Here is a 144,179-nt window from a genome sequence, read left to right as displayed (position 1 = left end):
GAACGAGTCGGCTTTGGCCACCGTGTTCCACAGCGACTGCGGGAGGAGGTACAGATGGAGTTAGCCTGCCGTGATGGCAACCTGTTGCTCGACCAGCTCATCAGCATGGTGATTCATTTGGACAACCTCCTGTGGTCCCGACGAAGACCTGCGTGGAATCCAGAGCCTATGGCTACACCTGCTCCGTGGCCAGAGCTGATGGAGGTGGGCTCTGCACGTTTGCCCGAAGCAGAGCGTAGGAGGAGGAGGAATCTGGGCCTCTGCTCCTATTGTGGGGAAAGGGGTCATTTCTTCCCGACATGCCCTCTATCCACAAATAGGCGAGGAGGTGAACTGTCAGGGAATTCTCCTGCTCCAACCCAGGTAGGATGCAAGATCTCCCCTCCTTTTTTGTCAACTCAACCAGTATGTTTTCCCATTAAATTCCCTGAATACCCTAGCCCCTCACTTCCGTTAGCTCTGATTGATTCCGGAGCTGCCGGGAATCTTTTAGATAGTGCACTGGCCACTGCATTACGCATCCCTTTGGTTCCCCTACAGTCACCCATGCCAGTTCAAGCCCTGGAAAATCGTCCAAAAGGGACAGGGCTCGGACATCACATCACTGTTCCCGTTTCTCTGCTGACCCACATCACTGTTCCCGTTTCTCTGCTGACCCATGACACTCATTTAGAACAGATCACCTTTTTGATTATAGACACCCCCATGCACCTCGTTGTTTTAGGTCTCCCCTGGTTAAGTTTGCATAACCCTGTTATTTCCTGGTCAGAGAGGAGACTACTGGGTTGGTCGCAGGAGTGTCAGGGGAGGTGTCTTGCCGTGTCTGTCAACACCACTGTGGTGGAAAGTCCGGACCACGCCCCTCAAGTGGAGATACCGGAGGAATACCAGGATCTGCACCAGGTTTTTTCTAAGACCCAGGCTACACGCCTGCCTCCTCATCGCCCCTGGGACTGTGCCATTGACCTGCTGTCTGGCGCAGGCCTCCCGAGAGGACACGTCTATCCCTTCTCCTATGCGTAGCCCGAGGCCATGGGGTCCTACGTACAGGAGAGACTCCAGCAAGGTTTTATCCGCCCCTCTACATCAACAGCCTCCTCAAGCTTCTTTTTTGTTAAAAAGAAAGATGGGGGACTGTGCCCCTGCATTGATTATCGAACTCTGAATAAAGACACTGTCAAGTTCAGCTATCCTTTACCCCTCATCCCAACCATCATCGAGCAAATGCACGGGGCGCAGTACTTCATGAAACTGGACTTGAGGAGTGCCTACAATCTGGTGCACATTCGTACAGGCGACAAATGGAAAACGACCTTTTCCACGACCACGGGCCATTATGAGTATCTTGTGATGTCTTTTGGCCTGTCTAATGCTCCTTCAGTCTTCCAGGCCTCTATCAACGAGGTGTTTCAGGACATGCTGGGACGGGGCGTAGTGGTTTATATAGACAACATTTGTCTATTCTGCTGACCATGCCCAGCATGTCTCGTTAGTCAGGTCTGTGCTGGGAAGACCGTTGGAGCATGATGTATATGTTAAACAAGAGAAGTGTTTGTTTTTCCAGTGGTCTGTGTCCTTTTTGGGCTACCTCATTTCCACGGAGGGAGTGGAGATGGAGGAGCAACGCGTCAGCGCAGTCAGGTCATGTCCCATCCCCAACTCCGTGAATGCAGTCCAGCGATTCCTGGGGGTTCGCCAACTATTTCTGGAGGTTCATCCAGAGCTTCAGCACAGTGGTTGCACCCCTTACATCCCTGCTGAGAGGAGGTCCCCAGCGGCTTTGTTGAACGGCGGAGGCGGAGAGGGCGGAGAGACACTGAACGGCATGTTTCATTGTTGAGGTGGATGCCTCCAAAGTAGGAGTCGGGACTGTGCTGTCCCAGGGCACCAGAGCCCCTCCAAAGCTGCAGCCCTGCGCCTTCTACTCCAAGCAGCTGAGCCCCGCCCAGAGGAACTATGACATCGGGGACCGGGAACTCTTGGCGATCAAAAGGCTCTGAAGGCATGGAAGCACTGGCTGGAGGGGTCCAAACACCCTTTCCTGGTGTGGACAGACCACTGCAACCTGGAGTACATCAGGGCAGCGAAGAGGCTAAACCCAAGACAGGCCAGGTGGGCTCTATTCTTCGCCAAGTTCCAATTCACACTTTCTTATAGGCCAGGCTCGAAGAACCTGAAGGCGGACGCCCTGTCTCGCATCTGATGCAGAGGAGAGAGAGGAAACCCACATCATCCCTCTGTCCATCGCATTGTGCCAGTGGTGTGGGACGTTGACATACGGCAGGCCCTGCGCACGAAAACCTGCACCTGCACAGTGCCCGGAGAACCGTGCCTACGTGCCCGCGGGTGTGCGGGACCGCCTCCTTGCCTGGGTGCACACAGTGCCTGTGTCGGGTCATCCTGTGATAGGCAGGCGATGGTACGGCCTAACGGAGAAGTACTGGTGGCCCACCTTGGCTAGGGAATCCCGGGTTTACGTCTCTTCCTGCTCCATCTGTGCCCAGTCTAAGACACCCAGACACCTCCCTTATGGAAAGCTCCTTTCCCTGCCGGTTCCACAACGACCCTGGTCTCACCTCTCAGTGGACTTTGTCACTGACCCTCCCCCCTCCCAGGGGACACCACCATTCTACTCGTTGTGGACAGGTTTTCCAAAGCTTGTCGCCTCTTCCTCTGCCTGGGCTCCTGTCGATCATGCAAACCACTGAGACTCTTTTTACGCACGTCTTCTGGCACGTCTACTGTCAGGACTGGCCCGGGGGAGTGGGCGGATTTTCTACCTTCGGCAGAAGATGTGCAGAACTCCCTCCGCCACTCCTCCACTAACCTCACTCCTTTTCAGTGTGTGTTGGGGTATCAGCTGGCCCTGGCACATTGGCATCCGAACCAGACCGAGGCCCCTGCGGTGGACGAGTGGTTTCGGTTCGCTTAGGAGACCTGGAACGCTGCGCATATGTCTCCAGCGGGCCGTGCGTCGGCACAAGGAACAGGCCGACCGCCACCGCAGTGGGGCGCCTGTCTTCTCTCCAGGCAACCGGGTCTGGCTCTCCACCCAGAACCTGCCCCTCCGCCTGCCCTGCCAGAAGCTGAGCCTGCGGTTTGTGGGGCCATTTAAAGTGGAGGAGGGTTAATGAGGTAACGTACCGTTTGCAACTCCCTGCTGATTACCGCATTAACCCGACTTTTCATGTGTCTCTCCTCAAGCCAGTGGTGCCTGGTCCCCTCGCTCAGGCTGGACCCAGTGGCGCCCCGCCTCCTCCTCTGGACATCGAGGGAGGTGGGGGGGGGGGGTACTGTCATAGATTCCTCCGGTACTGCTGCTCATTCCTTTCACCAGCTCCGGAGGTCTACGTCACCGGCCTTCTAGGCGTCACTGAACTGGATTCCTTACCACCAACCCCGGACTGTCTTGTCTCATTATGCACACCTTGTTCCCATTCCCCCTGATTAGTATGTTGGCCTTCTAGGCAGAGTTGCAAAGAAAAAGCCATATCTCAGACTGGCCAATAAAAAGAAAAGATTAAGATGGGCAAAAGACACTGGACAGAGGAACTCTGCCTAGAAGGCCAGCATCCCAGAGTCGTCTCTTCACTGTTGATGTTGAGACTGGTGTTTTGCGGTTACTATTTAATGAAGTTGCCAGTTGAGGACTTGTGAGGCGCCTGTTTCTCAAACTAGACACTAATGTACTTGTCCTCTTGCTCAGTTGTGTACCGGGGTTTCCCACTCCTCTTTCTATTCTGGTTAGAGCCAGTTTGTGCTGTTCTGTGAAGGGAGTAGTACACAGCATTGTACCAGATCTTCAGTTTCTTGGCAATTTCTTGCATGGAATAGCCTTCATTGCTCCAGATACTCAACTAGTCTAAAGAAGGCCAGTTTTATTGCTTCTTTAAATCAGAATAACGGTTTTTAGCTGTGCTAACATAATTGCAAAAGGGTTTTCTAATGATCAATTAGCCTTTTAAAATTATAAACATGGATCAGCTAACAAAACGTGCCATTGGAACACAGGAGTGATGGTTGCTGATAATGGGCCTCTGTACGCCTATGTAGATATTCCATTAAAAATCAGCCGTTTCCAGCTACAATAGTCATTTACAACATTAACAATGTCTACACTGTATTTCGGATCAATTTGATGTTTTCTTAAAATGGACAAAAACAGTGCTTTTCTTTCAAAAACAAGGACATTTCTAAGTGACCCCAAACTTTTGAACGGTAGTGTATATATGCCCTCTGTTCCCCATTGCCGGTTATTGTTAGCATGTCTGTGAGTACCTGTGCTATTGTATCGGCTTCCATGCTACGTGTATTTGTGCACATGTTTTACGGGTCTCGTCCCGTGTATTATTTAGAGGTTTACACCTCGCTCTTTTGTTTGGGTGGAGAAAATAAAAAACCCTATTATGTATTCCTGCCTTTCTCAAGACCATGAAAACACATTCATTCAATTTGGAAAAATACCTCCACATTGTCAATTTCATCATCTGTTTTCTCTTTTGTTATTCAGCCAGGAATGTTCCATTACACTTCGGCCGACCCCCGTTGAACAATGTGCAATGGTCTAACCCAGTTCTGAACTGTCTGTCATAGGGCATTTGTGGGAAGAACAATGTAACCACTGAAAAGTCTGATTTTTCTACTAGTAAAAAATACCAAATGGGCCTTTTATATCAGCATTGTTCTTACATCTACAAAGACTTAGAAGTAGCCTAGAAAAGTAGCATTTTAGTGGTTCAACTTAAATCGATTCTGGGCCAGTTTCCAGGATACTGATTAAGTTTAGTCTTGGACTAAGCACTTTCAACTAGGGCCGGGACATACCAGTATCGTGATACTGGTTATTATTGTGGCTCTCCGTCTCTTTCTAATATGCCTCACATTCCTAAAATCCTGCTGTCCCTTCACGTGGCCCTTCTCCTTTAAAGTGTTGGTCTCCCCCTCTCCTCTGTGGTGTCGTGCCTGGTCATACTTTCCATCTGCTCCCTGTCTGTCGGTTTCACCGCACCGAGGACTGTCTCAGTGGGGGGGGGGGGGGGGGATTGTAGTGCCAGTAAGAGTGGAAAGTAAAGGATAAAATATGGTATGGAGATTGCAATGTCTCCCCCTGAGGTCAGAGTACTTACCAGAGTGTTTACAGCTAAGGAATCTATAGAGCATGTATTCTTATGTCTTGAAAAGGAGGAGCCACAATGGAGGGCAGTGGACCCACAGAGATCCTTTAACTATTAGTACTCTAATTCTTAATCTTATCAGTGGACCACTCTCTTTCATCCAGAGCGAATTACATTTCCTTTAGGGTGTTTCCATTCTGGTCTGAACCAAAATGGCTGCCACAGTGATGTGGGTTCACAGATGATCAACGTGGGAAGCTTACATAGGCAGGAAGCAATGGTGAGGTCACTGCATCTGGTCCGGTAAGAAAACCTAGCACTATTTATGTTTATCATCCGTGGGGGGTCTACATCAGCAGTGACTAGCACCCCTGGAGGCAGCACCTACTGTGGGAGCACACTCGTAGCTATCCCATGAAGCATCCGGTTCTTGCATCAGAGTCAAGCGAAGGGTAGTGCTTGGGACCTAAAAAGGCATAATCATACAGTAGAAAATGACACCCTTCGTTGGGCACTTGGACTCTGAAACCCATGTTGGCATCTTCCAACTGCAGAGCCAAATCAGTGCTTAAGAAGTGAAAGAGTCATGCGCCGTGTCAGAAATCTCTCTTGCCTACTACTTACTTAAACTGCATAATGTGTACTAAATCGTATAACATACTAAACTCGGCAAAAAAAGAAAAACGCCCCCTTTTCAGTCTTTCAAAGATAATTCGTAAAAATCCTAAATAACTTCACAGATCTTCATTGTAAAGGGTTTAAACACTGTTTCCCATGTTTGTTCAATGAACCATAAACAATTAATGAACATGCAACTGTGGAACGGTCGTTAAGACACTAACAGCTTACAGACGGTAGGCAATTAAGGTCACAATTATGAAAACTTAGGACACTAAAAGAGGCCTTTTTACTGACTCTGAAAAATACCAAAAGAAAGATACCCAGGGTCCCTGCTCATCTGTGTGAATGTGCCTTAGGCATGCTGCAAGGAGGCATGATGACTGCAGATCAGACGCCTAAGACAGCGCTACAGGGAGACAGGACGGACAGCTGATTGTCCTTGCAATGGCAGACCACGTGTAACAACACCTGCGGAACAGGATCGGTACATCCGAACATCACACCATCGGTACAGGTACAGGATGATGACAACAAGTGCCCGAGTTACACCAGGAACGTACAATCCCTCCATCAGTGCGCAGACTGTCCGAAATAGGCTGAGAGAGGCTGGACTGAGGGCTTGTAGGCCTGTTGTAAGGCAGGTCCTCACCAGACATCACCAGCAACAACGTCGCCTATGGGCACAAACCAACAGTCGCTGGACCAGACAGGACTGGCAAAAAGTGCTCTTTACTGACAAGTCGCGATTTTGTCTCACCAGGGTGATGGTCGGATTCGCGGTTATCATCAAAGGAATGAGCGTTACACCGAGGCCTGTACTCTGGAGCGGGATCAATGTGGAGGGTCCGTCATGGTCTGGGGCGGTGTGTCACAGCATCATCGGACTGAACTTGTTGTCATTGCAGGCAATCTCAACGGTGTGTGTTACAGGGAAGACATCCTCCTTCCTCATGTGGTACCCTTTCTGTGGGCTCATCCTGACATGACACTCCGGCATGACAATGCCACCAGCCATACTGCTCGTTCTGTGCGTGATTTCCTGCAAGACAGAAATGTCAGTGTTCTGCCAAGGCCAGCGAAGAGCTCGGATCTCAATCCCATTGAGCATGCCTGGGACCTGTTGTATCGGAGGGTGAGAGCTAGGGCCCTTCCCCCCCAGAAATGTCCGGGAACTTGCAGGTGCCTTTGTTGGAAGAGTGGGGTAACATCTCACAGCAAAAACTGGCAAATCTGGTGCAGTCCATGAGGAGGAGATGCACTGCACTACTTAATGCACTTGGTGGCCACACCAGACACTGACTTTTACTTTTGATTTTGACGCCCCCTTTGTTCAGGGACACATTATTCCATTTCTGCTAGTCACATGTCTGTGGAACTTGTTCAGTTTATGGTCTCAGTTGTTGAATCTTGTTATGTTCATACAAATATTTGCACATGTTAATTTGCTGAAAATAAACGCAGTTCATAGTGAGAGGACGTTTCTTTTTTTGCTGAGTTTATTTAGAACATACGGTTTAGTAAAAACGAATGCGGCAAGCAACACATATCCAAATGCTAGGCTCATCCTACTGATAATGTGTCATCTAACGCATAATTACGTTGACTCCCGCCATTCGTTCATTTTGGTACAGCGCGTCCCCTCAGCTGATTACCAGCTAGCTGTTGTCAAACACAAATGGGTCTTGAAAGATCTAGCGAATTCTAGTAGTTGAAAAAGCTTAAATGAGTATGACATCCTGACATTTAAAGCATGCATACACCATTTTTTAAATGTCACATACTATAAAACGAAACAAAAAAAATGTGCATACCCAAAACGCCTACTATTTAGAACGCAAATACGGGTATTCAGACACGGCCATAGATCTGAAAGAGTCATGGAAAAGAACAAAAGAAAGAGGGTTAGGGCCTCCCCTAAGTTTCAATGGGCCTTCTGCCTATGCTAATGCGAGAGTCTTAGGGCTGGCACACAGACGATAGGTAAATTGATGTCCATGCCAACTACGCTCCACTCTGCTCCACGTTGCTATACTATAGCTGCCAGTGAACCAGAGAAGGCTCGCCTATCCACCCTGTAATTGAACCCCTCCCATGCTCGGCTTCTTCCTCTCTCTCATTTAGTAAAAACACTGCTTTTGGTGCTCTGCATCTCCTTCTGTGTATTTGCCCTTCCCACTGGGCAAAAAGTGGTTGAATCAATGTTGTTTCCTCAAAATTGTGATGACATGTTTTTACTAAATGAGAGAGGAAAACTGATTGGATTTGAAAGAAAGTCCTCAATGTTTGAGAATTTTCCATTTTTTTCCCCACACAACTTTTAACCTAAATCTAACAACATGGTGACATTTTTTGTTAATTTCACATTGAATTCAGGTTAGCTGACAACTTAACCAAATGTAAATCAAAACTAGATGTTGAACTGATGTCTGTGTCCAGTTGGCCCTTTCTATCTCTCACCATTTCCCTCTTTGGCAGGGCCTACTATACCTGCACACACACACACACACATACACACACACAGACCGCCTGGTGCCAGACACCAGTCCCTCAGGCCCTGTCTGTGTTTGTGTTGGGTTTGAGAGAAGCAGCCCGCCTGGGTGTGTGGCGCTGGCTGGCTGCGGCAGGTGTGCTACATACTGTCAAGTGTTTCTAGAGGGAGTGATGTTTACTCACACTCATCTGAGGTCAGGGGATTAAGAGCCATGCCAATTAGGTTAAGACGCTTATAATAGATCTGAGACCAGATGATCATCACTTTAACATTTCTGAATGGAAGCTTAGTGTGGCCAACCACACTCTATCCCTGGGTTTCTCTCTGTACGGAGCAGATCAGGGTTAAGGTCAATTCAGATTTTCAATTCAGGAAGTAAACTGACATTCAATGAAATAAAATAAAAATATTGTCAACAAATGTCACTTTTTGATTCATGAAACAATTTCAAATCAACTTCCTGGATTGACTGAATCAATTAGGAATTGACCCCAACCCTGAAACGGATAACTCCAGCATCTACAGACACGTCATCAAATTGCTCTCTGTCGACGTGGCTGTCCCTGGGTTTGGCTTCATATTCTCCCTCTCCATGCTACGCCAGTGTCTTCCCTGACCAACAAAAACAAAAGGCAGAGAAGTACACTCAGAAATGATCCCGTTTGGGAACGTTGAAAACCTACTGTGTGGGGACAACAGTAGTTCGTAAAGCTACAGAGCTAAGGCTTACCTTACTTCAACCATGAGAGTTCTACAGTTCCCTAATAACAAATGACTGACAAATGACTGTACCGTGGTAAAATGTATCCAAAGTTTTCAGGAAATGCAGTTAACTTGGGGCGTAGCTCAAGCAGGACTCAAATTCACAACCCTGCGTCTGAGAGAGACAGAGCTTACAGAGGCCACATAGGTCAACGAGCACCTAGCGCTGTGGTGTGAATGGTGCATGGTTGTTCACACCTCAAGCCGTATGTACTGTAGACACTGATGTTCATGTTTACAGACCTTGCTAATGGCATTGGATGCCACCGTTTAATGCTCTACTTATAGAAGGTTAAGCTGACCCCCCCCCCCCCCCCCCCCCTCTTCAGTGTTAGGTCCAAGCACATCTATACCTGTGGTTATACATTTTCCTTAAAAATCACCTTAATGCAGTTCTCTCTGTTAGTACTATGACCATGTTCGCTTTTGTACCCATTATTTCTCTTGGTGCTTTTCATGTCTGTCACGCCCTGACCTTAGTTATCTATGTTTTCTTTATTATTTTGGTTAGGTCAGGGTGTGCCTAGGTTGGGTATGCTAGTTTTGTATTGTCTAGTGTTTTTGTAAGTCTAGGGTATGTAGGTCTAGGTGATGTGTAGGTTTATGGTGGCCTGATATGGTCCCCAATCAGAGGCAGCTGTTTATCGTTGTCTCTGATTGGGGATCATATTTAGGTAGCCATTTTCCCTTTTGTGTCCGTGGGTTCTTGTCTATGTGTAGTTGCCTGTTCAGCACTCATTTGTATAGCTTCACGGTTTCGTTTTGTTATTTTGTTAGTTTTGTTCAGTGTTCATTCTTATAATAAAGAAGAATGTACGCATACCACACTGCGCCTTGGTCTCCTCCTTTTGACGGCCGTGACAATGTCACCTGAATATAGCCTACATAAAACCCTAATGTCTGAGTTTAGCTGCCTTAGCTGTGTTAGAACCAGCCTGAGGTGTGTCTTTTATAAAGCTAGAAAAGTAACGGGGAATGCTATAGCTAACGAGCGAAGATGTAGTTGACCATTCATTCAGCCATTTGTCAACTGAATGGAGTCAACTCTGAGTTGCAATAGGACAAGCCCAAGTTTAATGATAGGGTAAGGATGTACAAGTCATGGATGTTGTACATGACCTTATGTCCCATTTAGGTCATCTACTTCCATTTACCATGGCAACCAATGCAAGAATCCTTTCTGGACATTTTTTTTGGACAACATAATGACATCATTGATCCAATTAAGACTCAAGACATCCAAGCTGCTTTGTGCAGACATCACCAACAGGAGTGCACAGAGTTCACCCTTTCTCTCTCCCTCATCCCCGTCCTAGTGTGTCTGTAACATTGGGAAAGACCGTGCCTGGTACCTGTAATTGGAGCAGATTATTTTTAACTCTGCGTTAATGACAGATGCTTTACAGTCTCCCAAATTGAAGTGGCTTGAAAGGGTGCGATTTCGCCCCCGTTCTCCCCACAGCCTATAATTTGTCTGGAACGTGAGGGCCTATCAAAGAGGATCCACAGGGATGAAAAACAGACAGTCTGTGAGGGGAAAACGGCTCTACCTCTACCTCACCTGATCATCCACTTCAGTTACTGACGGAACAAGGGATGGGATTTGATTCAGTGCTCGTGGCCCAGGAGGCCATATGCGACGCGGCAGAAAATGGTCAGTGCTGAGACGGGGACTTTTCCAAAGAATCGTATTGGCTTACATTGGGATTTAAACCAAAATCTAACAGGACAAGTTGAAAATAGTCAGCCAACATTAGGCTATAGGAGACAACTTTGTGCCTTGGAAACCAATTTGCAAAAATCTTATGTGTAACATGTGTAGGAGTGCTACTACAAATGTAGGAACCAGTTTACAGCACATTTAGTAGTTGTATGTTAAAGTCTGGTAGCGGTTCACTGTGCTTTGTGGAGTAGCGTAGAGTCCTGACACAGTAAAAATGGTGGCGTCTGGTAGTAGCCTAATCGCAGCCAGAACACCTGCTGTGTAACAGAAGCCCTCGTTGGAAGCAGGCGCCGAATGCCCGCGCCGAATGCCCGCACCTCTCCCGCCCCTTAACTCTTAACATAAGTTTGTGAAGTGTGTCTCACAGCTAGTATCTGCTGCCTGCCTGCCTGGAACATTAACCTCTGCAAAGCATACCCTGGTGCATCACTTTCACAAGTCCCTCACTTATTTCTCTGGGCACACTTCTAATATCGTCAAATATGGTCAAATATTCCACTTCTGACACCGAAAAGGGAAATGGCGAGTGGGCCATTCAAACCAACAACCTGCGGACAGTTTCAGATGTTTTGGCTCTTGCGAGGTTGCTAAGCATTTCAGTAATGGTTGCTATAAAACATACCCGTATCTATGGGCAGACGGGCACTGAAAAGGCAAAGATGGGAAATCATTACTTGTGATGAATAGGCATCTCTATAGGTATTAAAGGCCTGATTGCTACCTTTCAAATAGCTTTATTTCACCTGGCAAATAACAGGGATCCTGCCAACCAATGCTGTAAATTTTCCCTTCAATGCCTTCTGTTCTCTAGATGAGGGCTCATGAGAGGCAACATAATTCATCAATGGATTTAAGGACCTTTCACGTCTTCATTACTGAGTGAAATGCAAGCGTTCCAATAGTCATAATTACCTTTCTTTCCCCATGTCCTTACCCGCATGAAAAAAATACTATAGTATACTATGGTATAAATACTGTAGTGTTTTTGTGATAGTTTTTATTTAAAAAATTACAAATGGGATGAGTGGAGAACATAAGAACCTGCACTGCACTAACGACGCAGGGTCATTACTGTGGTACGAAGGAAGCTCTACAGTAAGTGGCACCACACACTGTAAATGGAACTAGCAGGCCCCCAATGTGATGAAGGGGCTGCACAGCGTCCATTCTAAATTCACATTTTCCATACAGGGCTGCGTAACGGAAGTCATTCATGTTCAAACATCTGCAACAAGTGACACTTGAAGGGGGATGATTTGGGGACGACTTTATGAGGAGGAATGCATGCAATTAGTATTTAGGGAGGGTACCAACAAGGCTAAATGACAGGATATCTATCAAACCTTATAGATGTTGTGTTGTATAAATTAACTCTAATCTATAAAGAAACATGTACTGTATCATTTGAAATGGATGCATATTTCAACATTGTGCTTTGTATCCAAAACCTTCAGAACAAATGTTCCAATGTACAGGACACCACTTCCTGGTACATAAATCCTTATGAGTAGCATGAGCGAGGCGATGCAAAAACAATTAGGCCGAAAACTCTTGGACTTGCTACTATCAGCCTCTTCTAATGCAGTGGCGGCAGGACAAAAATCTCAAATTTGGACTCATCAGACCAAAGGACAGATTTCCACCGGTCTAATGTCCACTGCTCGTGTTTCTTGGCCCAAGCAAGTCTCTTCTTATTATTGGTGTCCTTTAGTAGTGGTTTCTTTGCAGCAATATGACAATGAAGGCCTGATTCACGCAGTCTCCTCTGAACAGCTGATGTTGAGATCTGTTCCTTGTACTCTGTGAAGCATTTATTTGGGCTGAAATTTCTGAGGCTGGTAACTCTAATGAACTTATCCTCTGCAGCAGAGGTAACTCTGGGTCTTCCTTTCCTGTGGCGGGCCTCATGAGAGCCAGTTTCATCGTAGTGCTTGATGTTATTTTTTCATCATAGTTCTTGAAATTTTACGGCTTGACTGACCTTCATGTCTTAAAGTAATGATGGACTGTCATTTCTCTTTGCTTATTTGAGCTGTTCGTGCCATAATATGGACTTGGTATTTTAGCAAATAGTGCGATCTTCTGTACACCACCCCTACCTTGTCACAACACAACTGATTGGCTCAAACGCATTAAGAAGGAAAGAAATTCTACAAATTAACAAGGCACACCTGTTAATTGAAATGCATTCCAGGGGACTACCTCATGAAGCTGGTTGAGAGAATGCCAAGACTGTGCAAAGCTGTTATCAAGACAACGGGAGGCTACTTTGAAGAATCTAAAATCTATTTTCATTTGTTGAACACTTTTTTGGTTACTACATGATTCCATATGTGTTATTTCATAGTTTGTCTTCACCGTTATTCTACAATGTAGAAAATAGTAAAAATAAAGAAACACCCTTGAATGAGTAGATGTGTCCAAACTTTTGACTGGTACTGTGTGTGCGCACACACACACACTTCATAGATTGTTTTAACTGCTCATAGAAGTGTGGTAAATGTGTACATTTTCCTGTTTGTTCAAAATAAGCTGTTCAGTTACTTACTACTCTGCGCCTCAGTGACTGCCAGCAGCGCCGCAGGTGCATAAGCCATGCAAACATTGCTTGGATTGTTTTTCCAGCTATTTGCTATGAGGGGAACTGCCCCAAAGAAATCACAGGATTTCATAGCAAAAATTATAACAGCACAAAGTAAATGGATCGTCCTAGGGGCGCTCAAATGTGAGTCCCGTCAGAACTTCTGGGTCTGCTCTCCCTCCCAATAAGCCTCTTGCACCAAATGATGTGAGACTACATCTGCTCTATCAGGTACAGATGGCACTAAACCAAAAAGCAAATTGTAATTAACTTATAATCATAACAGTCATGGGAGCCTGGGACATGATAAACCGGACATCTACAACCGACAAGAGTCGAAGGACAGAGGGATACACTAGCTAGAACTTTCTCATCGCAGGTCTGTTAGGACAAAAAAGCATGATGGTGGCTGGCCAATTTTATTGTTCATCAGGTTCTACTGTGGGTGACAGTCGACACAACATGTCGACCTAAAACAGAATAAAAAACGGGTGTATCACAAAGCATGATCAAATTAATTAGCCAGCTAGAGTAATTTTGAGAAATAGTTTGGTAAAATTTTGGGGTTAAATTAACCAGTTATCTACATTTGCTAGTTGGTAGCTTGCTAGCTAGTTAACTACCATGCCAATTTTAAGTCTTTCTAAACTCATATCTGATTAACTCCGACATTTTAAGTTATTTTAAAGTGAAAGTTAGCGCATCATGCTTTGTAACATTATGTTTTCAGTTAGGGATTATGTGTTTTCATTTATTGCATTGAAATGCTTGTTGCGTTCGTTCATTCGTGAGCTGGCTGCTTTTTCTAATTAGTAGGGTCGAATCTTTTTTTTTTTTAAACAAGTGCCATTTTGTGCAGCAGTGTTAATTCGGTTTTTGACATGCATAGGTGAAATAACTGTATTTATGCTGTTGTAGAAATGCACACATGACTTCATACATCTTCTAGAAGAAACTACTGGTAGTTCAAACACTTGGTATTATATTTCCGTCATGCTGCTTGGTTGACAACTCCAACCACCCCGCGCCCCGGATATTCAGCCAATCAGAGGCCGCCACTGTTCTGATGACACCTTTCATGTGGTTACTTCCCATCTTCTGAGAGATGAGAAAATGTTCCTCATTGGGTAATTACAGGTTCACATTACTGTACAGGTATGTTTCATTTTTCAACATTAGACAGTTAGCAGAAACTTCCAACTAGCCATTGATGTGGCGCTTGAACCCCTCCGCACAGACGCGAAGAAAATAAAATCTTAGGTAACCTCGCTCCTCCAACAGACACAAAATGCCCTATTTACTGGTGCCCTGGTTCCTGTCTTGCAGATGTTCGTAAACTACATGTTGTGTGTTTAAACATATTATTATTAGCCCCCCAGTAAATGCGTATTTTCACCCCCCTCCTCCCCACTGACATCCACTCGCTGCTTTTGGCAAACATATGGCTCCTGCAAAACTTCAAACGGCAGGCTTCCGTTCATAAAAGCAACAGGCTTTGAAGAGAGGCACCTTTAGGGTTGTGGGTGCCGAGGGAAAAGCTGCATCAGTGTATTCATTAAAGGTCTCTTATGGAGGTAATGAAAAAGCAACAGTCCCATTTTCATCACTTGCTGTGCTGGCTTGCTCTGTTCTGCAAGTCTTTGGTCTCCCTCGTGGAAAATGGTACATAATAAAAAAAAATCTTTACCTCAAGCTGCTTCGAAGTGCAAGGTAGACTGAAAAGAACATCAAGCTACATTGGTGTGTTTTAATGGTAGCATGTAGCCGCTGTACGCTCATACAGTGCAGTCAACTCCTGATTAGCAAAGATAACCTTGTGCCTAAAATCTTGCCCTAGCCATGCTAATGTTATTGACATTCCTGTAGCCTCTCTGCATGATTGCTTCATTCAAATGTGCTTGCTTACATACTTACATCAAATCTTTCACGAGTAAGACGCAAATAAGACGAAAGTACTATGTTATAGAAGAGGCACTTGACAATCTTTATACTGTGCACGTGTACTAAAGAATGATATTTAAGTGGTGAATTTGGCTCGAAAACATTGTGCTGACCAAGAATCAGTCGGAGCAATATTAAGGAGTCACCCTCCTAGGTCTGAACAATGATTTGTCTTCAACTTTGGGGTAAATGGCAAACCATAGAAGGGTATGGTGTGTGTGTGTGTGTGCATATGGCAGTTGGCAAACTAAACCCCTAAGTTTGACTAGTAGCTTGGCATAACCAACCCTGCTCTTGTGCTTTGTCCTTAGAGGCCCCAAATGTAATAATCTGTCCTTCTTTAAAACCCGTTCCTGCAGTGAAATGACCTAGTGGCCTCATGGGTGGAATGTTAATATTTTTCATAATTTAATTTAATTAATAAACATTATTTCAAAAAGGCTACCAAGAAAGACTCCAAGAAACACCTGTTTTTTCCCGCTGCAGTAAAAGGTTAATAATGTGAGTAAATCAAATATCCCATTGCCCTTTGTTTCTTTCTGTTGTAAAAACAAAGTATTTTTCCCCAATTAAGACTAATGCTAATCTTATGTGCTTCTCTGGCACTCATATGAATCCAGTCTCACAACTTTTCCACTATCTTGTGTCCAACTTAACTCAAGAGCCGGATATCTCTATCGGTGGCTATTGTATCGTGTCAACTGCGTGAGGAGTACTAACCTTTCTGCAATGCAGTAGAAATGTACACAGCGACAGTTCATCCTCTCCCTCTTTCCAGCTCTCTAAGAGTCTGAGCCAACCCGACACAGTGGGACTCCACCCTTCTTAACCACCAGTATGAACTGTACAAGACACTGACCACGAAACAATAGATTACAAAGAGTCCTGTCAGGCTAGCCGGCCCTGTAAATGAATGTTTCTATTTCAGACGCTGGTTGCCCTTTGGCCAATGCAAGGCACCAGCAGTGCTCTCGGGATAGCTGAATCCCTTACAAAAATGGGGATGAGTGAGAGTAGGTGACTAACTGGTGTGTGACTTTGTGATACTGCAGTAATACACTGAATTAGTAATCCATTTAGCATATATGGCATTTTGCATAGTGACCTACTTTCAGCCATTTTGGCGAAAGGTGTTTGACCACTTGTGGCCTTCACTGCACTTTACATAAGCTCACTAAAGAATGAACGTGTTAAAATGGCCAAATAGTGGGAAATGCAGTATAACCTTTTGAATTCCACAGGCCCCTTGAGAGTAATGAAGCCAAAGAAATAAAAAGCAACAAAGCCAACAATCATAAATAGACAGGAAAGTTAAACGGGTTCTACAGTATCTTCTCCTTTCTTCCGAACTTCAATTCCTCCCTGATCCTGTGTTTGCATTCCAGTAATGCTCGCGGTTGATCTGCTGGCAGGGCCATGCTCAACAACAGAAAGTTTCTCTGCTCCATCTGGCATCAACCGGCACGTCGATCAACACTCACATACAGTACATTCAGCAAGTATTCAGGCCCCTTGACTTTTTCCACATTTCGTTACAGCTTTATTCTGAAATGTATTAAATAAATAAATACAAAATCTCAATCTACACACAGTACCCCATTTTTTGCAAATGTATTCTAAATAGAAAACAAATACCTTATTTACACACAGTTGAAGTCGGAAGTATACATACACCTTAGCCAAATACATTTATACTCAGTTTTTCACAATTCCTGACATTTAATCCTAGTAAAAATTACCTGTCTTAGGTCAGTTAGGATCACCACTTTATTTTAAGAGAGTTGAAATGTCAGAATAATAGTGAAGAGAATGATTTATTTCAGCTTTGATTTCTTTCATCACATTCCCAGTGGGTCAGAAGTTTACATACATTCAATTAGTATTTGGTAGCATTGCCTTTAAATTGTTTAACTTGGGTCAAACGTTTCGGGTAGCCTTCCACAAGCTTCCCACAATAAGTTGGGTGAATTTTGGCCCATTCCTCCTGACAGAGCTGGTGCAACTGAGTCAGGTTTGTAGGCCTCCTTGCTCGCACACGCCTTTCCAGTTCTGCCCGCAAATGTTCTATAGGATTGAGGTCAGGGCTTTGTGATGGCCACTCCAATATCTTGACTTTGTTGTCCTTAAGCTATTTTGCCACAACTTTGGAAGTATGCTTGGGGTCATTGTAGGACTCGTTTTACTGTGGATATAGATACGTTTGTACCCGTTTCCTCCAGCATCTTCACAAGGTAATTTGCTGTTGTTCTGGGATTGATTTGAGCTTTTCGCACCAAAGTACGTTCATCTCTAGGAGACAGAATGCGTCTCCTTCCTGAGCGTCTTTTCGCACCAAAGTACGTTCATCTCTAGGAGACAGAATGCGTCTCCTTCCTGAGCGGTATGACGGCTGCGTGGTCCCATGGTGTTTATACTTGCATACTATTGTTTGTACAGATGAACGTGGTACCTTCAGGCGTTTGGAAATTTCTCCCAAGGATGAACCAGACTTGTGGAGGTCTACAATTTTTTTCTGAGGTCTTGGCTGATTTCCCTATGAGGTCAAGCAAAGAGGCACTGAGTTTGAAGGTAGGCTTTGAAATACATCCACAGGTACACCTCTAATTGACTCAAATTATGTCAATTAGCCCATCAGAAGCTTCTAAAGCCATGACATCATTTTCTGGAATTTTCCAAGCTGTTTAAAGGCACAGTCAACTTAGTGTATGTAAACTTCTGACCTACTGGAATTGTGATACAGTGAATTAAGTGAAATAATCTGTCTGTAAACAATTTTTGGAAAAATGACTTGTGTCATGCACAAAGTAGATGTCCTAACCGACTTCCCAAAACTATAGTTTGTTAACATGAAATGTGTGGAGTGGTTGAAAAACGAGTTTTAATGACTCCAACCTAAGTGTATGTAAACTTCTGACTTCAACTGTAAGTATTCAGACCTTTTGCTATGAGACTCGAAATTGAGCACAGCTGCATCCTGTCCCCATTGGTCATCCTTGAGATGTGTCTACAACTTGATTGGAGTCCACCTGTGGTAAATTCAATTGATTGGACATGATTTGGAAAGGGACACACCTGTCTATATAAAAGGTCCCACAGTTGACAGTGCATGTCAGAGAAAAACCATGAGGTCAAAATAATTGTCTGTAGAGAAACTACCGAAATACAGGTGTGCCAAGCTTGTAGCGTCATACCCAAGAAGACTCGAGGCTGTAATCGCTGCCAAAGATGCTTCAACAAAATGGGGGGGTGTCTGAAAAAGGGTCTGAATACTTATGTAAATGTGATTTTTCTGTAAAAACCTGTTTTTGCTTTGTCATTATGGGATATTGTGTGTAGATTGATGAGGGGGGAAAAAATATTTAATCTATTTTAGAATAAGGCTGTAACGTAACAAAATTTGGAAAATGTCAAGGGGTCTGAATACTTTCCGAATGCACTGTATAATATTCAGCTTTATGCATCAATATAATGAAGATGTTCGAAGTACAGATGTAGGATCTTCATTTGAGCCAGTTTGCTAGAGCAGGAAAATAATCCTGCAGCACAAGGAAATGTGAATTTTTATGTGAATTATAATTGAATCAATGGAAACGTTTGTAGGGGTTGATACATTTTTTGTACGGGCAATTCAAGTATGAAATGACAGTGAAATGACAAACTTCAGAAGCATTTTTAAATCTCAACAAAAGTGATCAAATTAAGATCCGACATCTGTAGTAATACCTTAATTCTCGTTTTCATTGTATTCTTTGTTAATTATAGAATACAGTTTCACTGCAGACGGTAAAAGTACAGTATTCAACTACAAATAATAGCATAACAGAGATTATACAGTATGAGGCAATGAGTCATAGGAAGTGGTATTCGGTTGCATTCTTCCCCTACCAGGCCTACTGAAATGGTAACGACGTCATCATAAGCCCCTCACCTAGTCATAGTATAATAAAAGGGTGTGGTGGTGGGGTATAGGATGATAGGTCTCCGTCTTACCCAATCTGACACTAAGAATCCATCTCATTTGCATACAATTGGTTGGAGCATGCAGTAACGTCAATATGATAAGGGTATTGTCAAGAGTTACAGCATTGTAACACAATGAGAGAGATCTGAAGTCTCACATGTTGTATGTCAAGTTATTTATCATGAACTCGATGAAAACTGATCTTCACCCTTAGATGAATAGACAGTAGTGGTATGCAGTGTGTATGGGATGGACCCTCAATGTCTTCCTATTTGTAGTCCAGATAGTTAAAAACCCTGAACTCAATATTTGTATGTCTCAGATTAGGTCAGTTCAGTCAAAGGGCTGATTTACTGATGATAATTGAGGTCTTGCAGTGCCATTGGGTCCATCTTGCATTCCTCTCCTTCTTTCCAGGTTTGCAGAGATTCCTACTCATTTTCGGTTTTTATGACATTGCCGGGGACCACAAAGAGGATGGGACCCTTTCCAAGAGGGAACAGCTGCGGTGAAACACCAACCTGCGCGAAGCTGGTGTTTTCAGAGGCATCCCCTCAGTCTCTTGAAAGGGCAAGGAGGGTCCCATCACCTGCTTGCTCAAGACTGACACCCGCCCATCAACCAGTCTCCGTGTCGTTTCCTTCAACAACAGTACCAGTAGTTGTTGATTAGATTCATTAAATGGAGCAACACGAGGGTACATGGCTGTGCTTCAAGGGTCAGGGCTCAAGGCTCGTCATGTTCTGCGTTTACATAGGTGGCCTAATTCTGATAGGTTGTCCCACTAATTGCTTTTTGATCAATCACAACAGCTCTTTTGACATTAGATATTTGTCAGAGCTCAAAAGACCAATTAGTGAGAAAAAAAAATCAGAATTGGGCTGCCTGTGTAAACCCAGCTTTAGAGGACCACGTGGCATAAAACAGCAAAGAATGGCACTCATAGGAATCTGATCATTAGTTTATTTGTAGATGGGAGTTCTACCTTGGAAGGTTCACAAATGGGTAATTCCAAGGTAACAGAGTGATGCTGAGACTCACTTTAAAACGTACTGCATGTCAAACTAAAACCAATGGTTGCAAAGTTAAACAAACCAACTCTACGCACACAGACAATTTGTATCAATTTCCATAGACATTTTTTACAAAAACACATTTACTTGAAGAACAGTGCAGATGCAAAGTTTGGCAACAGAATGATGACAAACAGCACAAACTGTCATTCTGTTATCAGATTTTGCATCTACACTGTGGAATTGCCCATATGTAAACTGGCATGCATGTGTAAACTGCCCTTTACTCAAATACTGTACTCCATTAATTAACCTCTTGAAGCTAGGGGGCAGAAATAACGTTCCCAATGTAAGCTGCCTATTTCTCAGGCCCAGATGCTAGAATATGCATATAATTGACAGATTAGGATAGAAAACACTCTAAAGTTTCCAAAACTGTCAAAATATTGTCTGTCAGTATAACAGAACTGATTTTGCAGGCGAAAACCTGAGGAAATCCAACCCGGAAGTGCCTTTTATTTTGAAAAATCCCTGTTCCATTGACTGCCTTTCCTTAATTTAAAGGGATATGAACCAGATTCCTTTTTCCTATGGCTTCCTCAGGGTGTGAACTGTCTTTAGACATAGTTTCAAGCTTTTATTCTGAAAAAATGAGCGAGATTTATCAAAACGCGTCAGTGGATAGCTGAATGTCCTTCGATTAGTTCATGTGCGCGAAAGTTGTAGCTCGATATTTTCTTTATCTCTTTTATTGAATAGTTTACCGTCCGGTTGAAATATTACAACCTGAGGATTGATTATAAAAAAACGTTTGACATGTTTCTACGAACTTTACGGATACTATTTGGAATTTTCGTCTGCCCTTCATGACCGCTCGAGCCTGTTGATTTCTGAACATAACGCACCAACCAAATGGAGGTTTTTGGATATAAAAATAATATTTATCGAACAAAAGGAACATTTATTGTGTAACTGGGAGTCTCGTGAGTGCAAACATCCGAAGATCATCAAAGGTAAGCGATTAATTTTATTGCTTTTCTGACTTTCGTGACCAATAGCTGTTCGTAATGTTTTGTCTAGTGATCGATAAACTCACAAACGCTTGGATTGCTTTCGCTGTAAAGCATATTTTCAAAATCTGACACGATAGGTGGATTAACAACAAGCTAAGCTGTGTTTTGGTATATTTCACTTGTGATTTCATGAAAATAAATATTTTTAGTAATTTTTGGGGAATATGGCGCTCTGCAATTCAGCGGTTGTTTACGAAAATGATCCCGTTAAAGGGATCCGTGCGCCAATTAACATGCCATTTTTACCTAACGTGCTCCTCTGTGGTTTTTGACATTATCATGCAGGCTTGGGGTCAATGGCATCTCAATTCAATCACTGGCATTGCATATCTAAGTGAAGCTCTGCAGCTCTTAAAAGTCACATGTGAGGTGTTTTGGTTGGCCAAGAGAGGAAGATCCATTTTTAATGCTGGTTCTTGACGATGGCGAGATCATTGAGGCCTCTGCATTCTCTCTGCCTCGCTCTCGCCATCGCCCTCTGACTGAATGCTCAAAATCACAGCCCTTTTCGTTGCAGCTTCCCATCGCTCTTCATGCCGTCTTTCAATTTTCAAGTTTCAATTTTAGGTGCTGATTCGATTTGGAGAGTTTGGGCGAAGATTAGTCAAAAAAAAGAATAACGCCTCTCCGTATGGAAGCATAACCTCAATTTATGTCGTACATGACTTTTACACGACCCTGTGGTCTGTCATAAATAAACACTTTTGGTGGTCTAGGCCTAGACAAGCCAGTCAAGGAAAAGGTGCACTATACGTAATTGCAGTAACCAATGCGTAGTTGCAGTTCAGTCTTTGTTGTTTAACATTCAACATATTCGGTCTTCCATCAAATTACGTTTATATTTTTCTCTGCTGATCGACAAGTGACGCTTACATTGCACCATCAAAAATAAAGCAAGAAGGCTTACATTTACGCCATGTAGGGTATTTTACGCACGTAAAACAAAAATCACAAAACTACGATGAATTTCATTGGTCATTGTAGACGTACAGCCTATCAAACATGCGGTTGATCTGAATGAAATTATCTTTAGGACGGATAATTTGGTCGTAACGGCCATCTCCTTCACACAATTGCCGGGTGGCTCGCCATTGGCCCTGTAGACTGTCATTGGACTGTACGGCAGTCCATCCTAAATGCCACATATCCAAATGGAGGGTTCATTCACGCAAAGCTAGCTCCCCTTTCTTACAGAATTTCCATCATTATGAGAAGCCAATCATGCCCCGTTCTGTTTTTAATAATGGTACAATGCACTTGTAATTTAATCCCACATACACCTGCTTCAGAACTCGAAATTATGAGGTGGCGCTTTCTATCTCAGAGAAAGCATTCCATCGTCATCCTCGTAAAAAAAAAAGACAGACGCATTTCTTGGATAATGTGAAGGCATGTGATGTGAGAGAGGTTCAGAAGTGAAGGGAAAGAGCCGGGATGGGATTGAGAAGTTCTGCTCAAAGCTGCAACGTGTCGGCAGTGCAGAGAAAAGACTGTACTGATGCCAAAAAAAATGTTTTATTCTTAAAGGAAGATGTAGGCGCGTCTATGGAGAGGTGTCTGTCTTTCTGTGCGTAATAAATACATTATGGGCGTTACGGAACAGTGCATCTGGCGACCTACAATTACACATTATTCACTAATATCTCATTGTATTTATTTGCTATATGTGCATGGATGTTGTATGACACCTTCAGTCTGGGGAGTTCGGATGCTTTTTGACTCTTTATAGCAGGACTAACAACAAACTTGAGACAAAAGGTCCGAAATAATGACATTCTTTTTCGTTTGTAAACGAATTCTTCCGTTGTTGAATTGCAGGGGAGTTTCCACATCTGTTTCAGTCATTATAATTTTTTTTTTGCGTGTTTATGTCTGTGCACAGACGTTCTGCAGCATGCACATGACCAGTAGACGTAGAAGAGTTGACGGTTTCCATCCAGAGAGAATCAGGTATATATTCTTCAAACAGGTTATAACCAGGAGTTAATTGACGGTATTCTCCTCAGGCGACCTGTGGTGGGATTGATGCCAAAATTAAAGATGCGCTGGCAATCCACAGGCATTCAATTTTCCGATCTCTCATTCCACGTATACCTTCCCGAAGCCGATCCCATATCGCATGAACTATACTATGAACAAATGTGAAATTAAAAACGTTAAATTCCAGCCCAAAAAATACTATTGCCTAAACGGTGAGTTTCCAATGTGCCACATAGCGACAGTGCACACACTCTTCCCCTAAAATGTAGCTCAGTAAGGCCTAGCAGCCAACCTTTCATCAAATCAAGATCCGTATCGATACGATTGGCTACATGCAATAGGTTATCGAAAGCCTGCACACCTCTCCCAATATGATCGGTCATAGAACTTCAAACCACATTTACTTCAAAAACGAAAATAATCCTAGGAATTACATTCGATCGTGCCCCACATCTGGATTCAATCGATGAGCAATTTCACGTTAAACAAAAATGTAGGCAAACGTTTCCGATAGCTACATTTCGATCAGAAATATCCTAGGCCTAGACACAGATGTACAGGCCTGCTAAGCAACAGCCAGTCCATCCTCACAGAATAATAAAATTGCAACGAAACCACAGCTCCTGAGGGAACAGTGCATGCCCAATGTCGTGTCCACGTTGATGTGGCACCTTTAACTCGTGAAAGTAAGACTGTGCTACAACTGCAAAGCATTCAATATTGACAACAAAATAACATCTGCCTGGAAACACACAAGCGGGGTAAGGAACATCATTTAAGTCCCTTTCCTGTGCACAGCTCGTTTCTATTTAATTGCAACCCTGAAGAATCTACCGACAGTGAGCTAGCTATCCGGGCCCTCCTCGCCAATAGACTTTTGGAGATGCCATGGCCTGTCGTCTGTCTATGCCGGGATAGGGGATGTTTTTTTTTTTACAAAACCTCCACCTTTTCTACAAAGATCAAGTTTCCTGAGACTTTAAAGTGAAAAATGTGCCTACGACACCCCCTTTGCACTGATGGAAGGAGGGACTTTTGTTTTATGAACATGAGCATGCTGGAGATTTCTTGTGTGGCCAGCACCTCCCCAAAAGTTTGGAATATAAAAGGCAGGGCAAAAAGTTTCTTTAGGCAGTAGGGACTTTTCTGCGGGGTCTGGATTGGAAATACAGAGGACCGGACCCTACTTGTATGATTGGAGTCTAACGGAAAAAAATAACTTCCCCCCTCGCCTCAAAGAGTCTACATGTCTAATATTTAGACATGTTCAGCTTTGTGGATATTCGGTTAGCGCTGTTGCTCAGCGCAACAGTGCTTTTGGCAAGAGGACAAGGCGAGGACGATCGTAAGTGTCTCTTTTTAGTCTCTCCTTGCCTCTGGTGTCTATTGTCTTAACGAAGTTGATATGGAAAGACGGGGTTGAAGGAGAACGGTGGTTTTAATAGGAAAAAGGTTTGGTTATGACTGAGCCATGCAGATACATGTCCATATTAGGATACATTTCTGTTCTTTATCTGTGGTAAATGTTTATTGTCTGGTCAACCGTTTTTTGTGGGATTCATAAGGATAGCCTACCTCTTGCAGCTTGAGCAGAGTGTATGTGCATCATTGCTTGTGGGCCTTCTCACGCTTGATTGCGCGTGCCTTTGGAACGAGTTGGTACAGGTTCCAAGGCTTTCCCTTCCACTCGTTATTTGATGCCCTGGAGGTACATTTTAACAGCTGGAAATATTTGAACGCATGTAAGGGATAGAGGGGAAGGCTACAAGGCATGCCAACTCTCTGCCCATTGGGTTGGGTGGAACTGAATGGGCCTATATGGCTCAACAGTCTGGAAATAAAGGGTAAATAATTCGTCGCCTGAGGCTAAATGTCAGCCATGTCAGCCATGTAGAAAAGGAACAGGGTCATTCCTGAACGATGGTAATCTTGAACCTCGAGTTTTTCTAAATTGAATATATCCTAGTATACAGTCATTCATCACAGGTAGGCTATATTTTTTACTTTTGTGGAAAGAATACAGTGACCTACACGTTGAAGGAGAGGTCAAAGCATCATCATGCGCAACTTCCTTTGAATAGTTTCAAGCTCAGTTATTTGGCATAGGTAGCTGCTTACAAAAAGTGTATTCAAAATAGAGATAAAGTATAAGAACCTAAATGCATTACCTATAGACAAACTACATGATCCGTTTTAAGTTATTGGATGTATGGCGTCACCCTACACTTGAGTATAGCGTTTCTAGTTGCATCTGGGGCGTACAGATGTGCAAATTGGCTCTACGGCCCTGTACCGCCACCATGTGGTTCTGAAATGCAACTCCACCAACATTTAAATGTTTTCGATGCGCCCCCTACCATCCCCTTTTCATTTTTTAAATAATTGAAAACACATTCAGACTTCGGAAACTTTCCACTGAGGTATAAACTCTGGTGGTTGCCAAACCGATAGTTTTCCGTTATTTCAGCAGCGTTTGGAGGACAGCATTGACGACGTGGACCTTTTCCACTGACTGTTTCGCCCGCTACAGTCAAATTGTAGCAACTCCCGTGGACGAACATTGTTGGTTTGGACACAGGTAGTCGGGCCCACGGCTAAACGAAGACCACAAATTCGCCATCAATACAATACAATATAATATAATATTGGCTATTTAGGCCTAGTTCGAGCGCTAGCTGGGCTTACTTTGGGAATGCAATGTCTGGTTGGATATCCAACAATAAATAAACAAGCTCAAAACTAATTTTCTGAGGTAGTCAAGCCTGATGACTATACTACAAAGCCGGATCAATTACTTAGCCATCTAACTTTAATAAAATAAACAAATACTTATGATTTTCTTAATGATGCAGAAAATCAATAAGTTATTTCAGAATTTTTAGGCAAGTTGTCCGGGTAACTAATTGATCCGACTTTATAGTATACCCCCTCAGGGCTTACTATTTTGCGCGTGGGTATAATTTGTCGAACGTTATAACAGGAATCTGTTCCAAAAACGTCGTCATGTACAAGGATGCCAAAAGACAACGCATACAGTTGTAGCATGAAGTAGCATGATCAATTCACTTAGCTAACTAGCTGCCGAATAGGCATCAACTCACCATGTAGCTTATTCTTAATGTTCGTCCATAGGCTACCAGAGTGAGGACAAACATTTTTTGGAATAAACGTACTGAGTGAAAACGTTGTTTTTTGGCAACCTTGTTATTAACGAAGTTTTTGTAACATATTCCTGTTGGAACGTACCACAAATTATACCCACCCTTATTTTACATCTCAACAATATTTGTCAACATAAATGTAGGAAATAGACCTTACTTTAATCGTTTTCCAGGCCTTCTGTCCTGTTGTTCATTCTAATCAAGGCATTACAAATACATTTGTCATTTAGCACAGCGCTTCTTAACTCCAGTCCTTGAGTACTACCGACAGCACACATTTTTGTTGTTGCCGCTGACAAACTCACCTGAATGAATTTGATGAGGGCCTAATGATTAATGTTAGTTGACAAGTTGAATCAGATGAGCTTGTGTGGGGCTACAACAAAAAGGTGTACTGTGGGGGTAATCAAGGACTGGAGTTAGGAAACGCTGATTTAGCAGACACTCTTATCCAGAGCGACTTGGTGAGTACATACATTTTCGTATGCATCACCTGGTCAAAGCGTCATCACATGGGCATCCGTGCCTTCTAGGTCGACATTGGAGGCAAGCGTTCTAAACCATTTCATCTCTGCATCTTTCTCAGGCACCGCCGGCAGCTGTACGTTGGACGGTCAATTCTACAACGACAGAGATGTCTGGAAACCCGAGCCATGCCAGATCTGCGTGTGCGACAGCGGCACCGTCATGTGCGACGAAGTTATCTGCGAGGACACATCCGACTGCCCCAATCCAGTGATCCCCCACGACGAATGCTGCCCCATCTGCCCCGACGACGGTACGCCGATATGCCTTCCGACGCAACGAAGTTTACGTTACAGGCGCAGGCACTCTCAGAATCAGTTTTGACAAGTTTTTCGAGGCCTCAGAGGGACTGTTCGGCTTTTACTTTTAAGGGGTTGGACAGCATTTTATGGATGGCCAACGAGGAATTAACTTGGATTTACCTTTTATTCTAATCACACCAGTCATTTTTTTCCCTTTTCCTCCGAAATGGGATGGGATACTATTCAGTGCTTCAGGCACATATAATGCGCATGTCCAGTCTGGTGCCACTGCCACCTCCTAACTACCCTTGGCCTTCCTTTCAACTTTGACCAAGTCTCAAATTGGGCATTTGTGTACATTTTCATTAGGCCTAGTTCAGACATTGTAGGCCCCTATTAATTCTAAATCTAATAACATAGTCTTTATGTACAATTTAAATGCACCCTACAAATATTTCATTTGTTTACTGTTCAGACCATTTCAGATATTTCACATTTGAATCTAATTGTTGTTTTTCTGTTACTACCATAGGCTTCCAGGAGCCAAAGGTTGAGGTAAATATGATATTATGATCCTTGTTGTTATTAACTATTAGATAAGGCTATTATAATTAAATTTGCTATTATTGTTAACGTTTAAAGTGTACTTTACATGTATTTTATTGATTGTTGATTCATTATAAACACATCATTGCAACAAAACTATTTTTTATCTTGCACTGCAAAACTAGTAAGGCCATAGCACAATAAGAACCACGTGTTAAATTACAACCATAACCTAATGCTGCTATTTCCCCATCAATAGGGACCCCAGGGTGATCGTGGAGCCAAGGGAGAGCCAGTACGTTTCACTTCCTTATTCCTATCATGCTTTGTATTCACTTCCTGGGGGCCAAAACCTAACAAACAGGAGATTCATGCAAAACTTATATCCTCCATTGATGGAGGTGTGTGGACGTTAAAGGTTTGCACCTATATCCCAAGTTAGGATTTGGCCCTTATGTTCTGGTGTCTTTTTGTACTTGTGTGCCTCTTGTCTCAGTTTTAAAGGACAGGCCTAGCATCTTGCACATATCACTCATAATGACTGTTGTGCTAACTCGTAATACTCATAGCAGAGTTTTGGCCTATAAGATATTAGCTATTAGTAGATTCTGTTTGTATGTTGGTAATGTCTGACATGAGGTTCGATTATAATCGAAGGCAATGGATAAACATGTACATCCAGAGTCTTTTGGAGTTTACTAGTGGAGCTAATTGGCTAAATAGTCGACCACTATCTTCATTAATTAAATCTCAATTCATGTTTTTCAATGGGTATACATGTTTTACTTCATCCAAGCCCAACCTGTCTAGATACCCATTTGGTGACTAGTATTTTGAGATATGTGTGGATTTGCATATGCAGATATATTGTGCATTTATTGAACAAGAAATACAATTTCTTATCTTGAATAGTTCTACTCCATTTCAAATTCATTTGAAGAATAATGTGGTTCTCACAATATCGGGGACAGTGACTGGTTGGCCCTAACCAAATACTTGAAGTGGGTACAGTGTAGTGTTACCATCTTTATGACTTAAGGTACTTGGGATTGTCTTGTAAGTGAGACCATGCGTGTAATTTTATCTCTGATCAATTGGATGGATGGACAGACTGACTGACAGACAGACAGACTGGTAGATACTCATACAGTTGGATGAACAAATAGCTTGATGTATGAAAGGACAGGAAGATAGCTCGACTAATGTAAAAGTAATCTGAAGGTATTACAGATGTGACCCATCAATTTGCTTGTATTATACTAGGGGCCTATATGCCTTGAGTTCACCCCAAACCCTAGGCCTATGTTAGCCTTCCCCTTGTCACTCTTCACTGATGCCTTATCTCCCATAGATAATAACGAAGCCCTTTTCTATATTCAATGACTACTACGTCTCTGTGATAGTTCATCCCTAACCAGCTTCTCTCTCTCGTCTCTCCTGCAGGGACCTGCTGGTTTCCCCGGCAACAACGGTATTCCCGGCCAGCCCGGCCTTCCTGGACCCCCAGGCCCCCCTGGACCCCCTGGTCTTGGCGGAGTAAGTATCTCAGGCCAAGATGGACGCTTAGCCTACTTAGCACTGACTCAGAGTCAGCTTTGACCCAGGTTAAAAGGTTATGCGTTATACAGAGGAAACTGATCCTAGATCAGAGATTAGGGGCAGCTTCTGTTGGGGGTTAGTAACTTAGATTTAAAGAAATGGGAGAAAGTGGCTAAATCTGATAGCTGGGTGGAGAACATACCAACACCCTCTTATGATGGCACATATCTTAACCTCACTGATCTCCTTATAGTCTGGACAGGCTCCAAATACAGTGTTTGCACAGTGAATACAACAGGAACTATTGTGCTAGTCTATTCAAAATGGAAATCTCCAAATCACAATGATAAACCTCCCAAAAGAGTAGAGGCAAGAGCACGGGAGGTGTGCCGCTAAGTCATTCTGGTTAGAGTGCAGTGCAGTCTGTATTTCAGCACCAGGGCAGGTGGACAGCGCCCAGCCAGGAGTGGGCAGCTAGGAAACGCCAGAGAGGTAGTCACCCTGTGGATATGAACAGATCTGTCATTGATATGGACAGGCCTAGTGCCTTGCATTCTCTAGCCGTGCTAGGCCCATCCATATACTGTATGTCGAGATCACTGTACTGTTCTCATGTTTCCCAATACTGACTGACTGTAACACATCTCTACCTTGTGTCTCCCTATAGAACTTCTCCCCTCAGATGTCTGGCGGTTTTGATGAGAAGAGCGGCGGTGGCATGTCCATGCCCGGCCCCATGGTACGGGCATACAACTACACAGAGCCTGTTGGCCTAGTAGCATCACTCACTCGTGGTATCTGTTTTGTGTATAGACACTACCAAAAAACTATGGCACATGAGAGACTTTTTCTCAGCAGAAGTCCTGCAAATTGGCCTCTGCGGTACTCCATATGTCACGACAAATACTATCCCATAAAAAAAAATATATATTTTTATGTCTTACGGTACTTCCATATTCCATAAACGACTAGCACCACGCAGTACATGTTTGAGATATCTGCATAACCTTTGACTCTTCCTACTTTGTCACTTCAATAATAACATCACTTCCCCTGTTACCCCTGTGTAGATGCCTTGAAAGGTTACTGATACCATGGCTCTAATATCTCTCATCATGGTGCGACTGTTGGGCATTAGAATGTATACTTTGGGAGGACTTTAACCCTCGCCCACCCAACCTTTGGTTGATCCTTTGGTCAGTTGGATCCTTCTCAAAGATATATTCTAATGGGAAGACTGTGACTGGTCAATCATTTACTGATCGTTTCTTTTCCTTTTGATTGACAGGGCCCCATGGGTCCCCGTGGTCCCCCTGGACCTCCTGGCTCAAGTGTAAGTATCCCTTCCCTTTGTGTTCTAGTTGTTTAAGTGACATATGTCATGTAGGGGAAGAGACCTTGGGTCAAAGGTCCAAAAAGAGGTCAGTTTATGACTAGGTGAATTGCATGATGGGAGTTGAAGTCGCTCTCGAAGTTGTTCAATTGTAGGTGTGGTTTTTTTTAAGCATATATGGCTGTATGTTAACTTAGTTTAATTTGATAGGTTCCTGACCATTTCTATTTAGTATCTGTTAAGTTCTTGTCATTTTATTTGCATTTTAGTAAGCTGCTAGTCTGTCATTGGCTTTACTTAGTTGACTATTTGTCCTGCTTTTTGTCCTCCTTTCTTTTTTTTTTTAACATTCAGTTTCAGTCTTCGATAACTATAATGACCGTGGGAATGTTTTACCCACAGGACTTATTGCCCATTGTCAATAAAACAACGTTGTTCTTTTGTTGGATGAATGAACATCAAAGTCTGACATGATCTCTTTGTCTCCCCCTACAGGGACCTCAGGGTTTCACTGGCCCCCCTGGTGAGCCTGGTGAGGCTGGTTCTTCTGTGAGTATCTCGTTCCGGAATAGTCCAGAAAATGACACGCCACCATCTCAACATCACCTCAGTATCTGAATCCCTCGTAAACACACACTTTGAGCTAAATTCTACGCCATATTCTGCAGGGCAATACAATGCCAAAAAGCTGAAAAATAGCTCAACATACAATAACTACGCTTAAAAAACGACTTCCAAACAACCTCCAGACTACTAAACCACCCATTACCTGCTGCATAGTTCTTGCTCTGTCCTGATGCTTGGAATGGAGTCAACTAAGGTCACAGGGTCACCAATGTATGTTAATGTATCCCCCCCCCCCCCCCCCCCACACACACACACAACACAGACCCCCATCACCACCTTCCAATAGTATTTTGATTTAACTACCTATTAGGTAATCAAGTTTCTAGATGAATGACAAATGATCCTAGATTATTTCCATCACTGACAAATTGTAATGATATTTCTCATATCAAGATAACTCTCTCTCACACACACACACACATACACAGCCTTCTCACCCAGTGGTTTATCTCTTACAGGGTCCCATGGGCCCCCGTGGTCCTGCTGGTCCCCCTGGCAAGAACGGAGATGATGTAAGTCACCAAGATATCCATAATTAAAATCGACCATTTACCATCTATGTCCCAGGACAATTTCTGGGTAAGATATTCATAAAGGGGATGGATTTGGATCATCATTTATTCCTCACCTTGTCTCCTCCTCTCCATCCCACTCCTTCCTTCCTTCCTACCCTCCTCTACTCCCATCCAGGGTGAGTCTGGCAAGCCTGGTCGCCCCGGTGAGCGTGGAGCTTCCGGCCCACAGGTGAGTCGCAATGTCGTTCAAATGTCACTCCGTACTCCATCCATACACTCACTCTAGAACATTCTCAAGAGCAATAGCACCTAATAGTCAGACACCATGAGACATCTCATATACTTCAAGGAATATTAAGCCATCAACTGCACTGATAACATGTCCCGTTATCTTTTTTTCTTTCTCTCTCTCTCCAGGGAGCTCGTGGATTCCCCGGAACCCCCGGCCTTCCCGGCATCAAGGGACACAGAGTGAGTCACCGCACCCCCAAACTGTCTTGGTAGAAGTTACTCTCCAGAACAGATCCAGGATCAGCTAAACGTCCCTATGCCTAACCTTAATCATGAAGGGGATGCACGCTAAACTGATCTTGGACCAGTGTCTGGTGACAACATCAGCCTATACTTCCCAAATAGCAGCAATACAATCTGCCCTGTTTTCCTCTCGTCTAATATTGTCCTCCATCTCTCTCTCTCCTCTCTATCTCTCTCTACTTCCTTCTCTAGGGATTCAGCGGTCTTGATGGAGCTAAGGGAGAGTCTGGCCCTGCTGGACCCAAGGTGAGACCCCTTCTCCTCCATCTCTCCTACTAATGTTGAAATCACACACAATTCCCCTCTCTCATCCCCCCATTCACTGACCTGTCCGTTTGTCCTTCCTCAGGGAGAGGGTGGTGCATCCGGTGAGAACGGAGCCGCTGGAGTCATGGTGAGTCCCACCCTCCATTTTGTCAACAGTCCTACACGAGAAAATGAGTGCAGAGAGAAGATCACGCTGGTTTTTAGCATTCCGCAATACAGTAGCAATGTGAATGGCAGCCATGATTACTTACCGTGCCAATATCTGTCCCTCTCTTTTAGGGACCCCGTGGTCTGCCTGGTGAGAGAGGCCGTTCTGGTCCCAACGGAGCTGCTGTAAGTCAACCCCAAAACCACCCCCTGTAACCAGTGGTGGAACAAGTACCCAATTGTCAGACTTGAGTAAAAGTCAAGATACTTTAAAGTATTTTGACTTCAGTACTTTACACCACCCCCTGTAACCATAAACAAGGGGTGCACTATCACCATCACAACACAGTTGCAAGAGACACTATTCCTGTAGCTCAAGGGTCATCACGTCTCCCAAACGTTTTGCATATTTCAGATGTTTTACTGGTCAGTCCAGGGCTAATTTGTTGGAAACAACCATTCTTACTCTCAATCTACAAAAGACCTCACAACCTGATTTACTTGAATGTCCTATATTGTGGGACATAAGCTTTGTACTGCCTTGTATACTGGCCTCAGTAGGAAGCCATATTTCACATGTTCTTACAATTCAGTATATCAGTTATTTAGTTTTACAGTGTCATGTTGGATTCTGACATTGAAGGGTCAGCCATTTTGTTTGTTTACAATTTATGTTTATAGTTCAGCCACATTGGAATTGGACTCTGAAGGGTGATAGCTAGTTGCATCTGACCCTGTTGTGCCTCTCTCTCTTTGTATCTTTCTCTCCTGCAGGGTGCTCGTGGTAACGATGGTGCCGCTGGTGCTGCTGGTCCTCCTGTAAGTACTAACGGCAGCTATCTATTCACACATAAACAGTACACAACCATCAACAGAAACACAAGCACACTTATGCAGTATTCATCATTTAGACTAACTCATTCCTCTCTCTCTCCCTCTTGTTTTCTTGTGTTCTAGGGCCCCACTGGCCCTGCTGGTGCCTCTGGTTTCCCCGGTGGCCCTGGAGCCAAGGTAAGATGTCAACTTGCACCTATCCATGTTCACACACCTGTATACCATCTTCCTGTCTATCCTCCACCCTCGACCCTCACCTCTAACTCTTTCCCAGGGGGCAGTATTTGGAGAGGTAGATGAGATTAAAAAAAACATATGAACAGCTGTTGGGTTGGTGCTTATCTGAAGGATGACTATGAGAAGAAAGAACCCTCTGACTGCAGGACAGTCTTGCTGTTATGTCTTCAAGGATCACTGTAATGAGCTCGCGCTGCCAAGCTGTCCACTTTCAGATATTTAAACACATGACCCCCTACAGGGGTAATCTGGGGTCAGAGGTCACATTGATTAATATGGGGTCATGATGTGGACATCATTTAATTGAATGGCAGCATAGTACAGTACTACCATAAGGAAGTACTAGGGAGTAGGGTAGTACAGTACTAGTACAGTAGTACTTAACTTGGTAGCAGTAGTACTACTAGAGTAGTACTTATGTAGGGTAGTACTTAGGGTAGTACTAGTATAATATTAGTTCCAGGTTCTTGCCCTGATCTATCTTCACCCCAACAGGGAGAGGTTGGTGCCCAGGGAGCTCGTGGTGGCGAGGGACCCCAGGGATCCCGTGGAGAGGCTGGTAACCCCGGACCCGCTGGCGCTGCTGGCCTTGCTGTGAGTCTCAGCTTTAGAAACCTCTAGTGAAATGCACCTCTGGACTGTGTTGGAGGCTTTAAGTTAAATGTGCTATCCTTGTGAGAGACGTTCCCCTCTAACCCGTTGGTTTGTGTCTCTTGTAGGGAAACAACGGTGCTGATGGAAACCCCGGTACCAAGGGTGCCCCTGTAAGTATACACCTCACCCCACTCCTCAGTGAACTAGCCCTTTTAGTTGTCATTGGTTTGTCTTGGTATTTGTTAGTTCAACTTTGGAAATAACCAATATTGTTGTCACTGACTGGTCACTCAGTGATGATGAATCCAGGAAGTATAATGATTGTCTCTCTGCTGCCTCCTCCAGGGTTCTTCTGGTATTGCTGGCGCTCCTGGCTTCCCTGGACCCCGTGGACCCCCCGGACCCCAGGGTGCTGGTGGAGCTCCCGGATCCAAGGGTAACACTGTAAGTCCAGCTCTCACTGACTTCCATCACTAGATATTGTACAAAAAAATTAAAATAAATATATGTTATCTTAATTTATATTGATGTTGTAACTTGGTCAGAATGCACAGACCATTGAGTGTGGATTCTGATAATGATGTTTGTTATTTCTTCAACCTAGGGTGAGGTTGGTGCTAATGGAGCCAAGGGAGAGGCTGGCGCTAAGGGAGAGTCTGTAAGTACACCTTTTGACTTCCTCTTTGGTCAAATACAATCCACCAAGTCGCCCGTAGCACGTACTCTGTCCGCACATGCTCAGTCAGCAGTCCGTATGTGTCTGAACTCCACCACTGTGTACTGATCCACATCTCAGCACAATGCCTTGCCACCCTCCATTTCTCTGACCTTCATCTCGTTTCTCCATTACCCAGGGCCCCGCTGGAGTCCAGGGACCCGCCGGCCCTGCTGGTGAGGAAGGCAAGAGAGGAGGCCGTGGTGAGCCCGGTGCTGCTGGTGCCCGTGGAGCCCCCGGCGAGCGCGTAAGTACCCCAGATAGTCACAGTGTCCCCTCTTCATCATACTGTTCTCCTGTCCTTTACATGTAGGCGTCCCCCCCCTTCCCCTTCTCTTTAGGAGAGAGAGAGGAGGAAAATATGCTATAATAACGGAACTAGCCCGGCGTTAGAATCTGTTGACCAATATCTCCATTTCACTGTCCTCCTATCTCCTACTTTTAGAATAGCCCCCCCCCCCCCCCCCCCCTCCGCCTCACTAAACTGTGTTGCAGTCCTCCAAATCCACAATACTCTTGCTCCACTGTCTTCCTATTGCGTTACTGCCTCATACCCATCAAAATGATATAATTTGAACCATCCAATATAATGCTTTAAATCAACTATAGGAACTGGGTCAGTAGGAGAGTGCTATACAAGAACTTGGACATTTGTCTTTTTATACATTGCTTACTTCCTCACAGTACAGCTAGTATTGGCACACGCATACACAACGAGGACATCTATACCACTATTCCATCACATAAGCATTCATAAGTCAACGTGATTATTTACCTCTTTTTGGAACCAATAGCTAGCTCGTAACCTAATTTGGCCACCAGAGGGCTGTGATTGCTGAGCAGTAATGTTACTGAATGGTTGTGTTCTGGTACTGAGGTAGCAGGAATGTTGTGGTACTGACGGAGTGACAGACGGTGTTGTGGTATTGACCTGTGTTGTGTTTGTCGCCCCCTACAGGGTGGCCCTGGAAGCCGTGGTTTCCCTGGTTCTGATGGAGCTTCTGGACCCAAGGTGACTACACACACACACACATATACCTGGAACAGACACACACACACATACACATATACCTGGAACAGACACACATACACACATGTTCAAATGTATATACCACAGTGCACCTCCAAACGTTGCTACATGCTATGGCCACTAGCTAAGTACAGCAAACTCCTCTCTCCACCCTTCTCTTTCCATCTCTCTCTCTCTCTCTCTCTCTCTCTCTCTCTCTCTCTCTCTCCCTCCATAATAGGGTGGCCCTGGCGAGCGTGGTGGTGCCGGAGTTGCTGGAGCTAAGGGTAACACTGGTGAGCCTGGCCGCAACGGAGAGCCTGGTATGCCTGGATCCAAGGTGAGTTAGACAGGGGACCGGTCTCAGATCCCAGGACATTTGTTCAACTCTATCATTGTTGGATAATTATTCAACAACTAATAGATACTATCAAAATGAAACCCACATATTCATGTTAATATGGCATGTCAAGATGTGTATGCTGCCTATGTTATGTGCCTGACCTTTGCCCTCTCACCTCCCCCCCCCCCCATCTCTAGGGTATGACTGGTAGCCCTGGCAGCCCTGGTCCTGATGGCAAGACTGGCCCCTCTGTAAGTTCCTCAGCTACAGATTCACCTGACTCTCACGACACCAATTCAACGACACTGAAAGACACTGATGCAGATGAAGACCTATGGCTACTTCCACCGATTATCACTGTGGTCACTGACTCTCTGCCCTCTCCTGTGACAGGGTAACGGTGGTCAAGATGGTCGCCCCGGACCTCCCGGCCCCGTTGGAGCCAGAGGCCAGCCTGGAGTCATGGGATTCCCCGGACCTAAGGGAGCCGGAGTGAGTAACCCTTCTCTCTCGCGCTGCTCTTTTTCGGGCACAGTCATTATCGGGCTAATTCGAGAAATGTGATCTGAAATTGACAGGTAACCCAATGTATACAGTGGAGGCTGTTGAAGGGAGGAAGGCTTCTAATAATGGGGGTGGAATGGGAGTCAATGGAATGGTATCAAACATATGTGGTTGATACCCTTCCATTGACTCCATTCCAGCCATTCCTGTGAGCCGTTCTCACCTCAGCCGCCTTCACTACAATGTATGACATGGTTGTCCATATCCTAAAACCTAGGTTTCAGTATACAGAATTGCTCTCTGATGGGAAATGAGCTAATGGGTATTTGTCTTCCCCTGTAGGGTGAGGGTGGCAAGCCTGGTGAGAGAGGAGTCACGGGACCCGGTGGTGCTGTTGGCGCTCCCGGCAAAGATGGTGATGTTGGTGCTCCTGGTGCCCCCGGTGTTGCCGTAAGTGCACTTCCACCCTCCAGCATCCCACAATGCTTCACTCCCATTCTCCCCAAAGCTTTGAGGACAACGTTCTTCAGCATTACCCGCACTGCGTCACACTTGCACACAAACGAACACTATCACTAATACAAGCCAGCATGGAATCTCCTAGGAGACTGCAAAACCACTCTGTTTGTTTTTCCTTACATGATATGGGGGTAACCCCGTCCACTACAAAGGTGTAGCACCCACCATTATGCCGGTCACACTGATTTTCCTAACCGACTCTTCTCCTTCTCAGGGACCTTCTGGAGAACGAGGCGAGCAGGGAGCCGGTGGCCCCTCTGGATTCCAGGTACAGCACTGAACTATGGGAAATGATCAGCACCTGACCGATCGCAGACCCTCCTCCTACTTCAGGACCTCTGACCCTTGCCTCACCTGTCTCTCACTTGTCTCTTTGTATAACAGGGACTTCCAGGACCCCAAGGTGCTATTGGTGAGACTGGCAAGCCCGGAGAGCAGGTAAGAATACTACAGGACTACAGCACCTTTGGTGTTGTCACTCACTGCCCCATGCCTTGTCCTTGCTACTCATCACTACATGGCACTTGACTTCCTGTCAAGATTTGGGACTCGACGCAGCTGAACATTGAGCATCACAAATGCAGATCTCAACTCTCTAGTCGTAATCTCTAATATCTTCTCCTCTCTCTCTCTCTCTAGGGTCTTCCCGGTGAGGGTGGTGCCCCTGGCTCCGCTGGATCCAGAGTGAGTATCCCAGAATAATAATGACCACTTCCTGGGTGATGGACTGCCACAGCTACACTGTGGCCTAGCGACTTAGCCAAGCAAGACAACGGCTAACAGCTGAAGCAGCAACAGCCTAGCGCCCAGCCGACCGAGGCTAAAGACATTAGCATTGGCGTCGAATAGCATCCTTCACCTTATATACACGTGATGCTCCAGAACCAAAGCTGACGCCCTCTCTTCTCTCCGTACCCCAGGGTGACAGAGGTTTCCCCGGTGAGCGTGGTGGCCCCGGCCCATCTGGACCCGCTGGTGCCCGTGGCTCTCCAGGCTCTGCTGGTAACGATGGTGCTAAGGGAGAGGCTGGTGCTGCAGGTGCCCCCGGTGGCCAGGGACCCCCTGGCCTGCAGGGAATGCCCGGAGAGCGTGGTGCTGGTGGTCTGCCAGGTCTGAAGGGAGACAGAGTGAGTACCGGTGCCACCCTTCACTTATCATCCTCCATGCCTAAATGCATGTTCATCAAGTGGGCCTTGACTTCATACTTCTGTGGCACTCGGTGGCATACCCTCCATCCATCCAAACGTACACTTGCATTACAGTGGACTTGACTGAGTCCAAAAAAGCTCGCATCCGTCTCTGTAATCGGCATAACCCACAACTTACAGTACTAATTCAGCTACTCTTGTGTTTGACAGGGTGACCAAGGAGTCAAGGGTGTTGATGGCGCCGGTGGTAAGGATGGCGTCCGTGGTATGACTGGCCCCATCGGACCCAACGGCCCTGCTGGCTCTCCTGGTGACAAGGGAGAGACTGGCGCTCCTGGACCTGGTGGACCTTCTGGTGCCCGTGGTGCACCTGTGAGTACCTCAGTCCCACCCGGTTACCACCTCACCACAGACATGACACAAAGACCTAAAAACATAGCTCCCCATGCATCCACACCACAGGCATCTCTCTATGGGTGTTAGTCTTGAAGCTTCAAATGGAGACCACGTCGACACGAATGCACGAAGAAAAGCTCAAATGGTGCCTGAACGTACTGAGCACCAAAGCAAGCAGTAAAGAATGACACTTAAGTAGAAATGAAGGTGTATAGAAGAAAGAACTGACCCACACTCATATGATGCTAGTCCCCGACCTTTAACACACTCCTGACCTGACTAACCCTAACCTTCTCCTCTCCCAGGGTGAGCGTGGTGAGTCTGGTTCCCCTGGACCCGCTGGATTCGCTGGGCCTCCTGTAAGTACACACACACACACCTCTTTACCTGTCCTCAATTCACACAGAAATCAGTTGCCAGTTAAAACGGACATCAGTTGTCAATCAAGATGATGACTCGCAACATCTTGCACACTACGACGATTCTAAATGGATTTCATTGACATTAAATGAGACAGGCTTATCTTACCAAAGCATCCGGTCTAGATGAACCTCCACACTTCTTCTCTCTTCTCCTTCAGGGTGGAGATGGTCAGCCTGGTGCTAAGGGAGAGGCTGGAGATAACGGTGCCAAGGGTGACGGTGGTGCCCAGGGACCCGCTGGACCTACTGGAGCCCCTGGACCTCAGGTATAACACGTGGGACTGACCACTGGGTACGCACCCTGGACCATCTTAAATGGTCCTCTGTAGCTCAATTGGTAGAGCATGGCAGTTGCAACGCCAGGCTAGTGGGTTCGTTTCCCGGGACCACCCATATGTCAAATGTATGCACGCATGACTGTAAGTCGCTTTGGATAAAAGCATCTGCTAAATGGCATATACTGTCATATTATTATACAGTTCTTTATTGATATGCCGTAAAGTCATTACACAAATTAATGGCACTAGCATAGCCCTGCAATGGCAATATCAGCGACTTCAGCTGTAGTGTTGTTTATATTGGTCTACCCGGTAAGACCACCGTATCACAGAGATGTTTGTATTGCTCTTGCTTACTGACGGAAGCACTGCTGTATCCACACAGGGTCCCGCTGGAAACACCGGAGCTAAGGGCGCCCGTGGTTCTGCTGGTCCCCCTGTAAGTAGCTGTGTATCTCATCCTCCCAACATCTCCCATCTGTCTGACCGTAAAAGATGGCGTTTGTAAAGTAGTATCATGCTTCCCAATCTGATACACTAGGTTGACCAGTGCCTCTCTTTCTCTCCGTAGGGTGCCACTGGTTTCCCCGGTGCTGCTGGTAGAGTTGGACCTCCCGGCCCATCTGTAAGTTCTTCTATCTCTACCACCATTCCATTCACACTGCACCATCCTCCATCGGTATACCAGTCAATACCCTGGCTGTGGACATAGGTTCCAGATTTAACCATGGGCTAACACTAAGCAGGCAAACGGCTCGATAATAGCTTAAAACGGCAATCCCACAATGCAACAGCACAACTATCAGTACAGCATATTATTGTGCAACCAACCCGAGACATAACGGCATTGCCTGATGCCCAAACAAGCAATCGAGCTAGGCGTTAGCTTAGCATTTAGCTGATCACAATACTGTCATTGATAACAGCCATTGATACTGGTGTATTCGGGTCAACCTCAGCCTCATCTCATACTCAACCATCCTCTCCTCTTTCTTTCAGGGCAACAACGGACCCCCCGGACCCGCAGGCCCTGGTGGAAAGGAAGGACAGAAGGGTAACCGTGGTGAGACTGGCCCCGCCGGTCGTCCTGGTGAGCTCGGCGCTGCCGGACCCCCTGGTGCCCAGGGAGAGAAGGGACAGCCTGGTGGAGATGGTCCCAATGTAAGTACCCCTTTTTTGGGGGGGCCGTCACCCTAACAAAGTAACACTCTGACCCCTACACTGACAAGCCAGAACAATACGAATACTCCTTTTGGAGTGCACCTGTAACACACACCGCAGGAGTTTAGATCTGACGCTTTAGAAAAGGGACACCTCGATGACCTGTTCTCTCTTTCTCTCCTACAGGGACCCTCTGGAACTCCCGGACCTCAGGGTATTGGTGGACAGCGTGGTATTGTTGGTCTGCCCGGACAGAGAGGCGAGCGCGGTTTCCCCGGCCTCGCCGGACAACTGGTCAGTGCTGTAGACAGCTAGTTATAGAACTTAAATGCCGTTAGGCTTTTGCATAGAAGACACAGTTCATGGTGGATATCCCTAGTTTTTCAATGAGGCAGTGATTGGATAGTCTACAAGCCTGCCGCAATGATGCTAAAGGCCCTCTGCTATCTCTGCCAAGATGGCAGCCGACAAGTGCAGCGCTCTTGCAGTAGCTTATTCATACAGTTGATTCGTCATTGCTCTACTTCAGTAGTGGTTACTCTCGTGTTGTGGTTGAGGTCTAACCCGGTTCTCCGTTTCCTGCTTTAGGGAGAGCCTGGCAAGCAGGGACCTGGTGGCCCCTCTGGTGAGCGTGGACCCCCCGGACCCATGGGACCCCCTGGACTGGCTGGAGCACCTGGCGAGTCTGGTCGCGAGGGAACTCCTGGTAACGAGGGATCTTCTGGTCGCGATGGTGCTGCTGGACCCAAGGTGAGAGCTATGCTCATACACATGTCCTCAAGACAAATTCAACCCTTCACTTTGGGAACCCGCCTGTTTGGTATACTGTAGACAATCTACACCGGGCACCATTACACGACTACTTTCATGGCTGAAATAGGCATCACATACTGCAACGTATTGGGATCTCTTGACCCGTCTCTGTTCCTCTCTGTCCTGCCTATAGGGAGAGCGTGGTGAGTCTGGTGCTGCTGGTGCTTCCGGTGCCCCCGGACCCCCTGGCGCCCCTGGACCCGTCGGCCCTGCTGGAAAGTCTGGTGACCGTGGAGAGTCTGTAAGTGTCTAGATCCTCCACCATTACTCCCTTAGACTGACGAGGAATACATAACTGGGCGGCAATTCAGATTTGATCATGTTCAGAGACTGTGTGTTAAACGGTTGTAGCCTCAAAATGGCCGCCTATTGCGAACTAGTTAAGGCTGTAGAAGGGGTTAAGGGCTTTGTTTGCAGTACTGTTAGAATACAGCAGATACTGGAGCTCCTAGTAGTTGAGCTACATAGCCTTTATGACATGCCAGTTGGGATTATCAATTGAATTGATTGTCATAATCTCTTTCTCTCTCTTCTTCAGGGTCCTGCTGGCCCTGCTGGTATTGCTGGCCCTGCTGGTCCCCGTGGTTCATCTGTACGTGTATACTCCATCACAGATTCATAAAACCATCACGATGACTACAATATCTGCTCTTCCACTCTGAGTCTGAGGAGAAAGGGTATACTGAACACACCTGTTCTTTTCTCACCCAGGGACCCGCTGGAGCTCGTGGAGACAAGGGAGAGGCCGGCGAGGCTGGAGAGAGAGGCATGAAGGGACATAGAGGATTCACTGGCATGCAGGGCCCCTCTGGCCCCTCTGTGAGTACCCCTACTGATTACAAATCGACAATAATAACGACACACAAGTGACTCCAGCAGAAACAAGGGGAAATGGCTACCCTTTATCCACGATAAATGGCTAGATTCGGACCTGCCCGCAAAAGGCACAAGGAAGAGATATTTCTGCATGAAGCCGAGATATCACAAAACCTAGCAAGTGGGGGGGGTGTATCATTGTTGTTTGATATAACAGGCACCTAAATCGATTGTTTCTGCCCACAGGGACAATCTGGAGAGTCAGGACCTGCTGGAGCCTCTGGCCCCGCTGGACCTAGAGTGAGTATGACCCACATTATGACAACGGTCACACAACTATCAGCACAGCAACGTGCTGACTGTGGATCACTTCTCTGGTGACAACATGATGTGGATAGTCTCCACTGTCGTATTAAGCTATGGCTCTCCCTACACTAGGGACCTTCTGGATCTGCTGGTGCCGCCGGTAAAGATGGTATGAGCGGTCTGCCCGGCCCCATCGGACCTCCCGGACCCCGTGGTCGCTCTGGAGAGATGGGACCATCTGTAAGTCACATCAACCACTTCAAAATCAACATATTTTGCTCCTTGTACTCCTCTTATTCTTCTTTACATCCTATCTTGGTTGTCCTTTGTTTCCTCCACATATAGGGACCCCCTGGCCCTCCCGGTCCCCCTGGCCCCCCCGGACCTCCCGGCGGTGGATTCGACATGGGCTTCATTGCTCAGCCCGCTCAGGAGAAGGCCCCCGATCCCTTCCGTCACTTCCGCGCCGACGACGCCAACGTGATGCGCGACCGCGACCTGGAGGTAGACACCACCCTCAAGAGCCTGAGCCAGCAGATTGAGAACATCCGCTCTCCCGAGGGCACCAAGAAGAACCCCGCCCGCACCTGCAGAGACCTCAAGATGTGCCACCCCGACTGGAAGAGCGGTGAGTTGGAGAGTCATAGACCCATTCTTGACTACGGTTGCTCGCTCCTTGTTAGTCACGAAATTGCCTGGCTTTGAGGAAAGCATGGAGCTGCATTGGTTCTGTCAAGCTTGAGCATAGGGTGTAACGACGTCTTCAGTAGACACATGCTCTTTTAGTTTCTGGTGAGTCTTGCTGTCATTGTAGTCTCGTAACAACAACAATCACATCGGATGTTCTTGACGCGATCCACTCTCTTCTCCATGCAGGCGAGTACTGGATCGACCCCGACCAGGGCTGCACCCAGGATGCCATCAAGGTTTACTGCAACATGGAGACCGGCGAGACCTGCGTCTACCCCACCGAGGCCGAAATCCCCAAGAAGAGCTGGTACACCAGCAAGAACATCAAGGAGAAGAAGCACGTCTGGTTCGGCGAGGCAATGACCGATGGCTTCCAGGTGAGAACCTCGGAGCGACAAACTGGGCTGTTTGAGAAAAGAGGACCATAATCGCACCGTTCTCTTGGGTGATGAGTCCTTGATGCTAACTCCAAACCATGCTAACTCCATCTCTTTCTCCTCTCCCCTACAGTTCGAGTATGGCAGTGAGGGTTCCAGCGCTCAGGATGTAAACATCCAGCTGACCTTCCTGCGCCTTATGGCCACTGAGGCCAGCCAGAACATCACATACCACTGCAAGAACAGCATCGCCTACATGGACCAGCAGTCCGGCAACCTCAAGAAGTCCCTGCTGCTCCAGGGCTCCAACGAGATCGAGATCAGAGCCGAGGGCAACAGCCGCTTCACATACAGCGTCACCGAGGACGGCTGCACGGTGAGTCCTCCTTCCTCCTGTTACATACTCTCTGCCGTATCTTAGCCTGTGTCCGCTCAGGAACTGCTCTAGAAAGAATCCTCCCTCTCAGGAATGGTTCAAGAGAGAATTCTCTCCTCTTGAAGGGGTAGTTGATGCAAGACTGTGGGTATGAGCAGCAGTAATCTTGTTAAGGTGAAATTGTAAAGGGCTTTTGGGATTATGGTATTAGTATAGGACAAGGGTCACTAGTTGGAAGCAGATGAGGGGCTTTGTGATAGTATCTGAGATGTTATTCCTCATAACTCGGTATTTCCAGGAGGCATCTTTTGAAAGGGTAAAGGGGGAGGGCAGGGAATGATTTAAATTGATTAGGAAACGCAACTATGGATTCTGATTGTGCCGTTGTCCTCTTCTTTCTCATCACAGTCGCACACGGGTGCATGGGGCAAGACAGTCATCGACTACAAGACAACGAAAACATCCCGTCTGCCTATTATTGACATCGCTCCTATGGACGTTGGTGCACCCAATCAGGAATTTGGCATTGAAGTTGGCCCAGTCTGCTTCTTGTAAAAAAGAAATCTGGACTTGAAATTGTTTGTGTGTATGTTGTTTTTTTTTCTAGCAGTCATCCCTCTCAACCCTTTTTTCTATGCATTTAAAAAAAAAACTAGAGTTTCATTTGGCCGTTCGAATGGTCCACTTGCTTAAAACTGCACTTCTGAAGACAGTGGTTGTGTGTCATCAAGCTTTTTTGGGGACCACTATTACCACCACCATCAACACCGAGGATACTTTAGAAGACTCAATGGTTTTACTGGCAAAAAGAAAATAATATATACTTGTAAAGTGTAAAATCCCCCCTGGAGTTTGACAGAAAAAAACATCCCAGATACAGGTGACTTTTTTTTACCACTGCGGAAGGACAATGAAAAATAAAATGCTTTGTACCACTTTCAGGTGATGTCAAATAAATCTTAAAAATGACAGTGAAGTGTCTCGTTGTTGTACCCACCTGGAGAAGCAGTTGTTCCTTCTGAAGTCACACGAAAAGCAGCATTAAAGGCATGGGTTCAACTTATTTTTTAATCTTATGGCTACCTCAAAAAGGAAATCCACGTTACCCAGTGTTGGTGAACCCCCAGGTTAGATTTTACACGGCAGAAGTATGTTTGAAAGTAACAGCTGCAAAAGGTGCTATTCTTCATGAGGTCCTGACAATGGAGGGTGATCGAAATTGTGCTATTATGTTGTCGTTCTTGCTTGCAGGACCTTAGGTGCTAAATTAGCAGATTATCTTGATGTCAGTCATAAAAAGATGTGTTTCAAGTATTGGCTAAGATCTCTGCAACAGAGGCGTAGCAAGAGGTATACTGTAGTTACGATGCACACGGTCCTGTCTAGTGTAGAATGAGCAGGTGGATTTGTTGTCTGTTTTGTTTTTAACATCTTTTGACACTTTTTGGTTGTTGTTTGTTTCGTTTTTAAATCCCCCCTTTTGTTGTCCAATTGCTTCTAGCAGTACCCCTCTTTCACCCCCCATTTGTTTTAGTTTTTTTTTTTTTCTTATTTCATGGAAGGGTTTTGGAAAAATTTAACACAGAAAAAAATGAAATATCAAATGATGAGAGAAGCAGACACACCGTTGGGGGATTAAAACAAGAGGATCTGTACCTATTTTGTATATGTATAAAAATTTGAGATGTTTTTAATTATTTTGGATGCTGAAATAAAGCATGTTAAGTGGTCTACCTTATGTTTGTCAGACATGATCTTGACTATTCCCTTGACTGCCCAATGGACTTGAATGAGGCACAGCTTGCACCTGTTACAGTTGTTTTGACTGAAAGGAAGATTAAAGAAAATCTCAGAAATGTTTGCCTCTGAAAATTCTATGCTTCTCAGAATCAGGTCACATTTAAGGTGGAACCATGTCCAGGTCAACAATTAGTCTAAAGTAAAAACACATGGTGGCCATTGTTAGCATTAAAGACAGTTCAATAATACAAACACAGCACAGAAGCTGGATACTTCAATACTCTACCTTTACGACATATGCTAAATGGTTTAATCCTTTTTCTGACTTAAAACCGCTCAGTGCAAAATCCAGTTTGAAAATGCCCCACGCTGTTCATGTCCTTTCGACAGGGTTGATTTGAAATAGATATTCCATTCTGTCCTACCAGCGATGACCATAACCGTCCACATTGGCGCGCCCTTGGAGACAGCAGCGGTGCCCGAGACCTGTATGCAACAAAATCTATCGTGCCCACAGTTTGCGCATTGATGTTTACGCACGAACGGCAAAAGCAAAACCACAATTGAAATCCAATTTCTTTCAAGCATAGTTAATCCGAAATAGAAAAATAAATACAAAAGGATAATCATCCGTAAGACATTCTCTCTGATAGGCATTCAGTTGTGGAGACCCAGCACCGTAGTCTAACCGTCTCTGCCTTTCAGTGGCACACAATTCAGGTGGGCTCTACTCTACCAGTTAGCCCCGAGTTGGCTTTACAAAGGGCCCGTTTGTCCACCCTGTTGTGTCAGCAGGTAGCAGCATAGTAGGCGGCCACCCCCAAATTCCGGAGAGGGCTGGCTATAGGGGTTTGAATTCGTCTGTAAATTCCAACTTTTGGCCTCACATTTCTCGGATATGCAACATCAATATTAAGCAAAAATAACGTATTTTTGGCGAAATATTCTAGGCTACAAAATGCTTTTAGTACGGGTAGGCTAGTCTGTTGTTTTGGTTTTCCTGCTTGTGTGCAATTCTGGAGATGGGGTGGTGCCTTGGGTAGGGGTAAATGGAGATTTTGAAAGAGAGGGGGTGAAGAATCATGAAGGAATATTCTGAAATTTGATAATTCATTCCACAAATGAATGTACTTGTAATTTCCCTCTAAAATGATCTTTATAACAATGTTATAACCATTGTTCAATTAAAAATAAGTAGGTTATTTTCTAAATATTATTTTTCCTAACCCCTAACCGTAACCCCAAACCCCTGAACCTAACCCTGACTCTAACACCTAACCCGAAACCTAATTGTAACCCTAAACCTAAAAATAGCCTTTTCCATGGGGGGACTGGCGAAATGTCCCCAAATTATTGTGAGGATTTCTGGTCCCCACAAGGATAGTAAAACCACGCACGGACGCACGCGCGCACACAAACAGAGAGAGAGAGAGATAGTTAAAGCCACATTCTGTATGTGAAATTCCAGTCATTGGAATTGATGAGATTATTACTGTCTTGCTTTATCACAAAACGTGCTTGTTTTAGTAAATTGTGTTGTTCTCATTACATGTCATTCCCCAGGCTCAGATTTTAATTATTTTATTTAACCTTTATCTAACTAGGCAACTCAGTTAAGAACAAATTCTTATTTACAATGACGGCCTACTGTATATTGGCTATAGAAATTAAGTAGGCCAACTATTTACATTTCATGCATTTGCCTTTGCTCTGTTGTTTCCATTTTTTGTTAGTGACCCACTCTTTGATTCATGGTGAGCATGTTGTTTTTGTGCTGTTTGGAGAGTGCAACTATGTTTTATGTCACTAGAGGGAATACTGCCATCTTGTGGAACCAGGTGGTTCAGGTCATTTGAGCTCGGCCGAGTAGCACTCTAAAAACAGTAGATGTATCCCTGAAACAATAGAAAACAAAGATCATGGAATAGATAGAATGGAGACTTCTAGTCTTGCATCTGTATTTAGAGGTTATTGTTATCAGATATTAGAATATATTCGATTTTATTGCACCATCCTAGGTCCTTATAGCTCTTCTGACCCGAGCAAAGTATTGCCAGTCACTGTTTGGTCAGTTGCTTTTCAGAGGCCATTCATTTTCAATTGGAGTAAAGCGATGAGAAGCGATGTGAATGGGGGACCATTGGGCGATGCGATTAGGGCATGAACAGGGCGAGACTTGGGGATAGATAAACTTTATGTATAAGACTCTGCGATATCGCAGCGCAATTGACCAATCGAAGCTCACTATAACTTCCAGCCCCTACTGGATCGGCTGTTGATACCTAGGCTAGCACTATTGGGCATGCTGTCAGTTTGCTAGAAACGACATGACGAGCCAATCTGGACAAAGCTAGCGTGGCTAGGCAAAGCATCGCTGCTTGTGGATCACAGCCGTGAGAATAAACGTATTTTGGCTTGATGCCTGACAACATGTGCACCGCCACCCGCAGTAGCTATTGAGTCATTTTGGCTGTCACATGCATCACATGTTGCCTGCGGAGGCTCCAGTCGTTCACCACAGTGAGTCTCCAGACAGAGAGACAACAGGCAGCACACATCTGGGTCATTACTGCGCTGTGTGTGTGTGTGTGTGTGTGTGTGCAGCCACATTACCACAGGCAGGGGAGGCGTTGCCATGGAGACTCCTCCACAGCTGTGTGTGTGCGTGCGTGCGTGTGAAGGCCACACTTGAGTTGAGAGATTCAAGTCCTCAGCTGCAATGAATCTCCTTGAGAACGAGTGCCTGCTGTGAGCCAACCTGCTGCAGATACAGTGGTCTGGACCCTACAGAATATGGTTCTGGTGGCACTTGGCTGCAGCGTGCTGCTTGCAACACCACCAGAATTGTGGGTTTGAATCTTGAATAGGGCCACATACACAGAATATGTTTGATAGCACAAGTAGCTTTGCAGCTAATACTCATTTTATTATACAATGTGGAGGGTGGATATTCCAATGATGCTACATAGAAATCATTTAAGCCCATCCATATTAATGATACATCTGTGCATCTTCTCACTGTCTCACACTGTGTGATTTTAAGAACCCAGCTCTCTTTTGTTATCCAAGCTGGAGAAGAGAAGGGGTGGCTGGTTTGTTGCTCTGCCATCTGCTGGCTGCAAAAGGTCAGTAGCAATAAATCATTACATTTGAGCATGCTGAAGATATTCATATTACCACTACCATTATTACTGTTACCACTGGTCCTATTATCAATCGGTAGGAATGATGTTCATGGTATATAGTGAATGTGTTTATATATATGGATATATAGGGTTCAGTCAAGGCAACATCTCTTACCATCCTGCCTCTTCTGTCTGCAGTAAGTCTGCGGTGTTGAGTCATTGGTTTAGTGAGCTGGGACTGCATCCCAAATGGCACACTATTCCCTAAATAGTGCCCTTCTTTTTCCAGAGCCCTATGAGCCCTGTTCAAAAGTAGTGTGCTTGTAGGGAATAGGGTGTCATTTGAGACTTTACTCTGCTGTATTGACCCATGGTTAACCCCAAAGGATGATCATTCTGTCACTGGCGATGGAGTGAAATGATCTCTATGTGTATTGTTTTCCAATGGCAAGTCAGTTAAGAACCAATTCTTATTTACAATGATGGCCTACTGGGTTAACTGCCTTGTTCAGGGGCAGATTTTTACCTTGTCAGCTCGGGATTCGATCCAGCAACCTTTCGGTTACTGGCCCAACACTCTAACCACTATGCTACCTGCCACCCCAGTGTAGACTAGACAGATGGAATCCCATTATACACTGGAAGGTAAAACATGTACACAGGGTTATTTTAGAACATAGTTTTCTCACCATGTCTTCTTGAGGGCTCTGTGCCCATCAGGTCTGTTATTGGAGTGTTTTACATGCCCAAGGACCATTGTGGTGACACTGACAGGAAGAATCACCTAACCCTAACCAAACAGAAAGAAAGGCAAGGGCAACACGTATAAGAGGCTAGGGTAGGCCTTCTCAAAGTGAAATTATAATGGCTGAACATGAAGATGGTGTTTGTTCTTTAAATAAACAATAAAAAAGGATTACAAAAAATGACAGCACTGCAATGCCTTTATAACTAAAGTCTTACCTGAAAAATACAGTATACAGTAAATTCGGGAAAGTATTCAGACCCCTTGACTTTTTCCACAGTTTGTTATGTTACAGCCTTATTCTAAAATGGATTCAATTGTTTTTTCCCCTCACCAATCTACACACAATACCCCATAATGACAAAGCAAAAACAGATTTTTATACATTTTTGCTAATTTACTACAAATAAAAAAACGGAAAGATTACATTTACATAAGTATTCAGACCCTTTACTCAATATTTGTTGAAGCACCTTTAGCAGAGATTATAGCCTTAAGTCTTCTTGGGTATGACGCTACAAGCTTGGCAGGCCTCTATTTGGGGAGTTTCTCCCATTCTTCTCTGCAGATCCTCTCAAGCTCTGTCAGCTTGGATGGGGAGTGTCGCTGCAAAGCTATTTTCAGGTCTCTCCAGAGATGTTCGATCGAGTCTGGGCCCTGGCTGGGCCACTCAAGGACGTTCAGAGACTTGTCTCAAAGCTACTCCTGTGTTGTCTTGGCTGTATTCTTTGGGTTGTTGTCCTGTTTGCCCCAGTCTGAGGTCCTGAGCGCTCTGGAGCAGGTTTTCAACAAGGATCTCTCTGTACTTTGCTCCGTTCATCTTTCCCTAGATCCTGACTAGTCTCCCTGTCCCTTCTGCTGAAAACCATTCCCACAGCATGATGCGGCCACCACCATGCTTCACCATAGGGATGGTGCCAGGTTTCCTCCAGACTTGAAGCTTGGCATTCAGGCCAAAGAGTTCAATCTTGTTTTCTTCAGACCAGAGAATCTTGTTTCTCATGGTCTGGGAGTCCTTTAGTTGCCTTTTGGCAAACTCCATGCGGGCTGTCATGTGCCTTTTACTGAGGAGTGGCTTCTGTCTGGCCACTCTACTATAAAGGCCTGATTGGTGGAGTGCTGCAGAGATGGTTGTCCTTCTGGAAGGAACTTTGGAGCTCTGTCAAAGTGACTATTGGGTTCTTGGTCACCTCCTTGGCCAAGGCCCTTCTCACCCGATTGCTCAGTTTGGCCGGGCGGCCAGCTAGGAACAACTCTTGTTGGTTCCGAACTTCTTCCATTTAAGAATGATGGAGGCCACTGTGTTCTTGGAGACGTTCAATGCGGCAGACATTTGCTGGTACCCTTACCCAGATCTGTGCCTAAGCACAATCCTGTCTCAGAGCTCTACTCTACTGTGCTCTGACATGCACTGTCAACTGTGGAACCTTATATAGACAAGTGTAAGCCTTTCCAAATCATGTCCAAACAATTGAATGTACCACACGTGGACTCCAACTAAGTTGTAGAAACATCTCAAGGACGATCAATGGAAACAGCATGCACCTGAGCTCAATTTTGAGTCTCATAGCAAAGGGTCTGAATACTTATGTAAATACGTTTTTTTCATTTTAATACATTTGCAAAAATATCTAAAAACCTGGTTTCACTTTGGCATTATGGGGTATTATGTGTAGATTGATGAGGAACCATTTAATTTAATCTATTTTAGAATAAGGCTGTAACGTAACAAAATGTAGAAAAAGTCAAGGGGTCTGAATACTTCCCAAATGCACTGTATAGCCTATGGTATTCTTTCTATAGAGGGTGAGTGAGCAAATCACAAGGGTAAGAGCCTATGAAAAGATGCCTATATTTTAGTCTCATAAAAATATCCATAACATTACACTTTCCAAAGTGTCTCCAAGTGCAAAATGATGACTCTATCAATTTATGAACCATAAAACAATGACATCCCTCATAGATTACAAGTTTCTCTCTAATCCTGCATGTTTTTATAATGTTCAGTGGGATAGGCCTGCATTTTAAGAGATGGCTTGGTTTATTCCTTATTTTTCATTCATTTTTACCAGGTTAGTCTCATTGAGATAAAAATACATTTTTCAAGAGAGACCTTCATTAAAATACATTAGGGCTCCCGAGTGGCGCTGCGGTCGAAGGCACTGCATCTCAGTGCTAGAGGTGTGACTACAGACCCTGGTTTGATTCCAGGCTGTATCACAACCGGCCATGATTGGGAGTCCCATAGGGTGGCGCACAATTGGCCCAGCGTTGTCCGGGTTACGGTTTGGCCGGGTTAGGCCATGATCGTAAATAAGAATTTGTTCTTAACTGACTTGCCAAGTTAAATAAAGGCAAAAAATAAAAAATAAGTCCATATGTGCAAGTAGCCTACACTCTTAGAAAAAATACACTATCTAGAACCTTAAAGGGTTTCCCCATAGGATTCTACATGGAACCCAAAAGAGTTCTACTTGGAACCAAAAACGGTTCTACCTGGCCAGTTTTTTCACACAAAACAATGCCACAGATGTCTCAAGTTTTGGGGGAGCGTGCAATTGACATGATGACTGCAGGAATGTCCACCAGAGCTGTTGCTAGAGAATTTAATGTTAATTTGTCTACCAGAAGCCGCCTCCAATGTCATTTTAGAGAATTTGGCAGTATGTCCAACCGTCCTCAGAACCGCAGATGACATGTAACCATGCCAGCCCAGGACCTCCATATGTGGCTTCTTCACATGTGGGATCGTCACACTGACAGCTGATGAAACTGAGGAGTATTTATGTCTGTAATAAAGCCCTTTGTAGGGAAAATAACAAATTCCGATTGGTTGGGCCTGGCTCCCCAGTGAGTGACTGCGCCCCTTCCCAGTCATGAGAAATCCATAGATTAGGGCCTAATGAAATTATTTCAATTGACTGATTAAAATCGTTGAAATTGTTGCATGTTGCATTTATATTTTTGTTCAGTATACATCAATAAAGGAAATGGACACACTTTTAGACAACATATGTTTCATGTAATGAAAAGGCACTTTAACGCCTGATGCCTATCCGATAAAGATCTCATCTAGATTAGGCCTTCTTAGACCCCCTAAACCCATAAACGGTAAAGAGATTTTTGTTGTAATCTAGGAATAAGGTATTAGGCTCAAGAGAAATCCTATTTATCCCTGCATTTAAAAAGCAGCTGCCCGTGGCAAATGGTGCTTGCATGGAAGTGAGACATCCCTCAAAGGATTTGACTACAAACCAAATGAACAGAAACTCGTCACACTTATCACCATCGCATAAACGATCTGACAAAAATTAATTCGGGGTGGATAATCCTATGATGAAGTGTCAAAATGAAAGTGGTGCCATTTGGAGGTGCCACTGGCTGTTGTTCACTGTACACACATGCAAATAGTAATACAGGCCTAGCATACCATCCCGTCAAAATAGTTAATTGTGTTTTTGGAAGATGTGGTGATTGCTTTTGAATAGTGAGCATTAACCATTGTTCTTCTTGTGTGTTCACAGATTTCCTCACGAGGTCGCTGCCGACAGTCACATTTTTGTTGCATTACCAAGGAACAGCCTAACAACCAGTAAAATTGTTTACTGTTCTCTATAATACCTTTTTATGATGTGTGTAACGTTTCATTGGGCTATACTTTGATAAAATTTATTTCAGATCGACCTATTTGAAAGTGTAGCTTTTGACGTTTCGGTCACCAGTAGGCCTAATGGTCTTGCGCTATAAGGGGCTATAAACCCAATTACACATAACAATGTCACTTGTAATTATTTGTGTGCTGAAATTAGTATTTATTTTTATAGAAACGTCATTTTATGTAACGTCGGAGCTCCAGTCCGCCCACACGAGTCGCCGCTCAACTCCATCATAAATCGTGGAGTTGAGTTTAATCGGCTATAAACCCATAGGTCTAGCAGTCGGTTCAGTGGGCTAATAAATAATCCATAGCCCTAACCGTTCGATTGTTGTCCCGATTTTTTTTTGTCGCCAATAGGCCTACGAGTGGCATGTCTCTTACAAGATAAAATAGGGGGGAATCTAAAAGTGTATTTTGTTTTTGCTCTACATCAAGGGTTAATTAAGGGTGCCTGTGATGCCATATGCTGTTGGTGGGGAGGATGGAGGGGAGTGAGGAGGGGGGAGAGAGAGAAGGCATCAGTTCGCTACGCTCGCAAGGGAATGAGAAGCGAAAACAGAACGTGGACACAATGGATTCTCTAATAGACCGATCGTAACTTGAACCAACCTCTGTGAAACACGGCGAGCAAGGTACGGTAACCAAACCTAGTAAAGACTTAACGCCATTTCCTTTTTTGCTTTTATCTTGCTCATTTTGTAGAGAAAGAGAACTGTTATTCCGACTGCAGAAGATGCAGGAAGCGACATACAGCCATCATGCAAGCGAGGTGTTCGAGGCCCCTAATTTCCGCAGGGTCCTAATGTTTTTGACAACACGGAGTTTTGACGGAAGCTCATATGCTATTGTCGGGGATGTTTAATGAAAGTGTATTCCACAATAAATGTCCTGTATAGACATAGTTTGTTGAGCAGTGCCAGCGTTTATAGCGAACAGACTAAACTAAAGCGCTCCGCAATCCTAACTGTCTGTCTCCCTGGTAGGCTATTCGTCACAACAAAAACCTATCATAACATGACAGTCCATGATGTGTTTATTTTAGATGCTCCGTTGCACATCAGACAAACTTTGCTACATTTGACAGAGTACCTATTTGGAACTTGTCGTTTCTTGATACAATGTATCGTACCGTTGTTGGACTGTAGCTGAGAAAATGGCTATTTTGTGTCAATATGACGGAATGGTCTATACGCCGAGAAGATGAGTCACTGACAAAATAGCATACTCTATGCCTAAAGAACTACGGGTAGATTTTGTTAGTGTTTTGTATAGGATGACCTTTGTGCCATCAATCCATATAGGCTGTTGCAATAGGTTATGCCATTCATGGAAATAGCAATGATCAAATGCGGATATCCGGATTCTCCGTCCGATTTTCCGTCCGATTTCAATTAGGCCTAATGTTGAATAGATTCTCATCATAGGCATATTTAAATCCAACTGACATCATACATGACATGTAGGCTACAGCAGTCTGCATAACATAGTATCCTGCTACCATGTGTAGTGGTAGCAGGATACTGTGCTCTCTTTGTCAATAAAATTTGAAAATGTATGGGATAAGGTGTCACTCTGGTAATATACAATAACAGGTAACTGGATCAATGCAGCGCTGCTGATTGAAGAATACAGGCATTGTGGCTGTTATTTGCATAGGCATGGTCCAGCTTGATATTTTTTACATGATTTGCAACAACAATTAGGCATATTTAGTCTATTACATGGTCTGACTTACACTATATATACAAAAGTATGTGGAAACCTTTCAAATGATTGGATTTGGCTATTTCAGCCACACCCGTTGCTGACAGGTGTATACAACCGAGCACACAACCATGTCATCTCCATAGACAAACATTGGCAGTAAAATGGCCTTACTGAAGAGCTCAGTGACTTTCAACTTGGCACCGTCATAGGATGCCACCTTTACAACAAATTTCTGCCCTGCTAGAGCTGCCCCGGTCAACTGTAGGTGCTGTTATTGTGAAGTGGAAATGTCTAGGAGCAACAACGGCTCAGCCGTGAAGTGGTAGGCCACAAAAGCTCACAGATCTAAAGCGCGTAAAAATCGTCTGTCCTTGGTTGCAACACTCATTACCGAGTTCCGAACTGCCACTGGAAGCAACGTCAGCACAATAACTGTTTGTCAGGAGCTTCATGAAATGGGTTTCCATGGTCGAGCAGCCACACACAAGCGTCAGATCACCATGTGCAACTCCAAGTGTCGGCTGGAGTGGTGTAAAGCTCGCCGCCATTGGACTCTGGAGCAGTGGAAACGCGTTCTCTGGAGTGATGAATCACGCTTCACCATCTGGTAGTCCGAGGAATGAATCTGGGTTTGGCGGATGCCAGGAGAACACTACCTGCCCCAATGCATAGTGCCAACTGAAAAGTTTGGTGGAGGAGGAATGATGGTCTGGGGCTGTTTTTCATGGTTCGGGCTTAGTTCCAAGGAAAGGTAGCGTTAAGATTACAACATACAATTACATTCTAAACGATTATGTGCTTCCAACTTTATGGCAACAGTTTGGGGAAGGCCCTCTCCAGTTTCAGCATGACACTTGCCCCCCATGCACAAAGAGAGGTCCATACAAAATGGTTTGTCGAGATCGCTGTGGAAGAACTTGACTGGCCTGCACAGAGCCCTGACCTCAATCCCATCTAACACCTTTGGTATGAATTGGAACGCCGACTGCGAGGCAAGCCTAATCGCCCAACATTAGTGCACAACCTCACTAATGCTGTTGTGGCTGAATGGAAGCAAGTGCCCGCAGCAATGTTCTAACATCTAATGGAAAGCCTTCCCAGAAGAGTGGAGGCTGTTGTAGCAGCAAAGAGGAAACCAACTCCATATTAATGCCCATGATTTTGGAATGAGATGTTTGACGAGCAGGTGTCTATATACTGTTGGTTAAATAGTGTATTTGAGTGAGCTTAAGGACATTGGATTTGTATTCCTCTCTCACCCAGACTCGTGGCTCTGATTGCATGAATGAGAATTATTGTAATACAGTTAACTTTAAAGTGGTGTCTTTCTACTTTGCAGCAGCTTTTGCTGTCGGTGGGGAGACCTGAAATCTTAAGGCAGCTGAGAAAAATCCTAGCAATCAAAATTATATAATGACTAAGGGATACAGCATAAGTTGGATTTCTGCCGGGCCTACTCCAATTTGCAATCTGGTGTTATTGTTGTAAACCCGAGACTAGTCATATAATATATATTTCATATCCTTCACTGCAATTCTCCTTCTTAAGTGTAGGTGAATAGATAGGGGATTTTCTGCGCCCCAGGCTGTTCCCTATTTACGTCAGAGTAAACCTCCCTCACACCCACGTGTGTAGCTTTATATTTTTTCACTAACCCGCTCTCTCTTCCCCACTATCGCTAAATGTGGTTCTTGCATTTATGTCTGTCTACCCCATGTGCAGGCAGACTCCCTCAGTTGTAATTGAGTGGTTTTGTTTGTTTTTCTCATCCAGGGGGAGGAAGACAGACAGAGGAGCTATGCTGTTACTTCCAAGTCTCAGTGGCTCAGTTTGATTAACCATGATGAAGACTGAACCCCCATCGGCGGGCAGTGCCAGCTCCACCCTCCGGAGCCCGTCCCCCCACAGGAACGCCTACGAGGCGGGCATCCAGGCTCTGAAGCAGGCCCACGACGCCCTGAACAATGCCGCCAATGGGGACGACGCTGTCAAGGATGGCAAGCCGCCCCGGCCTACCGGCAGGGGCCGCCGCCAGTATGGCTCTAATGTCCACCGCATCAAGAACATGTTCATGCAAATGCAGTCACCTGGCGACGAGGACGACCCGTCCAAGGCCAATGACCAGGCGGTGCGGCTGTCCCTGCCCAGGGCCAGCAGCCTCAACGAAGATGTGAACCACAGCGCCCTGCTCAAGCTGGGTGCCACGGTCTCCGAGCGTGTCAACCGCTTTGACCCCAAGGGCGGCGAAGTTGGCGGGTCCCGAGGGGCATCAGCAGGGTACTCCAAGTTGCAAGAGACGAGGAAGATCTTCGAGCAGCGCCAGCTGCAGGAGAAGCAGTCGGCCACCAACCGCATCCTGCTCAAGAAGGAGCGTCCAGTTTCGTCCGCTGTCCAGGACAGCCGGCTGGACGTGGTAGTGCGCTTCAACGGAAGCACTGAGTCTCTGGACTGCCTGGATACGGTGGGGGGAGCCGGTGAGGCGGTGTCGCCCACCGTAAGCCAGCTTAGCGCTGTCTTCGAGAAGGGGGACCTGAGGAACAACCTGCAACGGCCCTCCTCCACGTCCCCGTTGCCCTCCCGAGAAGAAAGCCCCACTCCGGTAAAAACAGCAGAATGCCTCAACTCTGAAATCATCGCCAGGAAGGTGCAAGTCTTGCCTCCAGGCAGTCAGGAGGATGGGACCAGCCAACACTTGGACCAGGAGGCTTCCCCCAGAAGCCCCAGGAACAGAGCAGCTCCCCAAAATGATGACGGCTCCTCAGGAAGTACACGAACAGGGGATAGGACCTCTTCTGCTTCTACCGAAGCCAAGTCTGAGAGGGAGAGAGGGAAGGAAGCCAGGGGCTCAAGTACCGGAGGCGAGCCTAGCAGAGAACCCATACCCGGGGACCAGGAGGACTCCTCTGCACCCGAGGCAGGAAGCCGGCTGGTGCAGGCCGAGGTCCATGCCTCACTGGAAAATGGAGAGGCCCCTGGGGGCCCCAGCGACCTGGCAGGGCGGCAGGAGGGAGAGAGGGGCCACAGGGAGGAGCCTGGGGAGGGGCCCCAGTGTGAGGGACATGAAGAGGATGGCCTGGAGGAGGAGTCTCGTAAGGATGATTACTCGGAGGGAGACCTGGTGGACATCAGCGCGTACAGCGGCATCGGAGAGGACTCCGGCGGCAGCCAGCTGGATGAGGATGAGGAGGAGGAAGATGAGCCTTACGAGCCAGAGTCAAGCTGCTCTGAGGTCCCGGGACTGCCTGCCGAGGAGGAAGCACCGCCGGAGAACAGGAAGATCTGCTTTAGCACTGGACCAATAAAGGTGAGTCTCTGGTTCAGGTGGGCAGAAATGAGTAACAGTTTATCAAGAGATGATAAGGGAAGAGACATCAATACTGGTCTGAAGTGAAGATCAGAAGATGTCTGTAGTGGTAGACCATTATTTCTACCTGTAGGCATAGTACTTGAGTAGTTTTATTATTTGTTTTACAGTAGTATTCAGAGGACTAAGCTCTCTGATTTAATTTGTGTAGAAGCCATAATAATGGTTGGTTGACACTGCCACATTTACCCCCACAGGTTACAGTGGCCTACATCTCTACACTGACACATTTGAATGACTTAGCATTTCCTGTATTGGTGAAAACAACTTGTGAAAGCCTGTGCAAAGATCAGCATCCGCATGCTTCCTTCCACCTTCAAATCAAATGTTATTAGTCACATGCTTCGTAAACAGGTGTGTACTAACAGTGAAATGCTTACTTGCGAGCAGTGTAGTCAGCCTGTGTCGTAAAATAACGAGCGTCTGCGTTTCCAACTGTTAAAGTAGAAGTCAGTTCTATTTGTGACGCAGATCGCGGTGCAAGTCCTGCCTCTCCCATTTCCTCATTGGTTTATAGAAGCAGATACCCACGTGCCATCTCCTCATTGGTTATATCCACGTGGGTGACTGAAATACGAATGAGGTCGGTGGCGGTAATGCACCTAATTTATGAAAGTTGCCAATCGCAATATAAAGTCAAGAGAAGAAAAAGTTAGCTAGCAACAGCAAGCTAGCTAAATAGGACAAATTAGCTAGCAAGTGCAAGCTAGCTAGCTAAATTGCCATAAATGTTTAATGCTTTTCGACCTGTCCCCAAATTAGTATAATTGGTTCAGCATTTGTTTTGATATTTTAACCTGCGTGTCGTGATCGCGTTTGGTGTGGGGGGACAAAATACATTTATGCACGATGGCGCACGCGCGCAGCCTGTTTGGGTTCCGTGTTAGGGGCCCTTTCCAACAATGCAGAGAAAGAAAATAGAGAAATAATAAAGTAAAACATGTAATAATAGATACACAATGAGCAACAATAACTTGGCTATATACAGTTGAAGTCGGAAGTTTGCATACACCTTAACCAAATACATTTAAACTCAGTTTTTCACAATTTCTGACATTTAATCCTCGTAAAAATCCCTTGTCTTAGGTCAGTTAGGATCACCACTTTATTTTAAGAATGTGAAATGTCAGAATAATACTAGAGTGATTTATTTCAGCTTTTATTTCTTTCATCACATTGCCAGTGGGTCAGAAGTTTACATACATTCAATTAGTATTTGGTAGCATTGCCTTTAAATGGTTTAACTTGGGTCAAATGTTTTGAGTAGCCTTCCACTACCTTCCCACAATAAGTTGGGTGAATTTTGGCCCATTCCTCCTGACCGAGCTGGTGTAACTGAGTCAGGTTTGTAGGCCTACTTGCTCGCACATGCTTTTTCAGTTCTGCCCACAAATTTTCCATAGGTTTGAGGTCAGGGCTTTGTGATGGCCACTCCAATACCTTGACTTTGTTGTCCTTAAGCAATTTTGCCACAACTTTGGAAGTATGCTTAGGGTCATTGTCCATTTGGAAGACCCATTTGCAACCAAGCTTTAACTTTCTGACTGATGTCTTGAGATGTTGCTTCAATATATCCACATAATTTTACTTCCTCATGACGCCATCTATTTTGTGAAGTGCACAAGTCCCTCCTGCAGCAAAGCACCCTCACAACATGATGCTGCCACCCCCGTGCTTCATAGTTGGGATGGTGTTCTTTGGCTTGCAAGCCTCCCTTTTTTCCCTCCAAACATAACGATGGTCATTATGGCCAAACAGTGCTATTTTTGTTTCATCAGACCAGATGACATTTCTCCAAAAAGTACAATCTTTGTCCCCATGTGTAGTTGCAAACCGTAGTCTGGCTTTTTTATGGCGGTTTTGGAGCAGTGGCTTCTTCCTTGCTGAGCGGCCTTTCAGGTTATGTCGATATAGGACTCATTTTACTGTGGATATAGATACTTTTGTACCTGTTTCCTCCAGCATCATCACAAGGTCCTTTGCTGCTGTTCTGGGATTGATTTGCACTTTTTGCACCAAAGTACATTCATCTCTAGGAGACAGAACGCGTCTCCTTCCTGAGCGGTATAACGGCTGTGTGGTCCCATGGTGTTTATACTTGCGTACTATTGTTTGTACAGATGAATGTGGTACCTTCAGGTGTTTTGGAAATTGCTCCCAACGATGAGGTCTTGGCTGATTTCTTTTGATTTTTCCCATGATGTCAAGCATAGAGGCACTGAGTTTGAAGGTAGGCCTTGAAATACATCCACAGGTACACCTCCAATTGACTCAAATTATGTCAATTAGCCTATCAGAAGCTTCTAAAGCCATGACATAATTTTCTGGAATTTTCTAAGCTGTTTAAAGGCACAGTCAACTTAATGTATGTAAACTTCTGACCCAGTGGAATTGTGATTAAGTGAAATAATCTGTCTGTAAACAATTGTTTGAAAAATGACTTGTGTCATGCACAAAGTAGATGTCCTAACCGACTGGCCAAAACTATAGTTTGTTAACAAGAAATTTGTGTGGTTGAAAAGTGGTTGAAAAATGAGTTTTAATGACTCCAACCTAAGTGTATGTACATTTACATTTACATTTAAGTCATTTAGCAGACGCTCTTATCCAGAGCGACTTACAAATTGGTGCATTCACCTTATGATATCCAGTGGAACAGCCACTTTACAATAGTGCATCTAAATCTTTTAAGGGGGGGGGGGGGGGGGGTTAGAAGGATTACTTTATCCTATCCTAGGTATTCCTTAAAGAGGTGGGGTTTCAGGTGTCTCCGGAAGGTGGTGATTGACTCCGCTGTCCTGGCGTCGTGAGGGAGTTTTTTCCACCATTGGGGTGCCAGAGCAGCGAACAGTTTTGACTGGGCTGAGCGGGAACTGTACTTCCTCAGAGTTAGGGAGGCGAGCAGGCCAGAGGTGGATGAACGCAGTGCCCTTGTTTGGGTGTAGGGCCTGATCAGAGCCTGAAGGTACGGAGGTGCCGTTCCCCTCACAGCTCCGTAAGCAAGCACCATGGTCTCGTAGCGGATGCGAGCTTCAACTGGAAGCCAGTGGAGAGAGCGGAGGAGCGGGGTGACGTGAGAGAACTTGGGAAGGTTGAACACCAGACGGGCTGCGGCGTTCTGGATGAGTTGTAGGGGTTTAATGGCACAGGCAGGGAGCCCAGCCAACAGCGAGTTGCAGTAATCCAGACGGGAGATGACAAGTGCCTGGATTAGGACCTGCGCCGCTTCCTGTGTGAGGCAGGGTCGTACTCTGCGAATGTTGTAGAGCATGAACCTACAGGAACGGGTCACCGCCTTGATGTTGGTTGAGAACGACAGGGTGTTGTCCAGGATCACGCCAAGGTTCTTAGCGCTCTGGGAGGAGGACACAATGGAGTTGTCAACCGTGATGGCGAGATCATGGAACGGGCAGTCCTTCCCCGGGAGGAAGAGCAGCTCCGTCTTGCCGAGGTTCAGCTTGAGGTGGTGATCCGTCATCCACACTGATATGTCTGCCAGACATGCAGAGATGCGATTCGCCACCTGGTTATCAGAAGGGGGAAAGGAGAAGATTAATTGTGTGTCGTCTGCATAGCAATGATAGGAGAGACCATGTGAGGTTATGACAGAGCCAAGTGACTTGGTGTATAGCGAGAATAGGAGAGGGCCTAGAACAGAGCCCTGGGGGACACCAGTGGTGAGAGCACGTGGTGAGGAGACAGATTCTCGCCACGCCACCTGGTAGGAGCGACCTGTCAGGTAGGACGCAATCCAAGCGTGGGCCGCGCCGGAGATGCCCAACTCGGAGAGGGTGGAGAGGAGGATCTGATGGTTCACAGTATCAAAGGCAGCCGATAGGTCTAGAAGGATGAGAGCAGAGGAGAGAGAGTTAGCTTTAGCAGTGCGGAGCGCCTCCGTGACACAGAGAAGAGCAGTCTCAGTTGAATGACTAGTCTTGAAACCTGACTGATTTGGATCAAGAAGGTCATTCTGAGAGAGATAGCAGGAGAGCTGGCCAAGGACGGCACGTTCAAGAGTTTTGGAGAGAAAAGAAAGAAGGGATACTGGTCTGTAGTTGTTGACATCGGAGGGATCGAGTGTAGGTTTTTTCAGAAGGGGTGCAACTCTCGCTCTCTTGAAGACGGAAGGGACGTAGCCAGTGGTCAGGGATGAGTTGATGAGCGAGGTGAGGTAAGGGAGAAGGTCTCCGGAAATGGTCTGGAGAAGAGAGGAGGGGATAGGGTCAAGCGGGCAGGTTGTTGGGCGGCCGGCCGTCACAAGACGCGAGATTTCATCTGGGGAGAGAGGGGAGAAAGAGGTCAAAGCACAGGGTAGGGCAGTGTGAGCAGAACCAGCGGTGTCGTTTGACTTAGCAAACGAGGATCGGATGTCGTCAACCTTCTTTTCAAAATGGTTGACGAAGTCATCCGCAGAGAGGGAGGACGGAGGGGGAGGAGGATTCAGGAGGGAGGAGAAGGTGGCAAAGAGCTTCCTAGGGTTAGAGGCAGATGCTTGGAATTTAGAGTGGTAGAAAGTGGCTTTAGCAGCAGAGACAGAAGAGGAAAATGTAGAGAGGAGGGAGTGAAAGGATGCCAGGTCCGCAGGGAGGCGAGTTCTCCTCCATTTCCGCTCGGCTGCCCGGAGCCCTGTTCTGTGAGCTCGCAATGAGTCGTCGAGCCACGGGGCAGGAGGGGAGGACCGAGCCGGCCTGGAGGATAGGGGACATAGAGAGTCAAAGGATGCAGAAAGGGAGGAGAGGAGGGTTGAGGAGGCAGAATCAGGAGATAGGTTGGAGAAGGTTTGAGCAGAGGGAAGAGATGATAGGATGGAAGAGGAGAGAGAAGCGGGGGAGAGAGAGCGAAGGTTTGGACGGCGCGATACCATCCGAGTAGGGGCAGAGTGGGAAGTGTTGGATGAGAGCGAGAGGGAAAAGGATACAAGGTAGTGGTCGGAGACTTGGAGGGGAGTTGCAATGAGATTAGTGGAAGAACAGCATCTAGTAAAGATGAGGTCAAGCGTATTGCCTGCCTTGTGAGTAGGGGGGGAAGGTGAGAGGGTGAGGTCAAAAGAGGAGAGGAGTGGAAAGAGGGAGGCAGAGAGGAATGAGTCAAAGGTAGACGTGGGGAGGTTAAAGTCACCCAGAACTGTGAGAGGTGAGCCATCCTCAGGGAAGGAACTTATCAAGGCGTCAAGCTCATTGATGAACTCTCCAAGGGAACCTGGAGGGCGATAAATGATAAGGATGTTAAGCTTGAAAGGGCTGGTAACTGTGACAGCATGGAATTCAAAGGAGGCGATAGACAGATGGGTCAGGGGAGAAAGAGAGAATGTCCACTTGGGAGAGATGAGGATCCCAGTGCCACCACCCCGCTGACCAGAAGGTCTCGGGGTGTGCGAGAACACGTGGGCAGACGAGGAGAGAGCAGTAGGAGTAGCAGTGTTATCTGTGGTAATCCATGTTTCCGTCAGTGCCAAGAAGTCGAGGGACTGGAGGGAAGCATAGGCTGAGATGAACTCTGCCTTGTTGGCCGCAGATCGGCAGTTCCAGAGGCTGCCGGAGACCTGGAACTCCACGTGGGTCGTGCGCGCTGGGACCACCAGGTTAGGGTGGCAGCGGCCACGCGGTGTGAAGCGTTTGTATGGTCTGTGCAGAGAGGAGAGAACAGGGATAGACAGACACATAGTTGACAGGCTACAGAAGAGGCTACGCTAATGCAAAGGAGATTGGAATGACAAGTGGACTACACGTCTCGAATGTTCAGAAAGTTAAGCTTACGTAGCAAAAATCTTATTGACTAAAATGATTAAAATGATGCAGTACTGCTGACTGGTGAAGTAGGCTAGCTAGCAGTGGCTGCGTTGTTGACTATGTTTGAAAGTGTTGCTGGCTAGGTAGCCTCGATAACTGGCTAGGTAACCTCGATAACTGGCTAGATAATTACTCTAAACTACACAATTATCTTAGATACAAGGACAGCAAAGACAACTATGTAGCTAGCTAACACTACACTAATCAAATCGTTTCGTTGTACTGTTTCGGTTGAAGTTGGCTGGCTGGCTAGCTAGCAGTGTTGACAACGTTAGGACGGCGAAAATAGCTGGCTAGCTGACTTTGTTTAAAAGTGGAGCTGGCTAGGTAACCTCGATAACTGGCTAGATAAATACTCTAAACTACACAATTATCTTAGATACAAAGACAGCGAAGACAACTATGTAGCTAGCTAACACTACACTAATCAAATCGTTCCGTTGTACTGTTTCGGTAGAAGTTGGCTAGCTGGCTAGCTAGCAGTGTAGCACTGGCTAGCTAGCAGTGTTGACGGCGAAAATAGCTGGCTAGCTGACTTTGTTAAAAAGTGGAACTGGCTAGGTAACCTCGATAACTGGCTAGATGATTACTCTAAACTACACAATTATCTTAGATGCAAAGACAACTATGTAGCTAGCTAACACTACACTAATCAAATCGTTCCGTTGTAATGATTCGGTAGAAGTTGGCTAGCTGGCTAGCTAGCAGTGTTGACAACGTTAGAAGATTCGATAATTCGATAATAATCTGAACTACACAATTATCTTTGATACAAAGACGGCTATGTAGCTAGCTAAGAAAAGAAGTGCTAAGATCAAACAAATCAAACCGTTGTACTGTAATGAAATGAAATTAAATATAATACTACCTGTGAAGCGAAGCGAAAATGCGACCACTCGCTCCAACCCGGAAGTAGTTCTCGAGGACAAATGTATTTAGGATTTAAGGAGGACAAATGTATTTTCCGGTCACAAAAACAAGTCATCCTGCATGTTCTTCCTCCGATGAGACCTCTCAGGAACATGTAAGCTTCTGACTTCAAATGTACAAGGGGTAGCAGTACCTAGTCGGTGTGCAGGGGTACGAGGTAATTGAGGTAGATATGTACATATAACTATGAATAAAGTGACAGATGGTAAACAGTAGCAGCAGTGTATGTGATGAGTCAAAAAAGTTTGTGCAAAAAGCGTTAATGCAGTCAGTCCGGGTAGCTATTTGGTTAACTATGTAATTAATTATTTAAGAGAGGTGCAATAGAGGTGATCAAGTTACACTTGAAATTCTCTACTAATGTTTACCAGGTAAATATCTTAACTATAAGTTTAACTATCTAAGATGTGCCAAATACATTCTCTCCAGCTCAGGGCTCCAGCTATGCATTTGGTTTGTTAACTTTCTGGATAAGTAGCTAGCTTGCAAGATCAAGCTTCTTGGTTACAGCAGAGACAATCAATCCCTTCCTGGATCAAGATCCCTGCTGTCTATTATTTATTTTGTGCTTGCATTAAACATTTTGAGATAGTTGTACAACTTCGTGAGCTGGGGTGTCTTTCTCCTTGCAATTAGTTTAACGTTCTCTTGCGCTTGCTAGCATTTAGCTAGCATCCGCTATGTGAATTTGCCAGGTTTGTTAGCATTTGTTAACATTTTCTTTCGAGACAGTACTTTTTTTACATCTGGAAAGATGTGTGCACTGTCTTGTGATCACTGCCGGTATAACCGTATACCCCGGTATGGTACAGAAACGGTATGAAAATCTGGATACTTCCCAACACTTCTACGGAGTGCATCAGAGATAGAAGCTAATAGCTAGATGTTGTGGTTTGGATTTTGACTTCCGGATATCAGTCCCACTTATTGGTCTAGCTGTTTGAACACAGCAGCAGTATCCAGAACAGCGTTGTCAGCAGGTAGCCTAGTGGTTAGAGTGTTGGGCCAGTAACCGAAAGGTTGCTAGATCGAATCCCTGAGTTGACAAGGTCAAAATCTGTTGTTCCCCCCCTGAACAAGGCAGTTAACCCACTGTTCCTAGGTCATCATTGTAAATATGAATTTGTTCTTAAACTGACTTGCCTAGTTAAATAAAGGTTAAATAAGAAATACTGCAGAACACATTCAGCACTACTGTGTGAGCTGCTCTATGTATGACTAAGTGACTGACAACTTGTGAAATCTCTTTTTGGCTTGGTCAGCATTCATTCATTTGCTTGACACTGAGGGCCTACCCTGTAGTCCTGACAGCAGGATAGACTTGTTCCTCCTGCCTTGACACTAGACGGGTTCATCGTTCCATAGCTTAATTCCTCTAAGACCTTGATATAACATACAGATATCTCAAAAAAGCCGGGCGTATGTAACGGATGTGAAATGGCTAGCTAGTTAGCAGTGGTGCGCGCTAATAGCGTATCAATCGGTTACGTCACTTGCTTTGCGGCCTTGAATTAGTGGTTCCCCTTGCTCTGCAAGGGCCGCGGCCTTTGTGGAGCGATGGGTAACGACGCTTCGTGGGTAACTGTTGTTGATGTGTGCAGAGGGTCCCTGGTTTGCGCCCGTGTCGGGGTGAGGGGACGGTCTAAAGTTAAACTGTTACACGTAGAAAACAGATTTTTAAATTCCTAATGCTGACTGCTGCTCCAATGATATGTAATTTCCGGCCAGGTGTTCTCATGGGCTTCAGTCTGAACCACAACTACATTGTTTACATAAAATTTGAAATTATGTAGGTAGGTAGATATTAGCTCTAGGCTACTGCATATTGTCATTATGAAATGTCAGATGAATATGCCAATGGCCTTTCTCTCCTGTCCCTTGGTGACTTGCCATTAAATGCCACCAGCAGGTAGTGTGGATTTCATCTTCCCACCATGCACAGCATGCTAACCAACCGGGCAGCCACCGTATCACTGTACCTATATGTTATGTGAGAGGGATTTTCAGTAGCAATTTTTGCCTTTAAAATATATCTTCACCTCTTCTCAGTCAGTGAGTGTCTGAGATTTCATGTGATAGGGCACAATAGATTTGCTGCATAGCCTTGTAATCCTAGTAAAGGATTGACTGATTCGCAGTAGGCCACCCTTAAGCACAGCCACTTGTGACACGTGTAGTGGCATGCCATGACTTTGCTGTCACAGCAAGCAATATCCCTTTATTCCTCAGTGGCGGAGGATAGAGCGCTATCATATAGGCTAGTCCCTCATAGTGTAGAGTGGAAGGTTTGATTCTGTTAAATCTACTAGACCTCCTAGCTCTGCATAGCCATTGCTGTTGCACTTTTGAATATTACACTGAATTGATCTGACCTGTGTAAGAACAGATGACGACAGTTCGGCATCTTATTTGACCTTTCTGACCTATCGACCCTGTTATGGCTTTAACTCAACCAAGGGTGTGGCTTAACCATGACACATTTACTGCACCTGGGAGTTCAAGCTGCGGTCAGCTTCCATTGTTGATAAACTGTGCTGTATATGAGTGTCTTGTTTTGTCTGCAGTGGTGCCTGATACTTACGCATATTCCCATACCATGGGTGACTGACTGACTCCTTCTCTTAGCCAAGGTGAGGGCACTCCGTGAAGAGAATGAATTTCAGTTAGGCGTTCAGCAATCCATGGTGATGACTTGGTGTATCGCCCGTGTTGTCCTCTTTGCATAGATAAGGACAGAACAGGCAGGTCCATTCTCCTCTCAGTCAGCTCCAGAGTTTCTGGGTCACAGGAGGTCTGCATCCCAAATTGCACCATATTCCCTAGATAGTGCAGTGACCTGGTCAAAAGTATTGCACTATAACAAATTAAATTCCGACATTGGGCCTCATTATGGGAAAAAATGCCATCGTTGATGCATTTAATCACCATTTGATTTCAGCGGGTATCTCTTTGAAATAACTTCTTGTAAGCCTATTCACAATGATATTGGGCGGGATGCTGATTGGGGAAACTTGCTGAATGATCAGAGAAATGATAGTCAAAGCTTTTCTTTTAGGCTATTTACAGGGGGAAAAAGTCCCGGATGCTTTGCTAGCAATAGACAACCAAAAATCCACAGGGGTCGACCAATTGGATCCCGGTCTACTAAAGTGTGCAGCGCCCATCATTGTTGGCTCAAACCCACTTTTTTATTTTTTTTATTGTCAGGAAATATTCCAAAAGTATGGAAATCAGCTCTTGTGCTTCCACTCCATAAGGACGGGGATAGTAGTGATCTTAATCATTATTGCCCCATTTCAAGGCTTCATTGTCTAGCTAAGATTCTTGAATCCTTGGTAAATGTACAACTTTGCTCTTTTTTGTATCTGAGAAATGTATTTACGAATGTAAACCAGTCAGGGTTTGGACCTGGGCAGAGCACTGTTACAGCAACCATATTAGTTGTTAATGATATTCTCAATGCTTTAGACACTAAAATGAAATGTGCTGCTTTGTTTGTGGACCTGCCCAAAGATTTTGATACTGTTGATCATGCTATTTTATTGAATAAGTTGTCCTCGATAGGCCTGAGCTCTGACGCCTGTTCATGGTTTCATGATTATCTTAGTGACAGAACTCAGGCTATTGTGATTGATGGGACTAAGTCTGAATTTCTTGAAGTACGTGAAGGTGTACCACAGGGGTCGATTTTGGGACCTGTTCTCTTCACTATTTATATAAACACCATTGGTCAATCTGTAATTTTTTTTTAACTTAATCTATATGCGGATGATACTATTATCTATGCTATTGACTCGACTGTTGATCTGGCATTTTCAAAACTACAGTCAGATTTTATAGCTATGCAGGAATCCCTTGCTGATTTTAAAACTTAATACGGGCAAACTAAATACATGTTGTTTTTAATCTGAAACATTCTTAAGAGAGTTTAACTACATGTTCACTCGTTAGATGGTTCTCCAATCGAACGTGTTCCCGCATTTCGATTGATATGGATTTGATTTTTTTTTTTAACATATAAATGAGCTGGTTAAGAAGATAAGACTTAAAGTTGTCTTTTTTTACAGAAACAGATTGTGCCTTTCTCAACTGTAGGAGGCTGATTATTCAGTCAACCTTTTTATCTGTTCTTGATTATGGTGATATTATTTATCAATGTTCAGCTGCTACTACTCTTAAACCTTTGGATGCCATTTACCATAATGCCCCTCATTTTGTTACAGGTGACAGTTTTGCTACTCAGCACTGCATCCTATATCAAAAGGTTGGCTGGACTTCCCTGAAGACCCGTAAATCTGTACATTACTCCCTTTTCGTTTACAAGGCCCTAATCCATCAACTTCCTTCTTATCTAACTTTGGTGTTGAAGTATAGATGACATAAAAAATACATTTCATCTTGATGTTCTGGTGCCGTTCGGGCGTATTAAAGTATTGATTGAGAACTTGTTGGTTGAGGATGTAACTGTTTTTCTGGGAGATTTGTGATGTTTTATTTATGCTTACCGTGACTGTGTTTTTGTATTTTAATGTATAATAATATATATAAATTAATATTAGTTATTGTATATTTATATTGAATTATACAGCCTTTGGTCTGGGACTGGTGTCATGGAGGCCTGCTATAATTCACCAGCTTTTCATAATAATAACCTTTACAACAGGGAAAGGGATGTGCTGCAGTCTGGCGGATGAATGCCTGGTGTAGTCTAAGGAGAGAGAGAGAGAGCCCTGATAGAATTAGAGGCCTATGTGCGGCTTTGTGCAAACCATAGGGTAGTAGTCTGTAGTGGAAGAATCCATGTTTGTGCTATACAGTGTTAGGAAGTCGAGGTGAGGGTCATAAGGTATTTTGGGGGGTATTTGTAAGGATTATAGGTTATGACACTTGAGTCTTTTTACACTAACTTACACGTTCCATGTCTGTAACCGGATTTTCTGAATCATATTTTGTTCAGGTAATACAGAAATTGCTACCTTAACCTGTTCAGGCCTGCCTTTGCTTTTTCTTCTCAGTGGTTGATTATTTTGATATTTCAGACTGATATGGCATTCATACCTCAATGACAGTGAAAGCACCGTAATGCTCCATCTCTTCCTCTAAGCAGGCATGCTGTCACTCTTATCAGACATCCATGGTGGAGAGCTGAGAATGAACACCAAGTCCCTCTGCATTTAGGGCATGCTAGCCCCTGCGCTTTCTTTCTCTCTCTCTCCCTCTCTCTGTTTGTCTGTGTCAGCTGGCTGGCAGTACATTCCTTCTGTTCCCTATGTTATACCACCCTGCATCCCACTGCTGGCTTGCCTCTGAAACTAAGCAGGGTTGGGCCTGGTCAGGCCCTGGATGGGAGACCAGATGCTGCTGGAAGTGGGCCAGAGGACCAGTAGAGGGCTCTTTTTTCCTTTGGTCTAAATACATATCCCAATGCCCCAGGGCAGTGATTGGGGACATTGCCCTGTGTAGGGTGCCATCTTTCACAGGGGACGTTAAACAGTCTTGACTCTCTGTGGTCACTAAATATCTTATGGCACTTATCGTAAGAATATGGGTGTTAACCCCGGTGTCCTGGCTAAATTCCCAATCTGACCCTCATACCATCACGGCTACCTAATCATCCGCAGCTTCTAATTGGCTCATTCATCCCCCTCCTCTCCCCTGTAACTATTCCCCAGGTCGTTGCTGGAAATGAAAGTGTGTTCTCAGTCAACTTACCTTGTAAAATAATTTGCCCAATATCAGATCAGTGAGTAGTCTGGTACACACACAAACTGATAGCTCTATGAGTTGGTCCAAACTGTGTGTTTTATATGCACACACATGTTCATTGTGTGCATGCCTACTCAAGTGTGGTTGAGTATTTGTATGTCCTGATCCCAGACAGACTTGGGTGGCCCCTCTTATCCTCTCCAAAGGGAGGAAGCAGTAGAGAGGGAAGGGGGGCTGGGGGCGTGGGGGCAGTTTAGGGTGAAGTTGGGGACGCACCTGTGGGGACGCAACCTCATCCAATTCCGAGGTGCATATTGAAGATATTGGAAGAACTGTCCACGTACTATTCGTCAGCCAACAAGATGAGTAGGCCAAACGAACAGCAAAAGCACCGGCCTATGTCAATCTACTATCCCCCTAGTAGAAAAGTTGATCTATTCTGTGTGAGAAAGAAGTATTCCAAACATAGTCTGGGACAGTTGTGGGATGGGATAGATTGCAAATTAATACAACCACTAGCATAAAAAAAACTTTCTGACATAACAGATCAGAACGTTTAGCTTAAAATGTTGATTAACTATTAGGCTATTTCTTTACATTATAAGTGCAGCAATGCGCACGTGGCAGTAGGTTATAAGCGCGAATGTTCCATTAGCGGGAAAACAGCATTATCAAAAGTGACCGCAAATGTGATTATGCATGCTTTTATTATAAAGGTGCGTTTTTATGGTGAAAATTATCTTCCCCAAACTTGAAAAACCTGTGCTGTGTATGTATGCCAGTTAGGCTCTAAACCCATTGTAAAAGCTGATTTAATGTAGTTAATTTTAAGAAGTTATTTGGCTACTTTAGTTGTGATACAAACCTAATCAAAACATATAGGCCTATAGGCTAGGCTACATGAGGTGTGCAACAATGATTTGAAAAAGTTGCAAAAAAAATATGTGTTTCTTGCCTTACTGCAAACTGGGCATCATTCACAAGTGATAATATATAATTCACAAGTGATAGGCTAATATTGTCACCCATCAGACTGTTCTTGATTTAATATTGTCTTTACATATACTAAATAATATATGTGTGAAACCTGTCGGGAATGGGGCAGAGGAAAAAAATGCATGTCATCAAAATAGCAAATGGAGGACGCTTTTCCCGTGGTTCCTTTTCATGCCAGCCAGGTAGTTTATACTCCTGTTGTAAAGAGAAGAAATGTGCTTAATATTAGGAAAGTTGACAAATAAATATAGTAGGCCTAGCATATAGAAAGCTGATGGGATCCTCCTCTTTTTAGTAGAGGCCATCACTCTGTTTTCTCACGCAATTGCATAGCCAATAGAAATGTTCCGCAACATGAGCTCATGGGCAGATTACATGATTACATCTGCATTGATGTCAGAGTGATTAGAGGGACAATAGAGTACTGAGTACCAGGCAGTTAGTGAGTTTTGTAGGCTACTAGTGTCTGCAGGGATCTGAACCTGCAGACACTGCCTTGTAACGGGTCAATGTTTAACCTTCCTCACATTGAGTAAAACTGGCTGCCATCTGTAGTATTACAAGCTGACATCCTTCAATACGTCTGGTAGATTATACGTGTCCAACTAACCACCAGCTACCATGATTGCGTAAGTAACAATACTGTTTTTGATGCATCTTTTAATATTTATTTTTTTAACCTTTTGTTTAACTAGGCAAGTCAGTTAATGAGAACAAATTCTTATTTACAATGACGGCCTACTGGCCAAACCCGGATGACGCTGGGCCAATTGTGTGCCGCCCTATGGGATTTCCAATCACGGCCAGTTGTGATACAGCCTGGATACAGCCTGGACAGGGTGTCTGTAGTGACGCCTCAAGCACTGAGATGCAGTGCCTTAGTCCACTGCGCCACTCGGCAGCCCTAGGGCTGGGTGGGGGGGTATGTCGCCTCGTTTGGTAGATCTAGCTTATGCATTCCAAAGGAAATTACTTATTTGAACAAATTACCTTCTCATCAACATCTATCCATAGCATCGGGGTATAAGCGGAATATAGTCCCATAACCTGGTCCATTGTCTTGTACAGTGCCACAGTCTAAGTAGTGAAACAGATTAGCGGAACGCCCTAGTGGTTATAAATAGAGGTCTACCGCTCTGAACGTTCCCATAATCCACTGCTTGATTCTTAGAGCCTCTGTACTGCCGTGCGGGGTTATTTAAAGACGTCTCCCTGTGTCAGGATGCTAGGGTGGCGCTGCAGGGGGGCAGGTCTGGAGGCCACTTAGGTTAGGTAGACATACTGTGCCATAGACATAACGCTGCCGTAACGTGGATCTTTTCTTCTGTTTCTCCCCGTTACGCAGAGGCCCTTATCTTTCCGATGCAGACTGCAGCCTTTCTGCAGCCTTTCTGTTCACATTTCGATCGTTATCAGTCAAGTTTCTGCATTCCATGACGGGGCTTTTTATAGTCTTAAACGAGCAGCCTTGGTTACAATGTTGCCTAAGGCTAAGGAGGGGGGGAGGGCGTCAATAGTGTCAGTAGACAGGAAGTCTTAACGTCTACAGTTCCGGTCCCCTCGTCACCACCTGATGATGACACCGATAATGTCATTTGTATAAGAATGTCAAAAGGGTGAACCTCTCATGACTCATTGTTTGGGTTAAGCTAGTTAGTAGCCTATAAGACCAGTCACCAGACAGGACCAATGTACTGAAGTTCTGTGTTTGTGACATATAGAAGGCTATTCAGAGTTCGAAATCCACAGCATAGCCTAGGCTCTACAGTCTAAATGTCCTCTCAGGATGCTGTATAGAGCATTTTTTACATATTAAAACACACATTTAGAGATATGTCCTGCATTTGCGGCTATGCTTGCAGATGTGCTTAATATGCTGCAACCCTAATCAAAAATTATTTAACTCGAAATAACAAAAACCTAGCTGTAAGTTGTTGTAACATTTAAACTTAAAACATGTTTTTCATTTTTTTGCACTGCATGGATCACCGGTGCGGTTGAATACAGCAGTGCTGTATGGTGCACTCAAAATGTACTGTTGTTGATTAGCCAGCGTAGGCTACTGCCCAAACGTTGCTCTAATAGACCTACATGTTTCTCCTTAGCATGGTGTTTTGTTGGAGTTTTTTTTTGGGGGGGGGGGGGTATTCATTGTAAAGCTTTAAAAACCGAAGCCAGACTGCAACATTTTAGAACCTTAGCTAGGACTGTGACGTGTCTGTACACTTTCCCTCCACTGCGAGCGGTAAACGGGACACACGATAGCAGCGCAATTGATGTTGAATTCACAGACGCGCGCGCATCAGGCTGTTATTTCATAAAGTAGATAACTCATTTATACTCGCTTGTGTGTCCTGTTGTAATTCATACCCACGTGTAAATCCTTTATCTTCTAACATTTTGAAAACCAAGATTACATTTTCTGTAGGCATGAACATTTAGCGACAACACCTTTAAACATTTCCTGGTAGAAGATTTGGTCAGTGCGGTTAGTGATGATATGATACAGTGCACTGGCTGGCTCGTGTGTGTGTGTGTGTGGCAATGAACTGCCGTTTGGCGTTCAGCACGTTGGCAGTGCTTGCTATGACTTGTACTGCAGCGCAACGCGAGCCGTATTGAAGCGGCCCAAAATGAATTGACAACCTATATCATTGACAACCTATAAATAGTAATGTGTCACTGGTCGGATCCTGTCCACGGGCCTTGAGATTGACACGTGGTCCAAATCGATTGTCCATATGTCTATGGGTGGACTGTGTGATGGCGTTGAATGGTGAGCTGTGTGTATTTTGTGTCAGTGAGTTTGGAGAAACTGGGTGTATAATATTAAAGAGAAGAAGGAGAACAATAGCATGCCTGAGCAGCACAGCAGACTTCCCTCGCCTCAGTCTGCCATTCCCCTCTCCCTGGAGAGAAGGATTATTTAAAAAATCTGTCTCTCTCTTTCTTTCTCCCAAATCCTCAACAGGAAATAGGCTATGCCGTGAGTCCCATTGTGCCAGTTCACACCCAATACACATCAGAATGACAGCATAGCCATTTCATTCTTTGTTTCCACAGTGTGTGGTATTTGTTTGGTTTGTTTCCCCAGATTTTGCCACAACAAACATTTTGTACCGCCGTCTGACATGTTTGCTCTTTTGCCGACAGCGGTTTGCATCCAAAAGGCAGGAGTTATTAGCAGAATTCTTGAAGACTGCTTCCGAGTTCCGAGTAGAACCTTCAAGAACAGGAATCGGACAGAGAGCATGTTCCATTTCTTCCAATTGTATTGCTCACAAACAGCACATTATTATTCTCCACTATCCAGTCTGGTTTGTCTTTCACTCTTTCTATGCCACTTCTAGACTACCAATGGCCTTAACTCAATTTAAACAGATGCTATTGTATTTGTTCTGGTTCATTTCCCTAACCTTGGGAGTCTCTCTCCAGTCTGCTAACAGTGTTCTGTCTGTGTGAATGATAGCTCCTAATGATCCTAATTATCTGCGAACCTCATTCCATCACTCCAATACTTTTTGAATTGCCTGCTGTTGTAATCCCCCATTAAAGAATTGGGGTGGGAAGTCAGTGGAAGCTTTGGAACAAATGAGGATATAGCATGACTTCAACGTTACCCGTAAAAGCCAATGTAATTCGACACAGGTGTTAGTCTACTGTTTGTTTCTGCCCACTGGAAAACCACTGGTTTGTGACGCTCCTCATCCATTGTTACTGTATCGTCTTTGTCTTGTGCCTTCATGTTAGAGAGAGCCTACTCCTCTGCGGACGCTCACGCCCGACTAGACCCTGAACTGAAAGATGCTTAGAATGAGGGAAGAAGAATGTTATTCCTGGCCATGAGGCGGCCATCTTGGTAGTGGTGTAGGCCTATGTGACATGCCCCATTTATGGAAGTAGAGGCATTCTTACTGTACATGACACAACCTCACAAACGCTCTGACTTCAGCGAAGTACTGTACCCCCCAGTCAGTGTATGGGGCCAAATGAACCGGTCTTGGCTGTGCTTCAGCACTCAATGTGATGATGAACATCCTACTTCTCCCCGGATTTATTCCGCTACTGACTGTAATGGTACAGTAACTCACCTGATTTTCAAAGCGGCGATCATTGAATATGGTGTTATGAAATATTAACTCGGGCTTGGTTAAATCACAACCCGAAACAGGAAGGCATTGACAGCAAGCAGACTCTGTTTTTCCCCTCAGGATGTATTCTGCAGTTCTACATAGGCCTACTCCAATCTCTTCCACCTCCCGTATGTTCCCCACAAAACAAATCTACTTTCAGGTGCCGTCACAGTCAGAAGCCGGACACGAAGCCAGGTCACAGGGAAACATTGTAAAGCGCACACAGCTTTTGTACATGTATCATGGGCAGTAGGTAGCCCAGTTGCTAAGGACTTGGACCGGTAGGCGAAAGGTGGCCGGATTGAACCCTGGGCCGGGCACTGCAAAAATGTGGGAATAGTTCGTGCAACTGGAGGGCTGCTGGGTTCAACACATGTTAAAAGACATCGCCCTACTGTTATGCCCTTTTGAGCGAGGCTCTTAACATGCTCTCAATCCAGGTGTGCTGATCCTGTGCTTTAAAAAAAATATATAGCGCGTGTCTGAGTGCCTTGCCGTCGGGGTGAGATGGGAACAACGCTTTAACCGTATGACTGTGGACGTTCAATCCAAGGCTCTGTTTATTTTATAGCCCCAGGTATAGGCAGTGTTTTAAGCACTGACTGCCATAAGCCATGACTTGTTTTATCTTCATTTGAGTAACCTCCCATAGTGATCTCTTCTCAGTGTTTTCTCCCAGTTAGCGGAGTTTGACATTTAGAGGAGGAGGATGGGGAGAATGGATTGTTTGTGCCACATCGATTTAAAGAGGCTGGAGTGCCATTTTGGACGTTGCAGGGTCTGAATTGAGCTGGGATGTAAGTTAGTAACCCTTTACATCCCTGTCATCACAAGGTTACAATGAAACGATTGTGTAATAATGATCAATAGACTACCCAGCGCCTCTTGGCTCTCATTGTAGCAAAAATAGTTATTCCCCGTAAAGTTTTTTTCCTATAATTTCTCCTTAAAATAGTTAGCCTTCAGGCCTCCCGAGTGGCTCAGTGGTCTAAGAGATTCTGGGTTCGAGTCCAGGCTGCGACCGGGAGGCCCATGAGGGGGATATCCTTGTCTCAGGGATATCCTTGTCTCATCGCGCACTAGCGACTCCTGTGGCGGGCTGGGTGCAGTGCACGCTGACCAGGTCGCCAGGTGTACGGTGTTTCCTCCGACACCTTGGTGCGGCTGGCTTCCGGGTTGGATGGGCATTGTGTCAAGAAGCATTGCGGTTTGGTTGTGTTTCGGAGGACGCATGGCTCTCGACCTTCGCCTCTCCCGAGTCCGTACGGGAGTTGCAGCGATGAGACGAGACTTTAACTACTACCAATTGGATACCACAAAATTGGGGTGACAATACAAACAAAAAAAATACAAACAAAAAATTGTTAGCCTTCATTAAGCCTCAATATCTAGCAGCTTTCTCACATTTGAGTTAAATGTAACTGGTCAAGGAAGTATGACAATGTGATTTGGCTTACGTTCACTCAAGTGGCCCACGAAAGCACCTAGCCTTATCGAAAACCTCCCCAGTGAGCTGTGTATGTTGGTTAATGATTAGCCCTTGTGTAACCCGTTCAACTTGAACCCCACACTTACCGTGGCACGACGTGAAGCTAGCCACATTACTGCTTACGTCTCTATTCCATAACGGCAACGCTTACTAGTGTATACAGGGAAGGGTGGCCATGTTGGAATCCGAGATTCAGAAATATACTTTGCAAGTGTAGATCAATAACCAAACGTTGTTATGGCGGTCTTTAAATAAACAACCTATTGTGGTTTGATGACCATGTGAACACGGTAAATCAAGCCATCAGTCTCGGGGAAGGCTTTGACCTTATTAATGGTTGTTGATGTGATTGTTGCCCAGGCAACTCCGGTCGCTGCTGCCCTTCTTACTTTCTGTTTCAGGATCAGATTTATACCAAAGGCCATGACCGTTATGAGCTAACAAGCAAAACAAATCTCTGCAAATGAATCTACTTCAATGACATTTTACACTGAATGTTCATAATGGTTTTGTTCTCTCTCTCTCTCTCTCCCGGAGAATGGCTTTCACCTGTCACTCTCTAAAATGTGGCAACCTTCATTTTCATTTGTTTCTATTTCCCTCCCGATCTCTCTTTCCTACTCACACATTTATATTAAGAATTTCGTGTCTGTGGCGCATTCATGGGTTTTTCTTCCTCTCCCCTGTACGTGTACACACACACACACACACACACACACACACCTTCTTTCTGACACCATATTTCTCTGCTAGGCTGTCTGACACAACACATTCAATGCATTCCTGCACAATACCCCCGTGCTTAATCTGCCTCTTTACCAAGATATCAACACCAATGCCATCTAAAACAGAACTTGCTTATGGCTCACATTTTTGTTTTTCTTCCTCAAAGCAACACGCAGGGTTGCCAGTACTGGACCTTTCAATCCACCATTTCTAAAGCGCTTGGGTTTGATTTAGCCTAGTTCTTATAGAGGCTGTCCAAGGAAGGTCACAGTAGGGGAACAACTGGCAACTCCCTCACTAGTTATGACTCACACCCTGGTCTCTGTCTCAACATGCTCCAGAAACTTGATTCAACCCTGCTGCTTTCATTCATTCTTTGTTTTTCTAATGCTCTCTTTATTTTGCTCTCTTTTTTGTCCTTTCTTTCTAGCTCTGACTGACTGCTTTCTCTCTTTATCGTGTGTGTGTCTTTCTTTCTTACTCTTCCTCCCTCTTGAGTCAATTCAAACGCCATTTATTTTCTAGGGGAATTTGGAATTTCTATCCACACCATGAATTGACCGAATTGAAATGGAATCGAGTCCAACCCTGAAAGATGCCATATAGTCATTTCACTCCAATGTCACAGTTCATAAGAATCCAGTTTAATCGTTGCACCTGCAGAAATGCATTGTGAGGGAGGCTTTTAGCCCTTTGGATACACGCTTAGCTAATGACTTTCTCAGACACACAAAGAAGCTAGGCTAGAGCATGCCATTAGTGTTATAGTGTTTTCTCTCCGACATGTTTTCCTGGTGTTTGGGAGAGATGCCTACGAGGGCACTTGGAAGTGTGAACCGCGCAAGCCAGGAAAAGGAGGAAAGGCGAGGAGGATGGTGGAGTGGAAAGAGGAGGAAGGGAGGGAGGGAGGGCAATGGAGAGAATGTAGAGTGCAATTAACGGTGGATGAGTTTGGTGGGATGGAAGGAGGGAGAAGGGGCGAAGGACAGGGGGGGTTGATTCAGGATGTCTCTCCCAGACTGCAAAGTCTAATGAAGTGCACAGTGCATACTCACTCACGCACATAGCCAATCAATTTCTCCCTCTCTCTTTTACACCCATCCTTCTCTGACACGTTGATCACTTTATCTGAACCCCTGAAACATGTCTCACTCTCTCTCATGTATTTATATATATATATACACCCCCATTCCCCTTTCCAGCCTCTCTCAGCCCTCTTCAGCTCCCCTCCATAGATCGACTCTGGTGGAGAGGCTTTGTTGTGGTGGTGTGGCAGCCTGGAACTCCCACAGCCTCCATTTTCTTTATTTTTAGAAAGTGCTTATTATTTGCCTTCAAGCTGTCTGCACTGTCTCCTCGCCTGTCACTACAACTACTCTGCTCTTTCGGTCACGCTGTAGCTACAGATTAGCTAGTACCGCTGTTGATCAGTTTGTGCTCACTTTATTACTTATGCAACCCCGCAAATCTAGGCCTATAGTGTATCCCTTTTTAATAGGACTTTTAGGTTGAGATTTCTGTCTCAATCTTTTTTTGTTGTTGTTGTTTTTTTGAGGCAAGGTCTTTAATATCTAAACTAGAATAAATTCCATCCCTGTTGAACCCCACTTTTTGTAGTTTTTACGTATTTCTGCCTATTCGGCATGGCCTTAGTGAAGAGAGCCTTAGTATATTACAGACAAACCATGATTGTATTTGTCGCTGTTGGGGCTTCTATTGAAGTTTAAAGTGAACAGTAATATTTTTTTGTTTTATATTTTCATCTAAACTTTCCTTTTAAAAGTGTTCCCAACATCTCTGGTGGTATTAAAACAAAACTTAAGGCGAGTTGCTTGTTTGGTCTATGAGCTCGTAGTACAATTTTCAAATACATCTACTGTGACTGTGACTGTATTTATCCAAGTGTGACTGGCTCTCGTTCTTACACAACCCTCTTAATTCAGCTTCCCTTCACTTAGATCTCCACTCTTGTGTAAGACATTTTGGGGGCATACTGTATGTGACACGTGTGCAAATGGTCAACGCGAGAAGGGATTCATTCTAGTTGATGCCCATTACAATGGATGGCTGTCATGTCAGTGTGATCACCTTGTAGATGAACACTGAATATGTATCAAACCTATTGTTGATCGTCTGATTTCTGCATGTCTAGTTTCCCAGGCCATAATCTCTAAAAAGCCTATGTACACTAAATGTAACTAAGACGTGATGAAAATGCTCCTGCATAAGTAATCAGGTCTATAAAAACATGTTGGGTCCTCCCATCCATCCTCCCACTGCCCAGGCAGCTCTGTTGCTTTTATGGTTCTGCAGTTTCCTTCCAGTTTCTCAGAAACAAGGAACACTAGTTAAACAAAAATGTTCTCTGGAAGTCAGCTAGCTAGACATGACAGCCGTTGTCACATCTTGTGCTGTGATTCCAATGTCGATGTCCCAAATGGCACCTTCCCTGTATAGTGCACTACTTTTGGCCAGAGCCCTATGGCCCAGTGTGGAAAATGGTGATGATGGTGTGGAAACTGTCAATAAACAGTAAAGTGTTTGTTGTGAACTTTTATAAGTGAGATTTTCACTGGGGCGGTTACTTTAACCATTTGTTACTAGTATCACCTTGTTACAGGTTGTGACGACACAACGGCCATTTCAAAAGCCAATCCAACAGGAACCTTTCGACGTCAAGTTCTAATCACATGACTTGTGAGGGCCGAGGTCATGAAAGACTTAGCAATATGACCTTGTTTACGAGAGCCGAGGGCAGGCAGGAAGCAGCAGTTAGAGCTGAAGAGAGAGAGCTGTGTTCGTGTTGCACCAGTGACGCACAGCTAAGTTTTACTGTCACTTAGCTAGCTGAGCTACAAGAGGCCCGGGAGGAGGAGGAAGTGCACTGAAACCAAGGTGTTTCGGTTTTCGCACCAGGCAGCGCAAAACATAGATGTATAGTTTGGGTATTACCGCAACCAAAGTGTGATAATTGTTTCTGTGTAGAAATAGCTCATTGACTCACCTCAGAGAGAGAGAGAATGAGTGTCTTATCTGCTAATTCTAAATGTCTGTGTCAATTTTCAAATTCAGTGCCCTGTTGTCACCCAACACTGTCTCTTCTTCAGACAATGTCGATCTGAAGTCGTGTTTTGTTCTTACTTCCTGATTTGTGTGGCAGTTCTGTTCTACAAATGCTACAAATGTGTTACACTGAAAGTGAATTATGTTCAAGTGAGCCTAGCTGACTTTCGCCTCATTCTTTTGACATTAGTGTAGATGTCTTTTCTTCTTCTTTTTACCCAGTAGCAGATAAATAGTGGATGTGCGCTCCACACACACTCCATTGTGACGTGTAAAGTCTGTGCCATAGCAATGATCCCCAGTAGCATTGGTAGACTGAAAACTATTTCCCTGGCATTTAGTGTCTGTGCAACACTTTAAGACAGCCTCTGCCTGGCGAATGGCTTTTCTGGACGACGTCGTGACTGTTTGGCCCCAAAATGGCTTCCGTCAGCGAGGAATGTCACTCTGGCTCAGTCGCCTCCGGGGCTGTTTTTGCTCTCACACGTCGTGGCTAAAAGACCCAGATGAGGAGAAAGAAGAGGAGAGGAGACAATGAAGAGACCCTTTTAAGACGAGCTTTAATCGTGTGTGCGGGTGTGTCCTATTTTTCTACCTATCACATTCATCATTTCCACTAATGACCTCTTCTCCGATGACAGCCGAGCTTTGCCGTTTTAGTGTTGAGCTCTATTATGCTAACTATTTAGATGAGTTGCATCTCTTCACGTGACGGGCAGACTTTGAATAGACTTTTGCGGTTCTTCTGGTTGTCTTGTTCTTGTTTTCTCTGCAGGATGGTCCCCGAGGGTTGTTTGGTCTCAGAGAGGAAGTACTAATGCTGCTGCCACAAAGGCTATTTTCCTCTCCTACTCCTCCTCCGCGTGGGAGAAAATGGCGTCTGTCTTTGGCTGGAAACACAGGGAGTTGGTTGTGAAGAGAGGCACTCCAGGTCAGGCTGAGGTGGAAAGAGACAGAAAACGAGAGAGCGCTTTTCTGTCTTTCGCTCTCTCGCTTTCTCTTCACGTCCCTTTGATAGTCCTCCACTGGCTAGAAGCCTGTGGAACTGTTAGAAAGAAAGAGAGAGTGTGAGGGAGAGAGAGAGAGCGAGCACACTGCCATCTCTGTTCTCTTTCACTCTCGCCTTCCCTCTTTTTTTTTTGCTCATGAGATTTGTGCCTCTCCCTGCCCTCTCTGCCACTCTCTCTCTTTTCCTTCCCTCATTCCATCTTTTCTTTTTCTTTCTCTGTCTGCTGTCTCTCTGTCAACCTCCCTAGTTCTCTGTCAGTTGGTGCCACTGTCTCCCCTCTCGCTTTCTGTCACCCCCCCCCCTCTCTCTCCCCCTTGACACTCCTCCTTTTTACTCTGTCCTCCTCTCGCTTCTCCTCACTCAATCTCTCTCTTTCTCCTGCATCCACCTCACTGCGTATCCATTCAAAGAAACCATTTGAAAGAAATAGTCTCATTGGAACGGCCGCCACCCTGCCTCTGGGTGTCAAACTCATCAAGCCCAGAAAGCCTACTCACTACTCCTGCATTATGTATGCGTCGTTGTGTACGCCTGGTGGGTCATGTTTTTCTTTGTTCATGTGTTGGTAATTTTGTTCCCGATCCACAGGGTACAGGAGGGACCATTTTTGCCACTGAGCGGGTGTGCGTGCGCTAGGTTAACTGTTTTCTAAATGGGATTCCTGGAGCTACACATTTAGCCACCAGCTGGGTGGTTGTGGAGGGGGAGAGGAAGGAGGGATGGGGGAGGGCAGTAGAGATGCAGTGGTTTTGGGAGAGATATCGTGATTGGTTGGTTTGTTGTAACTGGTAGATGCTTTTGGGGTGGGTCTTTCTCTCGCTCACTGGCATTTCACTAGTTCAGTTCAGTTAAAGTAGCTGTATGTTTGCTAGAAGCACTGGCAGTTGTCTCACTAACATAATAGTAACCGCGGAGATTACAGTTAACACAACAGTAGTAGCTACTAGCAGCTGTGACCTCGGAGGCAGTAGCCAGTCTCAGTCAATGGGACAGAGAGGCTGAGACCGAGAAAGGGGGGGGGGGGGGGTCATGGTGGGCGGCATGCCGTTGACCGTGACCCTTTTCCCTCCACGCCGTTATGGACAGTAACGCCTGCGATCGTCCTCGGTCCAGCGGGCCAGAGAGAAGTAAAGGACCTGTGAGGATCGAAAGGGCCGCGGGCATAATCAGGCTTTTACAGCCGCTAAAGCTGAGATGGAAGTGTATACTGTATGGAAACACACACATACATGCATACATACATTGTAGTAGCCCAATGTGTGGACAGTTCTACAGCTAGTGTTTCCCTGTGACATAATGTGCAGTAATAGTCCACTACCAGCAGACCACAGTGGATCATACTGCTGATAGGTAGATGGTACACTACAGTACACCAGCAGCAGGGTTATTTATGGGTGTTCATCTTTAAAAGGCTGCAGGCTGAGAAGGACATGACCTCTAAAAGAGAGAAAGAGCGAGAGGCAGAGCTCAATGGCTGCCCTGTTAGCGAGGGATTCACACACACAACCCTGTCAGCAGAAGTGTGTGTGTGTGTGTGTTTGTGTGTGTGTAGGTCTGAGAGAGAAAGAGTAGACCATGTCTGTGTTCTTAATGTGTATCAGTGGCCGACTGGCCAGTGTGTGTGAGAGAGTCTTCGTATTTTTATGCAAGTGTGTGTGTGTGCGTGTAGTTATATATTTTGGTGTGTGTGTAAGCCCTCCTCCCTTCTCTCTAAGCTGATTGGACGACCAGGGTGCTCTGTGGCAGCAGTAGCAGAGCTGTTCTGTGATTGGTCCAGCTGCTCCAGCGGCGGGTGCTGTCTCCAGTGGCGGGGTGACGTCAGTACTGCTCACTGGGTCAGCATTGCGAGAAGGAAGGAGAGTAAGAGGGGGGGGGATGATGGAGGAGGGAGGGGACACTGCAGTATTCAGAACCCCTCCAATGCAAGAACGCATGTTTCTTCTTCCCAGGTTGTTTCACTCTCAGAAAGGAGGGAAGATGGCGAGAAGAGAGGAGACGTTCATGTGAACTCTCTCTTCTGCGGTACCACTACTGCTGGTAGTAGTAGAAAGTCGAAGGCCTGCTATTTTGAATGGCAGAAGGAGTGGGGGAAATTTTGTGTGGGGGGGGGTTGACTGTTGTGGCTTCTGCTGTGTTGAATTCTTGGTGGGCAAGGCTTGTCGTTTGAAACGATGCCATCAAGATAGAACGTGGTTAACTCGAAGGTGTTGGCCAGGCTCACACCGTTAGGAAGATGGATAACCGGCCTGCCAGTAAAACACTTAATTCCTTTTTGTTGTTTTTTTTTAACTCTAAACGGATAGTGTTCAACTCTGCACGTTGACTTGGTGGGTGGTTCTGACCTGCAGTACTGTGTCCATTCATCATGGTGGAGGTGGAGGTGGAGGCTCAGGTACCTCACCGTTTACAGCCAGATTCTCGCTCTCATTGTATTTCTCTCATTCTCCCTATCTACTACCTAGTTCTCTCTCTGTCTCTCTCTCTCTGTGTGTTTCTCATTTATATACAGGGCTAATAGCAGAAATAAAGAGTGCTCTATCCTTCTTCATTGTCTCCTTCCCTCACTCCTGGGGTGAGGTAGTGGGTTATTAGAACAGAGGGAACGCTGCATTCCTCTCTCTCTCTCTCAACATTGTTGATTAGCAGGGAGGAGAGCATCACTCCCTCTATTGCTCTCCTCTCTCTCCCTCCCTCATCACCCCCCCCCCCCCCCACACCCCTGTCTTTCCTTACGCTCATTTTGTCCCTCCCTCAGCACATTTCTATAGGTCCAATCATTTCTAGTTGTCGTGTCTGTGTGCCCAAGCAGGGTTAAACAGATTGACAAGCGAGTCCTCTGTATTCTGTCTCTTGTGTGTCTTCCTGCAGAGATGAGAGGGAGCAGTGCAATGTGCTAACAGTGCAAAGCCCCATATCCACCATTTCAATACTGTTATATTGGATATGAGTCATATTGAATGTTGATTGGACATGCGTTGATTATGTGACAGAGATGATGGTGATGATGGTGCTTGTCGGTATGATGACGAGTCTATGGTGGCTGATTTGTGACGGGCATGACCGTTGTCACGTGACGGTGATTGTGTTGCCGAATGACTCGCGTTACCGAGTGTCATGTTCAGCTGCATCACCTTATCCATCAACGGAGGGGTGCTCTTGTCAACCGACACGCAGTGTAATTACAGGGACATGATGAGGGGGTAGCTTCCACCCCCGCCGTCTCTCCTCCTCATACAGCTGGGGTGTAAGTAAGTAGCCTTGCATGAGCTTTGGCTTGTGCGAGCCGGAATGCCTCATAGGCTCCTATCTCCTGTTTCTGTGGCGTGAGGAAGCTTGATGTGCAAGTACACCCCCTGGACAGGATGCTATACTACCACAGGGCCTTAGCCCGAATCTATCTCCTTAATGCTGAGCGCCAAGCAGAGCCTCATCGGGTCCCATTTTTACAGTCTTTGTTAAGACTTGGTCGGGGTTCGAACTCCCAACCTTCCGATCTCAGGGCGGACACTCTAAGCACAAGGCCACTGAGTTTGCTACAGCTGGGGTGTATACCGTCATTTTGGGGCGGCAGGTAGCCTAGTGGTTAGAGCGTTGGCCCAGTAACCGAAAGGTTGCTGGATCGAATCTCCGTGTTGACAAGGTAAAAATCTGTCGTTCTGCCCCTGAACAAGGCAGTTAATCCACTGTTCCCCGGCAGACCGTCATTGTAAATAAGAATTTGTTCTTAACTGACTTGTCTAGTTAAATAAAGGTTAAAAAAAATCTAATGTGATTGGTTTATTGATTGGTGACCACTATAATCAGCCATACTTCATGGGATCAATAACATTTATTTATTTAAGCTTTGGTCTTATAACCCCAAATGGGGTTTGGAACATTGGGAGATCTGTTGTCGTTTGTGGCCTCCAGGCTTGGGGCAACACATTTTTGGGAGGCAAAGCACTCTGTGACAAATGACCTTTATGTAATGTAAAACCAAAGAAGGTTAATTGAACAGGAAACTGAAGGTCACTTTGGCCCGATGGGCTCAGACCGAGTCGTTAGCTAGTGCGGTTTAGCTACTATGTGTCATGCATTTGTCTGGTTTGAGCCCTGGTATGAATCGATATTCAAGTCAGCCAATATTAAATACAGTAAATATCTCAACACATTATTTATAGAAATGCTTTCCTTCAGCGCAAAAAAAAAGATGTTTTTGCCGTACCCGAGCCATGTTTGTTTGGTTTGAATCTTGCCCGAGACAGATTGTCTCAGACCTGGTCTTTTCTCAACCCTGGTACCCTGCTCTGGCAAGCTCCACGTGTCGATGACAATGACAGCCAGAAGCCCTGCAGCTAGTCTGCTTCTTCTCCTCTCCCTCCTCCTCCCTTCACAGAAAGAGGAGCGTCTATCCCTCCCTTCATCTGTTAGCCTGGGCTTGGGGAAGTGGACAGAGTGGGCAGAAAGGGAATATGGGATATTCTCGTCCCATGTGGATTCCATCCCTTCAGCAGACCAGAGCTCGGTCTGCCGTTAACAAAAAGCCTACTGCTATTACGTATTTATAATGTGATATAATAGAGAGGATTTAATATAGAGTATTTCCTACGCTTCCTGTTAATCTAGCAGTTTGAGATGTATGATGGAAATGGATCTAATGAATGATTTAGCTAGCTGAGGGTTTGGGCTACTATTAATAACTCATGATTGAATAGCTCCTAGCTGCTACCCTGCCATGCTTTAACATACTATGACATGCATGTCTTCTGACATATATCTCCACTCTTACATGGGGAAACTGCTGTAGTGCCTGCCGTGTTCTCCGAAGACTACATTTCCTACTGCTAATCGAATACTTTACAATGCCATCTGATGGTAATGGAGCTAATGAATAGTCTGTGCTGGTGTCAAGGATCTTGATAGCCAAGGGATGGAACATTTACTGTAGCTAGCGTGGCTATCTCCGTGATGGCTAGCTATGTAGCTAGCTGCTATGTTTACTGTAGATAACGTGCATAGGTCCGACTGATATGCAGTGGCACACAGTATACTCTAGGCTATAAAGTATCCTGCAGTGTTTAGAATTGTTTCAGGGGATCTCTGTACACAGTATGTGTATATAATAGTTTTTGAAGCCATCTTTTGAGAATGCGTCTAGGGAATGGTTTGATTTAGTCTCCATGTCATTTACTGGCACATCATCCTTCCACAATAGACTGCTCAGTCCCTCCCTCTGGCTATGGTAAGATGCCATAATATAATAATATCTGCTGTACAGTACAATCCGAGTATTTCGCAGAAAGGCACACGGGCCCGTTATTGTATTTCAACTGCGAATGGACGTTCTCAAATGCCAACTGGTGTGTGCATCTGTCTGAATAGTTGAATTGACGGGAATAGTGCGCTGTGTGTCTCTGTAGGCCTACTATACAGGCTACGATGTACAACGCTTTAGACCAGTGTTTCCCAAACGGTGGGTTGCGGCGGATTTATTTGAGTTGAGTCACAAGGCTGGGCACTGGGTGTGTGTTTTCGCTTTATTTGTGGCGTACATTTCAGGAAAACACCCAAAAGCTCTATTGAAGATACAGCTTTAAAACGTTTGGAAACATGCAAAGACAGTCGCGCGCGCACACATATACACACATACACACACTGGAAGAGAAGACTCCTCAATCCCCCCCCAGTCTGACAGTGGAAACACACACAACGACACGCACGCACACACACACAGGCCTGTCACAAGGGAGGTGGAACAGAAGCCGATCAGTATCTACCACTTCCTGTCGTCATGTTGTGCTTCCTGTCCCTCCCCAGTAGTGTCTGAAACTGTTCCAGAGTCAGTCTTGAGCGTATTCTACTGAATTATAGACCTATGATACAGAGCTTGCTAGGAACTCCTTAGCGACAAGGATTTTGTTGTTGTTGCCCATCACCCTTAGCTGTCAGGGGTAGTGACACATGAACCCCCTAGATACATAAAGACAGACTGAGGCTAAGTGTGTGTGTGTGTGTGTGTGTGTGTGTGTGTGTGTGTGTGTGTGTGTGTGTGTGTGTGTGTGTGTGTGTGTGTGTGTGTGTGTGTGTGTGTGTGTGTGTGTGTGTGTGTGTGTGTGTGCGTGCGTGCACATCTAGACAGGAAAACATCTTCATCAAAATAGTCTCTCTCCTCACCCGCCCATCTCTCTCCCCCCGCCTCCCTCTAAACCCCAGCAGCATGGACCCCATCCCCTCCACTGTTAAAAACCAGCATGTCTCCTCAGGTTCATTATCAGATCACCAAGTGGATTATTTAGCTAGGCAAACAGCCTCCTCCTCCCCCTGCTGTGGTAGCCGTTAGGCATAACGACGTTAGCCTAGGATGCTAAGGCAGCAATGTAAAATAGTGGCTGGGACAAAGTTGGCGTTTTATAATGTGGGATTTGAATTAAAGGCGCAGACCTGCTGTTTTCCCTTGAGCAACGTATTTGAAAGAATAATCAAATGTACACTCAGCAAGGGAGGCTGAAAATTGGAAGATCTTGGCAGATTTGAACTGCGTCGCCTCCTCATTATGTATGATGACGTCACTGCCGAGTCTACCCTTTTAAGCCGGATACTGCAGTGCACGTGTCGAACTCATTCAATTGAGGAGCCGAGTGTCTGCGAGTTTACGCTCCTCCCTTGTACTGGATTGATGAATTCAGGTCACTAGTTAGTCAGGAACTCCCCTCGCCTGGTTGCCTAGGTCTTAACTGAAAGGAAAAACCTAAAACCACCAGATCCTCCATGGAATGAATTTGACCGCCCTGCTGAAGTGTTATTAAGATACTATATACATGTGGATGTGTTCATGTTCCTGTTGGGATAATGGTGTCTGTGACTTGTGGTGTCCCCTCCTCGCTGCGTTCTGTGTGTGTGTACAGTATTGTCACTGACCTGCGTCTCTTTGAGGGGACAGTACAGAGCAGAGGCGAGGACGTCCTCTGTGACGAGCACTGTTAAGGCCGACTGTGTGTGACAACGACGCGCTCTGCTCTGCTCCGCTCACGCTCTCTCTCTCTCTCAGATTTTTAAGAGGGATAAACAAATGATTGGCGATTTACACACAGATGAAGAAAAATGATTTGTTAAAGTACAACGTGTAATCAAGATAAATGGCTGATGGGCAGAGAAGTTACTGGGATGAGGCTTTACGTGGAATATCCAGATCTTATTTGGGGTTTTGAATTTGAAGGAGTTGAAGCTGTCTCAGTGCCTGAGGTGTTCTGGGAGACTGTTCCACAAAAAAAAAACGGACCTCTGTAGGAGATGGGAAATTGACCTAGTCGTGTATGGAAACGGGGGGTGTGGAAACTCTGTGGCAGTAGTTGTGGACCCCTCTTCTCTCCACATTCCCCTCCCTCCATACCATCTCTTCCCCTATGCTGTGTTTCTCTTAGCCGTTCCGGTGAGTATCACAATCGCTGCGGGTTGCCACATGCTTTAATCACATGCATGAGCCCTATTGCCCAAACTGATTGCATTTATATGGCGTTCCTCCGCGAGGGATGCTGAAAATACTCTAGTCACATTCCCTGTGTCCACAGGCCTGGCTGAGAGCTGTGTGTGTGTCCATGGTAACCAGGCAACAGTGTCAAACATCGGCGCCCATGCCCAATTTACATCGCTCTGAAGGCGCATGAAACCATATGCTTCTTTTTTAAGGGAAAACAGCTAGTGAAATACAGACTACGCACACACTCTGCCCCGCCTCACTGGAGTCTAAACTGCTGACTGTGCCAGAGCTTTTACGTACATTCATCCGTGGTGTTCGCCTTTTGAATGTCTCGCTCTCCCTCCACCACTCCCGCTCCAGCCAGCCACCACACCCCCCTCCACCCCACCGCAGTACACATACAGCTGGGCGGAGCCAAGAGAGAAGGTACAGGCTATGCTATGGTTGTAATTGCTATGCTGTTAGCATTAGCAACATGCTATGCTGCTGCTAGCGTAGTGCCCGCCACATGCCAGCTAAATCCTGTGGAATGGCTGAGAGGCAGGAACCTGGAGATGGTTAAACACAGTGATCAGCCCAGCCCACATTCCTCACTGTCGCTGCGTCCAAAATTGCACCCTATTCCCTATACTTTTGATCTAGGCCCTTAGGACCGTTCGGGACACAGTCACTTTCTACCCACCTCGCTGTCCCCTAAGTAACCTGCTAAAGGTAGGGGTCGCCCTGAACCACAGATCTAGGTTCAGATTTACCCTCGTTCTTCATCTCAACCGTTAGGGAAATTGATGGAATAATAGCTGATCCTGTATAAGTGGTTAAGAACAGCTCCCACAAACTGAACACAACCAGGACATCTGTTTTATCCTCTATCCTTCTCCTTTCCTTCCTTCCTCACCCCCCCCCCCCCCCCCCCCCCCCCCCTCGCTATGTTTTCTTTCCTTCTCTCTCCCTGAATTGGGTTAGTCCATGGCAGTATAAGACATCTGTCTTCCCTACTACTTACTAAAGCTACATACCATTTAGAATACACTGTTTAGTAAGAACGAATGCAGTAAGCAACATGCTAGGCTCATCCTACTGATAATGTGTCATCTAACGCATAATTACGTTGATTCCCGCCATTCTTTCATTTTGGTACAGCGCGTCCCCTCAGCTGATTACCAGCTAGCTGTTGTCAAACACACGTGGATCTCGAAAAGCCGAAATTGAGTATGACATCCTGGCATTTTAAAGCGTAGTACATTTTCGATATGTCACACTATAAAACGTTCTATTTTTGCATACCCAAAATGCCTTAGAACGCGACTACGGGTATTCGGACACGGCCCATGTGTCGCTCTCCCTGCCACAGCTGGCCACTTGTATCAATGTACAGCTCCAGGGGGACGGCAGGCGGGCAGGACAAACAGGACAAACTGCCAGCTAGGGATGAGGACTGTCCAAACTGGTCACATCAGGCCAGAGCAGGGCCCAAAATTCAGACTTGGTCTCATACTATACTGTCAAAATGATTTATTCACATCTGTGTGCTATACAATAGCCTGCACATCTACATGGATACATTATCTGAAAATAGTTGGCTACTGTAACTATCTTAGCCACCCTGAGTCACTACAATAACTTCACTCTCATTTTTTTACTGGTTTGCATTTGGCTGGTGTTTTATGGCTGTGAAATCATGCTGGGCAGCTGTGTTCATTTTCCACGGGTCATATCTGGATCTCTGAGGTCATCTGGAATTTGCTCTCTCTGTCCGTCCTCATTCTCATGTTGTATTTATGCTGGTAACCACTAGCCATTTTATAATAGCAATAAGGCACCTCAGGGGTTTGTGGTATATGGCCAATATACCACGGCTAAGGCCTGTATCCATAATATACAGAACAAAAATATAAACACAACATGCAACAATTTCAAGGATTTTACTGACTTATAGTTCATATAAGGAAATCAGTCAATCGAAATAAATCTATGGATTTCACATGGGTGGGCCTGGGAGGGCATAGGCCCACCCACTTGGGAGCCAGGCCCAGCCAATCAGAATGAGTTTTTCCCCCACAAAAGGGCTTTATTACAGACAGAAAAACTACTGCGTTTCATCAGCTGTCCGGGTGGCTGGTTTCTGATGATCCCACAGATGAAGAAGACAGAAGTGGAAGTCCTGGGCTGGCGTGGTTACATGTGGTCTGCGGTTGTGAGGCCGGTTGGACACACTGCCAAATTCTCTAAAATGACGTTGTAGGTGGCTTATGGTAGAGAAATTAACATTACATTATCTGGCAACAGCTCTGGTGGACATTCCTGCAGTCAGCATGTCAATTGCACGCCCCCTGTGGCATTGTGACTGAACTGCACATTTTAGTGGCCTTTATTTCTACCCAGCACCAAGTGCACCTGTGTAATGATCATGCTGTTTAATCAGCTTCTTGAGATGCCACACCTGTCAGGTGGATGGATTATCTTGGCAAAGGAGAAATGCTCACTAACAGAGAAATAAGCATTTTGTGCATATGTAAAATGTCTGGGATCTTTTATTTCAGCTCATGAAACCAACACTTTACATGTTGCGTTTAGATTTTTGTTCAGTAATATATGCCATTTAGCAGACGCTTCTATCCAAAGTGACTTACATTCATGCGTTGCATACATTTTACCTACGAGTGGTCCTGAGAATCGAACCCACTATACTGGTGTTATGCTCTACTAACTGAGCTACTGTAAAAACCACTCTCTGTCCGTCCTCATTCTCATGTTACAATCATAAGGTCCATTACAGCTCTGAAAGCCATTACTTAGCTTTTGCCCATTTCATAGTTTGAGTACAGCACATTTTATAATTGACTCTCTATAGGAAGATAGAGAGATTAGTATAGAGATCGTTGAGCTGGTTGGCTTGTTCATATCGAGTGAGGGAGGGCGGTATCTTTTATGTTTTTCCCGCTATGGAAGCTTCTGCTGATTTAGACCATATTGTGAAAGTTATTGTAGATTATGTTTTCAGATGTTAAATTAGATGTTCACTATTTAGCTGAGCAATACGCCAGACACTGAAAACGCACTGTTTTTTTTCAATGTGTGCCGTGCACGTCTTAAAAAGCGCGTGAGTGTTTGTGTGTATGTGTATATGTGTAAAATTAATTCCCTGAAGTCTAGACAGAGACGCTGAGACTGAGAAAAATAACTGCCCTCTTACTGCAGCCTAGGGAGAGAGAGAGAGAGACAAAGAGAGATAAGAGAGAGAAACTGGTGTCAAACTAACATTTGCTAAGCTGCGGGTTGCTATGGCGATGGGCACCATGTGACCACGGTGATGGTATTCACACAGAGTGGGGAAACTGTTGAGAGAGAGAGAGAGCGCAGGCGAGAGATTCTTGAAAAGCAGAGAGTTGAGATTACAATGCATTTGATAAAATATTGATGCTCCTAGGCAGAGAGAGTGATGGGATGTGTGTGGAGGGGGGAGGGGTCAAAAACAAGGTTGTGAAAGAAAGGGCCTATTGGATATTTAAGGATTTTAATGGTTTTATTTATATTTTCTCTCACAGACCCAATCATTCTATCTCTCTCTCGCTTTAAGTATTCACATTCTTTGATATGGCAAGCTTAAATAATGTAAGTTCAGGAGTAAAAATGTGCTTAAGTTGCATGGACTCTGCAATCTAAGTGTTTAACATTTTATTTTAGAAGGACTACCTCGTCCCTAAACCTCACACGTACCATTGTCTGTAAGTTCCCTGAGTCGAGCATTGAATTTCAAACACAGATTCAACCACGAAGACCAGAGAGGTTTTCCAATGCCTCACAAAGAAGGGCACCTTCTTTGGGTGGTGTATCAATACACTCATTCACTATAAAGATACTATAGGCGTCCTTCCTAACGCCGTTGCTGGAGAGGAAGGATTTCACCATGAGGCCAATGGTGACTTTAAAACAGTTAGAGTTTAATGGCTGTGATAGGAGAACTGAGGATTGATCGACAACATTGTAGTTACTCCGCGATAAATGTTAGAGTGAAAAGGAAACGTGTACAGAATACAAATATTCCAAAACATGCACCCTGTTTGCAACAAGGCACTAAAGTAAAACTGCGGCAAAGAAATTAACTTTATGTCCTGAATACAAAGCGTTATGTTTGAGGCAAATCCAACACATCACTGAGTACCACTTTTCATATTTTCAAGCATGGTGGTGGCTGCGTCATGAGTATGCTTGTAATCAGCAAGGACTAGGTAGTATTTTTTTTAGGATAAAAAGACACAGAATAGCGCATAGGGCTAAGCTCAGGGGAAATCTTATAGGAAAACCTGGTTCAGTCTGCTTTCCAACAGACACTGGGAGACAAATTCATCTTTCAACAGAACAATAACCTAAAACACAAGACAAATATACACTGGAGTTGCTTACCAAGACGACATAGAATGTTTCTCGGTGGCCTAGCTACGGTTTTGACTTAATCGGCATGAAAATCTATGGCAAGACTTGAAAATGGCTGTCTAGCAATGATCAACAACCAACCTGACAGAGCTTGAACAATTTTTAAAAGAATCATGTGCAAATATTGTACAATCCAGGTGTGCAAATCTCTTAGACTTACCCAGAAATACTCACAGCTGTAATCACTGCCAAAGGTGATTCTAACATTGACTCGGGTGTGAATACTTATGTAAATGAGATATTTCTGTATTTATTTTTCGCTGGTTGCTACATAGAGCCAATCATATGATATTATGTGTTAACACACCTCCGGTTTATGTGCTATAAAATGGCTGTTCCTTTTCTTATGCTAGTTATGGTGCAACTTATCCAGAGCTGTCTTTAGGACGAAATGTTTCTGTATTTTAAACATCTGGATGGCAGTGCTGGGTTTTCGCCAGCTGCAATGAGCTGTAAAATCAGAGGCATAGTTTGTAGGCTTATTTTCCATTTGGGGGGTGTTATGCAAATTCGATGTAAATGAAGCCCCCATCAGTTAAATACATGTTGATTACGGTTGGGCTTGGTTCAGTGTGGCTTTGTGATAAGTAGTCCGTCTCTGGGTGTAAAAGAAAGCTAACAAGTGTTGGTATTTTACTAGGGGTAGTGATCTGGCTCTCTCAGTAGTAAATATGAATCTTCTGCCTTTTTGGAGCAGGGGGATGTGGCCCTGAATAGAGCGGCTGATAAGGCGACGTCTTTCACTTGACAAGAAGACACATCACACTCCTACACTTTATTTAGGTGTATCTGTCATCATGTTTAAAAAAAATAAAAATAAAATTGTTGTACTCTTGATATTGATTCCTGCATTGTTGGGTAGTTAAGTTAATCATTTCACTGTACATTTCACTGTACTTTCAGTGTACTAGTGTCAGGTCTCGGCTTCTTTTAGTAAGAGCTTATTGAGGCACACAGTGTTCATGTCACTCTATGGAAAAGTGAAACTTGAAGAGGAGATTCGAGGACTTGAACCAATGCTGAATTCCAAATCCTTATTATTGCCTCTTCTCTTTCTGCCTCTCACACAGTCAATCTCAATTTCCCCATAAAAAAAACCACACGGCTTATTAAATTCTCCCCTGACCGGCTGATGAACTCAATTCCCTTGTTGCCTACTTTGAATTATTTCTCACATCTGTGCCCCCATCTACCTTCTTCTTCACTCTCCTCCTATGAGCACAAGATGTTGAAAATGTCTTTCATCAAATTTTGCTCGCTGGGCCTAGATAACATAGACGGGACTAGGCCACTAGGGGATTTGGGGTTAGAATTTTAGCAGTACAAAATCCTAAAAGTTTAGGGTTGCGTTTTATCCTTTTAACCTCAGCAAGAGAATATCTACCTTATTTATACTTGACCCTCTTAGCACGCTTGTGGATAACTGTTGTTGTTAATTTGTTGGTGGTTATTTATTTATTTTCGATGGAAATGAATGCATATTAATAATGTTGTCATGGCAACCCTGGATCAGATCAAATAACTGGATAAAGGATTCCTCCCAATTTATGATATGAATAATACATGTGGAACTCCATGACGTTGTGCGTGTGTGTGCGCGCACGTGCACGTGCACAATCCCATTTCAAATATTAAACCTCATCCCTCTGAAAGCAGAACGCATCTCAAAACACGCCCCTACCTCCCTTCCAGCATTGGGGAACATCCTGCGCGTACACATGCCACATCTATTTTTCTGGGCAAAAGCACTGTTCATAACACAAACTGTTCTCCCGGGTGGCGCAGTGGTCTAGGGCACTGCATCAGTGCTAGATGCGCCACCAGAGTATCTGGGTTCACGCCCAGGCTCTGTCGCAGCCGGCCGCAACCGGGAGGTCCGTGGGGCGACGCACAATTGGCATAGCGTCGTCCGGGTTAGGGAGGGTTTGGCCGGTAGGGATATCCTTGTCTCAGTATGTAAATGTAATAAAATGTATGCACTCTACTGTAAGTCGCTCTGGATAAGAGCGTCTGCTAAATGACTAAAATGTAAATGTTCACACCGGGTGCGCTCCCCACAGTTTGGGAACCACTGTTCTAGAGGAAATGTCTTCTCTATGGGAAACCTTTTGTGTTGTAAACTTTGTGTGTTGGTGAGTGTCGAACTGACCTATGACCTTTTGTCTTCTCTTGGCAGGTGTTCACCACGTACTCCAACGAGGACTACGACCGGCGTAATGATGACGTGGACCCCATGGCGGCGTCGGCTGAGTACGAGCTGGAGAAAAGGGTGGAGAGACTGGACCTCTTCCCTGTGGAATTAGAGAAAGGTAAATGGCTCTGCATGCCTCAGTCGGTAGAGCCTGGCGCGTGCGACACCAAGGGCTGTGGGTTCGATTCCTGCTGGGGCCAACCATACGTAAAATGTATTTCAAATCAAATTTATTTATATAGCCCTTCGTACATCAGCTGATATCTCAAAGTGCTGTACAGAAACCCAGCCTAAAACCCCAAACAGCAAGCAATGCAGGTGTAGAAGCACGGTGGCTAGGAAAAACTCCCTAGAAAGGCCAAAACCTAGGAAGAAACCTAGAGAGGAACCAGGCTATGAGGGGTGGCCAGTCCTCTTCTGGCTGTGCCGGCTGGAGATTATAACAGAACATGGCCAAGATGTTCAAATGTTCATAAATGACCAGCATGGTCAAATAATAATAATCACAGTAGTTATCGAGGGTGCAGCAAGTCAGCACCTCAGGAGTAAATGTCAGTTGGCTTTTTTAGCACGTCCGGTGAACAGGTCAGGGTTCCATAGCCGCAGGCAGAACAGTTGAAACTGGAGCAGCAGCAAGGCCAGGTGGACTGAGGACAGCAAGGAGTCATCATGCCAGGTAGTCCTGATGCATGGTCCTAGGGCTCATGTCCTCCGAGAGAGAGAAAGAAAGAGAGAAGGAGAGAATTAGAGAGAGCATACTTTTATTTTATATTTTTTCTATTTTTTTAATATATTTTTTTATTTTTATTTTTTAGGGGTGGATCAGCTTAATATTGCGGAAAGAATGTTGCTTCCAATGTAATTGTCTGCATCATTTCCAATCCCCCATATTTTTTGGGGTAAATATATATATATCCATACACGTATGCATACATATACACATATATACATACACATACCTATATAGACATACATACTTTTTTAAAGAGTATACCTGTATTATTATTCCCCGCAAACCCTATCCACCGATCCCCCAATTGGAGTAAACTGATAAACATTTCTGTTTTTACCTTCAATTTATACATCTTATACACATTTTACAGACACAGTCTACTTTATAATAGTTCTCTCTTGTTTGTTCTTAGTCCTTCCTCTATTTCTGTTGTCCATCCAGTTTGATTTCCACTTGTAACTGTGCTATTTCACAAAGGCTCCGCACCTATACACATTTCACAGATCCCGTATGCCCTACATTGTTTATCTTGTTATTAGTCCCACCCTTCAGCTCCACTCAACCCTTCCCATCTATCTTCCAACATCATCCATTTCGGATTTTTATTTGCCATATATTTTTCAACTGTGCTGTGATGCTTCACAAAAGATTTGAATCTTCCTATTCTCATAGCTTCCACGGATTGTAAATTAAAAATAAACATTTTTGCTAAAATAATTATTATATTATTGATTGATTGACTATGGCTTTTCAAATCCCCCAGTATTGCTATCTGTAGCGTTAGTTCTACGCAAATGTTGCAATTCTTCAACCATTCCTGGACCTGTGACCAAAAACGAGCTACATACGGACAATACCAAAATAAATGATCTAATGACTCTGCCTCCTCACAGCAGAATCTGCAGAGCTGGGAAGATTGTATCCCCCATATATATAACATTCTATTAGTTGCAAGAATTTTGTACAATAATTTAAATTGAAAAATTCGAAGTTTTGAATCCGGCGTTGTTTTGCGTATCAATTCATAAACCATGTGCCATGGAATGGGTACATCGAAAATCTCTTCCCAACTATTTTGCAATTTATATGGCACAGCTGTCAGTTTTTTGGTCCTTAAATTAAATTGGTATATGTTTTTATTTATCACACTTTTCTTTAACCATTTATGTTCTTTAATATAGGGCCGACATACAAGTTCCTTACTTTTTTCCCCTTCTACTTGCCTCTTCCATTTTTGTGGTAATGCTGCAATTAATTGGTTGTAATTTTGGGTAGAGCAGACATTTCCATATGTCTGTGTTAGCTGCATGTGTGACATTACTCCACCAGTCCTATTTATGATATCATTCACAAAAATTATACCTTTTTTAAACATTTCTTCGATAAATACAGTTTTTTTTATCAATTACTATATTTGAATTTAACCACAATATTTGTTGTACTATTTGTTCCGTCCTTTCAGGTGGATTAAACTGAAATTGCAACCAACTTTCTAAGGCTTGTTTAAAAAATAAAGATATTTTGGAGATTATTTCCTTTTCAAACAACCGAAAGTGAGCAGGTGTAATCTGAATAAAGGGAAAAAGGCCCTTCTTGAACATAGGATGAGACATTCGTACCAATCTACTAGAGAACCAGTTTGGATTTAAGTATAACTTTTGTATGACTGATGCCTTTAGTGAGAGGTCTAATGCTTTAATATTTAATAATTTCTGCCCTCCGAATTCATATTCGTTATATAAATAGGCCCTTTTAATTTTATCTGGCTTGCCGTTCCAAATAAAATTGAATATTTTTTGTTCATATAATTTAAAAAGCAGGTCACTAGGTGTAGGCAAAACCATAAGCAAATAGGTAAACTGTGATATGATTAAAGAGTTAATCAGGGTGATTTTCCCACAAATAGACAGGTATTTTCCTTTCCATGGTAGCAAGATCTTATCTATTTTTGCTAACTTTCTATAAAAATTTATTGGAGTGAGATCATTTCTTTCTTTTGGGATTTGTATACCGAGTATGTCCACATCTCCGTCAGACCATTTAATTGGTAAACTACATGGCAATGTAAAATGTGTATTTTTTAGTGATCCAATACGTAATATGGTACATTTATCATAATTTGGTTTTAATCCAGAGAGGATAGCAAATGTATCTAGATCCTCTAAGAGGCCGTGGAGAGACTCAAATTGTGGTTTTAAAAGAAAACATGAATCATCAGCGTACAATGACACCTTCGTTTTTAGGCCCTGGATTTCTAATCCCTTAATATTAATGTTTGATCTAGTTTTAACAGCTAACATTTCGATGGCAATAATAAATAGATATGCCGATAGTGGACAACCTTGTTTTATTCCTCTAGATCACAGGTGTCAAACTCATTCCACGGGGGGCCGAGTGTCTGCGGGTTTTCGCTCCTCCCTTGTACTTGATTGATGAATTAACATCACTAATTAGTTAGGAACTCCCCACACCTGGTTGTCTAGGGCTTTATTGAAAGGAAAAACCAAAAACCTGCAGACACTAGGCCCTCCGTGGAATGAGTTTGACACCCCTGCTCTAGATAGTTTAAAACTTTCTGAGATGTAGCCATTATTTACTATTTTACACCTAGGGTTACTATACATAATTTTAACCCATTTTATAAGAGATTCCCCAAAATTGAAATATTCTAGGCATTTATATATAAACTCCAGTCGTACTTTATCAAAAGCCTTTTCAAAATCAGCTATGAAAACCAGGCCTGGTGTCCCGGATATTTCATAGTGTTCTATTGTTTCCAGTACTTGCCTTATATTATCTCCAATGTATCGTCCATGTAAAAAACCTGTCTGATTAGGATGAATAATATCTGACAAAACTTTTTTTATTCTATGCGCCAAGCATTTTGCTAGGATTTTTGCATCACAACACTGAAGTGTAAGAGGTCTCCAATTTTTTAAATGGACTGGATCTTTATATATACCACTTGGGTCCTGTTTCAGTAATAATGATATCACACCTTCTTGTTGCGTGTCTGATAATCTATCATTTATATAGGAGTGGTTAAAACAAGCTAATAATGGTCCTTTGAGTATATCAAAAAAAAAAATGTATACTTCCACTGGTATGCCATCCAGTCCTGGAGTTTTCCCATCCTTAAAGGCTGAGAGAGAGAGCATACTTAAATTCACACAGGACACCGGATAAGACAGGAGAAGTCCTCCAGATATAACAAACTGACCCTAGCCCCCCGACACATTAACTACTGCAGCATAAATACTGGAGGCTGAGACAGGAGGGGTCAGGAGACACTGTGGCCCCATCCGATGATACCCCCGGACAGGGCCAAACAGGAAGGATATAACCCCACCCACTTTGCCAAAGCACAGCCCCCACACCACTAGAGGGAAATCTTCAACCACCAACTTACCATCCTGAGACAAGGCCGAGTATAGCCCACAAAGATCTCCGCCACGGCACAAACCCTTTTTTTAAATGTAACCTTTATCAAAATCAAATGAAATGTTATTGGTCACATACACATGGTTAGCAGATGTTATTGTGTTTGTAGAGAAATGCTTGTGCTTCTAGTTCCGATATTACTTGGTAGATAGTGCAGCAAGATCTAACAATTCCACAACAAATGCCTAATGGAATGGAATAAGAATATACACTGCTCAAAAAAATAAAGGGAACACTAGATCCTAGATCTGAATGAATGAAATATTCTTATTAAATACTTTTTTCTTTACATAGTTGAATGTGCTGACAACAAAATCACACAAAAATAATCAATGGAAATCAAATTTATCAACCCATGGAGGTCTGGATTTGGAGTCACACTCAAAATTAAAGTGGAAAACCACACTACAGGCTGATCCAACTTTGATGTAATGTCCTTAAAACAAGTCAAAATGAGGCTCAGTAGTGTGTGTGGCCTCCACGTGCCTGTATGACCTCCCTACAACGCCTGGGTGTGCTCCTGATGAGGTGGCGGATGGTCTCCTGAGGGATCTCCTCCCAGACCTGGACTAAAGCATCTGCCAACTCCTGGACAGTCTGTGGTGCAACGTGGCGTTGGTGGATGGAGCGAGACATGATGTCCCAGATGTGCTCAATTGGATTCAGGTCTGGGGAACGGGCGGGCCAGTCCATAGCATCAATGACTTCTGGGAAATGAAGGCTATTCCATGTGAGAAATTGCCAAGAAACTTGAGATAGAAGCTGTTTTTCAGTCTCTCGGTCCCAGCTTTGATGTACCTGTACTGACCTCGCCTTCTGGATGGTAGCGGGGTGAACAGGCAGTGGCTCGGTTGGTTGTTGTCCTTGATGATCTTTTTGGCCTTCCTGTGACATCGGGTGCTGTAGGTGTCCTGGAGGGCAGGTAGTTTGCCCCTGGTGATGCGTTGTGCAGGCCGCACCACCCTCTGGAGAGCCTTGCGGTTGTGGGCAGTGCAGTTTCCATAATAACCATTATATTAAGTAAATTTGGAGTCACCCGATAATATGGTGTGTGGTCCTCCAATTACAACCTGGGAAACCATGCAGTTTATTAGGCTACAGATTAAATAAGTTATGATGAACTTCAGAGTGGTGAAAGTTCACGGTGAGCAGCTTGATGCTGCTTTCCAATAAATATTGCACTGTACCTATATGCGAGCTGCTGGCTAGAGCGCATGGGCCACGACCAGAGTATTGTTGTCCTTGTTGATCTTTTTGGCCTTCCTGTGACATCGGGTGCTGTAGGTGTCCTGGAGGGCAGGTAGTTTGCCCCCGGTGATGCATTGTGCAGACCGCACCACCCTCTGGAGAGCCCTGCAGTTGTGGGTGGTGAAGTTGCCGTACCAGGCGGTGATACAGCCCGACAGGATGCTCTCAATTGTGCATCTGTAAAAGTTTGTGAGGGTTTTGGGTGACAAGCCACATTTCTTCAGCCTCCTGACTAGGCAAGTCCGTTAAGACCAAATTCTTATTTATAATGACTGCCTACCCCGGCCAAACTCGGACGACGCTGGGCCAATTTGCGCCACCCAATGGGACTCCCAATCACGCACGGGTGTGATACAGCCTGGAATCAAACCAGAGTCTGTAGTGACGCCTCTTGCACTGAGATTTAAATATATATATATTTCACCTTTATTTAACCAGGCAGATGCAGTGCCTTAGACCGCTGCGCCACTACGCTCCACACGACTGTCGCTTTGGAGTTCAATAGCATAAACTAATACAACAGAAAGACGACTAGAGAGAGAATTAACTGTAAACATTTAACTGTAACTATTAAAGTTACAACTAGTAGCTAAACATTTTCAGTGAAGTCTGTAGTTCCCATTAAATTGCTTCAACTAGCTAGTTGAAGTCTTTGAGTAACCTTTACTCTTTTTCTCACAAATCTGCTAGCCACATATATTTACATGACGAGCAAACACATTAGTGGTCACTAAGTGCTTAGTGGTCGCTAATGAATTCAGAGTCGCCCGTTATCTCCTTATTGGATTTATATTACACTAGATTAGCCGTGGCTAATTGGGTTCTAATATGGATAATGGCGTAGTAGTTTTAGCTAGCTACTGTATCTTTAAGTTAAGGTCCCCCATTTTATTCCATTTATTTCCTTACATCTGGAAGGTAACATATTTATGAGGTTAGAGTTCAGGTGGGCCTTCTCGCTTCAGCAAACAAAGGAAAGGAGGGGTGCTCAACAACAATGACAAAAATCATGAGAATGGCTTACCAAGAAACTTCCAAAAGGACTAATTCAAGGTTAAAAAAAAAAGGAGTTAAAGCACTAAAACAAAAAAGAGCAGAGATTTATTTTTCTCACTTTAATCCATTGTACAGGATGCGAACAGGTGACTGACGTGTCGACGTCAATCTGACGTCTTCCGCGGAGTGACCTGACCATTGCACTTAGCTCCTATTTCTAGCTGAGTGGCCCATTGAGACACAACAATGGGTCCTGTACAATGGATTAAAGTGAGCAATAATAAATCTCTGCCTTTTTTTGTTGAGTGCTCCAACTCCTTTTTTACCTTGAATTAGACATTTTTAAACGTTTTTCTTGGTAAGCCATTCTCATATTCATGAGGTTATTGTAGGATATGGGGAAATGGTATTTAATCAAATACTATCTCCTATCCCCTCCTCTCCACAGATGGGGACGGTCTGGGGATCAGCATCATCGGCATGGGTGCCGGGGCTGACATGGGTCTGGAGAAACTGGGCATCTTCGTCAAGACGGTCACTGACGGAGGAGCTGCGCACAGAGATGAAAGGTTCTGAACAATCTGTGTTTCAGCAGTGTATCCCAAAATTGTGCTTTTCCCTTGCTCCTCGTCCTCTTTTCCCATTGTTCACTATCACTCCCCCCCGTGCAGGATCCAGGTGAATGACCTGATCGTGGAGGTGGACGGGACCAGTCTGGTGGGCGTGACCCAGGCCTTTGCTGCCTCCGTCCTCAGGAACACCACCGGCACTGTCAAGTAAGAACCCTCACTCAATAGCTGTGTATTTACTGCAATCTGGTCAAATATGGTTCAACAGTACCCTGACAAAATCTGTTATGAGAAACTAAGCATGCGATTGGAAGGAAGGGGGTCTAGATACAGAACTTTATGAAGACTGGTGATAGGGAACCAAACACACTATTGCTCCCAAGTACCATAACTCCACCTCCCTTCAGACCAGTTCACAATTGGGATCCCCCTCTCCCCATTCCCCCCTAGGGCTAGGCGGTATACTGTATTTTATGATATACCAGTATACCGTATTTTATGATATACCAGTATTGATGCAGGGACAGATTTGGGTTTTTACTTGACCTTCTATACCGTTATTTGAATGTTTGATTTGTTAAATGTGATACGCCATGTCTAATGTCAATTTTTAATCGTTTACTTCGCTACTTGAGTCATCTCTCTCCACTTTCTCTCCATGCCACTTTCCACACAGACCTAGCCACGCCCCCTGTCACTCAAGGAGCGCATTTGATGTTCCTCGACCAAGAGACACTTGCGTTCAGTCTGCATGGTCAATGCAGCACATGCAACAATGCTGTTTTCACTTAGCTTCTTCATATAAATCCACTAGCATTCTATATTGACACTATTCGTTTGTGTTTCTTACATCAGCAAACAGCTAGTTTCTATTTTTTTAGCAAGTTGCCCTAAATCTTGTGAGACTCTAATTGTTAGCCGCTAATGCTAATAGCTAGCTAGCTAATACATGTACTGAGTAAGAGCAAACGTAGCTAGCTAATACAGCCGGATAATACCAGTAATGGTGTAGACCTAAATCAGCATGTTGTTTGTGCAACAGTATCTTCTAAATCAAAGGGGAAAATGCAAAGCAAGAATGTTAGCTACATGAAGTAGCTAAGATAAAACATGCAATATCGCCAAAGCTGATAGGGTCCCCTAGGAAACACTTATCAATACTTTAGTTCCTACCCTGTCACAATAACTACTCCCTGGCATTTTAATTCGTTGTCATTTCAAACAACACTGTATTCAAAGTGCCCACTATTATATTCTAGCTATAGAATTAGAATAGTAATTATATTTCCATGATTCCAACAGTTTTGCTCTAATTCGCAAGTCAAATCGCAATTGCAATTTACTTAATTTTCTATTAACGTATCTTTACTTTTACTCAAGTATGACAATTGGGTACTTTTTCCACCAATGCAATGGAGTGCAGGAAATGCAGAAAATATAAAAGTGCTGAAATTTGTTTTGGTTGAATTGAACAGTATAAAACAATCAGAATGGAGAAAGACTAATTGAAATCACTTAGGATGTATATGTTGCCACCCTAGGATCACTCACTACTCATAAAGCAAATGTAGAACTTTTACTATTCAAAAACAAAAAATACCATCATACCGTCCAATTTAAAAAAAAATAACGTGATATAATATTTTGGCCATATCGTCCTGCCCTATTCCCCCTCATCCCTTTCCTGCATTATTAACTGCCTGTGGGGGTCCTTGTGTTAATTGGCGGGGCAGTTTGACTGTAGTGTAGCTAGGCGAGCAGAGACATCTCTCCCTGTCTTCACATCACAGACACCCAGAGATGGGAGAGCCTGATTTAATACATGAGCCTGGATCCCAGGGAGATAGTGGAGAGGCCGGTGTCGGTGAGGGAGCGGCGAAGCTATTTATAAAACAGCCTGGTCCAGCCTGATTTTTGGACCAAGCTCAGGTTGCTGTCTAACACTACGGACTGTAACCAAAGGAGGGAGGGGTGCCCCAAAAATGACATCGCCTACCCAATCGGACTCTTGTCTCCCTTTGTGGAAGCACCTTTTTTCAAAGTGAATTTGCTACCTATTGTTCAGTTTTGTACCCCTGTTTTAATCCAAATCCAATAAATGGATTTGTCTCTAGACAATGTCTGTGGAGAATGCTGGTGTTTGACCTCATCCAAAGGCAGATGGGTTTGCAAAGATGATGGGTACTTGCAGATTCACACGTACAGACGGTTCCAGACTAGGCCTGATTGTTTTCCACGTCGCCTCATGTCCTGCAGGCTGGATGGAGAGTGTCTCTGAGCTTGTGAATATTCATTGATTCTAATCTGTCGATCACCCTCACAGGCTGCTGAGGGGTTGCACTGACAGGTGGTGATGTTTTGATTGGTCCAAAATTAGAAGCGCCGTCTCTTTTGGGGAATATGATTCAGCATAGTCACAGAAAATAGATGGCGTGGTTTGTTTTGAAAATGCTGGAGAGGTTAGGTGTCATATTTGCTTGACATCTTTTCCCGTGCACAGCTTGGCTTTTCCACATAGTGGTTAGATTCCTAGTCACCATTTCTTCCGCCCTTTTGACCACTGAGTTATTTCTCCTCCGGCAACGAAGGGGGCCTCTAGTGGGTTCTTAACCCTCACACACTCACAACATCATCACGGAACCCCCGCTCACACTGAATGCCACAGTGGTGCCGGCGGTCCCGTTGAAGGATGTAGCTACCGCTCTCTGGGGTCTCATTGAGCATGTGTGGTAGTCTAGTCTCAGGCAGGGATACAGATTGGTGACCAGAGGGTTGTTAGTTTATATCTCACTTAGGGTATTTTTATGATGTAGTGATCCAATGCCTTTTTTTTCTCCCTGCAGTAAACCATATTAGGTGTACAAAAATATCACGTTATAATAGATTTAGAAATGATTGTTTTCATCATTTTGTCTAGTGCACTTACGTCAAGGAATATGATATTCTGTTGAGAGAATCCCTTTTAGTAAAACGTGGTATTAGCTACAGCAATATGTTTTTCTTTGTGTCTCACGTGTCAATGTGCATCTGGCTGCTTCGCACACATGTTTGAGTGTGGAAACTGATCTCCAGGCAAGCGTCCAGTTGAGGTCTTTCCGCTCGATCATTCCATTTGACAACATGTGACAGCCAGAACTGGTGTCGCGGTCTTAAGGGTCCCATCTGCAACAGGATAACTGCCAGACAGTTCTGCTACGGCTGAAATGTCTCTGTAGATGCTTCAGTCACACATTCTATGAAACATGCATGTCCTCTCATGCTCTCTGGTCCCCAGGACTGACATTTGTTTATTTTATTGTTATTTGTGATACATAGAAAAAGGCTGTGTCTAAAATCGCAATCTATTCCCTGTGTAGCGCTCTGGGTAAAAGTAGTGCACTAAATAGGGACTATGGTGCCATTTCAGACACAGCCATAATCTTCTCTTCTGATGGCGTGCCACTCTTATTCACTGAATTGTCTTTCTCCCTCAGCACGATCTTTATCACATTTTTCTACTCGTTACAAATTTTCCTTGATTCTCATTAGTGATGTCAACTCATCCGTCCATGTGCAGTGAGTGTCATGTTCCTTCCAGGCACAAGCTGTCATTTTAATTGCCCGTCAAAAGTTGCTGCCCTGGCTTGCATTTGTTTGTAAACTGGGGGATATTTTATCCCTAGGTTTACCTTTCTACCCACTCAATTCTACCCTAGGTTTCCCATTGGCTTCTCCTTGACAGACATGCCTTTCCCACTCACCCCGTTGGTCGTTGTTGCCCATGCAGGTTCATGATTGGCCGAGAGAAGCCAGGCGAGCAGAGCGAGGTGGCCCAGCTGATCCAGCAGACCCTGGAGCAGGAGCGCTGGCAGAAAGAGATGATTGAGCAGCGCTACAGCCAGTACATGGAGGAAGACGAGGAGGTGAGGGGCTCACAATGTCTGTGTCCCAAATGGCAACCTGTTCCCTTTCTAGTGCACTACTTCTGGCCAGTTACCATAGGGCCCTGGTCAAATGCGCACACACGCCATGAAAAATATTAGTTTCAGCCCATCCAAAACATCTAACATCGTCACTCCTTCCATCAGTCAATAATATGACTAAACAAGATGGCGCTAATGAAGCGTATGACACTTCCCCCACACCACTATCAGATGTTCCATCGGGCTCCCTTCACAATGGAATAATACAACTGTCATTCTAGAAAGAACACTCCTTGTTCACCTCCCCTTCACTTGATCTAACAGGACTGGATAGGTTTAAGCAATTTGACGGAACCTAGGTGCCACGTAGTGCTTTATACCTGCCCAGTCATCTCAGATCTTTGAAAGGGGGCTGAATAAGGACATACACAGTAGGGGAAAGCGTTGTGGAATGAAACCCAGCCCAGCAATTTTCTCAGTTCCTTGTCTCCCCTCAGTCTCTTCCATGGAGAGGAAATGCTTGAATAATTGAATCTGTCTCCTTGTTAAATTCAATCACGTTCAGTAGATGTCTGGGCTTGGGTGTGAAAGACGGACAAGTGCGGGCCAGATGCCACGACCCAGGTCTGGTATTCCATCACACTGTGTCTCCCCATCAGAGCAAGCCCCTCTCCCAACAGATCTGAACCTGCATCAATGGAATTTCCTGCTAAAGATGCATTACCATACACGTCCTTTCTGATCTGTTTAAAAATGAATAGTTCTTGTTATTTGGCCTTGTTTTTATTGATAGGCATCGTTAGATGGCAGTGGCCTATGTGACTCCGGCTCATCCCTCAGTCTCTGCACTTTGTTAGTTTCTCCCCAACTCTGGTTGGCTATGCAACGTTCAAACGGTGTAAACATTTTCAGCACGTTTTGAGAGTTGACATACATCAGACAGTGTTGTTGTGACAGGCGCGTTCAGGCCTTTGATGCTTGGTCCAACTGGGAGGTTTCAGACGAGCAGACAGCCCAGGGTTGGTGGGGGGGGGGGGGGGGGCATTCCCTCAGAGAGAGTGACTCATTGGTGTGACAAGGTTAGGAAAGCTTTGTTGGGACATCGTCCCAGGCGGCTGTTGTTAAAGGAATATTTGAAATGGCTGTGTGTCGGTCTGTGTGTTGTGTGTGTGTGTGCATGAGATGGGAGGTGTTAGGAGTGAGTAGGGATGGGTGTCGTTAAGATTTTAAGGCTATTACTACTCTTACCGATACTGCTTATTGATCCGGTACTTTAAGGGTATTCTTATTGGTTCTTTTAGTTATTTTTTTACGGGGGAAAACGAAACAAATGAAGAACAGAATTAACATTGCTTTATTTTCTGAAATGGAAAATAAATCAACTATTATTTACAGCAAAAGAAACAGCAATGTTTTGAACAAATCACAATTATAGACTCTAATGTTGTGATGGAAATGTAAAACAAATGAAATAAACAATATTTTCCTGCAAAAGAAAATACAGTGGTATAGAGCAACACGGGTGGGACATGCAGGTAGGCTGCAAAAGGACTAACAGTTCTTAGCAGTTCTTCTGGAGAAAGATCAACATATTTGCCTTCTCTGGCAGAAGTCGGGACCTCTCCTGGCTTATTGTGTTCCCTGCTGTCGAAAATACCCTCTCACTAGGGGTGGAGGAGGCTTGAGCACAGAGGTAGCTTGTTGCGATGTTTGTGAGGAGGGGCAGAGTAGCTCTATTCTCCCACCACCACATCACAGGATCTTCAGCCATGGGGATGGGAGGCAGGCCTTTGTAGAGCTCAACCTCTAGGTCAACACGCTCGCTGAGGGTGAGGGACGAGGTGTCCTGTTGGATTGTCAACCTCAACTCCCTCTCTCTCTCTCAACTCTGAGAACAGCTCCTCCAAGACACTCCTTGTTTTGTACAATGGAGGGACTGTCTCCTCCATTTCCTCGCCTTCAGACTCCTCCTACTGTTGCTGGTGCACTGCTCCGGCTCCTCTGACAGCCCTGGTGTTGCTCCTGTCACATTGGCCTCAACAGTTGCCTTCCTCAGCCTGTCCCAGTTGGCGTCACTCACTGGCCTCCCTTTAAATCTGTGGTCCATTGCTGTGGCCTCATGCAGGAAGGCTTGAATGTCCTCATCCTGATAGCGCTCTGAGAGGTCCTCCCACACCTTCTCTTTGATGGTTGCCACGAACGTTGTATCTTCATGCTTCACAGTGAAGTGCTCTTCCAGTGTTTGGAGGATGGGTTTGATCTGTCCACAGGAGGCATTCGTTTCACATGACACACACAGTGTGGATGTATAGAGGATTATCATGAGCTGGACAAACTCCTCAGCCTTATGGAAGTCCTCATCCTTCAGACGGTCCAGGTTGTCCTTGTGTAACGGATGTGAAATGGCTAGCTAGTTAGCGGGTACGCGCTAGTAGCGTTTCAATCAGTTACGTCACTTGCTCTGAAACCTAGATGTAGTGTGCCCCTTGCTCTGCAAGGGCCGCGGCCTTTGTGGAGCGATGGGTAACGATGCTTCGTGGGCGACCGTTGTTGATGTGTGCAGAGGGTCCCTGGTTCGCGCCCGTGTCGGGGCGAGGGGACGGCTTAAAGTTATACTGTTACATTGATGCTGTTGACCCGGATCACTGGTTGCTGCGGAAAAGGAGGAGGTTGAAAGGGGGGTGAGTGTAGCGGATGTGAAATGGCTAGCTAGTTAGCGGGTACGCGCTAGTAGCGTTTCAATCAGTTACGTCACTTGCTCTGAAACCTAGATGTAGTGTGCCCCTTGCTCTGCAAGGGCCGCGGCTTTTGTGGAGCGATGGGTAACGACGCTTCGTGGGTGACCGTTGTTGATGTGTGCAGAGGGTCCCTGGTTCGCGCCCGGGTCGGGGCGAGGGGACGCCAGAAAGTTATACTGTTACACTTGGTCATTGCTTTTTGCAGTCGTGGGTCCAAGGCTGCTGCTTGGTTCGCTGGATACTGGTCCATGAATCTCTCATTAGATAGAGAGTTCCATCTGGTCTTGACATCAAGGATGAGTGAGTGTTGTGGAAGGCCTGAAACAACAACAAAAATCAACATGCGTTTAATTACCGCACACTTGAATATTGAATTAAATTGTTAAATGTGGGAATTTCGAAATAGTACTTTAATAGATTGAACTGGCTTCTTACCAAGGAGCTGCTGTTTTTCCTTCAAGACTGTTTTGGACATCGAGGATCTCTTGAACCACACGAACACTGCTCTGATTCGGGCTGCCCATTTATCAATTTGTCATTTTGTAGATTTTCTGCACTGCCAGATTCAATGTATGCGCAAAGCATCCTATTTTTAGGATGTGTAGCCTCTTGTTGGCAACATCCAGATTGCCAGCATTATCAACAGTCACAGCTACAATCTTGCTCGGCTCTATCTCAAACCCTTCCAGAATGTCTGAGATCTCCTCTGCCACAGATTTGTACACTGCCCTGGTGTGGCGGACCTTCTGTTTTACACTGCCCTGGTGTGAAGGACCTTCTGTTTTACACTGTCCTGGTGTGGCGGACCTTCTGTTTTACACTGTCCTGATGTGGCGGACCTTCTGTTTTACACTGCCCTGGTGTGGAGGACCTTCTGTTTTACACTGCCCTGGTGTGGAGGACCTTCTGTTTTACACTGTCCTGGTGTGGAGAACCTTCTGTTTTACACTGTCCTGGTGTGGAGAACCTTCTGTTTTACACTGTCCTGGTGTGGCGGACCTTCTGTTTTACACTGTCCTGGTGTGGCGGACCTTCTGTTTTACACTGTCCTGGTGTGGAGGACTTTCTGTTTTACACTGTCCTGGTGTGGAGGACCTTCTGTTTTACACTGTCCTGGTGTGGAGGACCTTCTGTTTTACACTGTCCTGGTGTGGAGGACCTTCTGTTTTACACTGTCCTGGTGTGGAGGACCTTCTGTTTTACACTGTCCTGGTGTGGAGGACCTTCTGTTTTACACTGTCCTGGTGTGGAGGACCTTCTGTTTTACACTGTCCTGGTGTGGCGGACCTTCTGTTTTACACTGCCCTGGTGTGGAGGACCTTCTGTTTTACACTGTCCTGGTGTGGCGGACCTTCTGTTTTACACTGTCCTGGTGTGGCGGACCTTCTGTTTTACACTGTCCTGGTGTGGAGGACCTTCTGTTTTACACTGTCCTGGTGTGGCGGACCTTCTGTTTTACACTGCCCTGGTGTGGAGAACCTTCTGTTTTACACTGCCCTGGTGTGGCGGACCTTCTGTTTTACACTGCCCTGGTGTGGAGGACCTTCTGTTTTACACTGCCCTGGTGTGGAGGACCTTCTGTTTTTACACTACCCTGGTGTGGAGGACCTTCTGTTTTACACTGTCCTGGTGTGGCGGACCTTCTGTTTTACACTGCCCTGGTGTGGCGGACCTTCTGTTTTACACTGCCCTGGTGTGGAGGACCTTCTGTTTTACACTGCCCTGGTGTGGAGGACCTTCTGTTTTACACTGCCCTGGTGTGGCGGACCTTCTGTTTTACACTGTCCTGGTGTGGCGGACCTTCTGTTTTACACTGCCCTGGTGTGGAGGACCTTCTGTTTTTACACTACCCTGGTGTGGAGGACCTTCTGTTTTACACTGCCCCGGTGTGGAGGACCTTCTGTTTTACACTGTCCTGGTGTGGCGGACCTTCTGTTTTACACATTTCCATGGCTTGTGTAGTGCACGATAACAGTGAGATAGTGGTCCTGACAGAGGCGGGCCCACCCGTCTGATGTGATGGCCAGCTTTGGCACGTCCTTCAGCTCAGTGATCACATTGGCCTAAAGCCCTTGGACTCCAATGTTGAAAAGGGGTGTAGGCCTTTCACTATGAACCTGTCACTCAGTCATCCTCCCACTAGCTGCCAGTGTGAAGGGGCTTTGGGCTGGTCTTTGGCTTGGACCAGCTGTATTAGAGGGAGGAGTGGGTTGGTTCATTGTAACTGCAATTTTAACAAAGTTGCCAAATCTTTAAATGGGTGATTGTTTAGCTATGGGTGCATTCATAAATTCAATCAGCTGGCTGATGGTTACTTTTGACCATGAACCCATGTTCGCATAATTGTTTTAACTCCGTGTGTGGGCTCTAGGCTGCTAGCATACATGCATAACGTAGATCGGGCAACAAGAGATGAACTATGAGCTAGGCAGTCGTAAACTGTGCATTTCTCTGCCTGCACATGATGCACTTTCGATAGATGTTTGGACAGATTGCTCGTGTTTCCGCCCTTACAAGCAAAAGTCTTGTTGCACTTGTGGCAACGAGCATTGTCAGCATCGACTCTGGTGAAGTGTAACCACATTTTTGAACGTGTAGCTCTCTCCGCCATTGTCACTAATTAAGAGCAGGGTGCTGTAACGTGTGAGAGACGCGCGAGAGGGATCTCTCTTCTGGATTGGGAATAGCGAAATTGCATCATAGACAAATGTCTTATTTTTATTGCAAATTAGAAACGGTTGGTGAGATAAAATGTGCAAGATAACGTTTATGTAGCAATAATGAATAGGAAATGTATTTTCTTAATTTCTCCAGTACCGAAAGCAGAACCGATAACATCGAAGCTTATCGATACTACGGTCTTTCATAATTTAGCCCCGGGGCCCGTTTAATACCGGGTTTCGGTACCCATCCCTAGGAGTGAGTGTGTTAGAGTTCAGTGTGTGTGAAGGAAGGGGGAATTTCCTTTTATCTAACAGAGGTGTGTGTGTTTTGTTATTGACCTCACCAGGTCCATATAGACAGAACAGTAGAGTGGGATTTATTGCACCAATCAACATAACAATTGATTATAGTCAAATTTGTATGTAGACTATTTGTCAACAAAGATTCACATCACTGCAGCCACAGAGTCCCTTGACAAGCTTTGCCTTCTGACAGGCTTCCCTGGTAAACACAAAATGGTGGTTGCCCAATTCTAGGGTGTCAGTTCTGGCCCACTATCGTTCTACTCCTTGAGGGCTTTTTCCTCTAAGCTCAACTTCACCATCTAGTGGCCATTTGACGGTAGAGGAAAAACATTGATGAGAAATAGAAATGGAGGCCTATCCTGTGAGGACCCCCAAAAAACCTTTGTTCCCCTTTGGTAAAACCATGTATTTACTTCACATGGTAGTTACATGGGCAGGTATGGTTACTGTGTGACCATTGTTGGTTCACAACAAGACAGAAACATGACAGGAATGTCTAAATGCACTCTGAATATATGGTGAATATTCTCTGAATCTTCTGAATGTCCTCCAGACAGGTGAGTATGCCACGGACGAGGAGGAGGAGATGAGCCCCATGTTCCCCAACGCCATAGAGGTGTTTGACCTGGCGGAGAATGAGGACATGCTCTCCCCCATGGAGATGGACCCTGAGAAACTGGCCCACAAGTTCAAAGAGGTGAGCAGGGAGGCTTGATGCCAAAGGCAAATGTTCATCTCGAAATGAAGAAAATGTTAAATTCAATTCAACTTCTTGTTGAGAGAGCGTATGAGATGAGACATTGTGCTGGAGTGAGCCATGGTGTCAATTGTTAACCTCTCTCTCTTCTCTCTCCCTCTGTAGCTTCAGATAAAGCATGCAGTCACTCAGGCTGAGATTCAACAGCTGAAGAGAAAGGTTAGACCTGCTCCAAAATCAATTACCCAACAAACATGGGACTTGTTTCACAGACCCACCTTGACCCGGGACTAAAACGCACAGTTCAGGAGTGAACTAGAAGTATACAGGGATAAACTTTACATTTTCTCCCCTCATCTAGCTGGCGCATGCAGAGCAGGACAAGCTGCGCTGGCGCATGGAGCGTGCCCAGCTGGAACAGAGTGTTCGGGAGAACAAGGAGCGCATGGAGAAGCTGGAGGGCTACTGGATGGAGGCCCAGAGTCTGTGTCAGGCGGTGGATGAACACCTGAAGGAGACGCAGGCCCAGTACCAGACCCTGGAGCGCAAGTACAGCAAGGCCAAGCGCCTCATCAAGGAATACCAGCAGAAGTAAGGCTGATAAATAAGGAGGATTCTGGGGTTTGTAGGAGAGAGGAATGAAGGATTCTGGAGTTTATAGGGGGAAGAGAATGATGGGGGGCTTCTGGGGTTTGTAGGAGGAAGAGAGGGATGGGGGGGTTTGTAGTAGGATTGGGGTTATGGGGTTTATATGAGAAAGAGGAATGGAAGATTTTGGAGTTTGTAGGAGGAAGAGAGGAATGGAGGATTCTGGGATTTGTAGGAGATAGTGCTGAGCGATTAACTGAAATTGCGGGTTTTTTGTTATTAAATGACCTACGTTAGTTCAATCACTTACATTTTTTTTTTTTAGCTCAACGCGCCGTTTTTCTAGAGAGAAATCAAGAACGATGTGAGACTCTGGGCTGAAGGGAGTTGTAGTTTTCATTTAAGCAAATGAGTTCACCGCAGAAATGTGGTAATTAACTGCGATGACTATAATCAATTGCCTGTTCTTTCCGGCTCGGACAGAGACGGATACACACAGACCGCACGAGAGAGGATGATGGATAGAGACATCTCGTGAGGTAGCGCTACCTAATTTGATAGTTGTAGTATTTGGTAATAAGCAGTCTTGAAAGTATGACTTTCCTACTTTGATGAATGTAGCATTATGACTAGAACTATTCCCTGGAGGGAAACGAGGTACAACATACTATGGGGAGTTGATCCTTCGGTTTAAAGTCGTTTTTTGGGGTAACTGTACTTTACTATTTATCTTTGACAACTTTTACTATACTACATTCCTGAAGAAAACAATGTACTTTTTACTCCATACATTTACCCTGACACCCAAAAGTGTCGTTACTCGTTACATTTTGCTTAGCAGGACAGGAAAATGGTCCAATTCACACACTAAAGAGAACATCCCTCGTCGTCCCTACTGCCTATGATCTGGCGGTCTCACGAAACATTGTGCCCCTGGCTATTCGTATTTAAACACAAATAGGAATGGGGTTGCCATAACGCTGGGGAAAATATATTACATTTCACTCGCAGGAAGCTAAGCATGCTAGCTGACGTTAGCCAGGAATTCATTTTAGCATAATCTAGGCTAGCTAGCTTATTTGACCGCAGCATGGTCCATTTTAGAATAACCAAGCAACTTAACACTGCGTATAACGTTACTTAACAAGAGAGCTACCCCAGCAACTCCACCGTGGGAATAGCTAGCTCGCCTATGCGTGTTAGCCAACATGGCTAGCACGCTATGCAGCGCTCGCTTAGCTAGCCAAGTCAAGAAAGTCCACATAACCGAGGTGGGACCGGACCCTTCATGAACAAGTCTGGGAAGAGTGGCAAGCGGTGCTTGACCGAGTCACACAGGCCGTGGTTTGCGCGAGGGCCGCCTGAGCGGGCTGCAAGCGGAGACGAACTATACATATATCGTGAGTATCTTTCAGAGAAATGGCTTAGCCATCGTCGTCCCGGGCGTTTTCTTAGCCATCTTAATTATCGCACCAGCAAATTGAAGAATAACAAATCGTTTGTGATTTAGAAAACGTATGAGAACAAATACAAACTTCAGCACACAACGTCCAGAGGATGAGCACGCTCTACCACTATGGGACAGTTTAGTTGGCACAACGTAAGACGGTCTCGTTTTCTAATTGTTTGTTTTAGTAGCGTGAATCATTCCTGTTCATACTGAGCGGAATAATTGAAGGAATGAATCCGACCATACTTATCACCAATGGAAGGCAGGGCTTCCGGCGAGGCATGCATTTCATTGGCCTTGTCAGGCGTGATTGTAGATCCTTAAACTGAAATCACGAGAGTGCGACTCTATAGTATGTTGTACCGAAGTTTACTGACTGAAAGGGAACTAGTAAAATTATTTTTCGTCAGACAGCTGAAGGTTCGTCAGACAGTACAGTATGGGGAGCACAGAGAACGTTGGTTGGCTGGCTGGCTGGTTGCTATTGCCTAATCAGAGATGAGATGATGACTGAATTAAAATAATAAAATCATCAAATAAAAACTAAATAATATACACTGAAATATTGTATTATTTCATAGTAATTCCCTATTTTTCTATTGATGTCTACCCAATGTGCACCTGGCAGAGACAATGGAACGTTTTTCAATGTTTCGACAATTGAATGTTCACTATATTTGGTTTTGTCGAAAACCGTGATCGTTTTTTGTATAATTGAACTGAAAACGAACCGACTTCAAAACAGCACTAATCGCTCAGCACTTAATAGGGGGATGAGAGGAATGGGGGGTTATAGGGTTGTAGGAGGAAGAGGAATGGGCGTTCTGGGGTTTGTAGAGGATTTGGGGATTCTGGGGTTTGTAGAAGGAAGAGAGGAATGGAGGATTCAGGAGTTGGAGGAAGAGAGGAGGGGGATGGATGGGCAGGATTCAGCCTAACCACGCCACGCTATGTGTCTCAGGGAGATTGAGTATCTGAAGAGGGAGACGGCTCAGCGCAGAGCCCAAGAGGAGACAGAGGCCACTCATAAGGAAGAGGCAGACAACCTCCAGGACAAGGTGTTGTATATTTAGGTTCCACTGTGTGTGGAAATATTTCATAACATTCTCAATAATTATGTAAGACAATTTGCTGTGGTTAATCTAGACACATAGCATGAAGATGCTACTGAGTTATGATCATTCCGCCTTGGGATTTTGTGTGTAATAAAAGCCCCCCCCCCCTCTCTCTCTCTGTCCTCCTCAGATCACAGACCTGGAGACCAAGGTGGATGCGCTGAAGACCTCCGATCCCTCCTAAACCTCTGGCAGAGAGAGGGAAAGGAGGAACAATGCCTTCACACTGAGACTATCCTTTTTCCAATCCACGCTTTCCTTGACGGATTGTAAGAACGACAACAGAAGAAGAAAATAATGGAGGAAGGAAGACTTTAGGGGCAGCAGTTTTGGGGGGGGGGGGGGGGGGGGGGGGTTCAAAAGACACCTGCAAGCGAAACTGGACGAAAACAAATCATGAGGTCTGTCATTTGCTTCGAGCCCAACAATCCCTATATGCTCCTTATTCAGAACCTGGAGTCCTTGTTGCATCGAACCACATTCAACTAGTTAACTACCCAATTGATCAATCTGTGAAGGGGGTCGCTTGTCTTCTATGCTCTTCTTTCCGTCTTATCACATGTAAAATAACTAACCAGGAAATACAGCCCCTGCTGACTTAACGCTTCTGTACTAGACTTGCCGGTTCAATAATAAACTGGATATGGGGACCAGAATTGGACAGGAGAAACTAATATGACGGCAGAGATCCTCAAATACTAGTGTATAGCCTACTGGTGACAGACGGTGTTTCTGCTGTGTGGCGTGATCTCTCTTGATTTCTACTAACTGAACAAAAGAAAATGGCCGCTTCCCCTTTTTGCTCAACTGCTCGCCTTGTATGATGGAAAGACTCGGGTTGGGTTCAAGTTCATTTGTACAGTGATGATATGCTTGTTTTGTATATATTCTTTACATATATTTAAAATGGCTTGAAAAGCTTAAGCAATGTGGCTGGGTTGGGGGTGGGAGGGTGTTGAATGGAATCGACGTGAGCATCGAGAAGATTGGGTACCCAGAAGATGGGTCTAATTCCAAGTGGATGTAGGCCACGCAAAGTGGCACGTTTTCCTTTTTATATTAGTAAAATGGCAAACAGGGTGCGAATATGTGCAAGCGTAACAGTTCAATGTGTTACTCGTGGTTTTACTTGCGTATGTCTCACCTTGGGTTCTGATAACGTAGAGGGTCAGTATTATTTGACGTTGTGCTTCGCTCTATATCAATTTCAGAATCCGGGGTTTTCCCCGCCCCAACCAGGAAGGTCTTAACTCACGCTCTAACGTTTGAGTCTGGAATCACTTCTAGTTTAGCAAAGGGGTTGAAATTTAGCCCCCCAGATCGGTATAGCCCTTTAAATTTGAGGACTGGATTTGCAATCTTTGTGTAATGTTGGGGTAACTAGAGCCATGGGATAATGTTGATGTTACATAGCAGCTTTATGAAAGAGATCGACGGAGGCAGGGGGGAATGTTCCAGCACGCCTCAAGTTCCTATCTCCTTGTCTCCATTTCTTAATTTCATCTGATCTGAAAAACATAGGGAAGGTAAAAGCAAATCAGTGTGTCTGATCTGATTCCTACCAGAGGACCTCCTGTCAGCTGTCCAGTGTATCTCAGGTCAGTGCAGATGGAGACAGGAGGAGGAGGATGCCACTGGACTACTGAAGTGCAGTAAAAGGTCTTTGTCTGTAGACGCGATGCTCTCACTTGAATCTCCAATAATACCAGTCAGCTGCCTTGCTCCCGCTGTGCTGCTCATGTTTGTTAAGTGTCTTATCCAAGACTAGGCATTTGGAACTTCCTCTCATTACTTCTCTGTCCCCTAGTAGCACAAACAGGTCAGACTCATTTGCCCCCACTATGTATTCATTTTTTCTTCTTAAAAATGGCCCAATTATTATTTTAACCTTGTATCATTTTAATTGGGTTTTAATGTAAAATGTGTATTTTAACTGAAAACTCTTGTCAAGTACATCTGTTTTCATGGGCCCAATGTTACTGTACATCTCTGTGATGTTGCAGTACTGATCTAAACCAGGAGGTGCCACACTTTCAGTGAGTTTGATTGAGAGAAGGAATACCAGGTCATCAGGTAGTGGCTAATTCCTGGTTTACCATCTCTGGAATAAGCTGACAGGTTTTCTGACCATATTTTGCAGTATTAGGTAATATTGGAGTCGATGTGTGAACAACTTCCACATGCTGAGAAGTGGTAGTGAACCGAGAACTTAAAAGGGACTTAAAGGCCCAGTGCAGTCAACATGGTTTACCTGTGTAAAATTATATATTTCCACACTAAGGTTTTAATAATACTGTAAAATTGTGAAAATTATGATAATGCCCTTTTTAGTGTAGGAGTTGATTGAAAAGACTGCCTGTGAATTTCGGCCTGTTTTGGTGGGAAGGGGTTTTGGCCTGTCCTAATTAGTTAATAGAATTCCAAACATCCTAGTTTTCAGTTTTCCCCTCCCCACTCAGACCACTCCCAGACAGTCCTAGAAAAAGTATTGCTTGAGAAATTGCTCTTTGCTAAGAAAGAATTTTGTTTCTTTTTTGATGATTTTTAATTGAAAACAATCACAGTAAGGTACTTAATTGTGACCCGGAAATGTTCCGATTGAGATAAAATGACTGCATTGGACCTTTTTTTAGAAAAAGGAAAAACATTCAAAAAAATTACTTTTTTCTGTGTTTGTCTTGTATTGAAGCATCATTGGCCTACTAACTCCATACAGTATGCTTGTATAGGATGCTGATCGTAACATAGTGAGTGTGCCAGTATGGAACACATACGGTCCACCTTAGAGATAAGCAGTGCCTCTCTCATCTCAAGACCTTTAAATCCACTGTCCCCAATGGTATTATTGCTACTTTGCGCTTGGCTATATGCGGAATATGTTTACCTTTTTTTTAATCCATCTTCTTAGTGAATACCTTGCCTACAGTTGTGAATCAAAACTGTTGACCTATACTAACCAAACGAAAGAGAACTGCGTAGAACACATTCGGATAGATACGATGTCTGTTAATGTATGACTCTCAAATGGACCTAACCAAGGGACTTGCCTGTAAAGTCTTCATCACAAAACAGACTTTTCCTCACAGATGGCAGGCAGACACTGGACAAGTATCATTTAACTACAAACTAGACTCAATTTAAACATGTTCACAAAATAACATTCCTTGGCTAGCTATGCTGTCAGTAAAGTTACAACCATGGGAAACATGTCAGAAATGGGCTAGTTGACCAATGGAAATGTCTGGGTGAAAAAGGGATGTGATTTACTGAAGTGGATCCTTGAATTTGACACGTTTTAGCATCTTTATGATTCCAGTTCTGATAGTACCCCCTCGAGGCAGTATCAGAATGCAGTACATATGCTGGGAAATGCATGTTCATATCTGTACTTCAGAATTGGAAACCACGCCGATGAGGCCATGAAACAGGAGCTCTGTATTATGATCTGGACCAGAACAATTGTATGGTTTCTCTCTCATCTTTTAACATTCCATTGTACAATTTGTCATTACTCTGAGTGCATGAGATTCAATATGCCAGACAAATGCTGTTGGAAACTCATTCTGGATCTCAGCTTCATACTAGAGACTCTTGCATTATTGACCATGGCGCATTAGTACAGTGTAATAGCTTTGCCCTCCTCTGAGGGGAAGAACACTGGTTACATTCCATTTGTATTTTTTTTTTAAATCATTGCCTTGTGGTTTGCAAACACAATGAGTAAGAGGGGGGGAAAATTCCAGAAATTCATCATGTTTGTCTCTCACATAGTTTACTGTCATTGTTAATAAATGCAGGTGTGTTGAACAAGAGCTCAAGGGTCATGTTGGCTTGTTTTGTGTTTATAACCTGTTGCACCTGCAAAACATCACTGAAAGGGGTGTCGTTTTGGTGATTGAAAGGTTTATTAATGTTAGTGTCTGTTTTTAAATTTTATTCACTGAATTTGTCACAAAAGTCGAGAGGTTCTAAAAGATTAGAGGTTATTTCACTTTTCAAATCAAACTTTATTTGCCACATGTCCCGAATACAACAAGTGTAGACTTTACTGTGAAAGGCTTACTTACAAACCCTTAACCAACAGTGCAGTTCAAGAGGAAAATATTTACCAAGTAGGCTAAAATAAAAAGTAACACAAGAATAACAATAACGAGGCTATATACAGGGGGCACCGGTACAGAGTCAGTGTGTGGGTGTAACGGATGTGAAATGGCTAGCTAGTTAGCGGGTACGCGCTAATAGCGTTTCAATCAGTTACGTCACTTGCTCTGAAACCTAGAAGTAGTGTTTCCCCTTGCTCTGCAAGGGCCGTGGCTTTTGTGGAGCGATGGGTAACGATGCTTCGTGGGTGACTGTTGATGTGTGCAGAAGGTCCCTGGTTCGCGCCCGAGGTCGGGGCGAGGGGACGTACTAAAGTTATACTGTTACATGGGGGTACAGGCTAGTTGAGGTAATATGTACATGCAGGTGGGGGTGAAGTGACTATGCATAGGTAACAAACAAACAGCGAGTCAAAGCAGTGTACAAGGGGGGGGTCAGTGTAAATTGTCCGGTTGCGATTTTTATGAATTGTTTAGCAGTCTAATGGCTTCGGGGTAGAAGCTGTTGAGGAGCCTTTTGGTCCTAGACTTGGTGCTCCGGTACCGCTCTTCGTGCAGTAGCAGAGGAAACAGTCTAACTTGGGTGACTGGAGTCTCTGACAATTTTATGGGCTTTCCTCTGACACTGCCTACTATATAGGTCCTGGATGGCAGGAAGCTTGGCCCCGGTGATGTACTGGGCCGTTCGCACTACCCGCTGTAGCGCCTTACGGTCAGATGTCGTGCAGTTGCCATACCAGGCGGTGATGCAACCGGTCAGGATGCTCTCGATGGTGCAGCTGTAGAACCTTTTGAGGATCTGGGGGCCCATGCCAAATATTTTCGGTAACCTGAGGGGGGAAAGTTTTCTTTTGTTTCCTCTTCACGACTGTCTTGGTATGTTTCGACCATGATAGTTCGTTGGTGATGTGGACACCAAGGAACTTGAAACTCTCGACCCGCTCCACAACAGCCCTGTCGATGTTAATGGGGGCCTGTTCGGCCCGCCTTTTCCTGTAGTCCACGATCAGCTCCTTTGTCTTGCACACATTGAGGGAGAGGTTGTTGTCCGGGCACCACACTGCCAGTACTCTGACCTCCCTATAGGCCGTCTCATCATTGTCGATGATCAGGCCTACCACTGTTGTGTCATCAGCAAATGTAATGATGGTGTTGGAGTCGTGGGTGAAAAGGGAATACAGAGGGGACTAAGGACACACCCCTGAGGGGCCCCAGTGTTGAGGATCAGCGTGGCAGACATATTGTTACCTACTATTACCACCTGGGGGTGGCCTGTCAGGAAGTCCAGGATCCAGTTGCAGAGGAAGGTGTTTAGTCCCAGAGTCCTTAGCTTAGTGATGAGCTTCGTGGGCACTATGGTGTTGAATGCTGAGCTGTAGTCTGAACAGCATTCTCACATAGGTGGGCCTTTTGTCCAGGTGAGAAAGGGCGGTGTGGAGTGCGATTGAGATTGCGTCATCTGTGGATCTGTTGGGGCGGTATGCGAATTGGAGTGGGTCAAGAGGGTCTGGGAGGATGCTGTTGATGTGAGCCATGACCAGCCTTTCAAAGCCCTTCATGGCTACCGATGTGAGTGCCACATTGCGGTTATCATTTAGGCAGGTTACCTTCGCTTCCTTGGGCACAGGGACTATGGGGGTCTGCTTGAAACATGTAGGTATTACAGACTCGGTCAGGGAGAGGTTATAAATGTCAGTGAAGACACTTGACAGTTGGTCCGTGCATGCTTTGAGTACACGTCCTGGTAATCCGTCTGGCCCAGCGGCTTTGTTAATGTTGACCTGTTTAAAGGTTTTGTTCACATCGGCTACCGAGAGCGTTATCACAGTCATCCAGAACAGCTGGTGCTCTCGTGCATGCTTCAGTGCTGGTTACCTCGAAGCGAGCTAAGAGCATAAAAGGCATTTAGCTCGTGTGTTAGGCTCATGTCACTGGGCAGCTCACTTCTGTGTTTCCCTTTGTAGTCTGTAATAGTTAAAATTATTTCCTCATAGTGGATCCTTTTCGAAGTGTCTTATAGGAGCTTTAGGCTAATAGTTGGCCTAAAGGTATCACAAGGAACATAGCCAACACATCCAACACATCCACATCAGAATTATTGCTCTTACAGTCACAGCACCATGCCTATATCCTTTCCCCCCCATGTTATTCCCAGCCCCCGCGCTCTTCAGGAACAAAACTACCTTGCGGTCATGCACAACATTAGGTTGCATGACGTAATACCGTTATAAAGTCTGTTACTTTTCATCAGTCATCATTAGTGTTCTTCCATGTAGCTGAGACAGACACGGATGAGAACTTCAAGTGATCAATAAGGTAGGCTTAGTCCTTGAAATACATGTAGGCCTGGGATTTCAAAAGTTAACATAACATCTGATATTGATAGACATATTAGTCCTATATATATTATTACTATTAATAATAGGCTACCTACAGTGGTTGCAGTATAGAATAGCACCTAGCCTATCAGGTGCAGGAGGCCATTATCATTATGACTTTATGACACCTGCAATTCTCGAATTCAGGGTGCAGTTCAAACGGGTTTGTACTGGTCGTACATATTTTATTTAGCAAATATACCCTTTCTTTTTTTTACATCCTTCCCAAATCGGATGGAAAGCAGTTGGATTTGAAATATCAACAGGAGAGAGATGGAATAGGAGAAAGAGCCAGTAGTCCAGCCAAAGAAAGACAGGACTAGCAGTGGAAAGACAACCTGTTCTCAGAGCCTTTTGTATTATTCTTTATGTAAAACCAAGTTTGATATTTTAAGTTTGGTATGGTTGCATAAGACAGATGGTTACTTAGTATGGTGGTTGGTCAGGCGTATAACGCGAACGTCTAGCAACCCAAAGGTTGTGAATTAGAATCTCATCATGGACAAATTTAGCATTTTAGCTCATTATTAACTTTTCAACAATTTACTACTTTTTAGCTACTTTGCAACTACTGAGCATGTTAGCTAACCCTAACCTTACCCCTTTTAGCAAACCCTTCACCTAACCTTAACCCTTTAACCTACCTCCTAAACTTAACCTTAACCTTAACCCTACCCCTAGCCTAGCTAACGTCACTGAGCTAGATTTCGTAACATATTTTACATTTTGCAAATTCGTAATATATATATATATATATATAATATGAACTGTAATTTGTACATATCATATGAAATGGGTGATGGACCAAATGTATTACATACTATACAACATTTAACCTACCATACTAAATGGAGTGTCTCGGATTTACATACAGAATATTAAGAAATGCTCTCAGACCAGGTTTGGAAAGAAGCTAAGCTAAAATGACAACAAAACTGGTTCTTTCCTACTGTAATATAATAATATGAATTCATTCTCAACATTTGAGTTGACTGATTATTGGAAATAGCACATCCAACCTCCTCTACTGTCACACCCTGATCTGTTTCACCTGTCTTTGTGCTTGTCTCCACCCCCCTCCAGGTGTCGACCATCTTCCCCATTATCCCCAGTGTATTTATACCTGTGTTTGTCTGTTGCCAGTTCGTTTTGTTTCTTCAAGCCTACCAGCGTTTTCCCCGTGCTGCTGTCTTTCGCTAGTTCCTGTTTTCCCAGTTTTGATCATTCTGCCTGCCCTGAGCCTGCCTGCCATTCTGTACCTTTTGGACTCTGCTCTGGATTACTGACCTCTGCCTGCCATTGACCTGTCGTTTGCCTGCACCCTGTTTTTGTAATAAGATTTTGTTACTTTGAAACTGTCTGCATCTGGGTCTTCTCCTGAGCCTTGACAGTACGAACTGGCCATGACAGACCCAGCAGACTCGGACCAGCTCCGCAACGTCGTCTTCTCCCAAGGAGCCAGCATTGGAAGGCCCAAGGACTTGCTTCGTGGTCTTATGGAAGGGTTCCAGACCTTGGCCGAACACCATGAAGACATTGCTGGAGCAATTCTGCGGGTTATCTGTCAGGCAGTCTACTACGACGATAACCTCCCAGCCCCTCAGTAATCTGGCTGTTAGCAGTGCGGCCTCCCCGGCCATCCCGATTTCCCGAGAACCCCGCTTACCTCCCCCGGAAAGCTTCACTGTAGAGTCGGGAACCTGTCGGTTGTTTCTCGCGCAGTGTTCTCTCATCATCGAGCTGCATCCCACCTTCCCCTCAGACCACTCGAAGATAGCGTACTTCATCACACTGATGTCCGGGAGGGCTCTCGCCTGGGCTACGGCCGTGTGAGAACAACAGTCGGCCGTATGCTTCAGTCTGGAGGAGTTTGTGGCGGAGGTGAAGGTTTTCGATTCTCCATTGTCCGGGAGAGAGGCTGCCCGGAAGGTACTCCAGCTTCGGCAATACTCCCGCAGCGTGGCAGACTATGCAGTGGATTTCTGCACGTTGGCAGCTGAGATTGCCTGGAACCCGGAATCGTTGTTCGACACATTCCTGCACGGACTATCGGAGGAAGTGAAGGACGAGCTAGCAGCCCGGGAACTACCGACGGACCTCAACTCGCTCGTTGACTTGACCACCTGGATCGATGGGCGGCTACGTGTACATAGAAAGGAGAGGAGGTCCGATTCCACTCGCAAGCCCAAAGATTCCACCTCACCTCCGAGGAATCCCGGAAGTCTCCGACATCTCCGTGGCCGAGAGGACCCGAGGCTACCCGAGTTCCCCCGAGAGACTCTGAAGTCTGCCGATTCACCTTTTCCCGAGCCGATGCAACTAAGCAGAGCTAGGCTGTCCCCAGCCGAACATCTACACGGGCTTCACACAAAGAGTTGCCTGTATTGTAGGACTACTGGTCATTTCGTGTCCTCCTGTCCACTAAAAGACCAAGCTCACCAGTAGGGGCGAGTACTCTGGTGGGCCATACGGAGAACTTTCCACTCACCTTACTCGCACCCCTTAACCATGCCATCCTGCTGTGGGGGAACCAACTCAACCCCTCTCGCTAGACGGGCGCTGGACTCTATAAGCCGGGTCACCCACAATACCATTCCCATCAACCTACGAGTGTTAGGGAGCCACAGCGAGGCAATCCAATTCATGCTAATTAAGTCTCCTCAGGTTCCCGTGGTATTGGGATTCTCTTGGCTCTAGCCCGTTCTGCCACGCCCATTGCCTGAAGTCAGCGCAGCCTGCCCTGCTACGTCTTTCTGTGGGCTCAGAAGTTGCCCTGGACCACTCCGCCATTCCCGCGGAGTACCAGCACTGCCGGCAGGTTTTTAGTAAGTAAGGCCACTTCACTTCCTCCACACCTACCCTATGTCTGCGGGATCGACCTTCTCCCAGGCATCACACCGCCCCGGGGAGGAATGTACTCTGTCGGGTCCGGAGACCAAGGCTATTAGAACCCCTACTTTTTCTTTATTTTTACTATTTTCTACACTGTGGAATTATAGTGAAGACATCAAAACTATGAAATAACACATATGGAATCATTTAGTAACCAAAAAAATGTTCATTCAAAATACATTTTAAATTTGAGATTCTTCAAAGTAGCCACCCTTTGCCTTGATGACAGCTTTGCACACTCTCGGCATTTTCTCAACCAGCTTCATGAGATAGTCAAAGTGTGCAAATCTGTCATCAAGGCAAAGGGTGGCTACTTTGAAGAATCTCACATATAAAATAAAGTGACTGGTACTGTATATACTGTATGTGAGTTGAGTAGTAGATCAACGTTATTTGGTTCAACCTGTAAAATACTTCTAAAAACATATTATACTGTATTTTTGTTGAACACAGATGACCAGAGTCCAGTTTGGCAGACTGCCAGATAGTTTTGCTTGATAGGAATACACATTCTCCTGCCAGTCATTTTTTAGCTTAATGGAAACTTTGAGGAACAGGAGGTTGCCTTTGAGCAGAAGAGGGTGAATTTGATGTAGGACTTAAACCACCTGACCAGGGAGATGCGAAAGGGTGGCTCACTACTACAGGTCCCATGAGCCCACTTCCCGCTCCTCTTCTAGGAGGTTAGTTCTCCAACCATACTTGTATCTATTGATTACTGTATATACTGTATGATTTGAGTATGCCTATCACATATTCTTATCACTTATTATGAAGGTCTAAATTGAATGTACTGATAAATTCCTTAATTACCCTAACTCATACACACTATAGACAAATTCCAAAATAAAGAAATCTGTCCTCATTTTCATGATTATTACATCCAGAAAAGGTGATAGTAACCACAAAATGAACACCATTGGAAATTATAAGTAATTGTAAAATGAATTAATCAGAGATCAATAACACAGAAGTTATCAATGTTTGTGTTTGATTTAAAGTTCCTAGGCCTCATTGAAAAGGGAGCATGAAGGAGAGGCTCCCATCACTGAGCCCCTAAAATACATATTTGGTATCACAGAAGACATAACTCTGCAGTCACTGGGTGACTCTTCCTGTAATTCACCTGAATTGACCAGAGCTCTTGTGCGGGAAGCTGTGCATCAACTTAACTCTGCCCTCTTAGTAGTCATCTCCAATTCACCTTCAGGGAATTCTTCCCCACTGATGAGTGATGGGCAGTATGCCATGGAGATTGCTGAGAAGATGATGCGTGTGATCTCTGACAATGATGCAGAAGATTGGAAAGGAAGTGGCAAAATGCAAGATCACTCCATGTGAATCTGATCAGGACATTGAGTCCTTCCTTGGACCAATGACAGGTAAGAGATGAGATATCTACTGCAGGTGAGATATCTACTGCAGCCCTCATCCTCAACATACAACATCCGTTCTGCCAGTCACATTCTACCAAAGGTCCCCAAAGCATACACATCCCTGCGTCGCTCCTCTTTTCATTTCGCTGCAGCTAGCGACTGGAACGAGCTGCAAAAAAACACTCAAACTGGACAGTTTTATCTCCATCTCTTCATTCAAAGACTCAATCATGGACACTCTTACTGACAGTTGTGGCTGCTTCGCATGATGTATTGTTGTCTCTACCTTCTTGCCATTTGTGCTAATGTTTGTGCTGCTCCCATGTTGTGTTGCTACCATATGATGTTGTCATGTATTGCTGCCATGCTATGGTGTCTTAGGTCTCTCTTTATGTAGTGTTGTGGTGTCTCTCTTGTCGTGATGTGTGTTTTGTCCTATATTTTTAGCCTTTTGGTAGACCGTCATTGTAAATAAGAATTTGCTCTTAACTGACTTGCATAGTTAAATAAATGAATTTTAAAAAATCTCCCAACTGGATGAATTCACTGCTTCAAGCGTTTCTCTTTTTGCTTGCGAGTCATCCGATGTCAGTCCATGGGAGAATGCAACCAGCACCAAAGCCCATCTGGTCTCCTAATCCTAAGCATCAAGAAACTATCCAGTCAGAGCTTCCAGAGAAAGCTTGGGGGAATTTGTTAGGTACTCCTGAGAAAAATGTAAATCTTAGAACACCCTCTCAGAACTCAGAGCCATGCAGCAAAGCTGCTAGCCAGACCAAGATGGCCACTATGGTAGAGGACAATGTCTCTGTGTCGTCAATGAATGTTGATTCAGAGACCTCTAAAATCATCCGACACATTTGTGGCGGATGCAGAGAGCTTTGTAAAAAGGCATTTGAAGCTGATGACAACATGGAGCAGTCAGATTTTGTAGACAGCATTATGGACTGGGTAAAGAATTTATCAACACAGAGTCACGTACCAGTGAGGACAGCATTTTACAGAGCACCCCCACCGCTTCCTCTATGAGTATGGACACAAAAGCCTGTGATGCTTTTGAAATCATAGTAGATGGCGTGAAAAGCCTGTTCCAGACCACAGAGTCCTCTGGTACTATAAGGCCTACAGACTCGGTCCTTCAGGATTCAAACGATTCAGAGACCTCATCCACAGACTCAGAAAAAGGTGTTGTATCTGAGATGAAGATGTGGTCTGTAGCACAGATGATTTGCCAGCGTCTTCAGAGAACGCTGGGGTGTTTTCTCTCCCATCGTGTCAAAAGCAGTGTTACCATGGCTGATGCCAAAAAAGGTCTCCGATTTTGGTCATCATTCAGGAGGAAATTTCCAGGTCTGAAGAAGTGAAGACCTCTGGGAAGTTCGCCCAACCACATAACATTTTGGGAACTAGGATGTAAAGTGTGGCGATGGCTCAATGTGAAGGCAATGAAGAGCTGGAGCACACTTCCTACAGGACTGCCACGCAAAAGAAATACCATGCTGAACAGAGACGCAATAGATTGAACGTCACTGAGTGCGCCCCATTAGTTTGCACCAAATAGATCAACGTTTTTTCTGTGATTGAATCAACATTATATCAGCCCATTTCAATGCAACAAAACAAATCTAACTTTTCAAGATTGAGTCTGTGATTTTGTTTTATTCACAGCCAGAGCCAACTGAGTAGAATTCTATTGACGGGGGTAGCCCATAAACGGTCTTTCAGTCACCCGGCGAGTGAATGCACTTTTCAGATCAGAGCCTCGGGTGTGCACATTTGTTGATATACTTTGCTAGTTAGCGAGTTATTAGCCCAGTTATAGATAAGTATAGGTCAGCAATGGGGAGTTACCGCTTCCTACAAGAGCACAACATGTGTAGGATACGTTTGCCTTTGAAAAGCAAGGCAGGTAAAAAAAAAAAATGAGAATGGCAGGTAAAAATATTTTGATAATGGCTTGAATATGCAAATAAGCCTATAGGCAGAGGGGTAGCCTACATTGTCTAATTCTCTGTATGATAATAATAATTCATTTCATTTTGTAAAGTGGTTTCTTACATAATACAACACAATACAATGCAATTTACAGTCACCTATTTGGCCCATGGTGTTAGACCAAGTCAAAAATAATTAATGTCAATCCTTTCATGATGTAAAAACGTTTTTAAAAGTCTCATGCAATGTAGGCCTGCATTGAAAATCATAAGTCAAAAGCTATTTCCATGTGAAAATGTTATGGGATTTACTCCATTGGTTTTGCTAGGCATACATTATGCTCAAATAGCCACAATAGCCTACTGTCTAAAATTGTAAGGGTACAGCCTGTGTTCACTGTAAATGCGCACCGGAAGTTGCAAAAATTCTCACAAAGCTCAAGTTTCCACTCACAATAGTTTTTTTACCCCCCTTTTCTCCACAATTTTGTGGTATCCAATTGGTAGTTAGTCTTGTCTTATCGCTGTGACTCCCGTACAGCCTCGGGAGAGGCAAATGTTGAGAGCTGTGCGTCCTCTGAAACACAACCCAACCAAGCCGCACTGCTTCTTCACACAATGCCCACTTAACCCGGAAGCCAGCCACACCAATGTGTCGGAGGAAACACCGTACACCTGGCGACCTTGTCAGCGTGCACTGTGCCTGGCCCGCCACAGGAGTTGCTAGTGCGCGATGGGACAAGGGCATCCCTGCCGGCCAAACCCTCCCCTAAACTCGGACGATGCTGGGCCAATTGTGCGCAGCCCTATGGGTCTCCCAATCGCGGCAGGCTGCGACAGAGCCTGGACTCGAACCCAGAATCTCTATTGGCACAGCGGTGCAGTACCTTCGACCACTGCGCCACTCGGAAGGCCTGACAAAGACCAACAATTTGCTCAGTGCCCCAAAGAATTTGAGGGAACATTGCTCCCAGGAACTCCCATTCCTAGTGAGTTGCCTGTCTATAGTTGTCCGATTGTACGAAGTACAATTATTGATGTGAATGATGGTGCAGTCCCAGACCCTCCAGTGGGTGGCGAAAACTACACCAGTGATGGTTAACACAATCCTGGATGTTGTAAATCCAGCATGACTGCATGAAGTCATCTCCAAGAGTCAGATCCTCACTCTGTCCCAATATATAGTTGATGAACACCGAAACCGGATTTTGAAACACAGAAACCTGTTTGTTAATGGAATCAGTGGCAGCGGGGAAAAGTGTGTTAGACATTGTTTTTCCCTCATCGTGAAAGTCGATAGAACAATCTGGGAAGCTCTTTTCCTCCGAGCCTTTGCTGAAATGTCAGTGAATAAGTTGCTGTTCCCTCTTCTTATCCCTGCGTCTTGCGAAAGCTCTGCAGTCTCCAACAGCTCTACGACAACATTATGAATTCTGTTCACAATGGTCCATCGAGTCATGGACAACAATGGAAAGCAAGCAACATCTGACTCATATGTTCTCCCCACGGAGTCCGAGGTTGAGAAACAGAGAGATGCCGTTCTTCCTCAGACTGAGTCTGTTCATTTGAACTCGAAGGTAGACAAGCATAGAGGTTCTGGTTAAAATGTTCCTGTTACATTTTAAAACACTTTTATTACAACACTATTGCAACACTATTATCTAAGTGTTGATCGTGGATATGCTGTTCTCTTGCCACACCATATAATAATCCAACAATAACATTATTCTACCTCAGCTGCTAATGACCAGCAATGTGTACGAGTAAGAGAAATGCGCTAACCATATTGTCCATTTTTAAAAAGAAAGAAAATCAAGAAAGATATATTGTAAAATGTTAAGAATATACTGTGGATCTATATCAGTGTACGGTTATACTGTATACAAGTAGTAAAGGGAATAGTGACTAGTTAGGAGTGCGGTAGAGAGGTATATAAAAATACATAGAGGCAGCAGTGGTGTGGGTGGGTGTGTGTGCGTGCATGCGTGAATTTGTGTTTGATGTGGGAATGCAGAGTCAGTGCAAATAGCCTTAAGAACAGCCAGGGGTTAGCTGTTCAACAGTCTTATAGCCTGCAGGTAGAAACCGTCTCTGAGCCTGTTGGTCCTGGCCCTAATGCTCCGAGACCACCTGCCAGACGGTAAGGGAGAAAACAGTCCATGGCTGGGGTGGCTGAAGTCTCTGGAAATCTTCTGGGCCTTCCTCAGACACCACCTGTCTCAGTCTCCAGTATCTATGCTGCAATAATCTATGTGCCGGGTGGCTAGGATCAGTCTGTTATATCTGGTGAAATTCTCCTGTCTTATCTGGTGTCCTGTGTGAATTCAAGTATGCTCCCTCTAATTCTCTTTTTCTCCCTCTCTCCCTCCCCTCCCGGAGGACCAGAGCCCTAGGATCATGCTTCAGGACTACCTGGCCTCATGACTCTTGGCTGTCCCCAGTCTACCTGTTCGTACTGCTGCTCCAGATTCAACTGTTCTGCCTGCGGATAGGGAACACACCTCTTGACACGTACACCTACCAGGAAATGACTCTATAGGTGACTATATTGACTAATAACCCTCTTGTTCTGGAGTCTGGTCAAGCGGTAACACTCTCGATTCCCAGACCACACATTGTGACGGCCCTGAATTTGTCTGAACCATCTGTGCTTATCCTTCCAATTAGGGCGCTTCCGCTTGAATTCCCAATTAAATGGCCAGCATCAGTCGTGAAAAAAGGGGTTGTGAAGGTGGTGCAAATGAGGATGTGTTCAACCCTCAGTTCCGAAGCCTCTTTACTTTGTTTGTTTTGTTGTATTTAAAAGTGTGCTTTGTAGCCTTGTCTCAAGTTTAACCAGGATCGGATCCACTCATTTCTTCCTTTGGACTGCACATCTGTTGGTCTCGGCTGCTTCGTCGTGGCCTTTCTCTGCTGGAGATCTGTTAGCGGTTTGGATTGTCCTGACTACAACCTTTTTTTGCATACGGTATTTAATTTGTTTGAATGTGATTTATACCCTATTGATTTGTGGTCAGTTGTAGTTGAATGCTACTGAGATTTGATACTCTTTATGGTTGTGTAGTAAAAGAGTTTGATATTTTGATTGTATGATTGAGACTGGGTTTAAGCTACACTTTTATGAACAGACAAACATTGCGTGACTAAGGTCACTTGAGATCACTGAACTCCTTTACCGGGCTGGACTCTTTTAGGCCCGAGGTACAGGACATTTCTGGAGGAACCAGAGCTCATTGTTTGTTATATTATTATGTGTGTGAGAGAGATCATTTATGTTGGTAATACAACCAATGCAAAAGAACAGTTGTTTTGAAGTTATTCCCAATGTTTTAAGGGTTTATGAAAAGTGTATGTCCATACTGACTTTTACATGTGCCCTTTGTATTGGTGTAGACTTGACGGACCAGACGGGACTCATTCCCTCACAAACAAAAAGGAGAAAGCAATATTTTCTCTGGTAGGTACCACCTACCTGGCACCCCTACAAACAATAACCTCAAGTCAAAACCGTTACAACATGCCTTCAAGGCGACGGGATCAAGTTGCAACTCGGCCGTTCGTCTAAAACCCTTCCTCACTGTTTGTTCTATACATGTCTCCCGACTTCCTACTGTCCTGTAAAAAATATATATAATAAATAAAACAAAGGGAAGGAGATCAGTGATCCTGGTATATAACATTTGTTTTACCTCTGCCAAACCACATACAATACAAATATTTTGACACCCACCAGAAAATTATTCTAGGGATGACTGTATCAATCAATAAAAAAACACATACAGTATAAATACATTAAATAAATAAATACATGCATATGCAAACAAAATAAATTAAAATACACAAACAAATATCCCAGTACTTCATAAATATAAATATTTTTTAAAAGTATAAATAAGTATAAATAAGTATCAAACAGTGGCCATGGTTTATCGCACATTCGAGTTAGTGGGAGTGCAGGCGGGGACTTGCCACTATCTGGCATCTATCAGTGTTGCTTTATCTCAAGGAAACTCTTGAGACAGCAATCAGAGGTGTCGTAGGTTGGCAGGACAAGCTAAGAACTAAACCCTCATGGGGAGAAAGAGAAGAAGAAACGCCGGCAGTCCTTGACCAGTTGCTATTGTACCAATTGATGGGGAACAGAACAAGGCCAGCGACCTGCAGTTATAGGATGAGGACCAGATCTTGGCAGATAGGGGATGGCACCAAAACCAATTGTGTAGCGTCCCTCTCTCTCAGATCAAGTGCTCCGCTTGCTTCATGTTTTCGAATGTCCCATTTGACCTTGATTGACAGAATAGATAGAAAGACTGAAGCAGGCTCGAATAGATATTAAATATGTTTCAGCCAGGCGACATCACTACGCAGCTGCCTTAGATGTCCAATAGGCTTCTGGCACGGACGACCCCACTCCGGTCCTCCATCCACGTCTGCACAGGTTTTGCTGCTGCTGTAGAGTGCAGCCCAGGCACTTTGTCCTGGCCTGAAAAGGAGTAGTTCAGCTGCTCTGTCCTGGCCTGGAAGTCAGGTGTTCGACGTTGCGCAGGCTGCGTTTCAGGTTCTGTGTGAAGTCACGGAGCTGCAACAGGATAAAGTGAGTGGCAACCTGAACCTCGTAGTCCCCTGGGAGGAGTGAGGCCAGTCCCGAGGCCTCATACTGGGCCACACTGCTCATCTGGCCCGGCTCCTGCATCTGAACAACACAAAAACACACACATACAGAAGGTTATTAACCTAAACGAACATCTCAAGTGTGACGATATGAGTGTAGGACCTCTATGATCTTGTGCCAGTGTGCATGCATGGGCAGATGTTTCTACTTCCTATTACTCAGGGAGTTTGTGTGTGTCAGTCTCACCTTGTTGACCTGGGCCAGCAGGTCTCTGATGTCAGCCAGGAGTCCTGTCACCTTTTCAGTGGTCACACGCTCCTTCAGCACACCCAGCACATCCTGATACAGCTGCAGCCCCGCAGACATACTGCTCAGACACACCTCCTGTAGGCAGAAGCACACAGCTGGTCAGTCAACTAAAATGGACCATGGCCAGTATGCTAGGACACAACGCAATAAGGAATCGGGTCAGAACTATTCATGTCAGCTTCTATCTGCAACATTCAGGAGAACCGTAGCATTGTTTCCCCTTCACACACACACAAGTGGAGGCTCCTCAGAGGAGGAAGGGAAAGACCATCCTCCTCAGTGAGTTTCATAAAAATACAAATTAGTGAAACATTAAAGGTATCCTTTTTAGATAACTATACAAAATATATTCACGTCACCAAATAATTGATTAAAGCGCACTGTTTAGCAATGAAGGTCTACAGTGGTGTTAGGTTCTAAGTAAACAGAGTAAAAACTAACAGACAACTAGGAAAAGCTCAAACTAAGTTTATTCACCCAATGGGTCAGACAGCTGAAAAGACAAAGACATATTCCCACCAGCACAAGTATTTACACCCCACTTTAGGCGGAGTCTCCTCCTTTTCTCTAAACATGGCGGGAAGTTAAGTGACGTGTGCAATAAACTGTTCCTTCTCCCTTCATGTGACCTGACCTCGGCCCCCATTCCTCACTAATCCACAGTTATCCACCCTTATCAGTGACCGCAACCATGTGATTGCCTTTTCCCTCACTTAGTAACTCTCCAAGCCCATTGCTCATATCCAACCTCCGTTGACCCAACCATATACATTCCTCCTACATATAACCATTAACTTCTGGTGTCGCAAGTATTTCAAATTACAACCCAACAGCCTCAACAGCACTTTGCAGGGTTGCACCATGGTGTAGCTGGAGGACAGCTAGTTTCCATCTTTGTCTGGCTACATTGACTTCAATACAAAACCTAGGAGGGTCACGGTTCTCACCCCGTTCCATAGACTTACACATGAATTATGACAACTTCCTCCTACCTATCAGAGCTCTTGCAGCATGAACTGACATGTTGCCCATCCAATCAAAGGATCAGAGATTGAATCTAGTACTGAACGCATAACCTACAGCTAGCTACCTACCACTGCAGTGTATAAAATGTGGCGAGTAGTCGACTCAGAGAGAGACAATAGCTGGACAGTTTTGAACAAATGAATTTCGTCAAAAATTAAGGCGAAGCAAAAGAGAGAGAGAGACATATTTCGTTGTATTTTTTTCCCCACTTTTACTTGCTTAGCTAGCAAGGCGGCTCGACCTGTGCAACTACGTTGTATAGGTTGTAGCAACATCATGATGGGTATATGGGGGGGGGGGGAATTGTATCATGTAGTAGTCTAAACCTATCGATGTTACATTGAGCTGGGTGAATGGAATATGAATGACAGTCATCCAGTATGCTGTAATAGAAATAAGGCCATGCTCATAAAAAAAAAAGATCGTCCTCCCTGATCTTAAACGGCAGCGGCCGGCACTGACACACACACTCACCAGGGTGAAGTCGATTTGGTTTAGGGGTCTGCAGACAGTCTTTAGTTCTGGTGCTGCGGGGATGCCCAGGGAGGTCACCATGGACTGGTACGGTATGTTCCTAGACTGGCTGGACGGGTCAAGGGTCAGGCCCTAGGAGAAGAGGAGTGGAGTGGTTATAGAGCTGGAGCCAATGTAACGCATACATGTATGTCTATGGGTTGACTGCAGGTCAAGCAGAGAGAAGTTGGGGTTAGTGCACTTTTGGAATCTGTGGTGTTAGTGGTCATGACAGGTTATAAAACCAAACCACAGCAAGTTTAAATGCACAAAGAGATGCATTTGTTTTGCAATTTAACTAAACCTACCTGTATATTTTCCTAAATTTGCCTGCAGCTACAAGGAATGATTGCATTTACTAAATTTAGCAGCAGCTAAATGTGATATTGATCTTTGTTAGATACATGCTTTGCATTCTTCAATGCAAATATGTAATGTCGTGTGCTAGGGTTTGTTTTACCCAAAAACAACACAATGTTTGCATGATCTAACGGTCAACGTGATTTCAACTCAAATCGAGCATTATTAAAGACCATGCAAAGCTGCGTAATTTTACCCATAAAAGTTTGCGATAAATTACATACAGTAAAGACCATACACACCACGTAAGAACAGGGCATCGTCGCCCAATAGACTTACCGTGATTTTGACACTGGACCCGTGAACCACAGGGATGTTGACTAATATTTTTTCGACCAAACTCCTTGCGTCCATTGACCTCTCTGGAATGTGTGCGGACCGGACCAGAAAAGCTAAACAGCAGAGCAGACCTACAACTTGGAGAAATAAAAAACAGCTGCAGAACGACTCTATGACCATACAGATTCTGAACAAGTTGAACTCTGGTACAGCCAGTGCCGCGCAGAACATTATGCAAGAAAGGGGAGCGTGCCAAATATAGTGCGTTGAGGTACGCAGTAGCACAATAAAAATGCCACAATAAAAAAGTAGCATAATAAAAATGGAGACAACCACTCAAAATATGTCCAAGCTATTATGACTTTCTTCAGACAATTTTAACAAAATATTGTTTCCAAGTTTAAAAAAAGTTGCATCGAGAAGAACAAATACACTAATTAATAGTGTCCTAGTCAAATGTATTTATAAATATCTAATATAAAATATAACTTACTTTTGAGAGTGTTCATTCCGTGTCAGTATGGTTAGTCTATTTTGCTAAATATGTAGGATTTTTTCTTATCTCCCATTTGAGGGAGACTTGAAGTATTTATATGAATCAAGTATGTTTCATGGGAATTTCCACTGAAGGGTCATTGTACTGGAGGGTCATTGTAAACCTGCAATAGTGAGTGACTAATAATTTGGGCTCTATTCAATCTGATTTGCGGAAGTCGAGCTTTACAGCGTGGTTGAAATGTAAAGGAAATGTTTCTGCTTTATTCACCGAATTCACGATAAACCTACATATGTAGTAGGCCCAATCGGAAATTAGGCTACCTTTACATTTCTATCTCGGAATCTGTAACGCTTCAGTTTTACATATTGAATAAAGCCCTTAAGAGATAGAAATGCTACTTCCTGATGACCTTGTGATCTTGGCATGCATTCAAAAATCAGAACATGAGCAAATATATAATGCATGTGATTAAAACTGTGCTTATGATTAAAAAAAAGACAACTAGCCTATTAGGCTTTCAATACAGAAACTATATATAGGCTAAGCCTAATTGTTGTATTCTGCTGTTTTACATCTATTATAACGCTATTATTTTTATTTTATTGGGCCAATATTTTATTTCCTAGAGCTTATTGTAAAGCACTTTGAGCTGCATATTATGAATCAAATAAATGAAACAAAGCTATTAATTGCCTAATATTGATTGGATCCATTCTGCACTCTCCATCTACTCTGTCCTACCCTGTGATCCCTCCACCTTTTCACTTGGCTGTCACTGTCTGGACTCACTGTCACTCCTGCCCTACTAGACTCCCTAATGTTTAACTGTATGTGTTCAAACCCCATGTATTAAACAACATTTTATCTGTAAAGTGTGTTGAGACTTATGAAATGCACTTTAAATAGGCCTAGCTGGTGACTTGACTTATAGGCTATACTTCTTATTATTTTACCCTTTAATTTACATTTGTGGTTGGGAAATGAGTTCAAGCCTATAATTCAGAAAAATGTCACATTCGTTTATTTGTTTTTTAATTCAATAGCCTGAAGTGAACGGTCACGCTGCGGACAATAGGCTATGATTGAAAATAGCTATATGCGCTCTACAAAACAGTCGCACATCCAAACACAATGCACGGAACGTTCGCACGTGTAGCTGTGTTGACGTCATGGCGAGCCCAAGACTGAAACAACCTTATGGCATTTTCAGTGACGTTCATGTAGGGCTACATTACTCAGAAAAAAATACATGTACATAATTTCACAACTCTAGTTGTAGCAATTCGACATGTTATGTATGCTACTCTCTGAGTAGGAAACTAAGGAAATAAGGTTGGGTTACCTAATGCTTTGTTCCCATTTTATTTCCTCAATTGAACAATTGAAGACTAATATCCCCGTTTGTGAAATCCTTATTTGCGCAAGTAAATTAGTCTTACTTCAGGATTTGGCCATTGTGCAATGACATCAAGCTCACACGTATCTTGATTACAAGGTATGCTCACTTGTTCTCTTGACTACAAATCCCTTTCTTAGGTAATAACTGACCTCATTCCCAGCGTCTTAATTAAGCAATAAGGCCCGAGGAGATGTGCTATATGACCAATATCCGTTAACATCGCGTTAACAGCCCTTAGCGGTGGTATATTGGCCATACATCACAAACCCCCGAGGTGCCTTATTACTAATATAAACTGGTTACCAACATAATTACAGCAGTAAAAATACATGTTTTGTCATACCCGTGGTATATGGTCTGATATACCACGACTGTCAGCCAATCAGAATTCAGGAATCGAACCACCCAGTTTATAATGTACCATTTATCATGACGTTTATGAATAGCTTATATCCTTTCTAGAATTGGCATGACAGCGCTATAAGCTAGTTTTGATTGCATAAATTCTTTTCTAATGTAGGATTTTTTTTCTTACATTTGTTGTGCCTACCAGCAATGCTAAACTGTTGAATATAGAATGTATCATTATGACTGACCCCCGTGTTCAAGAGCACATGGTGCCGCGCGGTGAAACACCGCTTCCCATTAATTTTCATGGGGAATGCACACTAGATAACCGTACATTGCCGCGTGCCGCTTACGCCGCCCATTGTGACTCGCTTGTGGGCGTGCTGGCAGCATATGACAGCAGCACGTTCGATTGTGCGTCAAGAATTCAGCATAGCATGTTTGTATGAAGGTTAGAAAAATAAAAACAAGTTTGTATGAACGTATGGTTATTAAATGGGTAAATAGTTCAATAGTAATATCCTCTAAAACACTCTGGTGACAAACAAACTTTGCCCTGTTTCCAATTGTCCACAAGGCTGGGAGAACCTATTCAAGTAAGTAAATACATTTCGAAAATGTAAAATAAACGATGTATTATTACCTAACTAGCTACAGTGCAGGCTAACTCAAATGAGCTGCCAAATGAGCTAGCTGGCCAACTTCACATACTGTATAGATAGGTAGCTGGTGATATTTAATTAAGTTAGCTAGCTAATATGAAGTTAGCTAGCTATCTTTATGTATTTATCTCTGTAAAAAAACTAACTCCAAATGCATTTGCAGGTAGCTAGCTAACAGCCATGGAGGAGGGTGAAAGGATAACAGCCCCAACTGTCAAAGTGAGAGAGGAGGCTATTCTGGATAGGGCAGGTACTTTTGTGTAGTTCCTGTCCCAAGTATGGACGGAGATAATAGTAACATACTATTACAGTGCAGTGTAATTTGAGTATAATGAAGTCTGTGGTGAGGTTTTCTCTTTAGATAAAGAGAGCTATGAAAGCCTGTCTACATATGAAGAGGTCCCAATGAAGAGCAGCGGTTCTCAGTCCTGGTCCTGGGAACTCAAAGGGGTGCACATTTTTGTTTTTGCCTTAGCACTGCAGAGCTGATTCAAATGATCAACTCGTCATCAAGCTTCAAGTAGTATTTATGTATTCATTTGTGACTCTATCCTTGATATGATCCTGTTATTGTCACATGCTACACATGCACATACAGTTGAAGTAGGAAGTTTACAAACACTTAGGTTAGAGTCATTAACTCGTTTTTCAACCACTCCACAAATGTCTTGTTAATAAACTATAGTTCTGGCAAGTCGGTTAGGACATCTACTTTGTGCATGACAAGTAATTTTTCCAACAATTGTTTACAGACAGATTATTTCACTTATAATTCACTGTATCACAATTCCAGTGGGTCAAAAGTTTACATACACTCAGTTATGTAAACTGAACTGAAAAAGCATGTGCGAGCAAGGAGGCTTACAAACCTGACTCAGTTACACCAGCTCTGTCAGGAGGAATGGGCCAAAATTCACCCACCTTATTGTGGGGAGCTTGTGGAAGGCTTCCCGAAACATTTGACCCAATTTAAAGGCAATGCTATCAAATACTAATTGAGTGTCTGTAAACTTATGACCCACTGGGAATGTAATGAAAGAAATAAAAGCTGAAAGAAATCATTCTCTCTACTATTATTCTGACATTTCACATTCTTAAAATGAATTGATGATCCTAACTGACCTAAAACTGAATTTTTACTAGGATTAAATGTCAGGAATTGTGAAAAACTGAGTTTAAATGTATTTGGCTAAGGTGTATGTAAACTTCCGACTTTAACTGTATGTGTGTTCATGCATCTATCAATCCAATGTTATCATGATTTATTGTAACGGATATTATACTTTAGTAATCCACAATGGTCTGGTGATGTAAAAGTCTAATAATGACATTATCTTCCATTTTCCTAGTTACCTTGTAACTGGAGATTCCTTCAAAATGATTGCCTAGTTACCATGTAGGACACTGCACGGTTGGGTGACCAGGGCCATCTGGGACTACCTCCTGGAGGAATTCAGGCGTGTGAAGGCTACCTGTGTTCTGCATAACTTCCTGAGGACGGACACAAGGACAAGGAGGGGATCTGCAGCTCGCCGCCGTGTGCCAGAGAAGTCTGCTGCTCTGCAGGATGTTTCAAGGATGGGGTCCAACAACGCAGCAAGAGAAGCAATCCGTGTGCGGGAGATCTTCACCTCCTACTTCTTCGAAGAGGGTGCTGTTCCATGGCAACACCATAGACTACACTATGCACAACCAAAGGCTTTTTTATGAGTCATCCACATTGCAATAAGAGTATTATTCAATTTACTTAGCTATGTCAACTGCAGTTATTCAATTCACAGTTTCTCTCCCTTTGATTTCTACTTCTCAGGTGAGGGTGCTGTTTAGGTAAGGGTGTGATGTCTGTACAAAAACAAAAGACTATTTTAAGTCACCCATATTGATAAAATTTAGAACAATTAGACACCCTATAACCCACACCTAAACACTCATGTATCAATCTGATGGATTGTGTTGTGCAGTAATCAGGCTCAAGTGTATAACTGGTTCCTTCCACCTTCAAAGAATAGGCAAGAGGGCCAACCATGGAGAATAGTAAGACACTTCATTATTTCTATAATTACGCTATATTGTTTGTCCTTGTGTGTCCGTTCATGTTTTTCAGCATAAAGTACTCTGAAGCCACTTCGTGTGGACACCAGGTGAGACCACACAGATTCCTGATGAACACTTTAGCTACCTTATTTTCTCAATAACAGTCTCTCTCCTTCAATCTTTTCAGTCTACTGAGGGGGAATAGGTTTTGTCGTGCCCCCTTCACGGCTGTCTTGGTCTGCTTGGACAATGTTTGTTTATGTGGACACCAAGGAACTTGAAGCTCTCAACCTGCTCCACTACAGCCCTGTCAATGAGAATGGGGGTGTGCTCGGTCCTCCTTTTCCTGTAGTCCTCCTTTGTCTTGATCACGTTGAGGGAGAGGTTGTTGTCCTTCCACCACACGGTCAGGTCTCTGACCTCCTCCCTATAGACTGTCTCATCGTTGTCGGTGGTCAGGCCTACCACTGTTGTCATCAGCTCACTTAATGATGGTGTTGGAGTCATGCCTGGCCATGCAGTGAACAGGGAGTACAGGAGGTCTGAGCACGCACCCCTGAGGGGCCCCCTTGTTAAGGATCAGCGTGGTGGATGTGTTGTTACCTACCCTTACCATCCAGTTGCAGAGGGAGATGTTTAGTCCCAGGGTCCTTAGCTTGGTGATGAGCTTTGAGGGCACTATGGTGTTGAACACTGAGCTGTAGTCAATGAATAGCATTCTCACATAGGTGTTCCTTTTTGTCCAGGTGGGAAAGGGCAGTGTGGAGTGCAATAGAGATTGCGTCATCTGTGGATCTGTTCATGCGGTATGCAAATTGGAGTAGGTCTAGGGTTTCTGAGATAATGGTGTTGATGTGAGCCATGACCAGCCTTTCAAAGCATTTCATGGCTACAGATGTGAGTGCTACGGGTCGTTAGTCATTTAGGCAGGTTATCTTAGTGTTCTTGGGCACAGGGACTATGGCGGTCTGCTTGAAACATGTTGGTATTACAGACTCGGTCAGGGAGAGGTTGAAAATGTCAGTGAAGACACTTGCCAGTTGGAATGCCAGTTGGTCAGCGCATGCTCGGAGTACATGTCCTGGTAACCCGTCTGGACCAGCGGCCTTGTGAATGTTAACCTGTTTAAAAGTCTTACTCACATTGGCTGCGGAGAGCGTGATCAGTCTTCCGGAACAGCTGATGCTCTCATGCATGTTTCAGTGTTACTTGCCTCGAAGCGAGCGTAGAAGTTATTTAGCTCGTCTGGTAGGCTCGTGTGACTGGGCAGCTCTCGGCTGTGATTCCCTTAGTAGTCTGTAATAGTTTGCAAGAACTTCTTTCAATAAAGTATTTGTCTCTGCTGGTTAAAATTAAGTCTCTCATTTGATATAATACTACACCTATCCTGTGTTTATCAGATCAATGCAGATGAAGGAAATTAGATTGTTTTTTAAATTCTATTTCTGTATATATTAATGACAAATCAGCCTTTAACTAGCTAAATCCTGTTTCTAGTCTATTAGTTACAATGTGTAACCATTGATGTCTCAGTAAACTCAACAAAAAAATAAACGTCCCTTTTTCAGGACCCTGTCTTTCAAAGATGATTTGTAAAAATCCAAATAACTTCCCAGATCTTCATTGTAAAGTGTTTAAACACTGTTTCCCATGCTTCTTCAATGAACCATAAACAATTAATGAACATGCACCTGTGGAACGGTCGTTAAGACACTAACAGCTTACAGACGGTAGGCAATTAAGGTCAGCAGGCCCACACGCAAAGGCAATTTACCGCTTGCTAGTGCACACGAGCCATGATCCCTAACAATATCAATAGATTTTGCCTAACGCCTTAACATTTTCATCTCAGCGATTGAGTAATCAAGCACGATGCTCTAGAACCATCATTACCTTGCAAGGGGCTTTTTACTGTATGTTTGTGTCCCAATAATCTCTCCCTCCTCCTGAAGTATGACTCATTCACTAGTCTGCAGATATTGAAAAGCACTGGATTGGTGTTGGCATGGGCATTGTTCACTTTGCTTGATGAATTTTACAGGAAGTGACTGGTACAGGACTGCATTATATGACTGGTTTATATAGTGCAGTCAAAGTATTCAGAACCCTTCTTCCACATTTTGTTACAGCCTTACTCTAATGGATTCAATTAAATGTTTCAATCTACACAAAATATCCCAGAATGACAAAGTGAACAGGTAAAACATTTCGCAATTTCTTACAAATACAAATTAAATACCTTATTTACATAAGTATTCAGACCCTTTGCTATGAGACTCGAAATTCAGCTCAGCTGCATCCTGCTTCCATTGATCATCCTTGATGTTTCTACAACTCAATTGGAGTCCACATGTGGTAAATTCAATTGATTGGACATGATTTGGAAAGGTCCCACAGATGACAATGCATGTGAGAGCAAAAACCAAGTCACGAGGTGGAAGGAATTGTCCGTAGAGCTCCGAGACAGGATTGTGTCAAGGCACAGATCTGGGGATGGGTAAAAAAAAAAAAAAAAAA

General features: G+C 44.5%; 3 protein-coding genes across 3 annotated transcripts; 2 read left to right on the top strand and 1 right to left on the bottom strand.

The window, feature by feature from the left end:
- Nucleotides 1-24,401: 24,401 nt before the first annotated feature.
- On the top strand, nucleotides 24,402-45,972 carry LOC120034486 (collagen alpha-1(I) chain-like). The gene is made up of 47 exons (XM_038981068.1): nucleotides 24,402-24,605; nucleotides 27,008-27,199; nucleotides 27,721-27,743; nucleotides 27,994-28,029; nucleotides 29,178-29,270; nucleotides 29,941-30,012; nucleotides 30,562-30,606; nucleotides 31,102-31,155; nucleotides 31,692-31,745; nucleotides 31,924-31,977; nucleotides 32,166-32,219; nucleotides 32,475-32,528; nucleotides 32,632-32,676; nucleotides 32,829-32,882; nucleotides 33,471-33,515; nucleotides 33,654-33,707; nucleotides 34,263-34,361; nucleotides 34,487-34,531; nucleotides 34,707-34,805; nucleotides 34,966-35,019; nucleotides 35,216-35,323; nucleotides 36,035-36,088; nucleotides 36,327-36,425; nucleotides 36,626-36,679; nucleotides 36,822-36,920; nucleotides 37,275-37,382; nucleotides 37,666-37,719; nucleotides 37,836-37,889; nucleotides 38,091-38,135; nucleotides 38,372-38,578; nucleotides 38,810-38,971; nucleotides 39,301-39,354; nucleotides 39,576-39,683; nucleotides 40,081-40,134; nucleotides 40,267-40,320; nucleotides 40,695-40,856; nucleotides 41,043-41,150; nucleotides 41,445-41,606; nucleotides 41,803-41,910; nucleotides 42,208-42,261; nucleotides 42,381-42,488; nucleotides 42,732-42,785; nucleotides 42,924-43,031; nucleotides 43,137-43,419; nucleotides 43,668-43,858; nucleotides 43,992-44,234; nucleotides 44,643-45,972. The coding sequence occupies exons 1-47, from the start codon at nucleotides 24,524-24,526 to the stop codon at nucleotides 44,787-44,789; spliced, it is 4,350 nt and encodes a 1,449-aa protein (XP_038836996.1). The 5' UTR covers nucleotides 24,402-24,523; the 3' UTR covers nucleotides 44,790-45,972.
- Nucleotides 45,973-53,996: 8,024 nt separating this feature from the next.
- Nucleotides 53,997-117,282, top strand: LOC120034101 (neurabin-2-like). The gene is made up of 11 exons (XM_038980536.1): nucleotides 53,997-54,134; nucleotides 56,983-58,513; nucleotides 96,481-96,613; nucleotides 103,362-103,482; nucleotides 103,585-103,689; nucleotides 107,249-107,384; nucleotides 113,645-113,788; nucleotides 113,954-114,007; nucleotides 114,150-114,379; nucleotides 116,788-116,884; nucleotides 117,072-117,282. Exons 2-11 carry the CDS (start codon nucleotides 57,050-57,052, stop codon nucleotides 117,123-117,125), a joined length of 2,538 nt encoding a protein of 845 aa, XP_038836464.1. The 5' UTR covers nucleotides 53,997-54,134; nucleotides 56,983-57,049; the 3' UTR covers nucleotides 117,126-117,282.
- Nucleotides 117,283-133,285: 16,003 nt separating this feature from the next.
- On the bottom strand, nucleotides 133,286-137,310 carry LOC120034348. The gene is made up of 5 exons (XM_038980870.1): nucleotides 137,214-137,310; nucleotides 136,721-136,857; nucleotides 136,043-136,174; nucleotides 134,480-134,617; nucleotides 133,286-134,314 (listed from the first exon to the last, which is right to left on the bottom strand). The coding sequence occupies exons 1-5, from the start codon at nucleotides 137,227-137,229 to the stop codon at nucleotides 134,120-134,122; spliced, it is 618 nt and encodes a 205-aa protein (XP_038836798.1). The 5' UTR covers nucleotides 137,230-137,310; the 3' UTR covers nucleotides 133,286-134,119.
- Nucleotides 137,311-144,179: the final 6,869 nt, after the last annotated feature.

This window comes from Salvelinus namaycush, chromosome 41 (assembly GCF_016432855.1).
Source record: "Salvelinus namaycush isolate Seneca chromosome 41, SaNama_1.0, whole genome shotgun sequence".
In the NCBI taxonomy this organism is placed as follows: Eukaryota; Metazoa; Chordata; class Actinopteri; order Salmoniformes; family Salmonidae; genus Salvelinus; species Salvelinus namaycush.
The sequence above is the reverse complement of the archived record's forward strand: the minus strand, read 5'-3'. Positions and strand labels throughout refer to the sequence as shown.

Excerpts from the sequence above, each read along its gene's own strand:
- LOC120034101 (XM_038980536.1), top strand. The coding sequence starts at position 57,050 with ATGATGAAGACTGAACCCCCATCGGCGGGCAGTGCCAGCTCCACCCTC. Across the intron at positions 96,614-103,361 it reads CCCTGTGGAATTAGAGAAAG|ATGGGGACGGTCTGGGGATC; the intron begins GTAAATGGCTCT and ends TCCTCTCCACAG. Across the intron at positions 114,380-116,787 it reads ATCAAGGAATACCAGCAGAA|GGAGATTGAGTATCTGAAGA; the intron begins GTAAGGCTGATA and ends TATGTGTCTCAG.
- LOC120034348 (XM_038980870.1), bottom strand. Across the intron at positions 134,618-136,042 it reads ACCAAATCGACTTCACCCTG|GAGGTGTGTCTGAGCAGTAT; the intron begins GTGAGTGTGTGT and ends TTCTGCCTACAG. Across the intron at positions 134,315-134,479 it reads TGCTGGCCCAGGTCAACAAG|ATGCAGGAGCCGGGCCAGAT; the intron begins GTGAGACTGACA and ends TGTGTTGTTCAG.
- LOC120034486 (XM_038981068.1), top strand. The coding sequence starts at position 24,524 with ATGTTCAGCTTTGTGGATATTCGGTTAGCGCTGTTGCTCAGCGCAACA. Across the intron at positions 37,383-37,665 it reads CTGGTGCCCCCGGTGTTGCC|GGACCTTCTGGAGAACGAGG; the intron begins GTAAGTGCACTT and ends TCTCCTTCTCAG. Across the intron at positions 43,420-43,667 it reads CCACCCCGACTGGAAGAGCG|GCGAGTACTGGATCGACCCC; the intron begins GTGAGTTGGAGA and ends TTCTCCATGCAG.